The sequence below is a fragment of the Crinia signifera genome, chromosome 6 (assembly GCF_055691185.1).
Source record: "Crinia signifera chromosome 6, ASM5569118v1, whole genome shotgun sequence".
Taxonomy (NCBI): Eukaryota; Metazoa; Chordata; class Amphibia; order Anura; family Myobatrachidae; genus Crinia; species Crinia signifera.
The window spans coordinates 272,677,736-272,801,937 of record NC_139222.1 but is presented as its reverse complement, the minus strand read 5'-3'; the positions used below and the strand labels follow the sequence as shown (position 1 = coordinate 272,801,937).

Genomic DNA, 124,202 nt, shown 5'->3' with positions numbered 1-124,202 from the left:
TCACAGTGCTCTGCAAATTTGACCAGCAGGGATCAAGCCTGAATTAGACCATAAGTATTAACTCTTCGTTGAGCAGGTGCCTCCACCTCCTCCGTTGCTCCAGTGATATTTGGGATAATGACGCATAAGTACAAGAGTTCCCTATAGATTGTAAGCTTGCGGGCAGGGCCCTCGTACCTTTTACTGTCTGTAAATACCCAGTTTGCTGTATCATTGCCCCTTATTGTAAAGCATTGCGCTTTACAATAAGGGGCAATGATACAGCAAACTGACTATGCTGCGCTATATAAGAAACTGTTAATAAATAAAAGTGTAAAGGCTCTAGCGCAGTGCCTGGGACTGTAATGGCTTCCTGAAGATGTCACCGCGAAGAAGAAGGGACCCATTTCCCAGTAGAAGGAAAGTATGGTCTGAGTGCAGGTGTGTGTCATCGTGAAGCATGCGAAGAAGCCATTCAGCGCCATTCACATCATTGGTGAGCAGGCAAGAGGTTAATTCAGAGAAACAGCAGCAAGATTAGTAATCAAAGACTGGCGAGTGTAGGGGTAACTTGGTATGGTGACACCCGGTCGACACGATGGAGACCCCACACTCTCCGAGGGTACATGCAACAAAAAGGGGTGTGACCAAATGGGAAGGGGGTGTGGCTGTGGATTTACCCAGCAATCCCAGAGATGCTGCGTTGCCCCTGCAGACTCTGCACTGCCAGCTCATCCTCAGTCATAAGAGCCGGGAGCTGAACAATACTGTCGCAGTTTGAGAGTAGTAGTGGGGAGTTCTCTCCTCTTCCAGTCACATGCCCTCGTGTCCTACAATCAGTGATTCCCTGCTTCCTGTTTATGTTGTGTTTTATTTATTGATGATGATGATCTGTTTAGTAACATTGGCCCTTATTCTAGTTCACTCTTAGAGGCAAATCCCTTCTCGGATGGACAAAACCATGTGCACTGCAGGGGGGCAGATGTAACAGGTGCAGATAGAATTAGATTTGGGTGAGTTATTTTGTTTCTGTGCAGGGAAAATACTGACTGCTTTATTCTGTAACTCCCCACCACCACCACACCCCCACCGGCAATGAGTTCCAGAATGTTACTGCTCTAATGGTAAAGAATCCTCTTCTTAAGTTGCCCATACACGTTACAATTAGGGTGGCCAATCCCGGGATCGGGATCGGCGGGATCCCGGGATTTGGCCCTAAAAAGTCTGGGATTTCAATCCCGGGATTGGAGTATCCAATCCCGGGATTTCGGTATTAGACTGCGCATGCGCAGTCTAATACCGGGCAGCGTCTGAGCACTCGCTCAGACGCTGCCCGGCTGTTCCAGACCCCTGCGTGCAGCCTGCGCAGCGTGATGGTCACGCTGCGCAGGCCACGCACGCCGACCACACTGCTGTCAGTGTCACACCTCCTGGCCACCCGCCCCCCACCTCTTCTCCTGCGCCGGCCAGCCCGCTCCTTCACCGACGCCGGCCGACCGCGTCTTCACCTGCGCCTTCCTCCCGCTGCAGTGCTGATGAGGAGGTGCACGAGCCCGACGGCACCGTGCACCTCAGAACCCACTCCACTCCCGGCCGCACGCCCGCCTGCCAATGTAAGTAAATCTGCGGGTCGGCCGGTGTGGGGGTGGGTATCGGGCACACGCCAGCTAACTAAGGATGCCAATCCCGGGAATCCCGGGATTGAGCATTTTTCAATCCTGGATCCCGGGATTGAAAAAATGCCCCGGGATTGGCATCCCTAGTTACAATTATTGTATACAATATCGCATCTCATCGCATCTCGGTTTTGCGATGAGATGAGATCTAGTACAAAAAGTATGTGCTGCACATACTTTTTGTACTAGATCTCATCTTATCTCATCGCAAAACCGAGATGCGATGAGATGCGATATTGCATACAATATTGTATACAGTAATTGTAACGTGTATGGGCCCCTTTAATTCAGTACAGAATATCTTTTCCTCGAGCCTCAGTACATGCCCGCGTGTCCTAAGTATAGGCCTGTTAGTGACCAATCATCTCCCAGTTCCATATGATTCCCAGTCCTGTATCTGAACATACTAATCATATCACCTCTCAACCTCCGTTTCTCCAGTGAAAACATATTCAGCCTGGTTAACTACCTGGACTTAATATTCTGGGTGTCTCCACTAGAACGGGTGGAGGCCTTAAGTTTCTAGCTGAAAGACAAATACATTTGGCTGGTTTTATGGGAAAGACACGAAAGTCATTTGTAATTCTCCATGAGGAGGAAAGTTGCAATCGTTCCGTGACTGGAATAATGATCTCAAGGACATTTGAGGGTGCAGAGCACTTGGGGCTGCCGTCCACAGATGTAACACTTAAGATATTGTTCAGAGATGGTCAGCTTGCCCATATTTTGGGTGAGACACTGGCAAAAAGGAGCAGATTGCACCTACTCTATGTTATAACTGGATGCTTTCCAAAAAGAGCAAATCCTGGCTGATATAAATGCACAGAGTGGAGTCGAGATCCGCAGCGCTCTATTATTCTCGCCCCACGGTAACACAGCTGGAATAATTATCATCACAAGAGGGGTGCGCCTAATGACGCCAAAACTTTAATGTCGTAATGTGGTGACAATTTTGCAGGACAGACGTGTGAACGGATTAGACAAATAACGCAAATGAACAGTAGCAACACAGTAGTCTCTGTATATAGATCTAAACTGGACAGTACAGTATATCAGCGCAAAACATAAAAATAAGACTCAAGGAGCATTAAACATATATAAATACCGGGTATTGTTCACAAAACCAAAAAGATGTGGCTCTCATGGGTGAAGCAGCACAGCTTACTGGGCGAGATGTACTAAGCCATTTTTCCTTCTTATTATAATGCCCCTTACACGTTATGGCACACAAACCATAATGCCCATTACACATTATGCCAGGCAAACTGTAATTACATATTATACCACACATTTTATGGCCCACACACAAAAATGCCCCTTACAAATGATGCCCCACTGTAAGGCTTCTACTATTACAGATTACAGAATTTTTTTACCTACCATGCTCGTTGCCACGGGTTTCACAAAACCTTCTCCCAAAGCCATTTAATACATTTAACAGATAATAATGCAAAATGGGTGTAAAAACACCCTCTCTCGCATTATTAGAGTAAAAAATTTTTTTATAAATCAGCCCCATGGTCACTACTTTTTATCAGAATCCAATTAACCTAGCAGTATATTTTGGAAGCAAATGTGGGAGAACATAGAAACTCCACACAGAGCCTTGGAGGGCGTTGAAGACCTCAGTACTGTGATAGCATTAGTACTAAAGCTGCATTGCCCAATGTTGCCACAATGTATAAAGCTCCTGATGTCTGTTGGATGAACGGGTCACATAACTGATCTGCTGAGCTGTGATAATGGGGGATATGTATCAGTCCTTGTTGGGTTGATTAAGAATTCTCTGCGGTAGAACGAAGGGAGATCCTAGCGGGCACCTCTAAATGCAGCATGTGATAGTGCCCTTCCCAACGTGGCCCCATGTGCCAGCACTGCCCCACCACCAGACCGTGCGGTGACAACCTAGTTACTTACACCTGCAGTGGAATGTGAAGGAGGGGTCCTACTGACACAGAAGTTCTATCTCCGTGCAGATGCAGGGGGTGATTCTGATTGTCTGGCATTCTTGCGAGTTTGGCCCGTCCCGATGTTTTGGGGACTACGTATGGACAAGATCTTTTATGCGCATGTGCAGACCCCCTTTCGGATGGGCTTCGGTGATTTGCATAGCCGCCGAGCTGTTCGCAGGGATCGGGGCCGGCCGAGGACAGCGGTTTAAGGGCGTCCCCATGGCTATGCGGGTGGGCCGATGCCTGCTGGGGACGGGTGGCTGATGTCACATGGTGGCCGCACTGACTTATTTGCAAAGGCAGGAGACATGCGATGTGTTTTCATTCCGCATCCCCTCGCATGTTACAGAGGTGAGCATTGATTGGTAAGCGGTGATCCTTGCAGCTTACTGAGCCAATCAGAATGACCCCCTCAGTCCCAGGATCCCGGCACTGTCCCTGCTGTAACATGGACTGCGGTACTACTGAACAGCCATCTTTCCCGTGTCAGAGTGTTACACCGCAGTGCTTGGTATCCGGATGGCTGGTCCTCATGGTTGACACATGAAAAGGTCGGCAGGTTTTTTTTATTAACTTTTTGCCAATTTACCATCCACGTGGACTATAAATGGGAACGGTAACGTGTGCAGCGAGGCATCTGGCCTGAAGCAAGTTGAGTGACGTGAGGTTCACTAATTGGGGACCCACGTGCTCATGGGTATAAGGTCACTAGGTCGACAAGAGTAAGGTCGACATGCATTGGGTCGACCACTGAAGTCGACCTAATGACCCTGTTGACCTAACCCCACTTTGACCTTTCAGACATGTCGACCTTGATGCATGTCGACCCTATGACCCACACCCGTGCTCAGGTATCAACATTGACAGCAAAAAAATGTGAAAAACTCATGTCAACCGTTGTTTGTGTTGACCTTGTCACATGTAGATACCTTGAGATTGGTGACCTAATGTACCACGACCACAGTACTTAGCCCTGGAGGTGAGACACCTGGATACCTGCAATACCCTGTGTTTGATAGGGATACATACAGGTAACCATTGGTCAGGATGCCGGCGTTCAGAATACCATCATCGCTATCCCAAACCCTAACCCCCCAGCCCTCCCTTCGGATTCAGTATTGAATCCCGGCGGTCGGGATCCCGGCGTTCAGAATCCCGACGCCGGAATCCCAACAGCCGAAATGCCGACAAGGGGGGGGACGTGGATCGCCCCCCCTTGCGGGCTCGCTGCGCTCGCCACGCAGTGGGCCCGGTGCCTCGCTACGCTCGGCACGCTATTTTATTCTCCCTCCAGGGGTGTCGTGGACACCCCAGGAGGGAGAAAGTGTCGGCATTTCGGCGGTCGGGATTCCGGCGTCGGGATTCTGAACGCCGGGATCCCGACCGCCGGGATCTTAACTGCATCCCCTCCCTTCTAGAAGCCTACACCCCCCCCCCCGCCCCCACATACACACACCAACCCTAACCTTCCCCTCTGCTGCCTAAACCTAACCCCCCCCCCCCCCCTGCACTCTTCCCCTAATCTAACCCTGAGCCCCCCTTACTAGTACCTAAACCTAACCCCCTCCCCCTGCCTGACCGTAACCCGCCCCACATGCTCAATGTTTTGGAAGTCAGCATCTATATACTGGACTATTGGTACCACTGCTGTTAACCCCTGCACTACCACTGTGTCCCTGCATTGTACCTGTACCGGTTATGGACCTAACAGTCACTTCCACATCCGTTGTGCACCTATTGTCTCCACCACGCCAATAACATACATATGTCAACAATGTTATCCGCCGGTCCCAGAGGAGGATTAGGAGACTGTAGCTCTGTTTGTGTCGTGAACCAGCATGTCAACAACTGGGAAGTCCTTTATAAATGCAGTTTCTCTACCAGTCATGTTATATCCTTGTGGTTTGCAGAACTTGGCAATGTCCACCAGGGGCTGACCAGGGGGAACCTCAGTACAACGCTGCACATGACTTGTGACACTACCCACTCACACCCAAGGTGTAACAGTGCTCTGTCTGTATGTAAATCCCCAGCCTTGTTTAATTAAGTATCATGCTGGCGCCATATACTGTAAATAATAGTTAATATATCGATTGTGGAAAAAGATTCACTTTGGTTAATGACACTTAAAAGATCATTAAATGACAATAACATCTGATAGAAACACTCAATAAAATAACAGTATTAGCAGTTGTGAATTAGAAGGCTCGCAATAGCAATAATTATGGGCCTAATTCAGGTGCGGTTGTATTTGTGATTGCTGTTGCTTGTTTTAGGCGATCGCAATTGCGATTATATGCTAATATGGGCAGCAGCGAACCTGAGCATAGGGTCACCCACTGCTAATGTATTATTTCCGATCAATAGTGTATAACTCATATATTTGGCTACATCTGTCACTCAAAGTGTGTGAGTGTGTCTCTAAGGCTGGGTGGAGCCTCTGACTCACATGACTGACTCACATGACAGAGAACCAGCCCAGTGAGCCCACAGTGCCAGACACCCTCTGCCTCCCCATGTTGCCCAGGAACCTACTCCACAGCCACCAGGTGAGCGCCCCGCAACGCCCCCCCCCGCGACCCCTCCTCCCGCGATTCGCGGCACCCCCCGCGACCCCCCCTCCCACGATTCACGGCAAACCCCCCACCCGCGATTCGCGGCACCCCCCCTTCCCGCGATTCGCGGCACCACCCCACCACCACACCCGGGACCCCCCCTCCCGCGATTCGCGGCACCCCCCGAGACTCCCCCCTCCCGCGATTAGCGGCAAAACCCCCCGCCTCCCCCCTCCCGTGATTCGCGGCACCCCCCCCGCGATTTGCCCCCCCTCCCGCAATTGGCGACACCCCCCCCCGCGCGATTTGCGGCACACTCCTCCCCCGCGACCCCCCCTCACTCGATTCGTGGCAGCCCCTGCAACCCCCCTCCCGCGGTTCGCAGCACACCCCTGCGCCCCCCCTCCGGGACCCCCCTCCCGCGATTCGCAGCAACCCCGCCCTTCGCGACACCCCCCTCCCGCGATTCCAGGACACACCCCACCCCCCCACCCCCCTGCGATTCACGGCAACCCCAGGATTCAATGGCACATGCAAAACACTGACATGGCTATGGTCGACAATGAAAAAGGTTGACATGAGTTTTTGAAGATTTATTATTGAAGTTTTCATTCTCATGTATCGACATGGACACCAATGAAGTGCCACATTTATGTCAACATTTACATGTGTTGACCTTTCTGTGTTGATTTTTTCTTGTGCCACATCGCGGCACCCCCCCACACGCGACCCCCCCTCCAGCGATTCGCGGCACACACCCCCCCCCCCCCCGCGACCCCCCATCCCGAGATTCGCCCCGCGACCCTCCCTCCCGCGATTCACGGCACCCCCCATAACCGCCCCCTTCCACCAACTCCTCCCCCCCCGCGATTCACGGCAACCCCAGGACTAAATGGCACAAGCAAAACACTGACATGGCTATGGTCGACAATGAAAAAGGTTGACATGAGGAGTTTTTGAAGATTTATTTTTCATATTTTGAATGTTTTCAGATTCATTCTTATTTGTCGACATGGACACCAATGAAGTGCCACACTTATGTCAACATTTACATGTGTTGACCTTTATGTGTTTATTTTTTCTTGTGGCGATTCGCGGCACACACCCCCCCTCCCACGATTCGCGGCACCCCCCCTCCCCGTGACACCCCCCCTCACCCAATTCGTGGAAAACACCCCCGCGCGACCTTCCGCGATTCGCGGCAACCCCCGGGCCCCCACCTCCCGCAATTCGCGGCACCCCCCCCCCTGCGACCCCCTCCCGCGATTTGGGGACAACCCCCACCCCGCGATTCACGGCAACCCCAGGATTAAATGGAACAAGAAAAACACTGACATTGCTATGGTCGACAATGAAAAAGGTTGACATGAGTTTTTGAAGATTTATTTTTCATTTTTTTAATGTTTTCATATTCATTCTCATGTGTCGACATGGACACCAATGAAGTGCCACACTTATGTCAACATTTACATGTGTTGACCTTTATGTGTCTATTTTTTTGGGGGCGATTCGCGTCACCCCCGCGCAATTCGCGGCACCCCCCACCCTGTGACCCCCCCTCTCCCGCAATTTGCGTCACCCCCCCCACGACCTCCCACGATTCGCGGCAACACCCGCCCCCGCGACCCCTCCCGCGATTCGCGGCAACCCACCACGCCCCCCCCTTCCCGCGATTCGCCCCCCCCCGTATGCCCACACACTCCTATCTCTACCCAGCTTCCTGCTCTCCTGAACCGTAACTTCCACCACTGGGGAGTCGCTGACGCTGTGTTGCCCACATACCCCTATCATGCCTCATAGCCCAGCCTCCTGTTCTCATGCACCCTAACTCCCACCCAGTAGGAGGAGACACTGACTCTGGGCCACCGTCCTGTACTCCTGTACTGCTACGCTGGATCCCCACCCACTGGCAGAAGCTGCACAGTGTCCCCCACCCTCCTCTTTAGTCCCCGTTATGCCCACACACCCCTATCACTACCCAGCCTCCTGTTTTCCTGTGTCGTGACCTCCGCCAGTGGGGAGCCGCTGACCCAAAAACACCCTACTATACTATTGCACACACACACAGCCCCCCCACACTCACAAATGTCACTGTACCATGCACACTATCAATGTACATCTTACTCTGTAACCGTTTTTTAATTAAACAAAACAATACACACCCCCTTCCACATCATATGCTCTCTATTTAACAAATTTCACCTATAACTCAAGTTGCAATACAGGGCATCTTTCATACAATTCTAACCATATTTCTCACAATACAAACGTTCACAAATTAAGGGGGTGCAGCCCCTTACGACGTGTGAAGAGCGCCCATAGGGCACGATGATTCACCTAGTAGTGTATAATCGCTCATATATCGGTTCCAAAGTCACTAATCGGGTCATATCACAGATTCCTAGAGGCTCTGTTGGCGTGGAGGCGGAGCTACTGTCCTGAGGCGCAGAGAGCTCTCCAGTAGCCAGTAAGACTGCAGCTGCTAATTTATGCATGCATATAAAATGACCAGGACACTGCATTTTCTGGACCACTCCCACGTTACCACCCTCAAATGCTGTCTTCCTGTCACTCACTTTGTGACTGATCCCTCAGTCCGACTTCAATCTCAATTCACACTCTGTGCATGCGCCATCGTTGCCATTGCCATCGATGGTTGCCATCGATGGCAATAATGCACCTGGCCATGCTAAACTATGCAATGGATGACCATTAATACTTTTGCCTATCGATGGTCATCCATTGTGTTTGACTGATTGGCCTGTGGGACAATCAAAACATGGGGGCAGGGCTTCACGGGTGTCAGAGGGTGGGGCTATGCTCAGTGCCCCGGCACTTTTAAAAAAAACAAGAAAAAAAACAAAACATTGTTTTGCTGGGTTATCGATGGAGGGAAACCATCTACAGTGTATATTAAAATGGCAATAATGTGGAGATAAAAACGCGTATTGCCCTGTGGCCAGGTCCCCAGTAACGAGCCAGCATTCTACTGGTTAACCCCCCTGTGCTGCAGCACCATTTTTTAGAAGGACACCTGTGCCATCTTTAAATGTACTAATGGCGCTAGGCGCAGAATGGTTGAAAATGCAAGTTTTACTGCATGTGGGTGCCATGGTCTGGGCGATGGTGGGAGAACGGACCCAAGCCTCTGGCGCCACACGGCAGTGGGCAATGTTGAGCCACTGCTGCCTGTGGTGCTAGGAAGCCAATTCATGGATAGCGCCCCCAAGCTGGTGTATGGGTGCCCCGCAGCCCGGATCATCTCTGGAGGCTGCGACGAGGCAAAAGGGCTGACTGCTCGCCTGCTGGTAGAACGGTATATCCGGCTCAGAGTGCAGTCATTACAGTGCTAAGAGAGCCCAGTGCTGAGAACTGGGCACAGTACAGAAATAACCGTGTGTTCCAAATGTATTCATATATGATGTGTAGAGCATATACAAATATATTTGAAAGGAAAATGCACTTGCTTGATTTGGCTTGTCAAACCAAGCCTACACCAGGCTTTTGTGTAGGCTGCTTGTTTCCCCCCAGTCCTCTCCCACAAAACCACAATGCCTTCCCATGTAACCTCTAACTACTAAATATGGCGGCGACTGAAACGCCCCATCTGACTAAAGCATAACCTGATGCTGGAGGAATGCCCAATTTGTCCCCCCGCAAAGGCAGGACACACCCACTGTGCCTTCCAACGCCCACTTATGCCACAAGTGACCACTGGGCTGTGACGGAGTAAAATGGTAAATATACCAAAACCAATTTGGATGCCTGAAAGGCAAGAGAGAGTGGGTGGGGCTGAATGAAGTAATGCTGCCCATACATATGTCAGATCTGGCCGATAAATTGAATGATTGCATGCATTTTTAAGCTGACATTCGACGCAATGCGCTGGCACGCCGTCGAATGTCGCATTGATAAATTTTATGAGCTACACATAATATTTATTGAATTGCATGAGCAATCGTATGTGGTTTTTAACCACATGCGATTGCTCGAATGCAATCAGCTGCGGGAGCGGGGCAGGGATGGGGACCGGAGCTGGTGGCGGCGGACAAGGAGCGGGAGCCGGTACTTTAGCGGGAGCGGGGCAGGGATGGGGACCGGAGGCGGCGGATGAGGAGAGGGAGCCGGTACCTTAGCGGGAGCTGGGGACCGGAGCGGTGGAGCTTTCAGGTGGCGGGACTCGGCAGCAGATGACTTGAAAAACTGGACGGCCCTCTGATTGGCTGAGGCCGCTGAGAGAGAGCTCTCTCAGCCAATCAGTGGCCGCCTGAATGTGATGCCGCTGATTGGCTGAGAGAGCTTTCAGTCTCAGCAGCCTCGGCCAATCAGAGGGCCGTCCAGTATTTCAGTCATTTGCTGCCGCTGCTGAGTCCCGCCGCCTGACAGCTCCGGTCCCAGGCCAGATAGTACCCTGCAGCACCCGATGTCCATCGCAGATGGCATGCGACATTGGGTGCTGCACTGGGCACCACTTGATGCGATCAGATGACATCGCATTGTGATGTCCCATCGCATCTGATCGCATAAGTATATGGGCAGCATTACTCTTGCAGGATCCTGCCTATATACCCCTTCTCCTAAGTTCACGCCTCATTTCCCCTTCATAGGCTACCAGAAAAAACTTCAACCAAACTTTATACAACTAGCAGTCATCAACTTCTACTGCAAACACAAAAATGTCATCCTCTTAACTACACTCTTAGGTACAGTAGCCTTCGCTTAATTGTTTGTATGCTGTGTCCCCTATAGATAGGGGAGGGTTCTTTTCAGGACTTATATTTGAGCAAATAAACATCATTGCCTCAAGATGACATTTGCTTCATCTTGCGACCAACAGGAATACTACACAAGTCGTCCCATTCTCTGCCTGTCCTAGTACGACCCCAGTGAACTCTTGCAGTTACCATTGCAGAGGCCTGGTCTGTAATCAGTGACAAGTGGGGAACCAACAGACGCCAGTCAGTTGTGTCAGCAACATGTCGGTGCATAAGCAGAATTAAGCATTATTGAGGTGTCGTAAAGCCTGTTTGATCGAGTAACCGTGGTTCCAGACGCAAAGAGGTAGGAGTCTGGTGGTGTCAGCATTATACCCGCCCACTGTGCAGTGTCTGAAGTCAGTAACAGGCGGTTACTGGCAGTAAGAGGGAATCCCCTATTGGTCAGGTCTAGGGAGGCCAATCCCGGGATCCCGGGAATCCCGGGATTGAGCATTTTTCAATCCCGGGATTGAAAAAATGCCCCGAGATTGGCATCCCTAGTCAGGTCCCATGAGACCAGAACCCTGTCTGTCATAGTGAGGGGCGTAGCCCGTACTAACCTACTTTTAATTTTTCCCCTCCCGGAAGCCCGGAGAGGAAACAAGATAGCAGCATGTCAGGAGGAGGGACGAGGCGGACGTCACCAAGCCCAGCCCCCATGGCAGGCAAAAGAGGCAATTTGCAGGTCTGCGGATTGGGGGAGGAGAAAAAATGACACAAAATGACTCGATTCACACCATTTTAGCCCCACCCCTTGCCGCAGACCCGCAAAAATCTGCATTTAGCGCAGAGGGGAAGAGGGGTTTGGGGGGTAGCGTGGCTGATTCGGGAGACTTGTCCACCCTTCCGGGGGGGCCAGGTGGGGGACCCTATTTTTGGAAGCCTCCCGGCCATTCTGGGAGGGTAGGCAAGCCTGGCATAGCCAGTGAGAGCAGGCATCCACTCACAGTAAGCGTAAAAAAAACATTTTCTTGGTATTTTTTGGTTACGTCAAAATATATCTAACAGAGGGCTGACTACACACACTTTTGATTTTTGTGAATGAAACAAATTAGTGGGCTAGTCTACAGAGAAGGCCAAAATAGGACCCTCTAACCAAAATGACTCCTAAAGCAAGTACAGGAACGCACTGACTACACGCCTCTAATCTGCAACCTGTTTCTATGCCTACATAAGCATAAATAGAAATGACATATCAGGTATATTGCTCTATTGAAATAAAAAAAATAAAAAATGAAAGTATTAACCCTTTTGTTATCAGACGAGACTCTACGTTCATACTGTTTTAGCAAGGATTAAATTGGGTGTAGGAGACAGAATCACGTCAGGTCCTCCAGGACAGAAAGTGTTAACAATTACAGAAAGCTCCTTGTGGGTATCAGATCCCAGTAACCATGGAGACTGGGATGCTGAGGAAGAAGGGACTGCAGGTAAAACACATAGTGGGGGGTAATTCATCAGGAGCGAGCGAGAGGTACGAGTACTGAACAGCAACAATTCACATTAATGCTGGAGTAAATTAAGTGCGCGTTGTTTCCTGGCGTCGCGTTGCAGCGCGCCATCATTTTATATGGGTGACTGTGAACGAGGCTTCAGGCGGTGCCGCTGAAATTAGTTTGTATCTACAAACAAAGGGCCTTATTCAGACCGGTTCGCTAGGCTGTATGTTTGCAACCTAGCGAACAGATAAACGATGCCCCGGCGAATTTGGCCCGATACGATCTGGTCTAAATCACCCCAAAAATTTGTTCTGCGCAGGAAATCGGAAAAACCTGTAAATATACTATGGAGGCTGCGGCGGCGAGCAGGACAGGAGGGATCGCAGCAGGTATCGGAGATATCTGCTGTGGTCTCTTCTACATACAGGGCCTGATTCGCTGCCCCGCTCGTTCGCACGGCCTTTTTTTGTGCTATTCCAACAGCGCTGTTGCTTTCAAGGGACTCAGGAGGGGTATTACAAAAATGGGGGCAGTGAGTGTGGCGTGGGCCCACCTGCGTCTCAGGGGCCTGTGTGCATTGCGCATGATTCGGACCTGCTCGCTAAGCAGCATATTTTTGCTGCCTAGAGAGCAGGTAAATGCCTCCGCCCGAGCGAACGCCCGCCTCTCCCGTCGCACAAATCCCCACATTTGCATGCAAGGGGATGTGTACGCCACGTGGGACCCACCTTGTTTAATATCTTCAGTAATGATATAGGAAGTGACATAATGAGTATTAAAAGGGGAATGGATTCAAGGGATGCCAATGTGATTGTGCCTCTTTACAAGGCATTGGTGAGACCACACTTGGAACATTGTGTTCAGTTCTGGGCTCCGCACCTTAGGAAGGACATAAATGAATTGGAACAGGTACAGATTAAGCTAGTAAAAGGTGTTGAATCACTAGAATACAAAGATAGGTTAACCAGGCTGAATATGTTTTCACTGGAGAAACGGAGGTTGAGATGTGATATTTTATTTATTTATTTACAGGTTCTTATATAGCGCAGCAGATTCCGTTGCGCTTTACAATGGTAGACAGTGATAGAACAAACTGGGTAACAACAGACAGACTTGGAGGTAGGAGGGCCCTGCTGCAAGCTTACAATCTATAGGGATATAGGAGGGATTAGTATGTTCAAGTACAGGATTGGTAATCATATGGAACTGGGAGATGATTGGTCACTAACAGGCCTATACTTATTCCGTACTGAATTAAGAAGAGGATTCTTATAAATTCCGTACTGAATTAAGAAGAGGATTCTTCACCATTAGAGCAGTAACATTCTGGAACTCATTGCCGGTGGGGTGGTTACAGCAACTACTGTTAATGAATTTAAATCAAAACGGGATACATTTTTGGCCACTAAGAGAATCCTATAGATATGACTTACTCACGTCAGTAGTTACAAGTCAGATAGGTTGAACTCGATGGACTAACATCTTTTTTCAGCCTTAATTACTATGTTACTATGTACCTCACATGCGTCCACATGGGCAAAAAATAATTAGATGGTCACGGACCATCAAATTATTTTTGACCCGCTCGCAGATAAAAGTAAGTCTGAACTGCCTGGGACGGAGATGGTTGAAAAGGGGGCGGGTACTGACATCATGTGACTTAAACCGCCCGCTCCACATGGCCAATGGTAGCTTCTCCTACCATCAATACTTCTAGCTACACTTGCTCTCAGATTCTGAAGGAATTCGGCAGGGAGTTTGTTCTAAACATCTTGGAGAATTAACCCCAATAAAATAAAAATGAAAATCTGAGTGTTTTTTTAGGGGGAGGGGGACTACATTAGCCAGTTAAGTGGTTTAGGGGTCTAGTCATGAAACAGTGCAAAGAGTGGAGATGTGTGTCAGTGGAGAAGTTGCCCATGGCACCCAATCACACTGTAGGGGCTTGGGAAGAGAAGGGAGGTGGAGCAGCCGAAAACGGTATTATCTCCCTCCTGACACCGCCCACATTAACTGAAGATGGAAGCTGAGTGGCGCGCCCTGACCCAGAACTTTGACTGGTGCCTCTACTTTTTAGCTTTTATTTCAGGGGAAGGGAGGGGAGCCACCTCCTTGCCCCAACCCCTTCCCCACCCCAGTTCCAGTGGTTATGTCTGAAAAGTACCACGGCGGTGGAGCTTCAAATGAGCTGTTTACCAGTCACAATCAGGCTTGAACTGAGGGACTCAGCGGTACGCCCCGGTTATTTATGACTCCGCCTACTTTTTTTTAGGAGGGCAGGGCCTGACTCAAACCTTTAATGCGGCCAGGCAGCCAGTAATGGATGACTGACCTGGTGGCTGCAAGATGATTTTGTAATTGCTGCAGTCATCAGCCATTTGTTACGCTGCCTGAGGAGGCACCACGTGGTAATCTGGGCCAGGAGGCGTACTGGTCAGGCGTGAGCCTGTGGCTGAGACCGCTGTTTAGGACGGCCGCAGCGAACCCTGCACTCACTCTGTTGAGTCCCCCGGGTAGATGGAATGCCCCTGCAGAGAGCTAGGCTTCGCCTGTAGCCGCCGCGTCCGAAGGAGCTGGTTAAGCCGGCTCCGACCCCGATGCAGCCAGGTGTTAAGAGGAGACAAAGGGCAAGCGATCACCAGGGGGTAGCACAAGAGGACAACTAGCTACCGGACCTAGCTGAGAAGGGACCCCTGACTGACCGGCACCAGGCCAAGGACGGGTTGTGCGACCTAGTCACAGACACAATGAGGACGGGGAACACTGAATGAAAAAACAAGGAAAACAGGGTTCCCCAAAGCAGGGAATAGATGGAAAACGGGGACACCCCTGCCTAAGGAAACAAAGGGCGCAAAAAGAAAATGCCCAGGAGGAAAATGAATAGAACGGACACAAGGGAGGTCCCACGGAAGGGCTGGGGTCACGGCGGACCCAATAACAGAAATAAAGAATAACCAGGCTCCAAAGGAGCACTTACGTGGCCCACCAAGGAATGGAAGACGTGAAACCAACGCAGCCTCCTGCCAGGGATGAGATGGAGCAACCACTGGAAAGCAGGGTAAACCAAACAACAGGAATATCCAGGAATCAGAAGCTGGAACAAGCAGACGGATACCAGGACTGGAGCAGACCGACAAGCAGCAACTCCAGGGACCGGATACATAAGCTGAAAGCTATAACCGGCGCCATCTTGGAGGTGTGAATCCCTTAAGAGGGATAGACCTGCCAATCAGCAGGTGCCGCTGCTCAATCCTGCCCCCAGTTCCAGCGTGGGATCAGGTGGCCGAGCGTGACGTCCGCGGCGTCCCCTGTTGCCTGGCAACCTCCCTGCGGCTGCAGGGGAACGCCGGGACCTAAAGCCTGCGTCCCCCTGCCGGGCGGAAGTGGTCAGAGGGGGCTCGGCAATGCAGGGCGGAAGTGCCGTGTGCATCCTCTGTGCACCGGCCTTCCGTCGCCGCGACCCCCGCTCTTGGGGGAGAACTGAACCTGCGTCCCCCTGCCGGGTGGACGCCATCCGTGGAGGACCGGCGGTGCAGGGCGGAGGCGCCGCGTGCGCCCTCCGTGCACCGTACACCCGCCGCCGCAACCCCCGCCTCCGGGAGCTGACAGTACCCCCCCCTTGAGGAGGGGTTAAAAAAACCCTACCAACGGGTTTATGAGGAAACTCCTGAAAGAATTTTCTTTTGAGATCAGGGGCATGCAAATCCCTATCGGGAATCCAGGACCTCTCCTCAGGACCGTAACCCCTCCAATGAATCAAAAATCGGAGAGAGCCTCTAACAATCTTAGAATCCAGAATCTTCTCTACGAGAAATTCTTGTTGACCCTGTACCACCACTGGAGAAGGAGCAGCGTTGATCTTGCGAGGAAATCTCTGGGAGAAAAATACCGGCTTAAGAAGGGATGCATGAAATGTGTTGGATATCCTGAGGGATTTAGGTAGCAAGAGACGAAATGCCACCGGATTAACCCTCTTGATAATCCGAAATGGACCAATAAACCTGGGCCCCAGCCTAGCCGAAGGTTGATGAAGTTTGATATTTCGGGAGGATAACCACACCCAATCACCGACCTTAAATGGACAAGGCCTTCTGGATTTATCGGCAAAAACCTTCTCTTTACAAGCCGTCTCCTTGAGAACAACATGAATTTTCCTCCATAAGACCCTGAGGCGAGACGCAGCAGAGGAGGGAGACTTTACAGCTTCTGGTCCTAGAGAGTTGGCTCGAGGGTGAAACCCAAACACTGCAAAGAAGGGTGACGTTCTAGATGCAGAATGGTATGCGTTATTATACGCAAATTCCGCCAATGGAAGAACGTTGACCCAGTCATCTTGTAATTTTGACACAAAACACCGCAGGTATTGCTTGAGTGACTGATTTAAACGCTCAGTCTGCCCATTAGACTGGGGATGAAATGCAGAGGTCAAACTGGTCTTAATCTTAAGAGAAGAACAGAAGAGTCTCCAAAACTGCGCCACGAACTGAGGACCTCGGTCAGAGACAATATCCGTAGGCAGTCCGTGAAGCCTAAAGATGTGTTGTACAAACAAATCGACCAGTTGTTTTGCAGATGGCAACTGCTTAAGAGGTACAAAATGTGCCATTTTCGAAAATCTGTCAATGACCACCCATATAACCTGACAGTTGGAAGAAACAGGAAGACTTACTACGAAGTCCATGGCTATATGAGACCAGGGCCTAGAGGGAATGGCTAAAGGAAGAAGTTCCCCAAAAGGCCGAGAGCGAGGTACCTTATGCCGGGCACAAGTTGGGCAAGACAGCACGAATTCTTTGGTGTCGCGAGACATACTGGGCCACCAAACCACACGAGACAACAGGTCTAATGTTTTGAACACTCCTGGATGTCCAGAAATCCTAGAGTCATGGACCTCCGTCAAAACCCTCCGTCGCAAGGACTCAGGAACAAACAGACGAGCAGGTGGAGTTTGGGCAGGAGCCTGACACTGCGCTTGACGGACCAAACCCTCCAAGGTCTGATTGAGTCCTACCCAAATACAAGATGAAGGAAGAATGGGAGCTTTGCTAGTAGTACTTTCGTGTTGAGGAAGAAAGCACCGAGAAAGAGCATCTGCTCGTGCGTTTTTCGACCCTGGCCTATAAGTGATGACAAAGTTAAAGCGCATGAAAAACAAGGCCCAACGCGCCTGCCGAGCATTGAGTCTCTTAGCTGTCTCAATATACTGTAAGTTCTTATGATCAGTAAGAACTAGGACTTGATGAACCGCTCCTTCCAACCAATGGCGCCATTCTTCAAAGGCCCACTTGATGGCTAGTAGCTCTCTGTTCCCGACGTCGTAGTTGGCTTCAGCTGAAGAATTTTTTTTCGACATGTACGCACAAGGATACAGGTCAACGGCATCAAGCTCTCCTTGAGACAGAACAGCTCCAGCCCCCACCTCGGAGGCATCCACCTCCACAATGAAGGGGAGGTTGGGATCAGGATGTTTGAGGATGGGAGCCGTGATAAACGCTTGTTTGAGTGTCTCAAACGCTTGCTCCGCTTGGGGCGACCACCTGGACGGATCAGCTCCTTTCCTGGTCAATGCAACCAAAGGCGCTACAATGGTAGAAAAAGAATGAATAAAACGCCTGTAGTAGTTTGCAAAACCTAAGAAGCGTTAGACCGCCTTTAAATTAGTGGGTCGGGCCCAATCCAGTATGGCTTGGACTTTCTTAGGATCCATTTGAAATCCTTTGGAAGAAATGATATACCCCAAGAAGGCCACCTGAGCAACTTCGAACTCACACTTCTCAGTCTTGGCAAACAGCTGGTTCTCTCGTAATCTTTGAAGCACCTGCTTGACTTGAGTTCTATGAGAAACGATATCTGGTGAAAAAATCAAGATGTCGTCTAAATAAACGACCACAAATGTGCCTAAAAAATCCCACAGAACGTCATTGATAAAATCTTGTAACACAGCGGGCGCATTAGAAAGACCAAAAGGCATCACCAAGTACTCATAATGCCCCGTCTGAGTACTGAAGGCTGTCTTCCACTCGTCGCCTTCCTTGATTCTGATGAGATTGTAAGCTCCTCTGAGATCAATCTTGGTGAAGATGGTGGCTGACCGTAATTGATCGAAGAGTACAGAGATCAAGGGAAGGGGATGGGTATTTTTTATGGTGATTTTATTGAGCGCTCGGAAATCAATGCATGGCCTAAGGGAGCCGTCTTTTTTAGCCACAAAAAAGAAACCGGCACTAAGTGGTGACTTGGAAGGCCGGATGAACCCTTTCTTAAGACTTTCTTGTACATATTCATCCATGGCCTTGGTCTCGGGAATGGACAAGGCGTACAGTCTCCCTTTGGAAAGAGAAGCATTGGGTAACAGCTTTATGGCACAATCGTAGGGACGATGTGGAGGAAGACCATCCGCTTTCCCTTTAGAGAAAACATCGGCAAATTCCCGATAGGGAACCGGAATTTCGGAGAAAGATACCGATGCCTGAAGCAATGAAGGCTTGAGACAATGTTTAGAGCACTGAGGACTCCAACGAGCTATCTCTCCAGTATTCCAATCAATAGAAGGGTTATGTTTCTCCAGCCAGGGGTGACCCAATACTAAGGGAACAGCCGGGCATGAGGTTAACAAAAACGAAATCTCTTCAGAGTGAAATAGACCCACCGTTAATGATAACGAAGGGGTTTGGAACGAAATTACCCCATTGGATAGAACATTTCCATCCAAACCCCGTAAAGAGATACACTGTTCGAGCTTAAAGAAGGGAATCCCAAGCTTCTGCGCTAAGGAACTGTCTAAAAAATTCCCTGCTGCCCCACTATCAACGAATGCGGAACAAGAAAAATTAATATTGTTAAAAGAAAAACTACAGGGAACTAGTAACGAATTACGAGAGGAAAAAAGCTGCAGGCCTAAGTGAACCCTCTCCTCGATCACTTGGCCTGGGCTTTTACTGGCCTGTTAGGACAGTTACGGAGAAGGTGTCCTTTCCCTCCACAGTATAAACAGAGACCGGAACTTAACCGACGGGCTCTTTCCTCTGGGGAAATCCTAACTGCTCCCAACTGCATGGGCTCTTCAGAATCCTCAGGGGCCATAGAGACAAAGGGAATGGGACGTGCCTGCGCACCTCGTTCAGATCTCCGTTCACGGAGTCGTCGGTCGATTTTAATGGTTAACTCCATGAGTTTATCTAGGGAGGTGGGAACCGGGTATTGAATGAGGCTGTCTTTGATGGCATCAGATAGACCACATCGAAACTGACTCCGTAAGGCTGGGTCATTCCAACCACAATCGTTGGACCAGCGACGGAATTCGGTACAGTAGACCTCTGCTGGGTCCTTACCTTGCTTGAGGGCCCGTAAGTGGGTCTCAGCCGAAGCCTCCCTGTCAGGGTCATCATAAAGAAGGCCCAACGAACCAAAAAAGTTATCTACAGAAGATAAAGCCGGGCTGTCGGAAGGCAAACCAAAGGCCCAGGTTTGAGGATCCCCCTGTAAGAGAGATATCACCAACCCTACCCGCTGGGTCTCGGAGCCCGAGGACCGAGGCCTGAGGCGAAAATATAGTTTACAACTTTCTCGGAAGTTATAAAAATCCCTCCTGTTTCCCGAGAAGCGGTCTGGTAGATTCGCCTTAGGCTCGGGAACCCCTGGTTTAGGAGGACGGACCCTTTGTTCCTGAGAGGCCACTTTCAAGGATAACTCTCTAACCATTTGGGTTAACCCCTGGAGTTGATCAGAGAACGTTTGCGGAGTTGGATTCATGATACCAGAAGAGAAACAAACGGACTAAACCAAAAGAAGCAACGCGCCACAACCATGCGACAAAAAATCACAGAAAAAGAGTTAATAAGAGGAACTCTAAACAACTAGTTAATGCCGGTTATAATGTTACGCTGCCTGAGGAGGCACCACGTGGTAATCTGGGCCAGGAGGCGTACTGGTCAGGCGTGAGCCTGTGGCTGAGACCGCTGTTTAGGACGGCCGCAGCGAACCCTGCACTCACTCTGTTGAGTCCCCCGGGTAGATGGAATGCCCCTGCAGAGAGCTAGGCTTCGCCTGTAGCCGCCGCGTCCGAAGGAGCTGGTTAAGCCGGCTCCGACCCCGATGCAGCCAGGTGTTAAGAGGAGACAAAGGGCAAGCGATCACCAGGAGGTAGCACAAGAGGACAACTAGCTACCGGACCTAGCTGAGAAGGGACCCCTGACTGACCGGCACCAGGCCAAGGACGGGTTGTGCGACCTAGTCACAGACACAATGAGGACGGGGAACACTGAATGAAAAAACAAGGAAAACAGGGTTCCCCAAAGCAGGGAATAGATGGAAAACGGGGACACCCCTGCCTAAGGAAACAAAGGGCGCAAGAAGAAAATGCCCAGGAGGAAAATGAATAGAACGGACACAAGGGAGGTCCCACGGAAGGGCTGGGGTCACGGCGGACCCAATAACAGAAATAAAGAATAACCAGGCTCCAAAGGAGCACTTACGTGGCCCACCAAGGAATGGAAGACGTGAAACCAACGCAGCCTCCTGCCAGGGATGAGATGGAGCAACCACTGGAAAGCAGGGTAAACCAAACAACAGGAATATCCAGGAATCAGAAGCTGGAACAAGCAGACGGATACCAGGACTGGAGCAGACCGACAAGCAGCAACTCCAGGGACCGGATACATAAGCTGAAAGCTATAACCGGCGCCATCTTGGAGGTGTGAATCCCTTAAGAGGGATAGACCTGCCAATCAGCAGGTGCCATTGCTCAATCCTGCCCCTAGTTCCAGCGTGGGATCAGGTGGCCGAGCGTGACGTCCGCGGCGTCCCCTGTTGCCTGGCAACCTCCCTGCGGCTGCAGGGGAACGCCGGGACCTAAAGCCTGCGTCCCCCTGCCGGGAGGAAGTGGTCAGAGGGGGCTCGGCAATGCAGGGCGGAAGTGCCGTGTGCATCCTCTGTGCACCGGCCTTCCGTCGCCGCGACCCCCGCTCTTGGGGGAGAACTGAACCTGCGTCCCCCTGCCGGGTGGACGCCATCCGTGGAGGACCGGCGGTGCAGGGCGGAGGCGCCGCGTGCGCCCTCCGTGCACCGTACACCCGCCGCCGCAACCCCCGCCTCCGGGAGCTGACACCATTGACTGACCCAGCTGCGGGGGGCTACAGGCGAGAAGAGGAGCCGTGATTGGGCGGGATGAAGGCGGCTGCATCATGACTTTACGTGCCGACCCCCTAGTGTGCCCTTACCCACCCAGTCTGACACTGGTCACAACTGGACAGAAAGCATTTGCATACAACACTTATTATATAAATAATATAGCATGCCTTTATAAAAGGGGTTAACGCCATCTCCGTGTGCGCGCCACAGTTCTGCGCCGGCAGCCTGGATCTAAGATATTTGATTTATCTTACAGTAGTCAGATGTATAATTACACCACAGAACTGCTCCCAGCTGCCTTGTTGATAACCTGCCCACAAGCTAATCGGTGGAGGTCGGTGTGATCCCCTGTACTAACAGTACACGAGCATCCATTTGCCTGATAGCAAACCCTTTCACTAACAATCAATAGTCTCACACAGGGGAAATAGAACACATGTATGCTTAGGCAAAATAAAATGTCTAAGAAAAAGTTGCAATCGTCACATTTAGATTGTTATTTATTTATGTCTGTCTGTTATTGACCATGGGGCTAATTCAGTAGCAGTCGTAGTTTTGCTATATCATCGCACAGGCCGAGCATGTAAAGACCGACCCTGTGCTACAATCGCAGCAATTAAGGTGGACACCTACCTTCAAAGCCTGGCTGTGTAAGCAGACGCACCGCCGCCATTTCTCATTCCTCAGCGACTGCTTGTGATGTCACACAGCCATCACAAATACTATCTGGGCACGCCTGCGTTGTCTAGACTTCACCCGCCTCTGTCGCTCAAACTGCCATATTATACTTTCTGGATGCAATTGCACTTTCACACTTCGCGCACACTGAGGGTGCTGCACAGTCACAGACGTGCAAAAAAAGTCTATTTGCAATTTTTGCATTTCTGCGCTGTCTACTGAATCGGTCCCTATGTTTCTGGCCAATTTCTTGAAAATACTGGTATGGCCGTGAGACCTTAAACTTAAAAGCCAACACATATAATGAAGAAATAAGAATAATGAAGCGCCCCACTGGTGGGATAGGCAAATGTAAGAAATCAAGGTTTGCCCATACCATATAGAGCAGGGGTAGCCAAACCTGTCCTCAAGATCTACCAACAGTCCATGTATGTCAGGCAACCTGTGGATCTATAGTAAGAATGAATGCAGCAGGTTTGAAAATGTGACAGTTAGTAATGACTACAGCTGTGCAGCCGCTAGGGAGTCTGGTAAATGTAAGAAATACAGAGATGGACTTCCCAAGCTTCTGAGGCGCAACAACCATCAAGATGTTTTTCTGGCCGTCAGTACTTCATTTGATATGTCTGGTAATCTTTCCGAGTCTGGTAAATGTGACAGTTAGTAATAATTACAGCTGTGCAGCAGCTAGGTGATCTGGGAAGTGTGACAGTTGGTAATGACTACAGCTGTGCACCAGCTAGGTGATCTGAGAAATGTGACAGTTAGTAATGACTACAGCTGTGCACCAGCTAGGTGATCTGGGGAATGTGACAGTTAGTAATAATTACAGCTGTGCAGCAGCTAGGTGATCTGGGAAGTGTGACAGTTGGTAATGACTACAGCTGTGCACCAGCTAGGTGATCTGGGAAATGTGACAGTTAGTAATGACTACAGCTGTGCACCAGCTAGGTGATCTGGGGAATGTGACAGTTAGTAATGACTACAGCTGTGCACCAGCTAGGTGGTCTGGAAAATGTGGACCGTTGGTAGATCTCGAGGACCGGTTCGGCCACCCCTGATAGAGAGCCTTTTGTGGATTGAATGTTCATGTGTCTCTTTTAGCCATTCCTTCCTCTAATACTCCATGGACATAAAATACAGAAAGAATACCAAACAATGTACAATCTAAATTGACAAAATAAAATCCAACACAAGGTGATTGGTGTTGGTGTTTTATTCTTCCACTTTAAACCAGGTGTTCTTCTATGTTGTTTAAGGTTCACTACGTGTACGAAGATGGAATTTTAGCTTACATGTACTAAGTAGAGTAGACGGACCTTGAAAAAGACCAATGGGTCGAAACGCGTTGATGGGGTGTCTTTTCCAGTGAACGCGTACCTTCCGCTACCCTTGCGTCTGACTGGTGAGCTATCCTGGGCTATTTTTCCATCATCTTACTCCCAGTGCAGAGAGAGTTAGATTTGGGTGGGGTTTTAATTCAAAGTGAGATCTATATTGCAGTGTACAAATAAAGCAGTCAGTATTTTCCCTGCACAGAAACAAAATAACTCACCCAAATCTAATTCTCTCTGCACAAGATACATCTGCCCACCTGCAGTCGACATGGTTTTGTCCATATGAGAAGTAATTTGGCTTTGCGAGTGAACCAGAATAAGGGCCATGCTGTATAAGGGCTGATTTATCAACGGGTTTTATCATACGGAATGAGTTCTAATTCATTGGGGAGAATTCAATTGTTTTAGGCATCTACAGTACTGTATAGATGTCCAAACAACAGTCACAATTCAATTGCTGTTTGGGCGTACCTGTGAGTTGCACCCAAACAGAAAGGGGGAAATTTATTGAGATGGGAGTTCACTTGGGATATTGCTATGGGAAACCAATCAGAATCTACTTCTTATTTATTTATTTATCACCTTCTAGAAGATAATAGACAATACCTGATTGGACACTCCTGGAAAACACTGCGATACCGCCCCCAAACGCCCTTCGCATGAACGGCTCTCGTAGGTGCACATTGTACCGTGCGCATGAGTGGTCATTCGATAATGATGCGTTCCAATCTGAATCGGGCCCTTAGAAACAGGGTTTGGGGCGTCCTACCCGTAGAATCAGACGTTTCCAAATAACACTTGTGAATAATGCAGCGCTGAGTGACAGCGCGATCTGCAGAGACAGGAGACAGATAAACAGGAATGAAGCTGATAGAAAACTAAATAATGGATCAGAAGCATAATAGGTCTCAGCAGGAGGTACAAATACTGAATGCTCTGCAGCACATTATACTCCGCACATACTGCCAGTAACCTGTTCTGTGTTCTGTACAAGACAGCTTACCAGTGCATGTGTCCTGGATTCATGTAGATGAAAAATGCTCAATCCCGAGATTCCCGGGATTGGCTTCCCTAATAAAAAAAAAGCCCCGGCTGCCCGCACATTACTTACATGGGCGGGTGCGGCCGGGAGCCGGTTGGGCGGGTGGTGAGACTAGGAGCCGGGCAGACGGTGCAGCCGGAAGGCGGGCGATGCGGAAGTGAGAGAAGCAGGAGGTGCGGCTGTAAGACCTCTGACCACGTCACTCTGAGCAGAGCCACACAACCGGGGATGGGAGAAGCCGTCCGGGTGGGTGGTGCGGTGCAGCCGGGAGCCGGTTGGACGGGTGGTGATACTTGGAGACAGGCAGACGGTGGGGAGCGTGGAAGGGAGAGAGGCGGGAGGTGCGGCTGTGAGACCCCTGACCCCGTCAGTCTGAGCAGAGCCAAACAACCAGGGATGGGAGAATCCGTCTGGGTGGGTGGTGCGGTGCAGCCGGGAGCCGGTTGGGCAGGCGGTGATACTGGGAGCCGGGCAGACGGTGGGCGGTGCAGAAGGGAGAGAGGTGGGAGGTGCAGCTGTGCGACCTCTGACCACGTCACTCTGAGCAGAGCCACACAACCGGGGATGGGAGAAGCCGTCCGGGTGGGTGGTGCGGTGCAGTCCGGAGCCGGTTGGGCGGGTAGTGATACTTGGTGCCAGGCAGACGGTAGGCGGTGTGGAAGGGAGAGAGGCGGGAGGTGCGCCTGTGCGACCTCTGACCACGTCACTCTGTGCAGAGCCACACAACCGGTGATGGGAGAAGACAGGCAGCATCAGAGCAGGAGCTCAGACACTGCCCGGCATTAGACTGCGCATGCGCAGTCTAATCCAGAAATCCCAGGATTGGAAACTCCAATCCCGGGATTGATTTCCTGCTGAGCCCGATCCCGGAATTGGTCACCCTAGTTGGTGTATACAGAATGGAACATCTATTAATATAAAAAGCTAACTAATTCCTTATCTCTATAAGGTGAAGTGCCGCTAATGACCACTAGAGGCCACTCAACTGACCAAATTGTGCGCTAAAAGATGTCATAACAGAAAGTAAAAGCAATTTTGGCAGGGTCTGTTTCAAACTCCACATAACTCTGTAAGCCCTCTCTGAAGCCCAAAGCATCCCTTTTGGAACTCAAGCTAGCATGGACGATACCCTCTTCCCAGAGCATCATGGCAGGTAAATCATACAATCCAAGCACAGATCACAGAACACGCCCTAGGCAGCAACACACAGTTAATCACCAGGGCTCAAGTACATTCGAGGGGCTTCATTGGTCCACTGACCTACAGTCACACCCTCTAGGTCCATCAATGTAACCCATGATATAATCTAACACATACTTGTGTGGCACGCCCAGCCTACCGAAAAGAATTGCAAGACTCCCGCATGCCCACGGACAGCCCCCTCATCCCCCTACTCTGCCAGTCAAATACCGTCTAAAATGGAGGTTGGGGCTAACATTATGCAAATCGTAGGAGAGATAAACGTCCAGCCAATCATCTACTTACTGCCATGTTACAGGCTGTGTTTGAAAAAAGTCAGTAAGGAGCTGATTGGTTGGACGTTTATCTAACACAGGCTGTAACATGGCAGTTAGCAGGTGATTGGCTGGATGTTTATCTCTCTTTATCACCCTTGCATTTATCTCTTGTTAAGGCTTAATACATCTGCCCCAATAAGTAACTAACTACAGTAGTAGCAATAGTAATAGTATTTTCAATAGATAGAGGCGATCTAAAGCCCAGATATCCCCTTGGGTCAAAAGAATAAGGGGAACCCTCATTAGGACTACATTCAGCATATACATTATAGCAGCTGAGCTACCCCCTGCATACTACCCCCCCTGCCTGCATACTACCCCCCTCCTGTCTGCATACCATGTTCTGCCAGCATACTACCCCCTCTGCGTACCCCCTCCTGCCTGCATACTACCCTCTACCTGCATACCACCTCCTGACTGCAAACAAACTCCTGCCTTCAGACCACCTCTGCCTGCATACTGCCCCCTGCCTGCGTACCACCTCCTGACTGCATACCACCTGCTACCTGCATACCACCTCCTGCCTACATACCACCCCCTGCCTACATACCACCCCCTGCCTGCATCCCATCCCCTACACCTCCTGTACCACCCCCTGCCTGCATACTACCTCCTGCCTGCACACCACCTCCTGCCTGCATACCCACCTCCTGCCTGCATACCACCCCCTGCCTGCATACCACCCCTTGTCTGCATACCACCTCCTGCCTGCATACCACCCCCTGCCTGCATACCACCTCCTGCCTGCATACCACCCCCTGCCTGCATACCACCACCTGCCTGCATACCACCACCTGCCTGCATACTACCTCCTGCCTGCATACCATTCCCTGCCTGCATACTACCTCCTGCCTGCATACCACCCCCTGCCTGCACACCACCACCTGCCTGCATACCACCCCCGTCTGCATACTACCCCCTGCCTGCCTACCACCCCCCTGCCTGCATACCACCTCCTGCCTACATACCACCCCCTGCCTACATACCACCTCCTGCCTGCATACCACCCCCTGTCTGTATACCACCTGCTGCCTGCATACCACCTCCTGCCTGCACACCACCCCCTGCCTGCACACCACCCCCTGCCTGCATACCACCCCCTGCCTGCATACCACCCCCTGCCTGAATACTACCCCATGCCTGCATACTACCCCCTGCCTGCATGCCACCCCATGCCTGTATACCACCTCCTGCCTGCATACTACCCCCTGCCTGCATACCACCCCCTGCCTGCATACTACCCCATGCCTGTATACTACCCCCAGCCTGCATACTACCCCCTGCCTGCATACCACCCCCTGCCTGCATACTACCCCCTGCCTGCATACTACCCCCTGCCTGCATATCACCCCATGCCTGCATACCACCCCCTGCCTGCATACTACCCCCTGCCTGCATACCACCCCCTGCCTGCATACTACCCCCTGCCTGTATACCACCCCTGCCTGCATACTACCACATGCCTGCATACTACCCCATGCCTGTATACCACCTCCTGCCATGAGATGCAATTGCACAACTGATCCATACTGAATGAAACCCTTAGTGCAGTAGATTGTCTTAGTAGGTCTGATTGGGTTACATAGAATTCCTACACATACTGTAGTAAGAATTTAAATTGAGACCGGAAAAATCCCCCCAAAATGATCGTTTTCAAATACAGATTTTGTGGTGTAAAACCATAAACCCACACGTAGAAGCCTGCTGTTTGCTATTTGGGAAAGGTGGATTCATGTTGACACAGAAAAAAAACCACAAAGTATTTTTTTTCTGTCCTGTTTATATATATTTTTTTTAAACTGTTTGCTTTTGGTTCCCTTTTATTGAAATGTAAGTTAAAACAACACTTTTTTTGGCCACTTTGGTTTCATTTTATTTGGTGACTAAAATAATTTATTGGGGGTTAGGGTAGATGTAGCCTATCTAGACTGTAGTGAGATATTATATTTATATATTTTATCTCACTCACAGTGCCGATTGGCACAGATGACCAGCTGGACAAGGTAAGTACGTGTGATTGAATTTTAAGTGTAAAAAGGGGTGTCTATTAAAATTAGACTTTTCTGGTGTGTGTGTGTGTCGTTATTTACACATTCTTTTTACAGGTGAACTACGAGACCCAGCGGCCCCGCATGCTGGGTCTTGTAGTTCTCCTGTATAAAGCAAAAGTTTTTTTTTCTATTTTGTACACACAGCAGCCTGGCACCCACTGCCCTGGGATGGCTGGGACAGCACCAGACTTCAGCCCCGGATGGGATACCCCTTTAACGGACCCTATCCAGGCTGACCAGCCATGGTGCTCATGGTACGGCCCAGGGGACCTTGTATAAAATGTGTCCCCCGGCTGTGGCATGACATGGCTGGCTGTTGGAGCCCAGTGCTGTTTCCAAAATACGTTTTTTTTGTCCCCGTATTTTTGGAACCAGGCCTAGTCCAAGAGCCCGGGGCTGGTTTTAGAACGTGGGACACCCATAGCTTTTTGTCCCCCTTATTTTTCCTGAGCCAATTTTTTCACTTTTACACATTTTTTTGCTGAGAACCATGCACAGATCTCACTGACCTGTGCATGGTTCTGTCAGATTCAACAGTCTGAAACTGGTCTTTTGTGTTTGCAGATTTTGGTAACGTTTACCAAAACGTTTACCAAAAATCGCACCCTACTAATTATATACTTTACTAGGTGATTCATTGCGCCCTACGGGCGCTCTTCACACCGGCGTAAGGGGCTGCGGCCCCTTAATTTGTAAACTTTTGTATTGTGAGAAATATGGTTAGAATTGTATGAAACTTGAGTTATAGGTGAAATGTGTTAAATAGAGAGCATATGATTTGGAAGGGGGTGTGTATTGTTTTGTTTAATTAAAAAGCGGTTACAGAGTAAGATGTACATTGATGGTGTGGAGGGTACAGTGACATTTGTGGGTGTGGGGGTGTGTGCATGTTGTTTAGGTGTGTGTGTGTGCAATAGTATAGTAGGGTGTTTTTGAGTCAGCGGCTCCCCACTGGCGGAGGTCACGACACAGGAAAACAGGAGGCTGGGTAGTGATAGAGGTGTGTGGGCATAAGGGGGAGTAAAGAGGAGGGTGGGGGACACTGTGCAGTTTCTGCCAGTGGGTAAGGGTCCAGTGTGGCAGTGAGTCAGTGTCTCCTCTTACTGGGTGGGAGTTAGGGTGCATGAGAGCAGGAGGCCGGGCGGTAAAGCATGATAGGGAATGTGGGCAACACAGGGTGAGTGGCTCCCAACTGGCGGAAGTTACGGGGCAGGAGAACAGGAGGCAGGGCAGTGATAGGGTTGTGTGGGCATGAGGGGTAGTAAAGGTTTTTGGCTGTTGCAGAGTAGGGATGGCCATTGGTGCGGACGCCATCGATGGTTGGCATTGATGGCGATTTTGCACCCTGCCATTGATAGTAGTAAAATATTACTTGGATAACCATCGATTGTTGTAGCTATCGATGGACATCCATTATATCTGACTGATTAGGCCGAGGGTCAATCAGAACTCGGTGGCGGGGCTTCCGGATGTGGGGTGCGGAGCTATGCTCTGTGTCCCGGCACTTAAAAAAAAAAGTGAAACTTGATCGGTTCTCCTTTGCCATCGATGTAGGCAAACCATCTGGTCTTCCCACATCGATGGCAAAAGTATTCAACATCGGACATAAACCATAGATGATTTGAAATCATTGATGGTCGATGGGCATCCCTAGAAAATGCAGGAGCGGGGTCGCGAGGGTCCGCTGGGGGAGAGGAAATTGCGGGAAGGGGGCCGGGTGGGTCCGCAAATTGCGGGAGGGGGGGTTGTGGGGGTCCGTGAATTGCGGGGGGTGGGACGCGGGGGTCCGTGATTCGTGGGAGGGCAGGGCGCGAATCGCCGGAGGGGGAGGGTGCGGGGGTGACGTGAATCATGATGGAGGGGGGGGGGCGTGAATCATGGTCGCGGGGGGGTCACGGGGGTCCGCGAATTGCGGGAGGGGGGTTGTGGGGGTCCGTGAAACGAGGGAGGGGGGCGTGAATCGCTGGAGCGGGGGGTCGCGGGGGTGCCGTGAATCGTGGGAAGGGGGGGGGGGTCAGCAAATTGCGGGAGGGTGAGCGCGGGGGTCCGCGAATCGTGGGAGGGGGGTGCCGTGAATCGCGCGGGGGGGCGCGAATTGTGGGAGGGGGGTGTGCAGGGGGCCCGTAAATCGCGCGGGGGTTGTGTGTCGTCGGGGTCCGTGAATCGCGGGGTGCCGTGAATTGCGGGAGGGTTGTGGTCGCAGGGGGGGGTGTCACCTGGTGGCTGTGGAGTAATGCTGGATGGTGGGCGTGTACTGTATCCCTGGCTGGGCGAGCGGAGGTGATGTCAAGGGGGGTGGTGGTGTGTACCACACTGGTCTTTTCCCTAGGGGGGGCAGGTTTGTGTAGAACGCGGGGCGGGAACGTCACACACACAGGGGATGAGTGACAGATCTGGCTAAATATATAAGAGATAATGGGAAAACATCTGGATGCGATTTGATGTATGCGACTTATCCGACAGGCCAAAATGTGTGAATTCCCCAGCAAAAAGTGCAAATTAGATCACAGTTCACATGCGCGAATTACACAAAACAGGCAAATTCGGCCATCTTTTGACTAAAACTCTCAAAAGTCAGAAAATCTTATCCAATTACATGTATTTTCTCTGGTCACATGTAAGGAGTGCCTACTTTGGGATTCTACTTTCTTCTTATACATAAATTTGCCATAAAATTCCAACACATTGATGCTGGTAGATCACTGGTACGTTAGTAGATCCCAGGTAACAAAAGTCTGGCCACCATAGCTGTAGATAAACTGATAAAACATTTCTCCAACAGGGCTGCCACCTGGAGGAAAAGACTGGTATTGCTACAAGTCATGTCTAATTTAAAAGTGCATCCCTGATCTCCATGCCGACCATAAACTCATTCTGCTAATGATAACGATGATAATGATAATTAACAAAGAGTTAATTACGATTTTTTTCATCTCCAACATGATACTTCTACCCCTTTCACACCTAAATCCCGAGTACAGTCAGGGATGTTCAACGAGGTTTCAAGCTGAGTTTATACCTGTTTCAGACTTAGGCAAGGATCTGGGATTTAGGTCTGGGGTGTAAATAGGGTCAACCCATTAATAGAGTCATCCAATGTTAACGTAGGCAGTCGTTAATGAGTCCCGGGTAGATTAAATCCCCATACACACTAAATGATAATTTTCCCAATTTGTTCACTTCAGTGTACACGCCATATCGTTAACGATGCCCGCTCCTGCACAATGTTAACGGCCCCCTCCCTTGCTCGAACATATTTGGATGAGGGAGTCCTCATTAACAAAGGCTGAAGCATGACAGTTGCACCCCCCGCCACCGGTCCCCTTGCGCCCGGCATCAGCAAGTGTGTATGCACTTGCCAATGCGGCACCCTGCCGGGTCCCTGCTGCCGCCAATATCCGCATGGGTGGGGATTGCTAAGTGTGTATGAGGCTTTACTCAGTTCCCACCTATCACACTGCAGATTGATAAGTGGCCACCACTTGTGCCACCAGGGTTGAGAATACAGGACAGACACCCATTGTACACCACACCTTGGACCCAGGATACTTGATTTATCTCCAGGAACGTTGCTTGTGAAAAAATGCCTAGGCACATATTTCTAGAGATCTATGTTGTATCCAGAATTACTCTGGGGCAGTTGTATCAAGTTTAAAAAGTGATAAAATGGAGAGTGATAAACAACCAGCAAATCAGCTCCTATCTGTCATGTTACAGGCTGAGATTGAAAAAAGACAGGTAGGAGCTGATTGGCCGGTTCTTTATCACTCTCCACTTATCACTTTTTGAAGCTTGGCCCCCATACATTAGGCTGACTTGTCCTAAGGATAAGTCGGCCCGACTTCCCCTGAGCTCCCCCGGCAGCTCCCCGGGAGAGCTTGATAAGATTTGAAACTTGGGGGGAAATTTACTAAAGGAAATTTGTAAAAAATAGGTGTATTTGCATCCAGAAATACACTTATTTTTGACATTTACTATCCTGAAAATACGGTAATTCGTATTTGTGTTAATAGCACATCAATACGAAAACGAATTGCCGTATTTTCGGGATAGTAAATGTAAACAATAAGTGTATTTCTGGATAAAAATACACCTATTTTTTTTACAAATTTCCTTTTCCCCCATTGATGTGCCATCTTTTACATGTGATAAATCGGATGCGATTAAGACGGCTGCACATAAGATCAGAGGCGTAGGGAGGGCGGAGCCAGTGGATTACAAGCTCCAGGCGCCCCGAAAAATCACAGGGCTCCGGAGCCACTCTGCCGCCCACCAGGCTCGCCTGCTCGCCCGCTCCCCTGTGTCCTGACTACTGCGTGTCCCGGCTGTGACTCACAATATCAGCTGTGTGAACCACGGCCGGGTGGTGGAGAAGTCAGGACGCAAATTCATCTAGAGCAGCTGACAATCAGGAGCAGCATTTGTGGCCGATGGACTGCGTGCACCTCTTGGCTAGCAGTCCAGCGGGAGCCTTGCAATAAGTCCAGGGTGGGCCGCGGCTGTAACTCCCCCCCCCCCTCCCTTCCGTGACCCGGCACGCTCTTCTGGCAGCAGGGTTCCCCGGCAACATTTGTATGCCCCCTCCCAACCCTGCAGCAAAGACACTGTCACCCATCAGCAGGACCATGAACCGGAGGTTCCAAGGGTCACATGGAGCTACCAAGGGTGCGTGGTGTCTCAAGTATAGGTAAGAGGGGAGCCATGGCTGGGCTGTTTTCCTATGTGTGTGTGCTGGCAATGGATCAGGCAGGCAAGCAGGGTGTCTGATGTATGATGCAGGCACTGCTTCTGCTGCAGGGGGTGGGTACTGAACGTGTGGCTGTGCAAAAGAGAAATATGGAGCGGTGGTATACATGGAAATAATCTTAAATTAGTATTCATAAAAGCTTCTTAAGTAACCATAGTGATAGATGTAAATAAGTTCATTTTAAAACCTTATATAAAATTTTGCAGAAACTAAATAATACTGATTTAAAAAAAAAATAATTCTAAAATACAAATGGATTTATTTAGAGCAGGGAGAAATCAGATACCTGGTATACGCAACAAAAAAATAAATAATTGATGCTTCCAAAAAGCTTATTGGTTTCTCCAAGGAAGAAATGTCCAAGACCAATTATAGTTCCACAGTAACTTAGACAATACAACCAGATGATTCTGGAAGGAAGAGGTTATATTCCAGTGGGGGAACTTACATTTTCTGGTTCTTCTGGTACAGGTGAGTCTAATCTTCAATGTGGATGGAACACATGGAGACCACTGATGGTTTTATTAATAACGTATTTGTATTTATTCATACCTCCCAACAGTCCCGATTTTAGCGGGACAGTCCCGATTATCAGGGCCTGTCCCGCTGTCCCACCCACGGGCGGCAGTGTCCCGCGGTGTGGGGGGCTGTTGGGAGTCCCCCCTGTCAGCTGCTAAGCAGCGGGGAATAAACGCTGTGCGCATGCGCACAGCGTCTATTCCCGCAGACAGGGGGCTGGGGGCATGGCTAGAGGCTCACAGAGCCTCTGGGTCATGCCCCCATAGCGACAAAATGGGGGCGTGGCCTCGCGGGAGAGCCGCGAGTATAGGCCACGCCCCCGAAAAGTTCAACGCGCCTGCGGCGCGCAGGAGCAGCGTCCCGCCTGCTGGATTCGCTAAATTGGGAGGTATTTTTTTTTCTATGCTGGCTTAAGGTTTAATGAATGGTTGAAGAACATTACCAGGGAGAAAGTAACTGTACCCCCAAGTTCCCTAGCAAATAATAGTATCCAGTTTTGAACCAACGTGACCCCTCCACTGAGTATAAAAAACACTCCAGATGCCACCTCCCAAGTCAAAAGCCAGAGGACATAATCCTAACATCGCATAAACATAAGTTTCTTTCGGATTGCTCCATGAGATAGCTAATCCACTGGTGGTTTGTCACATTCCACCACCTCCACTAATTGCTCTGACCCCCTCTCCACAGTCTAATTGACCAAACCTGAATCCAGGCTAGGTCTACTGGGGAGCTGCACTACACTCTAAACTGTCTTGTTTGTGCTATACCTTAATGTAGCAGTATGTGGAACTGGAATGAGAGTTCTAGGCAAGCAATGCTGAGGAGCATCTACCATAGGTAGATTCATGTGAATGTTTCATTGCTCGAAGAGGATAAGGGAATTGCAAACTAAGTGAAAATTGCAACCAGCAAAATCCAGAATGCGCTAAGCAGGTCCTCTATCTGAGCAGAAGAGGATCCAAAAGCTGTTCTTCCTGATCTCCAGGTTTCTCATTTTCTTTGATCTCTTATGTCTTTCTGTTGGAGTCCCCATTGGTACATGAGGAAACTACAAGGTCAGAGTCTTGAAGGTGGTGGCCCTCTGCCTGGGTCACCTGATATCAAATAAGGTACAGATCTGGAATACTTGGCAGAACTTGGCTAACGGGAATGAACAAGTCCAGACCAGACTTGACAGAACTGAACCGGCCTTGACCAGACTGAACTGTAATGGACTGAACTGAACCAGACAGAAATTAACTGTGTCTCACCTGAGGGTTGAACTTGAGTTGTTTGTGAATCAAGCCAAGGAGCTGGATTGTAAAGGAAATTGGGATTCCTAATACTGTATGTCTATCCCACTCAATGGAAGGACCTCAGGTAATGAGGTAGAGTGCAGAACCCATAGGCGTGGCTAGAAGAACTGGAGTATTAGTGAGGTGAGTAGTGCTTGGGTGCAACAGTAAGAGTTTATGGCAATGGGAAAGAAAGTCACGGGACTGGACTGGAACCGGGTGCAGGCAGGTGGAACCAACAGACAAATTGGATCTGGCTGGAACCAGAGTAATGCTATTAGCAAAGAGTACAGGGATGCAGATGATAAGCAGCAATGGTATGTCGGATATGATGAAGAGTTCATTGAAGATGACAGATTATCGATGTTTTGTGCACCAATGGTGACTGATATCGATGGAGTTCTCTGAATGGTGACTAGTAGAAGCGGGTAGAACTTGGGTAGGAGCAAGCAGGTGGTGAGCAGTGAAGGCAGAGGTGACCTGATGGTGAACCAGTGTTGTACCAATGGTGATCGAAGATGCTTGGGAGACAAAGACAGCTGGAGAAGCTGGGAAGCTTACAAGAAACACAAGGAGTTGGTTGGATCAGATGGAGAATCAATGGTGACTCGATGTTGGGTCGATGCTGATGTTTGGGAACCACTTGGAATTGCATGGAAGCTAGAGATTTTGGAGGTCGGATGGAACCGATGAACTATCAATGGTAAGTAGATGGTGATGGTTGGAAACCCACAGGAGTTTAGCTAAGAAGCCATTAGAAGACACAGGAGATCGGCTGGGACCAATGAAGTAGATGCTTCTGGGAGTCAGGCTTTGCTGAAGATGATAAAGTGCTGGGCTGGAAGCTAGTTATCACAGGAGCAGATCCTAAGATGCTAGTAGGCTGTAGAAACCATTGCAATGATGATTTCTAGAGCATCCTTATAAGGATAAGGTGTTGTTGATTGGCTGGAGAGAAATTATGTGAGAGTAGAGCCTCCCAGGTTGGCTGCTGAAAGTCATGTGACTGCGGGCAAGATGGCGGCATCCATGTTTGGGAATTGGAGGGAAACTCGACATGCTAGAAGCATGGCTGCGGCCTATGACTTTAGCAAGGTTCTGCAGAGGTCGGGGAATGCAGCAAAGTGGTATGCGCCAGTGTGACATGATCATCACTGTTACAGTAGGTGAACGGAGGATATGCTGGGGCCTTGATATTCTGTTTACCACACCATGACCTTCTATAGCACATCAGAGCAAGCCTAGAGAAACAATTAGAAGGTTAGAATGTGTTTTTCAGACACCGGATCATGACAAACCGGACTGGACTTAACCAGACTGGACTAGACTTAATCAGATGGGACCAGTCAGGACTTAAATGGAAGCAAATACTCCAGGAAGCAGAAGCACTAGCACACAGCTTAGACTAAGGATGAAATTGCACTGGTGACTCCAGTTCCAGGAATCCCCTTTTATACCCCCAGGGCTGGTTGCGATTGGTTCCAACAGTCAGCTGGTTTCAGGACTGACCTGGATTGGTCAGAACTGGATCACATGACAAAAGCAAAGTGGCAACACCCAGCTGTGGAATTGGCAGAGAGTCAAAAACACTTCTTCCCCGGAACTGAGCCCACTCTCTGAGCATCACTAATGGGTGAACCCAGCACCTCCCACCCAGTAACCAAGATCAGCCAGACCATAAAGTGGTCTAATAGAGGCTCTTAGAAGAACAGGGTGTTGTTGTTGATGCCTTGGAAGGGGGAAAGGATGAGGAACTCCCGCTTGACTTTCTGGGACAAACTTCATCGCCATGGCAATTAAGCAGTGCAGGTTTTAAATATATCTGTGGTTGAGTGCAGGTGGTTGAATCACAATGACTGAAATACTAATTAACCCCTTCATGACAGAGCCAGTTTGTGCCTTCATGACAGAGCCCTTTTTTTCAAATCTGACATGTCTCACTTAAGTGGGGATAACTTTTTTTTGCTTTTACTTATCCCAGTGATTTTGAGATTGTTTTCTCGTGACACATTGTACTTCAAGTTAGTGGTAAATTTTGGTCGATACAGTCTGTGTTTTTTTTGAAAAATACCAAAATATCGTAAAAAAATGGAAAATTTAGCAATTTTCAAAATGTTAAATTTTCTGCTTGTGAGACAAATAATCTTACCACTCAAAATAGTTAATAACTAACATAGACCATATGTATACTTTATGTTGCCATCATTATTTCAACCTCCTTTTCATTTTTTTGGACACTAGGAGGCTTAAAATATGAATAGCAAATTCTCAAATTTTCAAGAAAATTTCAAACTCTGATTTTTTTAGGGACCAGGTCAGTTTTGATGTGACTTTGAGGGACTTGTATGTGAGACACCCCCATAAATGATGCCATTTCAAAAACTGCACCCCTCACAGTATTCAAAACAGCATTTTGGAAGTTTGTTAACCCTTTAGGTGTTTCACAGGAATTAAAACAAAGTGTAGGTGAAATTTCAAAATTTCTTTTTTTTTGCAGATTTGCAATTTTAATACATTTTTCTAAGGAACACAGTACATTTTACTAGAGAAATGTGACTAAAAATTGATTCCCCCAATTCTTTGGTTTTCATAAATATCCTATATGTGGCCCTAGTGTGCACGGTGACCAAACCACAGGCTTCATAATAGAAGGAGCACCTACTTGATTTTGGAGCCTCCTTTTTATGAGATTATTTTTTAGGCACCATGTAGGTTTCTAGGCACCATAAGATGCTAAAAGTTAGGAACCCCCCCACAAGTGACCCCATTTTGCAAACTACACCCCTCAGGGAATTCATCTAGGGGTATAGAGTACATTTCAAACCCCCAGGGGTTTCACCAATTGTGGTACAACTGGGCAGTGAAAATGAAAAAAAATAATTTTTCATTTTCACAGCTCAGTTGTATCAAAATTGGTGAAACCTCGGGGGGTTTGAAATGTACTCTATACCCCTAGATGAATTCCCTGAGGGGTGTAGTTTGCAAAATGGGGTCACTTGTGGGGCGGTTCCACTGTATGGGTGTTTCGGGGGTCATTCAACCAGAATCTGTGCTGCAAAATCCAAAAATCACTCCTTCCCTTCTGAGTCCTGCCATGCACCCAACTGGTATTTTTTGGTCACATGTGAGGCATTGCCGTACCCGGGAGAAATTGGGGCACAGATTTTGGGGTGCTTTGTCTCCTTCATTCCTTGTGAAAATGAAAAATTTTGAGCCAGATCTGCATTTTTGTGTAAAAAAATTTAATTTTTTACACAAAAATGCAGTTCTGGCTCAAAATTTTTAATTTTCACAAGGAATGAAGGAGACAAAGCACCCCAAAATCTGTGCCCCAATTTCTCCCGAGTACGGCAATGCCTCACATGTGACCAAAAATTACCAGTTGGGTGCATGGCAGGACTCAGAAGGGAAGGAGTGATTTTTGGTGGTGGAATGAATGGTGGGTGCTATGTCGCATTAGCAAGACCCCCGAAGCACCAATACAGTGGAACCCCCCCACAAGTGACCCCATTTTGGTCACCAGCTTTGGGAGGGGGGCTGGCGCTGCGGCTGGCGGGGGGGTGGGAGGGGTGCTGGCGCTGCGGCAGCCGGGTGGGTGGGAGGGAGGGGGGCTGCCGGGTGGGAGGGGGGGGGGGCTGGCGATCGTTGGTGATCGGTGCGGTATACACACACACACACACACACACATATATATATATATATATATATGTGTGTGTATATATATATATATATACAGATAGCGCAGGCCTTATGCTTGCTGGCGAATCGCCAGCAGCATGCTGCTGGCGATCCGCCAGCAACACGGCGCGCCATCTGACTGAGACGCGCGTGCGTCCCCCACGCACGCGCGTCTCAGTATCCGGGCGGCCGGGCGGACACAATACTGTCCGCCTCCCGCTCGAGGGGGGCTGGGGGGACCCGAGGAGGCTGTGGGGGGGTGCGGGCGCCCGGTGTGGGCACCGGGCGACCGAGGGCAGCACCGTCGGAAGGGGACGCGCGCGCACCTCGTGCGCGCGCGTCCCCTTCCGACACACAGATGGCGCGGGAGCAGGGAATGGCGATGGCGACGCCATCGCCATCCCCTGCAAAGATGAGCCCGGCCCCATCTGTATATATACATATATATACACACACATATATATATATATATATATATGTGTGTGTATATATATATATATATATATATATATATATATATATATACATTTGCAATACTTATTTTTTATTTTAACTTTTCTAGCAGCATGATGCTGCTGCTGCTGCTGCGGGAGGGAGGGGGGAGGAGGGCAGCGCTGCGTGCGCACCGGGGGAGCCGCGGGAGCTGCTGCTGCTGCTGCCGCCGGGTGAGTGCCCGGCGGGTGGGAGGGGGGGGGGCTGCACATCGGTGGTGATCGGTGCTGCACCGATCACCACCGTTTTCTGTGTTACCGAGCGGCTTAGCCGCCGGTAACACAGGAAACGCTGTGATTGACTGTTCAGATTTGAACAGCCAATCACAGCGATCGCCGACCGGGGGGGGCACCCCTGCCCCCCCTGGGCGACGAGGGGGGATGTCTGCTGTCAGGGACAGCAGACATCACCTAACTGTCACTGCGTCTCTAGACGCAGTGACAGTTAGAAGTCATGACGTATATATACGTCAACGGTCGGGAAGTACTTCCCGACCATGACGTATATATACGTCAAATGTCGTGAAGGGGTTAAATCATATCTGCTTAAGCAATGGAATCCTAAAACCCTGGTTGGTTAAAGAGATTTGTATAACACTGTTTTAGGGCAAGCTGTGGCACTTTCATGATGGCCCGGGGGCCTATGCCTGGCTTAGATTATAATCTCTATTATCTCGGAGCTGTTCCACCATCTCACATAATTTTGCGTCATTTAGGCCCCACCCCCTCTCAGTGTGCGCTTGGATCACAGTGTTTTGGGAGGATGGGGCGAGGCCTACTGCATACTTGCAGACTTTTATTTTCTCCTCTCCGGGAGAAGCCTGCAATACCTGATTCTCGCTCAGCTGTAATATAATAGATAAAGTGCAATGACAACAGATGTTTTACTGATCACAGCATTTTTACACAGTCTACTGCAGCATAGGCAATGCAGCGGCTGCTGGTGGTTACAGCACAGTCTTCCTATTAGCACCGCGCTATCAGTGGGAGATTTAGAATGCATTAATGTTTAATACTTTTAAATATAGGTCATGGCCTGTTCTGCTGACAGCTGTAACAGATACCAGTGACAGAGAAAGGATTTTGCCTGATTTGGCTCCGCGTGTGTGTATTCTTAGTACAAGGAACAGGGTCACAGTGCGTTAACACTAGGGGTGTGCACTGGGCACTTTTCTTGTTTTGGTTCTGTATCTCCAGCCGTGTTTTGGGTCTGGATCTGTTCCAAAACACCACCTTCCGAGTTGTGTGTTTTGTGTTTTGAATCTGTATATATATATATATATATATATATATATATATATATATATTTATTTGTATACCATAAAAACTGCTAAAACGCAGAAACAATGTTGTTTTAGGCCAAAAGTTTGCACCAAGGTAGATGGACAACTATGCTAAGCAACACAAGTGGGTGGCACAAACACTAGGCTGATACTGCACACTTAGCATCACCCGTGGACTGATACTGCACACTTAGCATCACCCCCGGACTGATACTGCACACTTAGCATCACCCGTGGACTGATACTGCACACTTAGCATCACCAGTGGACTGATACTGCACACTTAGCATCACCCCTGGACTGATACTGCACACTTAGCATCACCCCCGGACTGATACTGCACACTTAGCATCACCCCTGGACTGATACTGCACACTTAGCATCACCCCTGGACTGATACTGCACACTTAGCATCACCTGTGGACTGATGCTGCACACTTTGCATCACCCCTCGACTGATACTGCACACTTAGCATTACCCCTGGACTGATACTGCACACTTAGCATCACCCGTGGACTGATACTGCACACTTATCATCACCCCCGGACTGATACTGCACACTTAGCATCACCCCTGGACTGATACAGCACACTAAGCATCACCCCTGGACCGATACTGCACACTTAGCATCACCCCTGGACTGATACGACACACTTAGCATCACCCCTGGACCGATACTGCACACTTAGCATCACCCCTGGACTGATACGGCACACTTAGGGGGTATTCAATGTCAGGGGCACGGATGTCGAGCGACAGCCGTGCCCCTGTCCCGTTCTCGTTTTGCTCACCTGTAGCTCGGCAGTCGGGATTCAATGTCCCGGCCGCCGAGCCCCGCGACCTTTTCATACCCCCACTATCCACGTCGGCGTGGAGTTGAGAATAGAAAGTGTGGCGAGCGCAGCGAGCCACCGAGCCCGAAGTGTGGCGAGCACAGCGAGCCCCGCGAGGGGACGCGGACACCTGTGAAGCCCGCGAGGGGACGCGGATACCTGTGAAGGTATCCGCGTGCGCTCACCACGCTTCGGGCTCGGTGGCTCGCTGCGCTCGCCACACTTTCTATTCTCAACTCCACGCCGACGTGGATAGTGGGGGTATGAAAAGGTTGTAGGACGCTCGCCACGCTTCGGGTTGACGTGGATAGTGGAATTAACAAGGTCGACAGCTGTTATGTCGACTAGTGTCATTGTGAACAGGTTTAGAAATGTTTTGAACAGTGCACCCCTATGTACCCCTACACCCTACCAAATTCAGACGCATTAGCGTCTGAATCCAGATAACCCCCTTCTTAGCGGCTTGCAAGGACTCGGGATTCAGACGCTAAAGCGTCTCAACTTTAGCGTGTACATTACGCTACGCTAATAGCGTAGCGCTGCAATGAGAACAGCTAGAGTGGCACGCGCACACGCTACACTGGTAACGTAGCGCTGAGAAAAGCTAGATAACAGCTAGAGCGGCACGTGCACAGTTAAACAGAGACTCTGGCAGGCTGCCAAGTTTCTGAAACAGACTGTGCGCGCGGTGGCGCCGTGAAACTACACAAGTACCCACATGGAATTATATGGCACAGATAGGGGCACCCCTGGACTGATATGGCAGCACACATGGAATTATATGGCACAGATAGCGGCACCCCTGGATTGATATGGCAGCACTCATGGAATTACAGCACACAGGCGACACTCCTGCAGTAAAAATAAAAACAACCTTTTTTATTCTTTTAATAAAAAAAGAGCAGCCCCCCTGGACTGATACGGCAGACTTAGCTGCACCCCATGAATTATACAGTACACTTGGCTAAACCCTGGAATTATACATGACACATGGCAGCACCCCTGGAATTATACAGCACACATGGGGCACCCCTGGAATTATACATAACATATGGCAGCACACCTGGTATTATATACAACACATGGCAGCACCCCTGGAATTATACAGCACACATGGGGCAACCCTGGAATTATACACAACATATGGTAGAAACCCTGGAATTATATACAACACATGGCAGCACCCCTGGAATTATACGGCACACATGGGGCAACCCTGGAATTATACACAACATATGGTAGAACCTCCTGGAATTCTATACAACACATGGCAGCACCACTGGAATTATACAGCAGTATCACTAGACTGGACTTTAACAGCAGAACCAATGGATTTAACAGCAGTACTACTGGACTGAATGTATGCAGCAGTATCACTGGACTGGAATTAGACAGCAGTCTCACTGGACTGGACTTTTAATGGCAGTACCAGTGGATTTTATTGGCAGTACCAGTGGACTGAATTTATGCAGCAGTATCACTGGACTGGAATTATACAGCAGTATCACTGGACTTTATTGGCAGTACCAATGGACTTTAACGACAGTACCACAGGACTTGACTTATGCAGCAGTATCACTGAACTTTAATGGCAGTATCACTGGACTTATGTAGCAGTACCAATGAACTTTAATGTCAGTGCGACTGGACTTATGCAGCAGTATCACTAGACTGGACTCATGCAGCAGTATCACTAGACTGGACTCATGCAGCAGTACCAATTGACTTGATTTATGCAGCAGTATCACTGGACTTATGCAGCAGTACCTATGGACTTTAATATCAGTGCCACTGGACTGGATTTATGCAGCAGCATCACTGGACTTATGCAGCAGTACCTATGGACTTTAATATCAGTGCCACTGGACTGGATTTATGCAGCAGTATCACTGAACTTATGCAGCAGTACCTATGGACTTTAATATCAGTGCCACTGGACTGGATTTATGCAGCAGTATCACTGGACTTATGCAGCAGTACCAATGGACTTTAACGTCAGTTCCACTAGACTGGACTTATGTAGCAGTGTCACTGTACTGGACTTATGCAGCAGTATCACTGGACTTATGCAGCAGTACCAATGGACTTTAACGTCAGTTCCACTAGACTGGACTTATGTAGCAGTGTCACTGTACTGGACTTATGCAGCAGTAACACTGGACTTTATCAGCAGTACCAACAGACTTTAACGGCAGTACCACTGGACTTTGATGGCAGTACCACTAGACTGGATTTATGCCACAGTACCACTTGTCTGGATTTATGCCGCAGCCCTATCATTGGACTGGATTGGACTATACTGCACTATCACTGGACTGGACTATACAGCACTTTCATTGGGCTGGACTATATACAGCCCTATCACTGGACTGGCCGCACAGGGAGGATCAAGGCCGCTCGGGGGGGGGGGGGGACCCACCACTCAATGGGGTTAAGGGTCCACTTAAGGGAGAATGTTTATTTTGCTGTATTGAGTGCCTTCGAGAGGGGTAGCCTATATTACCCCGGCCTATTGGAGGGGCGCTGCTCAGTGCCAAGCGGGGGGAGAGGCAGCAGCATTAGCCTCCTGAGTGCCAGCACACAGCCTGCACCCCCTGTAAATTGTTTTTACAAGGGCATGGCCATGCCCCTCCCATTCTCCATGCCTCTCTTTTTACCGGGTCCCGGCAGCGCTTTCAGCGGTCCTGGTGTATTCAGAAAGGTATAATCTTTCCAAAGACATTTCACAATGCATAAAAACAACAGAAATAGCATGGGCCCTTATGCATACCTCCCAACTGTCACGATTACAGCGGGACAGTCCCGATTTTCGGGTCCTGTCCCACCCGCGGCAGGCATTGTCCCGCTGCGGGGGATGGCAGTTGGGAGACCCCCCAATCTAATAGAATAGACGCTGTGCGCATGCGCACATCGTCTATTCTCATATGAAAATGAGGTTGTGGCTAATTAGCATAAGCCGCACCCTCATTTGCATACGCCCCGCCCTATTTCATCAGCACAGAAGTTGGGAGGTATGCCTTATGACAGCACCCTTAAGGGGTCGTCCGATTAAAACCATCTTTGAACTTAGATCGTCCCTTAAGATGATGAGGTAGTGTGCAAAGTTTGAAGACAATTAGTAAAAGCGTTCGAGAGTTATCGTGGAACATCCACACACACACAAACACACACACACACAAACATCATGATAAGGAAGAGAAACTCGACTATGATGTTTATGCTGTGTATGCTGCCACCTAGTGGGGACATGCAGAACCCCAGGTTTTATCAGTTTTAAGGAGTTGGGCGATTTTTTGAAAAATTTGGAACAACTAATGTCAAAGACCATTATAACTCGTTACCTATTTACCTGAGTAGAATTCCTATTGCATGGACACTTCTTCCAATATCACAATATTCAGTGAGCAACAACAGCATAAGTCTCTTTATCCTGTTTCCCGATGGTCTGAAAACATCAAACAATTAAACATTTATCATCAATGGTGTGTAGCATCAATGGTGGCCTAGCAGAGGCAAATAACTTTGTGATTTGGGCATATGGTGGTAGTGAAAATGATGTGGTGCTTAAGACCCTCTATTATATGCAAACCATAGCTATGCATATCCCAGCTGTGGCATTATCTGGTGCAGAAGGAGATAGGTCATTGTATCTGGTTGGATAAATCTCCCAGACTAAAAATGTCCATTCTGTCTAGAAGCCCTCTGAGATGCGGCAAGGGCCTTTCTGATTTAAAGAAATATTACTATGCAATGCACTCGGGCCAGGTGCTCATATGGTTTTACTCCTTCACTGGCTCTGTGCCTGGCCTCACCTTCCATCCCTCCACCCTTACTCAACTCTGAGATAATCCAGAGTTCCCACCAGGTTCCTTGGCTTCTCAATCACATTCCTGGCACCAGATTCGTTATGGATCACATTGTGAGTATGTCTTGCTATCTAGAACCCTCTATAATGCATAAAATCTATCCATCCTTGTGACCAGAAGGATGACTTAATCCATTTTTCGTGGAAGTGAACTAGCATTCGCCTATATTGAGCTAGTATTAAATCCCTTTTGACAGATTTGCTAGGCTTGGATTACCTTTAGTCCATAAATGAACTTGTTTGGGTTGTGTCAGAATCGTGGTACTTTGTGTTTCTGGTTACGACCTTGGAGGACCAGTGGAGGGTGCTGGGAACAAGGCGCTTGGGTATTTGGAATATCTGGAACGCATACAGTGGGTTGAGAGGTAGTGGTACACAAGGGCATGGCTGGGACAGTGAGTTGGTAAATACCAGGTACAGGAGCTTGGGGTCTAACCTGCTGTTAGTCTTCCAGAGGAAGCTATGCAAGGAGCTTTGGACTTTGCCACACCCGATGGGCAGGTCGTGGCCCCTGTGCTGGTCTCCTGAACCTAACTGTGAGTGTTTGATGACTTTCGCACACTGGGATACAAATACAGTAAGACTTTGTCAGTATGGGAAATGATGGTGATAAATTCTGTCTGGATACCGATGGTCAGGCTTGGGTCCGATGAAGATGATGCCGGTCTGAGAACCGATGGTTGGTTTAGGACCCAATGGTGATGGTATTGACTTGGGACCTGAGCAGTTGTTCTAGGAACTGATGGTCAGTCTGGAAACCAATGGCATATTTTGGTATCAGCGTGAGAACCGATGGTTGGTTTGGGACTGATGGTGTCTGGGTTTTCGGCCAGGGAACCGAGTATCGGTCTGAGAACCGATGGTGCGGCCTGAGAGGTGATGGTGTTATCGATCTGGGAACCGAGGGGGTGACCTGGGAGCCAACATAGTCAACGATCTGGGAGCCGATGGAATTATCGATCTGGGAACTGATGGAGCCGCCTGGGAGCCGATAGTGTCCCCAGCTGGTATTTCTTGGGTTCAATGCAAATATCAGGTACTGGAGATGGTATTCAACAGGAGGGACAATTTACAGCAGAATATACACAGGACACATAGCAGAGGATCACTGGGAGTGCAGGTAGCAAGACGCTAACTGCGGAGCCAAGATGCAGTCTCTGGAGATACACTACAGCAAACAGACATTTGTTCATGGCAGTGGAGGATTCTGGGAGCCTGGGTTATATCTCCCAAAGCATACTAGCCTACTTTCAATTTTCCCGGAGAGGCAACAGGTCAGGGGGCTGGAGCTGCGCTGCTGCCGTGAAACTAAACAAGTACCCACATCCCTTTGCATGGTTGTGAGAGGAGTCGGCAGCGAGGGGGGGGTAATTGGTGGGGCGGGCTCTTTGGCGCTTGGTAAGCAGCTTACTGAGCCAACCAGAATCAGGCACAATATGTATGGTGCTTAAGGAGTCCTTTATTTGCAATAATCACAGTTCTGTTTGGCATGCACTGAAAAGGTGATTGACATCTGAAAGCAGAGCCGGACTGGGACCAGAAATCAGCCGTGGCATTTTGAGCACACTGGCCCACCTGTAGCAGGCTGGACCCTCGCACGGAGAAGTCACACAGCAAAAGGGGGCATGGCCTAATGGAAAGGAGGCGTGGCATCACAAAAAGGAGGCATTACACATTATGGAACACACCGTAATGCCCATTACACATTATGGAACACACCATAATGTCACCCAACATAATGCCCATTACACATAGGGCCTTATTCTAGTTCACTCTTTCTGACAAATTCCTTCTTAGATGGACAAAACCATGTGCACTGCAGGTGGGGCAGATGTTACTTGTGCAGAGAGGATTAGATTTGGGTGGGGTTTTACTTCAAAGTGAGATCTATATTGCAGTGTAAAAATAAATCAGCCAGTATTTACCCTGCACAGAAACAAAATAACTCACCCAAATCTAATTCTCTCTGCACATTTTACATCTGCCCCACCTGCACTGCACATGGTTTTGTCCTTCTAAGAAGGATTTTGTCAGAAAGAGTGAACTAGAATAAGGCCCATAATGCCACACACCATAATGCCTATCACACATGCCACACACAGTAATGCCCATTCCACATAATGCCACACACCATATGGCATTACGGACATTACACATTATGCAAAGGCTTGACAATTTTTTGTAAAATAGGGTCAGCAGGGACAGTGCGTGCCCAAAAATAGTATACCATATGCCATAATGTCCATTACAGGTTATGCCACACACTGTAATGCCCATTACACATTACGCCTCACCCCTTAATGCCCATTGCATGTTGTGCCTCACACAGTGATGCCCCTTACACATTACAACTCAGAACGTGGTGCCCATTACACATTACGCCTCACACTGTGATGCTCATTACACATCGTTACACAGTATTTAAGGCTGAATAAAGACTTGTGTCCATCAAGTTCAACCTCAGTTTTAGTGAGTATAATCGGTTATTTTATCCCATAGTTATACTTAGTGCTTTCTGATGTCCTTAAAGACAGATTATGATTTTTGTTAGTAACCCTGGATGTTTTTAGCCAATAGATGTTTATCCAATCTCATTTAGTTTTGCTGCCCTGACCGTAAAAAATGTTTCCTTCTAATCTAAGGGAACAAAATCTTCTTTTCCTAAAACATGTCCTAGAGTCCTTTCTTACAGTAAAAAGGGCTCCTGACAGTTACTTATATTGGCCCCTGATATATTTGTACATGTTAAGCATGTCCCCCCTTAAGCAGCTCTTCTCTAGTGTAAAAAATCCCAATTTGTTCAATCTGTCCTCATAGCTTAAATTCTCCATTCCCTTTATTAGCTTTGCTGCTCTTCTTTGGGTTTTTTCCAGTTCTATGATGTCCGTTTTATAGTGCGGGGCCCAGAATTGTACTCCATATTCCAGATGTGGTCTAACCAATGCTTTGTACAGTGACATAATTACTTTCGAGTCCCTAGTCTCCATACCCCTTTATATACATGCTAGTATCCGGTTGGCCTTATTAGTTGCTATGTGATATTGAGCACCAGTTTGCTATCAATTATGACCCCTAGGTCTTTTTCAGTTTCTGAGTTACCCAATACCTCCCCGCTTAGGTTGTAACTAGCACATTGGTTATGTCTCCCAAGATGCATAACCTTGCATTTATCTACATTGAACCTCATTTTCCACTTTTTTGCCCACTCATCTAATTTATTGAGATCGTTTTGAAGCGTGGAGACATCCTCAGTTGATCTAATTATTCTGCTCAGTTTTGTGTCATCTGCAAAGATGGAAATATTGCTGAGTATTCCCACTCCAGTATCGGTAATAAATATGTTAAATAAAATGGGCCCTAGTACCGACCCCTGTGGAACTCCGCTTAGTACTGGCAGGGCAGTCGAGAGGAATGCCGGGCCCCGGTAAAATTTTGGGGGCGTGGCCTAAGTGTGGGGGTGTGGGCACCTCTCGCACTTAGGCCACGCCCCCAAAATGTTTAGAGGAGGGTGAAAGAAAACTCTAAAAACTGTAATCTCAGCAGCAGCACACACCTACAGCATGTGCTGTGCTGACAGCAGGCTCAGCATGACCTCTCACACTGTCAGTGAGACACTCATGCTGAGCCTGCTGTCAGCACATGCTGTAGAAGTGTGTGCTGCTGTTGCTACCCGGGAGTGACGGAGGGGGAAGGGAGGGGTCGGACCAGGGCCCCTGCAGGGCTCCTCCAGCAAGCCTGGGTAATTAGTACCCGCTCCTCCCGCCCCCCTCTCGGCTGCACTGAGTACTGGTATCAAATTTGATACTGCGCCATTCACAACCACTCTCTGTTCTCTATTGCACAGCCAGTTCCCTACCCATCTACAAATTCTTACCCCTAGCCCAAGTTCCTCCATTTTATTTATCAACTTCTTGTGTGGTACTGTATCAAAAGCTTTTGCAAAATCCAAGAAGACCACATCTACCGCGTTTCCATTATCAAGGTTTTTGCTGACATCCTCATAGAATCCTAGCAAATTTGTTTGGCATGAGCTTTTTTTCACAAACGCATGTTGGTTAATACTAATTAAGTTATGAAGATCTAAATATTTTTGGATAACATCCCTTAAAAACCCCTCAAATATTTTACCCACTATGGATGTTAAACTCACAGGTCTGTAGTTAGCTGGGTCGTCCCTTTTTCCTTTTTTGAATATTGGTACTACCTCTGCTATTCTCCAGTCCTTTGGTACCCTACACGATGAAAGTGAGTTTTCAAAAACATAATACTATGATGCCCATTACACATTACGCCACACACTGTAATGCCCATTACACATTATGCCACATATTGTAATGCCTATTTCATGTTGTGCCTCACACTGTGATGCTCATTACACATTGCGCTTCACACTGTGATGCCCATTACGCCTCAGACTGTGATGCCCTTTACACAATATGCCTCAGACTGTGATGCCCATTAAACATTATACCTCAGACTGTGACGCCCAATACACATTACGTCACACACCGTAATGCCCATTACACATTATGCCACACACTGTGATACCCATTGCGCATTATTTGACATGCGTGATGCCCATTACACATTATGCACATGCCCATTACATATAATACCACACACCATAATAGCTGTTATGATGACACATAAATGTCACTTACCTACATGTTAATTGCTAGGGGTTTCATGCTCGATGCCATGGGGGCATACATGTTCAGAGGGCTCAGGAGAACTCTGGGACAGCACAAACAGGGCTGGAGCCTGGAGCTCAGCAGCACTGCACTTACCATTGACTTATTGGGGGCAGTGAACTAGGCACAACATGGACAAGCAGCAGCCAGCGCAGCCAGATGTCGGCCAGCCTTGTAAATTTAAATGGCGCTGGTTGCAGCCCCAGTGTCCTTCAGTAGCTTCTGCGCATGAGCCGGACACACAGTGGATGGGGACAGAGTGCCATGGAGACGGGGGGCAGAGTGCCATGGAGAGGGGGCAAAGCATCAGGCAGAGGGGGGACAGAAAGTCAGAGAGGCGGGCAGAGAGGGGGATCCGTGTCAGGGAGAGGGGGGGCAGTGTCAGAGAGAGGGGGCCAGTGTCAGAGAGAGGGGGGCAGTGTCAGAGAGGGGGCAGAGTGTCATAGGGAGGGAGGCAGAGTGTCAGGGAGAGGGGGGCAGTGCCAGGGATAGGATGTCAGTGTGATACCCCTTTTACACCAAGCCCCGGCCCAGACTGGAGTGGCAATGTAAAAGGGGTATGACACTGCCCTTCTATCCCTGACACTGCCCCCCTCTCTCTGACACTGCCCCCCTCTCCCTGACACTCTCCAAATGCCAGGACCGTTGATCACCGCGCAAGCCCAGAATCAAGGTAAGCTGCTGGGCTGCCCCCAGCCTCTGTGCACCCCCTAGCCCTTGTCCACGAGGTGAATGGATGCTGCACCCAGGCATCCATTCACCTCCTCCCCAGCTCTGCTGCTGTCTGAACAGCCCCGGCCCAACCTCCATATTGAGGCTCCCCTATTGCTGTAAACCAGGGGTCTTCAACCTTTAAGACAGTGTGGGCCACTTTAAAAAATTCAACGAAGCCGGAGGGCCACTAAGCTCTACTGTGGTATTTAGCACAGCTCTTAATAGATAGACAGCACAGCCCCCGCATAGATAGTTGGCACAGCTGCCCATACACATAAACCCTGCCCCCAATATATAGTCTGCACCAGGGCTATTTCTAAACAATTAGGGTCCCAGTACGAACAAAATTAAAATAGCAGCCCCCCCCATACATAATTTGGTATTGAAGAAATTGCGCACTCCCAAATTGGGGTGTGGTCTAATTATAAGAGTGTGAACTAGCAGGAAAAAAATTACCTGACATCTCACTTTTGCAACCTGCATGACCAGACATTGGTTACCGCAGGAATGGTGGTTGTCCTTCCACGCTTAAGTTGGCTGTCCAAAGGCCGCACAGTGACATATAAACATGAAGGCACATTACACCATGATGCCCATTACACATTATGCCACTCACCATGATGCCCATTACACATTATGCCACTCACCATGATGCCCATTGCACATTATGCCACACACCGGGATGCCCATTGCACATTATGCCACACACCGTGACACCCATTGCACATTATGCCTCACATCATGATGCCCATTGCACCTTGCACTATAAGGCCCCCAATACTCCTGCTTATGCATATGATGCCCCCAGCAGTGCCTCTCACAAAATGCCACCAGTAGTGTCCCTCATAAAATGCCACCAGTAGTGTCCCTCACAAAATGCCCTAGTATTGCCCTCCATAGTCAGCACTGAATTGCGCAGCATGCCAGCCCTCCCTTAGTCAGCACCACATTGCAATGCCAGCCCCCCTCCCCCATAGTCAGCACCATCCCCATACACAGGGCCACATTGCACTGCCAGCCCCCCTCCCCCATAGTCAGCACCCTCCCCATACACAGGCGACATTGCACTGCCAGCCCCCCTCCCCATACACAGGGCCACATTGCACTGCCAGCCCCCCTCCCCGATAGTCAGCGCCCTCTCCATACACAGGGCCACATTGCACTGCCAGTCCCCCCTCCCCCCTAGTCAGCACCGCGGTCGCTAGCCAGCATCACCCTCTCATGAGACACTTGCCTTAGTGTCCCTTGCAGAGGTCTCCTTCAGAGGGCTGCTGCTGGCGGCGTCGGCTGTCATAACAGCCAAGGAGCAGGCAGGGACAGGTGTGCGGCTGCCTGCGGTTGTCACACTCACTCAGTCTCCTGGCTGTCTGAAAGGGCACGGGCGGGACGGGTGCGCGGCGTCAGGAAGTACACAATGCGCATGTTCGCGCACAGTCCCGCCCACCCCAGCCAGCAGATCCACCTCCCCCGCATCCCACTGCTAAGGGGACAGCTCGCGGAAGGATTTTAAGGGGACAGCGCGTGGAAGGATTTTTTTTTTTAATCAGCACAGCATTTAATAAAAAAAACGCAATTCACTGGCGGGCCACCTAAAACAACTCGGCGGGCCACTCGTGGCCCGCGGGCCATGGGTTGAAGACCCCTGCTGTAAACGGTAGCCGGGTCAGGACCTGGGTAGGATTCTCTGGGAAATGGACCCGGTTTTTTTTTTCAGCTACCCCTTTATCACCGACGCTAACCCGGAGGCAAAAAACGGTGTAAAAGGGGTATTACAGAGCCTGTTGAGATTCTCTTTATCAAGATGCCATGGTCAGTGATTTCACCGCCAGCATTCCCACCACCGGGATATCATATTTATCCCAAAGGGTGAACACGGGAATGAGTGTACCAGGAAAAAGAGAATTTAGAACGAGGGATAGAAGATGTGTATTTTTAGTGACCAATAGAAGCTGTGGAGATTAAGAGAAAGTCTGACATGACAAGGCAGGGAGTTCCAGGGGAGGGAAGCGAAGACCAAGCTGGAGGAGTCTTGGGGACATGAGAGGAGGTAACCAAAGTAGTGATGTTTCGTATTATAATGTATGTACTCACATACCTCCCAACATGACCCTCTCCAGGAGGGACAGAATGCTCTGTTTGTGGACTTCCATCTTAATTTATGATTGTCATCACCTGTTTTAAACAGGGTAATTGATAAGAAAGGTGTTTAAGCACAGATGATGGTAATCCATAAATTAAGAAGAAAGCCCAGAAACAGAGCAATGTGTCCCTCCTGGAGAGGGTCATGTTGGGAGGTATGTACTCACACCCTGCTCCTCATTACGCTGAGAGTGCATGCTCAGCGGGTGAGTGGCTCTCAACACACTCCCATAATGCCCAGCAAATTAGGATATATTTTTTTTTACAGTTTTAATACAACTACTGAACAAATAGCAAGTCATAAAGAGAAGAGGAAATGCTTGGTGGCAATAACACCTACCTGAAGCTACTACCCACATGGTCAATATTGACATTACTTGGCACATACCTTGAAAAATAAACTGGGATCCTGATAATGAAGCGCTGCAAGCTACGCAATAATCACTTCATTGTGTTTGCTGATCCTGTGTTATACAAATACACTACTACTACTGCCTGACAAAATACACCAACTACTTGTTGAAGTTCCTCAGAACTATTTTGGAAGTTTTGCCACCATCAAGATGGCCGCCAGGCCCGGCCTCGCTCTATTCCTGGCCCTGGTAGCCCCGCCCCCTGCCATGCGGCGAGCACCACGTGTGCCGGCAAAAAAAGTATCAGAGCCGGGAGCCGAGAACCAAGATGGCGGCGCGGTGGGGAACGGGAGAGGAGACGCTCACCATCGGGGGAATGGAGTTCTTCGCCGCCGGAGGCCGCCACCAGGTATCGCAGCAGTTGCCCCTAGCCTGGCGGTGGCGGGCGAGGCCCGGGGTGGGCACTGGGGTCCCCCAGACGCGCTGTCTGCACCAGCTGCCGGTGACACGTGGATGGCAGAGACACGCGTGTGTGCAGGAGCCGCCCGTGGGAATGTCTGGTCAGCGGCCCCTGGGCTCTCCGACTACCGTGCCAGGGATCTGGGGACCCCTGTGTGCTGCTCCAGTCACAGGGGGCCCCCAATACATGGAACAGCCCCAACATATGTGTAACATGTGGTCCCTAAGTACCTGCCGGCTGCTGTCACACTACACCAACCCCTGCCTCTGTGATACATATAATATATTAATATTATACGTACCAGCCCCAGATTCTGCATTCCATATGTTGTCTCAGCGCCTGATTCTGTATTACATGTTATCTCAGCCCCTGACTGCATTACATATGTTCTCAGCCCCTGACTCTGCATTACATATGTTCTCAGCCCCTGACTCTGCATTACATATGTTATCTCAGCCACTGACTCTGTATTACATATGTTATCTCAGCCCCTGACTCTATTACATCTATCTATGTGTGTATGTATGTGTGTATATGTATATATATATATTTATTTATATTGTGTGTATTTACTAGTAAGCCCATTCAAAGCTAATGCTTTGAAATCTAGTAGATGTATTTGCACTTGCCGCCAACAGATGGCAGTGTTTTGAAGACACATGGACACTAGACATATGTCATAGAATATTACTAAATACTCACCTGAGGTACCACCACTTGCCACTAGATGCCTGTTTAGGACCAAATTACTCTAACAGAAAGTGAAAGCGAAATGATCTGTTTCAAACTTGCTGGTAAGACAGATTGGAGGTAGCAGTAGATAGAGAAAACCATAATTTTTACAGGCTTTTAACTAGTCTATAATATTACGCCCACCATAAGCCCTGACTCTTTATTACATCTATTATCTACTCTGTAATCAGTGCTCACTTCTATTCTATAATCCCAGCCTCTGACTCTTATCTGTATTGTTCCTCAGGCTAATTACTTCTTGTGTCTTAAATGACCTCGCCCACCTGTTATCTACCAAACATCAAAACTGAAACTTTTTTACACACGTAGCGATAAAGGGCTATGTTTTCTGGTGCTGCCCTGACATCTTTTAGTATTTCCCCTCGCATTGCAGCATACTTATCTACTGGGATGCTTTCATAGAGTTTGCCAGTAGGTGGCTCCACCCGCCCCATCTCCCTTTTTTCTTTTCTGGGTGTGGATCGTATCATCGACCACAATTAGGTCGACATGGATGAAGGTCGACGGGTGTCTAGGTCGATAAATGCGTTAGGTCGACATGGTCGTGAGGTTGACATGTTTTGTTTTTTTAACTGGTTTTATTTTTACCAGAATGTCGACACCGTCAACATGGACACAGTTGGAAGTCAACCGCAGCGCTTCGCTCGCTATGCTCAGCACACTATTTTATTCTCCCACCACGCCCTAGTGGATGGTAGGGCATGAAATACTGCCTGTCGGCTAAAAAAAAAAAAAAACAGTGAAAAAACCCATGTCGACTTCGCGACCTGTCAACCTAACCCATGTTGACCTGGTATACTCTGGGAGGCTGTACTGTTATATAGCAGAAGCTGTCAGGCGGCGATGATATCAGGGGATCATTGCTGTTAGTGTTGTTGGTCCCAGGAAATTAATGTTGCAGGTATTATACGTGTGTAGGCGTAGTCAGTCCTTGTTAGTATGGCGTATCGGACACTTGTGCTGGATGAGCCGAGTGGACTTTATCTGTGTTCCTGTAAATTTCCCTATCTGGTACATTGAAAAGCTCTTTGGCAGTGCAAGGAAGATCACCACCTGCCAGGAATCTCGCTGAATAGGTGATATTTGCAGCACACATCTGCTTACTATCTATGTATTGGTGTTCGTTCTAGCACCCGCCACCTTTGAAAACCCATGCAGTTCCTCTTCTCTGCCTGGGGTATCGCTGTCCGCTGTAGTGCTTCTAGCACAGTTTGGTCTGTATATCAGCACTGATATGCAAACCAGACCTGTTCTAGAAACACCACAGCAGACAGCGACACCCCAGAAAGGGAGCAGGAACTGCATGGGTTTTTAAAGATGGCGGGTGCTAGAATGAACACTATGTATGTAATATTTTATTCGCTGTAGGATGACATCTTTATTCATGATGCATGTAAGCCAGTTTGGTCTTCAGTAACTTCACATATCCACTATTCTATTCCAGCATCATGGCCTGGAGGAAGACGAGGCCAGTGATGACCTCTCTGAACTCTCTCTGTCCTCCCTGGATAATGGAGGGCTACTTGGGACTTTCCAAGGATACATTGACAACTCCATCATTTCCATCCTTGATGATACTGGTTCCCAGGCTGAGGTATTGACCACCCTGTACCATCTGACTGGTCCATTTCATACCTCATACACTTTGAGGACTAGTAATCTAGTCATTGTCAGAAGGGTTCTGCATCTGCTCAAATAGTGTTTTTGTTCCCCAGAATAATGATCTTCTCGATGAGGAGGATGAATTAACTCTCCTGACTGCTCTGACAGAGATATTGGACAATACAGGCGATGAGAACATGTCCCCTTTTGATGCGCTTCCTGATACAGAACTTCTGGTGTCCTCAAAGGGTCGAGATACTAGCTCTGTAAGTATGTCACACTTTCATGCCTGTATGATCAGGAAGTAGTGTTACATGGCAAACCTCGACTTTAAATTAAGTTTGAATTGAATCCCAAGTGCAACTCGAATCATAGGCAAACGAGGGGGGGGGGGGGGGGGGGTGTTCTGGTTCCCCGGAAACCCTTCCCCTTTTGGCAAGTGGGAATGTGAGCTTAGAAAGTGCAGTACTAGTTCCATTATGTTTTTTTTTTTTATTATAATGATATATTTAACCTTTTCTTGACCACTTATTTAAATGTTTGATACAGCCAATACTATAGACCAATAGTGTTAGAAATTAATACTGTATTCCATACAGTATCCACTGTATAAAAATACCAATGTGTACATTGATGTCTGGGTATTATTACTCCCCCCAGACTACCACATTGCTCCAATGTTGCACAGAGTGTGAGATTGTGGACTGAATTTGGAAACACCCCTCTAGAAATCCTACGTTTGACACTGGAACTTCATTGTCCATTTGGGAGCTTTCTTGTGGTATGCTGGACGCAGACCCTGTTGTCCTTACAATCCTCCGACACAATAAGTGATGCATTTGTTCAGGAGATTGCATAATGTGTACGCTCTAGATGTAGTGTTCTGGTATTAGTGAAATTGGACCTACAGTCACATCGTATGCAACTTAAGTCTAAATTGAAAGTGATGGGTCACATTTTGTGAGCGACTGTTTGGCCAAGTGGCACCAGTAGAGTTGGTTATTGATGGTAACGTGAAATCTCAACTTCTAAACATGTAACAGTGGTGATAAAAGAAGCCCTTAGGGGGAGGTCATGGACAGGGCAGTGAAGCAAATTAGGGTTCTTGAAAACACCATATCTGCCCTCTTATTTCAGCATGTCTTTAGGGTTAAATAACCCATTCCTCAATATGTCCAGATGTTAAGCTTACGGACCAGTGTTCTAAAGTGAGGGACAATTGGAAAACGGAGAGGTCAAAAGGCTAAAACCAGAGAGAGCAGTATTTAAGACGATGGGAAGTCCAATTCGTGTTCTCAATTAAACTAAGATTCTGATACACCAGGATATAGGGTACCATTTACAGTATTCTTTCTGTTTAATCTGCCCTACCTCCTTTATTGTAATATTTGGTGTTAGACTTCCTAAACCCGTTTATTAAAACATCGCCTTTATAGCTCCTAAGTGAGCCAAATATGATAGAGGTCCTCAAACTCCTAGAACTGTACGGTGCTCCTGGAGACAAAGTACGTTGCCTGGGCTCAGACTGGATATCCTTTAAACCTAGACTTCTTGGAAGGAGAGTTTGATCGTTGTATATTAGAGTAGAACATTTTCTCCTTGTTGGCCATCTGGTCAGTTGTTTAGTGTGATTTGTTTGCTTTATGTATAATTGGGTCATTTCCATATGGCACCTGTAAGGTTGTAGAGCAGTGCTGATGCTCATCTCCTGGTTTTCCTTCACAGATGGACGCCCGCTGCTCTGGCCCAAACTGGGATCTTTTTCCAGACCATATCGGTTCGACTGCAAAAAGACGGAAGCGAAATAAAAGCATTAGAGGATGTTTACTTCGCAGAGAACAAAGAACGGACCCGTCCCGACAACGCAGTGATGGAGAAGACGAAGAGGTGCCGAGTCCAGAGAAAAGCCCCAGCTTACTTCCCTTTGACAAAGACTTTTCCATTGACCCTGGAGTGGAGATCCGAGAACTGGAACGTTACTCAAAGCAGCGCACTCCTTGTATCATTAATACAGAGAACGTTACCCTCCATGACCTGGTGAAATACATGCACCCTTACTGCCTGCCTGCCATAGCTGTGTGCCTAGACCCAGAAGACGACGAAAGCCTCCTGGACGATTCTCTATTTCTTGAGATCGTGTCTGAGCAGGGGGAATGTATAAAAGTTCCTGTAGTTGTGGAACACCCAGAGGAAGAGCTGAGCCCGGTATCTTCAGGAGATAACCCTTCTACACTGGACTCCTCCGGAGAATTGCATAGGAAAACCCCATTGTCACCCAACTCTTCGGAGCAGTGTTGTCCTGAACATGAAGAAAATACTGGACTTCACCTGTCTAGTACAGAGATTGCAGTGAAGGCAAATGAGTGTTTGGACAAGGAATTGACCATTTTGCCTGGACTAGAGGAAATAACCACTGAACCTGTGACCACTGATGAAACGGTTGCTATAAATCTGGACAATAAAGGCAGCACTGATGGCTGTAACCCAGACTTAGAGGGAACGGTTCAGGATTCTCAGAAGATTGATGACCCAGAACCAATTTCTGGCAAGGAAAGGCTGCGATTGAAGGAAAAGAAATCCAGCAAAGACGATAAATTACTCAATACCACAAAATCAAAAGTTAAAAGTAAAAATAAAAAAGACAGCAAAGACAATTTACAAGATGTGCCCAATCCAGTAACAGCGCAAAGTGCCGTCCAATCTTTCCCCAGCCGCATAAGTAACCCTGCGTTGCAGGAGTCTGACGTTTTAATGAAAACATTGGAACAGATGAAGGATTCCCAGATGGAACTTCGATCATCGAGGATGGGTCGCACCAAAGTGAGAACACGAGGAAGCTTGGAGAGTACGAACACTGTGCGGAAAGTGACAGCTGGCGCCTGCAAAGACGTGTCTGCTTGTACGGAAAAGGAGCAGGCAAATTGTATAAAAGGAGTTTATGGTGTGGACCATGCATTAGGGAAAGATAACATAAAACGTGATGGAGATCAAAGCTCAGAACCTGACGTGGCTCCTGTGTCTGCTGTAAGTGGTGATGTGCAGTCTGATGGGGCGAGTGGCCAGGATGCGTTGGTTTCTTCAGCTCTTGATGTTCCTTTAAAGAAGACTTCAAGTATGGAGGAGCGGAGTCTCTCAAAAAGTGAAGATGGGCGAGAATGTGATTCTACACAGTGTTCCAAAGACCCCAAGCCCAAGGCCCTCAGCCTAAGCGATTATAGGAAGCGGCTTCAACACCGCAAACCAAACTCCGAGCAAGAGACTGAAAATGTGTCTTGCAGTAAATGGCCGTCCATTCCCGAGCCACCCAAAGAGTTGGCAGAACTCCCCTGTTTGGTTCTACCAGCAACGTTAAATAAAAGCTCACTGGTGGAAAAACAACCTGTCCCAAAGAAGGCTCCGGAGTCTTCCTCTGAGCCTAATGTTCTTGCAAGTATAGGGTCTGTCCTGTCAAATGTGGCTTTAACGTCTGTATGTAGTCAGGTGGCTCCACAGGTGAAACCAGCAGAAGCAGCATTTAGAAATATTGTAGACCTTATTCCACCTCCTGCGGTAGCCTCCCAGCCAAATGTACCACCACCTTTCTATCCACCCAGTTGGTCAACTGCCCCTTCATATCCTGCGTTTTATACTGGTATGCCGCCTTTGCCAGTAGTTCCTCATTTTCCAAATTGCATGCCCCCTATCTTACCCATGCAACCACCTCCACCAGTGATGGGTTGGCCTTCATTTCCCCCACCTCCTATTCCAGTGAGGCCAGTTCGTCCTACTGGTTGGGCTTTTGGGCTGCCACCACCTTACTGGTCAAGCTCTCAAGTTCCCCCATTGGTTCCCAATAGCAGTTGCCTGCAAAGCTCTTCTCCCTTTAGTGCAGCAAGTGTAAATGTACTGCCTGCTGAGAAGATGCCCGAAGTTATGCCTTTTCCACTTGTAGAACACCGTAACCAGGATTCTGAACTTGCCAAGGATAAAACAAGCCAAATACCATTGCAGAGGCCGGAACATAGGATAACTACAAGAGAAACCAGAATCGTTGAAACACTAGAAAGTGTTGAGCATGCTAAACCTACATATAAGGCATCGCCCAACGTTTGTCCACAACCCAAAAAGTCTGATTCCCAGTCATCAACTGTCGAGAAAGTCCAGTCTAAACCTCCACAAGAGTCCATGAAGGTAAATGTTACTGCTCCTGACCAACCACCTACAAACCAGACCGTCTTCAAAATAATGGAAATCTTAAAAAAGGCTCAAAAGCTTGGCTATCGGCTCAAACCACCGCTTGTGTCTTCTTTATCAGTGCCCGGTACACCGCCGGGAGGTGAAATACCTGCAGTAAAACCTGCTGATCCTGATCAGACCGTAGTTGCCTCTCTCTGCACACAAGTTCCTTCACCTGTAGTCCCTAAAACTTCCGTTGCACCTGTCAATCCAAAAGCTGATGTCCTCATTCCAACCGCTCAATGTGACACCCCAAAAGTCTCGGTGGAAGGTGACCCTGTAACAGCATGTATCCTCCCTATCCAGAGTACCCAAGGCTCTGGTCCTCCACCTGCAGATGAGGTGTGTGCATCAGGGGAAAGCATCCCGACCAATCACAGGGACCCAGAGGGAACGAGCACCGGTAAGTCAGGTAACCGATGTATAGTGTTGTGTGTAGGTTGTGCCTCTACATTGTCTCATTTTCTTTCTCCTTTAATTTAAGGTATTGTGGCATCAAATCTCAGCAGCTTGCTGGAACAATTTGAAGAATTTGTTGGTAAGTTTATGCCATGACTGTTCTGATATGGACTATTAGGAACTGATTGATTGAGAGCCTTCAGAAGGAGTTATTGAGCTCTATAATAACTGCAATGCACCGAAAGTAGTACATGTGGCACTATGGGGTGTCCTGCTGTCGGGGAGTAGGGAGGTCAATGTTGCCATAGATCAGGGCTGGTCAAACTGATCCCCAAGATCTACCAACAGGTCATGTTTTCCAGGCCAACTGTGGAATGTGTTAGTTAGCAATGAATGCAGCACATGTTTGAAAAGGTATCAGTAATGACTGCACCGGTGCACCAGCTAGGGGAGTCTGGGGAATGTGACAGTAATGACTTCACCTGTGCGCCAGCTAGGGAGTCTGGGGAATGTGACAGTAATGACTGCACCTGTGCACCATCTGGGGAATGTGACAGTTAGTAATGACTGCACCTGTGCACCAGCTAGGGAGTCTGGGGAATGTGACAGTTAGTAATGACTGCACCTGTGCACCAGCTAGGGAGTCTGGGAAATGTGGACTGTTGGTAGGTCTCTAGCATTGGTTTGGCCTGGGTAACTCCTGCCATAGCTAATTGATGTCTAGAGCAGTGGTAGCCAACCCTAGCCCTCGAGAGCTACCAACAGTTCACATTTTCCAGACAACCTAGCTGCTGCACTCATTAATCACTGGCACATTTTAAAAGATCCACAGGTGGAGCTAATTAGCTCACTTGTAATTCTGTGTGGAGACCTGCAAAACATGCACTGTTGGTAGCTCTCGAGGACTTGGGATGGCTACCCCAGGTCTAGAGGCTGCTGTTGGGGGTGCTAGAATGAACTCTACAAACACTGGGGGGGGGGGGGGGGCTTCGTCTTTGTCTGGCTCCTACACTGGCTCCTACACTTTCACCCTGGCTCCTAGATAATAAAAAAAAATTGAGGACATTAGCGAGGGCCATGCTGCAGAATGTAGTATTTTCCAATGCCGGGTCACGTTGCTCCAGACGTCACTGGGGGTACACATTGTGTAATGTTTACCCAGCTTCAGGCTGACAATCATCCGCTTCTGACTTTAAACTGCTCAAGGTGGTGGTGTTAGCTTATCACTCTTGCCGCCACCTGGTGGAGGGACTTGAATCTGCAGGGGACCTGCCTTTCGTACCTTTTGGGAATAATTTGACCCCATCACTTGTAATTCAGTATTATGTTTAATGCTTTAACACAATTTGACTGGAGGTTCTAGGCAAGCTGGATGATCTCTTTACATTTCCTATCTGATTCTTAACCACTGAAGACATTGTGTCAATCTCTAAAGAGATTATTAACTGTTTGAGTGTCAGTGCTAGTGACAGGTTGTTGATGAGCGGTGGTGAGGTATTTGTGTTCTGTGCATATTACAGTCCTTGATTTACAGAATTTCACCAAATTTGGTTCTTTGCAGCTAAAGATGAGAAATGCCATTCTCCCAGTCATGATACATTGGCTGTAGGAATCTCAAGGTAAGTGAGTGGGGAAGTTGTTCTTGGTGTGATCTATAAAAGTAAAGTCCGCCTGCGTGATATTACGTTCTGCTGGGAGTCGCGTCTAATTACAATATCTGTTCCGCTTGCATAAAATTGTATCTAGTGCACAGAGTTATATCGGTCATCTATAATGTTGGGTACATACTATATAATCCACTCTAGAAGAGATATCGGTATATAACTCTCAGGCAAATTATGTAGTGCATACACACTTAACATTATCGTTCAGTGGAGTCCTCCTGGACCCGCCCACGTGTTTGTTGGCGATTGTAGGGAAGTCCAGGTGCATGTATAGACGACGGAGAATGTGTTAACGATCCTTGTGAGCACGCAGTCAACAACAACATTAAGTGTACACACTAAAGGTGCATACACACTGTACAATTTTTTTTTGACAAACTATTTTGACCAATTTCGGCCATTCTGAATGAAATTGGTCAAAATATCTTTCAGTGTGTTTGCGACGAATGATGATGCGCATACCCGCCAGTTGTTCATCAAGGTCGTCAACTGTGCATTTGCTCAATTTGGATATCTTTCAAAAAGCCTATAAACTGTAGCTAGATCTTTCGTCTGTCGTCAATATCTTTCATCCTTTCAAGGGAAATGTCTGTCAACAAAATTGGTCAAAAAATTGTACAGTGTGTATGCATCTTAAGTGATATTTTAAACGAAAAGGGCCAAAATGAGCGATGTTGTCAAAAATATTTATTTTGTGTGGGGCTTATAGGTGACTACATAGACTGTACTCCGACGATCTTTCTTAAATAAAGGTGCCCATACACTGGTCCGACTTGTCTGACAATAGATTTCCCTTGATTTTGCGGGGGTGCGGAAATGCAATTTGGCACTTGATTGACTTATCGCATGTAAAAGGACTCGGGTAGTTCAAGGGAAAAAGCACCTGCCATGTGCCGCCGATGGCTGCGTATACGTTTGAACGTGCCCAATTTTACCTGATTTTCTCGGCCAAAACCGCACCCCTAAATCTGTTTGTTTTGGAATGTCAACAGTTGTTTCTGGACCGCTGTTTCACCAACCAGCATTTAATTCTTGTTTCTGTGCACTGTGAGAAACTGTTTGCAGTTTCTTTTCACTTTTACGTTCTTTATTTCACGCTAAGATTGGAATCGACTGGAACTTCAAATTGCGTGTCCAGTAATATTGTTCCAGGATGTGCTTTGTGACTGTGTATGAATTAAATGGTGTTCGCCATTGTGACTGAGAATTAAGGCACTGGACTATATAAAAGCACTGGGAATATATTTACCTTCAAACCTCTGTTATTCTGACATCTGTTTGTTTAAAAAAAAAAAAAAAAATGCACCAATTCTTGCAGTTGTTGAATAATGTATTTTGTTCCAATGGAGGGATAAAAAAAATAAAGCCTTGAAACGCGGGAACTAGAACATGCGTCTCTGTACGGGGATTAGGGTAATGTCTGATCCCGCTCACCTTGTACTGGGAGGTTTATTTGTTCTGTATTTTATCCTGAAACGCTTTGTGGCGGCACCCGGCGGTTCTTGTTCTGTGAGTAGGATTTGATCTATGAATTTTCCTTATCTTTGCAGGTCTGTAAAACCTGTATCGGTGGAGGAGATACGCGATAAACATCCGGCACCTGAGCTGGCGAATGCAGCCGGTATGTACACTCTGGGACTATAATACATTGTAGATCTGTAATATAGAGCAGTACACTGGTCAAACCCATCACGCAGGTGTCCTATGGCGAGCTCGCCTGTCAGACCGTAACGCAGGTGTCCTATGGCGAGCTCGCCTGTCAGACCGTAACGCAGGTGTCCTGTGGCGAGCTCGCCTGTCAGACCGTAACGCAGGTGTCCTATGGCGAGCTCGCCTGTCAGACCGTAACGCAGGTGTCCTGTGGCGAGCTCGCCTGTCAGACCGTAACGCAGGTGTCCTGTGGCGAGCTCGCCTGTCAGACCGTAACGCAGGTGTCCTATGGCGAGCTCGCCTGTCAGACCGTAAATTTGTACAGCTTGCTTAGAAGTATATTATAAGCCGTTCCCTGGCCAATAGCAGACTGACGCAAATGTTGTTTTTATCTTACAGGTGTCGCCCCTCCCGCAGCTCCATCGCGTCCTGCCTGCAAGCCTGTTCCTGTGTCCTTGCTTGGGATATCCAGGACTCAGCTTGGACCGGCGAGAAGCTGCTCTTCACCCTTGAAGACCACACAGCTCATTGAGGCATTACCGTTACCCCGGGGCAGACTGAGAAACCGCGATGGGTCTGCCATACATGTGGCATCGCCTCCTGTCCATGTGGCATCGCCTCCTGTCCACGTGGCATCGGGCGAGCATGATTACTGCTTCCTTTCTGCCACCCGCCATGGGCAGAGCCCAGTCGCTGATGGTAACGGTGCACCCCCTGGAGCACTGGGCCCACCAGCTCCGTGCGAGGAAGGGTCCCGCTGGAACGTCAAGCACCACCCGCATATTACAATAAAGCCCATTGTGCAGTTCAGCACAACACAAAAGAAAGCCCCACCAAAGCTGCCGCCTTCAGTCGCCCCCATCCAAAGTACGGACTGTGGCTCGGGGAAGCCGGAAGCACCTTATAAAACTATTCAAAAACATAGTAATGCTCCTCTGGACCATAGGATACCTACTACATCAGAGTCTGCCGGTACCACCCCTCCGGGCTCAGCTTTAGGGTCCTCCGAGCCTTCGCCTTATCACAGGGACTGTGGAGAGAGCAGAACTGATGTAACAAGAGAGAACTCCTCCGTGTCCCGAAGGTCTCTGCGCTGCTACAGGAAATGCACCAGGTCCCCCAGTCCCCAGAAGTCTACAGGGAGCGAGAGGTCAAGTCGTAGCCGTTCTTGTTCATCCTCCTCTTCAAGCTCTCGTTCCAGATCCCCTCCACCAAAGAGGAGAAGAACGTAAGTTGCTGGTTATCACTTGTTAAATGCCCATTTTAAAATGTAGACTCGTGCTTGGCTCTACTCCCTCCTGTTGTGGAGAAGACGCTTGCCTTGTCCTTCATATTTTGCGTTGATTTTGTATTTGAATCAATATAAATCTAAGGGGCTTAAAAAAAAAAAAAATAACGGGCCCTTTGCAGATTTAAAAATCTGCAAAGGGCCCGTTATTTTTTTTTTTTTTTTTTTAATCCTGTAATTAGTGTTGGCGGGTGGTAAATGTTTGCACAGTTGTTCCTGGCCCGAGGAACTCAGAAAACGTGAACAGAGACGTCATTCCTATGAGACTGAATGTTAGGAGCCTAAAGTGCATTGAGTCCTATTTGATAGAGCACTTTATATAAATACTTGTATTATTATTATTATTCGTATTATTGTTCTTGATTATTATTATTCTATAAATGCATGTTATTAAAGGGACATATTCCCATGGATAATTGTAGCACATTTGATATGTAGGCTTTGCAGCTTTGGTGGTTAGTCCGATGGTCAGTAGTAGAAGTGAAGATCTGGTTCACGGACCTTTCCGAAAAGTGGTAAACACGTATTTTAGGAGATAATTATATTTCCTTTCACCCCACAGGCCTTAAGTTTTGAAAGCACGCTTACCATGTCCATGCAGCCTTATTCTCAAACCGCACATTCTAACCTCATACGACATATATTTCTATGCAAGGATCCAAGATGTGGCCCATCGGAACTGCGGTGGAATGTAGTCAGAATGATCTGTAGTAATAGTGTTCATTCTAGCACCCGCCATCTTTGAAAACCCATGCAGTTCCTGTTCCCTGCCTGGGGTGTCTGCTGTGGTGTTGCTAAGATAAGGGTCTAGTGAAATTGTCAGTTAATAGTCAGAAATTCCTTTACATCATTCATTGCGCTAACGTACAGTTAATAAGGTATAAATTCTTCAAAAAAGGCCCTTGTGAGCTAGATAATTATAATGGATGGGATTGTTGCCCTCTTTGTATGATGGAGGTGTAATAGAGGTGGATTCTTGTGTACCATAGTATTGTAGGATGTGTATAAGTGACAAAACTGCAAAGAAGCATCCGTTTTGGTAAAGAATAGATAGAACTCCCATTCCATCTTTTCACTTTTTTTTTTTCACCAAATTGGCTGCTAATGTGCAAATGTCGAGGCTGTTTCTGCAAAAGCAGGTTTGGCTTCTCAATGAACCAGATCTGCAGACTCGCATAGTGGGCACAGAAGTGAGAGACTAAGTTAATTATGACACTGCACAAGGCTCTGGTTAGACCACCTCTAGAATTCTAAGTCTCGCACTACAAGGAGGACAAGTTACAACTGGTAAATGTACAGAGCCGGGCAACTAGGCTAATAAAAGGGATTAAGGCCTTGAGCTGTGATGACAGATTAGACCTATTCAGTATGTTTACAATTGAGGAAATGCGCTTAAGAGGCGAAATGCTAACCCATGTATCAATATATCTGGGGGGGGGGGGGGGGGGGGGGGGGGGGGCGAGCGACCAGGAACACTTTACCTTGAGCTCAGTGACCAGGACACGTGATCATCCATTTGGACTGGATGAGAGGAGATTCAAAAATTAAGATTTGAGGGGTTCTTTACGGTTAGGGCAGTAAAGGTTTGAGCTCTGCCCGAGAAGATGGTGTTTGCGTAATAAATACACTTGGGTTAAACAAGTACTGTGTTTAGTGGATAACATTCAGGGTTATAGCAATTACTCTGCAGGTTAACTAAGGGAATAGGGGGCTTGAGATACATACACACTGAATGTTTTTGGCCAGCATGTATGCACAGCAATGATTGCTGAAATCGCTTGGCTTAAAACCGCTCAGTGTATACACACTGAGCAATTAAAAAATAAAAATAAAAAAAATTTCTCTGCTGTGAACGGCTTTCCACGGCAGGACGCTATGGAAATCCGTTCAGTCTGCTGGTAAAACCAGTAGATGAATGGCGGCCGCTGCTGATGTGCTGCAGCACGCATCAGCTCTCGCTGCTCATCCCCTGCCCATTCACACTGGGCAGCTTTTGAGCTGAAAGTTCAAACGGTGAAAAAAAAAACTGACAGGGTGAACTTGATGGACATCTTTATTCAGCCTTACTTACATACTATGTTACTGAAATACGAAAATTGGAATTTAACGGGAAACGTTGAATAACTATCTTTCCTTTTTTAATCCTCATTCTAGATACAGGTCTAGAAATAGTCATCGGACACGGTCGTCCTCCAGTTTCAGTTCTGGTACGGGTAGCTCGTCTAGATCTTCCTCTCCTTCGTCACGATCATCATCCTCCTCATCCAGCCGATCCAGATCACCTTATCGTAATAGATACCGTTGCAGAAGTCCGAGGTAAGTGTGTGGTGTGTTTTTTTTTTTTTGAGCACTACATATGTCGCTGCCCTGCCCCCGGCAACCGGCTGTGTGCAGTGTGGCATAAGCAAGGTACGCCGCACACAGCTGGGAGGGAAGGAGTTGGGACCAGGCAGTCTGAGCTGGGCACCGGCTGAAGCTGAGCTCTATACTCATCTCCGCGGCACTGGCTGGCACTAAGCGGCGCAGACAGTGGCAATACTGACAATTTTGCGGGTTTGCCCGTCTGGGCACTGGATCATAGCCCAGTAAATTCTCAGGAGTACCACTGAAGGGGTTAAATCTTAGTATTGTTGTCTTTGCTTTCCCTTTGTATGTTCGATCAGAGCCGTCCCATTTCGAAGTGCCTGAACTGGTTTATCGGGAGATACTGTATGAATATGATAGAGAAGTCCTAAATGCGGCAATTCCTGCTCCGTTTCTCTTGTCTGTTCGATCATGCTAGTTTCATCAGTTTGTAGCCCGTTATGAGTTATTTGGGGGTTGATCCTATTAGGTGCAGATGATTCACACTCGCGAATCATGGCACCGGGCTCACTTTATGGCAAACTGAATTCGCTTAAATGTGCTCGCACCTCTATAGGGGTGAGAACAATTTTAAGCGAAGGGTGCGAGATCCGCTTAATTCTGGTGCCGTTTTCGGTGTTTAAACGGCACCAGAACGGCACCTTGCACCCTTAGGCAATAATAGGATCGACCCCTAAGAATGAGACCTGAGAAACTTCAGCAATTTCTATTGTGTTCCACAATTGGATTAGAAAACTAATGGATACCTTTATTGCGGCACATTAATGTGCAGTGTATGGGGTGGATTTACTATTGGGAGACCATCGGCCGATCTTAGCTGCGCCAATACTTGTTGTGTTGTTTTTTTATATTCAACTACCACAATTGTATTTCCCATTTTTGCAACACTAGTTGCTTTAAAGCTGCCAGCTAGTCTTGGGTTATAAAGAAATCAATGACGTCTTCATATTATGTAAACGGTTATTAAACAAGTGGCGTTTTGTATGCCGCCTGCACAGTACAGTGATGGCTATTCTTCTGCTTATGAGGATGGGTATGTAACTGCTGCTTTGGCTTGGCAGATTCCAATCCCGGGACCGGTATGACAAGCAGAAGAATGATCGGAAAGAACAAGCCATAGTAAGTGCATCAGCGATCTCCTCAGTGATGTTTCCCTGTATTGTGTGTTCGGGTGACCACTCTTCAGTTGGGGAGCATGGATCTGTGTTCGGTTACATATGGGCAGATGTGCTTATCGATCCACTATAACACTTCCTGCATCGCCTCCGTTGCTAGGTCACCACAGGCACTGTTGGGTTGTTAAAGTGACCGTTATATCATGGTCCTGGACAGGTGCTGCTGTTACAGATAACTCTACAATAAATGGAGGTGTTTCCGGTGCTGAATTCTCCAGTAAAGCTGGCCGTAGACTACCCGATAGTGTTGTGGACACAACGCAGAGAAGAAAAGGAGCGATGAGATTATAATCTGAGCAATGTATGGCGAGATCTCCTTTCACAGCATGAGACGGATTTGAAAAATAAAAGATTCAGATAGTTTTTGTTTAGATCAGGGGTGGCGAATCCAGTCCTCATTTTCCACATCACCTAGCTGGTGCACAGCTGTAGTCATTACTAACTGTCACATTTCCCAGACTCCCTAGCTGGTGCACAGCTGTAGTCAATACTAACTGTCACATTTCCAAGACCACCTAGCTGGTGCACAGCTGTAGTCACTACTAACTGTCTCATTTCCCAGACTCCCTAGCAGGTGCACAGCCGTAGTCATTACTAACTGTCACATTCCCCAGACCACCTAGCTGGTGCACAGCCGTAGTCATTACTAACTGTCACATTCCCCAGACTCCCTAGCTGGTGCACAGCTGTAGTCAATACTAACTGTCACATTTCCAAGACCACCTAGCTGGTGCACAGCTGTAGTCACTACTAACTGTCTCATTTCCCAGACTCCCTAGCAGGTGCACAGCCGTAGTCATTACTAACTGTCACATTCCCCAGACCACCTAGCTGGTGCACAGCCGTAGTCATTACTAACTGTCACATTCCCCAGACCACCTAGCTGGTGCACAGCTGTAGTCATTACTAACTGTCACATTCCCCAGACTCCCTAGCTGCTGCACAGCTGTAGTCACTACTAACTGTTACATTTTCAAACCTGCTGCATTCATTCCTACTATAGATCCACAGGTTGCCTGAGACGCATGAACTGTTGGTAGATCTTTGAGGACCGGGTTGGCCACCCCTGGTTTAGCTGAATGATTTGCACCACTATCCAGCTTACCTGGGCTCACCCTTACTTATAGTTTTCCAGCTTGGGGTTGCCGGTTGTAACTTCAGTTGGTGTATAGGTGATTGCAATGTGTTACTAGAACTATCTGTGTATAGATGGTTATAGTATCAGCATTGTAACATTACATTCCACGTCTTATCTCACTAAATTGCTACATTCTCGGCAGCCCTTTAGCCTCCAGGTTGTAATGATTGTATCTGGCATTTTGCAGAAGGAGAGGAGAGTTGTGTACATTGGGAAGATCAGTGGCCGGATGACCAGAGCGGAGCTGAGCGAGCGCTTTTCTGTCTACGGGAATATAGAGGACTGCACCATTCACTTCAGAGAGAAGGGGTGAGTATAACTTCTGGAAGGAAGCGGGGTTACTGCAGAACTCATGGGTTACCCATCTCAGCAGCTCCTGCCTTGTGCAATAGTTTACTAATTCACTTAACTGGTTAGAATGGGTTTTGTTGTGTAACACTGGGGAAGATGTAATAAGCCTGGGGAAGTGATAAAGTGGAAGGTGATCACGCACCAGACAATCCCCTCCTATCTTCTTACAGGCTAGGATAGAAAAAAGACAGGGAGCTGATTGGCTGCTGCAGTTTCACCTTCCACTTTATCACTTCACCAGGCCTAATACACCTGCCACCTCCCTGAAATTTTTTTAGTGGCTGCCGATGAAAAATGCATCATTTAGATTGCAGATAGTCAAACAATTAAAATAGCGAGGCAATAATTATCTCATGGGTGGGCGTCTTGGAATAGAGTATTCTGCTCTTACGGTTTTTAGCACTCCCGTAATATCGCACGTGCTCTGTTCTGTGAACTTGGCTGCCATCTTGAATTGGATGCAGAGCAAATATAGTGATTTGGACACATGTACCAGGATGTTTGGTGTCGGATCAGATTGGTGCTAGATGACCATGTGACACGTTGTGTCACTTGCCTGTACACTGAGGAGCTGGTCTGTGCTAAGGGAATGTAAGTCCGCTGTGAGTGATATTGTGCGTATGCTTGCAGGGATAACTACGGCTTTGTGACGTACAGCTGCACCGAGGAAGCCTACGCTGCGATAGAGAATGGCCACAAGCTGCGCCTTCCGGATGAGCTGGCCTTTGACCTCTGCTTTGGGGGCAGGAGACAGTTCTGTAGGAGTAATTATGCAGATCTGGGTAAGTGTCCTAGAGCGTTATATATTAAGCCGGGGGGTTCTTGGTTAGAGGTGGGAGAACCCTCAGTTTGCAGAACAGTCAGTGGTGATCTAATATGGGTGGCACAAAGCAGGCCCATTTAGGATACCAGGATGCAGTTAAAATCCCGGCGGTCGGGATCCCGGCGTTCAGAATCCCAACGCCGGAATCACGACCGCCGAAATCCCGACACTTTCTCCCTCCGTGGGTGTCCACGACACCCCTGGAGGGAGAATAAATGAGCGTAGCGAGGCACCGGGCCCGCTGTGTGCTGAGCGCAGCGAGCCCGCAAGGGGGGGCGATCCACGTAGTCTCCCTCCCCCCCCCCCCTTTGTCGGGATTTCGGCGGTTGGGATTTTGAACGCCGGGATCCCGACCACGGGGATTTCATACTGCTTCCAGGATACCACAGCACACACCACTCCCCTATTTACTTACAAACAATGTTGTGATATGTACATATGCTCACAGATCACAGACATATTTTAAGCATTATTTTCCTAATTGTCCTGAATATACAAAAAAATAAAAGTATTTGGTCTTTATTTTGAATTTGACTTTGCTCTAGTACTTGGGCTTAATGTCTTGAGTTTTTAAATATAAATGAATTTCAGATTCGAACCGCGATGACTTTGACCCAGTGCGCTCTAGGAGAAAGCTTGAAACGCTAGACTTTGAAACATTACTGAGAGAGGCACAGAAAAGTCACCGAAGGTAACACTACACCCAAGCTTCGGATCAAAATTAGATTGAAATTATGAATTTACCTCAAAACACTGGAGAAGGTCATTCAGTGAATACAATCAGGAGTCTCCTGATTTAATGCGGATTTATTATTTTTTTTATTTTATTTAACAAACTAAATAAGCAAAAAAAAAAATCCATAGAGGTGTTTAAAGACATTTAAAATTTTATTTTTTTAAATGATATTTGTTTTCTAACCTATTTAACAGCTCATAATGTACATTATGACATTCTCTGCACAGATCTGATGAGGAAATCACTGCAAACCTAAATAAAGTATATTGAGAAAAACTGGATACTAGTTTTTTGTTAGAAATTACATTTTTTGCATTTTAAAGTTTGATTTGTATTTTAGTGGACTGTGGTGGTTTCATGTATTCAGTGTTTTAAGAGTTCTACATGCCCTCGGCAAATATTAGTCTGTTAGATCGAACTACTGCTGTATTGCTTTATAGTTGTTTTTGAGGGTCTTAATTCTGATTTTGTAATTATTATTTTTTTTGTGTCAGGCACGCCAATCATTACACTCTAAGTTATCATACTCTAGAACAGGGGTAAACAAACTCGGTCCTCAGGACCCCACACAGTTTCCAGGTCACCCCGCAGGTGTACAGGTGCATTCATTACTCATTGACACATTTCTAAAGATCCACTGCTGGAGTTAATTATTTCACTTGTCATTCTGTGAGGAGACCTGCAAAACATGCACTGTGTGGGGTCCTGAGGACAGAGTTTGAAAACTTGTGTTCTAGAACAGTGGTCCTCAAGTACCCCCAACAGTTCACGGTTTCCAGGGAACCCGGCAGGTGCACAGATTTTAATCATTATTCCCGAACACATTTTAAATGGTCTACAGGTGGAGCTAATTATTTCACTTGGGATTCTGTGTGGAGATCTGGAAAGCGTGAACTATTTGGGGGTACTTGAGGACCAAGGTTGAGAACCAGTGCTCTAGAACACAGGTTCTCAAACTCTGGGTCAGATGCATTATGCCTGGAGAAGTGATAAAGTGAAAGGTAATAACTTACCAGCCAATCAAAACTGGGGAATTCAATGCCGTCAAAGGAAGTATGGAGTGGGAAAAGCACATTAGGGAAGAGGGCCCCGCTCCTGAGAGCTGACATGATAAAGGGGAGGAATTGATGGGATTCCACTTTTTTTTTTTTTTTAAATGATTTACTGGATGAAGACCATTTCTACCCTTGCAAATGACCCTTCATCCATGAAGGAGGGATTCCCATTCCATAAATCCATTACAATCCCCAGAGTTTAACCTGCGAATAGTAAGGAAAGGAGTAGGTGCAGCGCAGAGGTGAGATTACTGAATAGTATGCAGCCATTAACCCTTTCAAGTCCAACGTCTAGGCTCAACAGCCCTAGCGCTAGTAGCAGATCCGGTGGTAAGCCACTTTAAAATAAGAACATTAAAATCGTTCAACATTCAATGTAGACCATTTTTGAAAAAGAGACAATTTAAACCAGACTGTTTGATTTACAAAAAAAATAAATTTGGACTGCAAAACCCTCCAGCTGTGGTCTGCCACACTGAATTGGGGAGGTAAGCAAGAGAAGCGGTTCTTCTTCTACTCATCAAGTAATCTATTGTGATGGTAGTAAGGCTCCACAAGGTGGCTGCTGACTCTAGTGATGGGCTTTGCAGAGACTCTTAGTACTTCGTCTTGCTGGTGACTCCACCATATTTGGTGGCTGTGCGTTCTCTGGTGACTCATGTAAATCAGTCCATAACAAAGCAAATGCCCTTAAGGGGTGTTTTTAATCTGTGACCATATTTCCCGACCGGAGAAATGTCAGCACTCGCCTATTTAATGCTGTCATTAACAATGTGAAGGCAGTCAGATAAGACTGTGTTTTGTTGGAAACTGCAGAGTATTGTCCAAAATTTAGACAACCCGTGGCAGTGTTCGCCAATCCATTGACTTTCCGACAATCGGAACATTGAATTCAGACTGTCTGTTAGTGTCTGATCAGACAAACCTACCCGGGATTCCAACTATCTGGATGTTCCGACAATCGGAATCCTGGATTTAATACCCACCCCTTAATCTTGACACACATTTGTCATCTATTGTTTATTTGGTATGCATTAGGACACTGTTGGACCTGTGGGGGGGAAGCAGGAAATATCAAAGTTGCATAACATAGAGGGGGTAGAGGACATGGGGTTTAAGAAAAAAAAAATGGTTAGATCCGGGAGCTGACCAGCGAGGGGTAAGTCGGGCATGGGGAGCATGTTCAGGGCCTTCTGCTGGTTGGATTTGGTTAAGAACTTCAGATGACACCAGGCAGCTACCTGCCTGTTGGAAGAGCTGTCAAAGGGGCAGACTAGATGGGCCAAGTGGTTCTTATCTGCTGTAAAATTCTATGTTTCTTAAACTTAAAACAAGAGAAGGATAAAGTTCAAGCAATGCTAATTGCACAACCCGAGCAAGGCCGGATGCCTCAGCTAGTTGTAAATCTACCCACACAATACTCTTACAGTTAGGATTATATCTCACTAAGTATGGCTTCCCTCCACCAATACAGATTGTTTCCCTCCACCAATGGCAAGTATAATCAAATAGTTTTGTTTTTCTCCAAGAATAATTATAAAAACATGCTTCTTTTTAATTCCAATCACCAGAAATTGATACGGGAGATTGTTCTTAATGATTTCAGCACCTTCTCAGGTTTTAAAATCAATAACAACAAATCTCCACTAGGGAGATCCCGGTCCCTCTACCCTTCCTGCCCCATTATGTCACAATTTTCTTTTTGCAAATCTCAAACAACTCTGAATTCTGATCCTGCTGAAATTAGAGGCGGGAGAGGTGCTAATGACAGATCGGTTCTTCGTTACAGTTTCCTCATTCCAGACAAACATTGTTTTCGCTTTCCAATTAAAACAAGCAATTGTTTTTCCAGTGTTTCCTTCAACTTCCAGAAACCGGTATCTTGTGGTTCTGTGTTGTGTGGATTTACTTAGACAAGACTTCTTTCTGCACACAGAGCCTCTGCTTGTTCTGTACAATGCATACATGTGGTTGGCCAACTTCTAAGAAGACCATTGCAAGCTGAATCCACTAAGTCTGGGGTGGCCAAACCGGTCCTCGAGATCTACCAACTGTTCACGTTTTCCAGGTTACCTAGCTGGTGCACAGCTGTAGTCATTACTAACTCACATTTATGTTTACTGGTTGAAGAGAAAAAAAGGGATTTTTGTAAGAACTTACCGTTCGAATCCCTTTCTCTGATATGGTCCTGGTGACACAGCTCAACACTGGGATGTAGGAGGGTCCGAAGGAGCCAGGCACCTATCCTAAAGTTTTAGAGGGTAGGCTCCTCCCCTACTGCATCCCTGGACTCTTCAGTTCATCTTTCAAAGCCACTGGAATACATTAACTCAGTACAAACGCCTGCACATATTATATGCACATTTTATAACAGAAAACTGTTAACTTTTAACCATTTTAACATGAACATCATGAAACTTCTGGCATACTTACTGAGCGTAAGGGAGGGATCGCTGTGTCACCAGGACCATATCAGAGAAAGGGATTCGAACGGTAAGTTCTTACAAAAATCCCTTTTTCTCTTTCAATGGTCCTGGTGACACAGCTCAACACTGGGACGTTCCAGAGCCGGTCCTTTGGGAGGGTACGCTCAGGTCTGCAGCTCTCAGCACTGCTCGCCCGAATGATGCGTCCTCCGACGCGAACTCATGGAATCTATAGAATTTGGCAAATGTGTGAACAGATGACCAAGTGGCAGCTCTGCAAACCTGCTCAGCTGTGGCCCCATGTCGAACCGCCCAAGAGGTGGCAACTGACCTGGTGGTATGCGCATTTATTTTGGCCGGTACTGGTCTACCCACTTTGGTGTATGCAAAGGCTATCATAGACCGCAACCACCTAGCAATAGTCTGCTTAGATGCAGGCCAACCAATCTTGTGTACGTCATACAATACCAACAATGTGTCAGTCTTCCTGACACTCTTCACCCTGTCCACATATATGCGTAAGGCACGCACAACATCCAAAGTTCTCAACTTGTCCCTTTTCTTAGAACCCTCTGGGGGTTGAAACACAGGTAGAACTATCTCCTGATTTAAATGGAAGGTAGATACCACCTTCGGTAAAAACTGAGGCACTGTTCTTAAAACAGCCCTGTCATCATGAAAAATTAAGAAGGGAGATTTACATGACAAAGCTCCCAATTCTGAAACTCTTTTAGCAGATGCTACTGCTAACAAAAACACTAGCTTCCACGTGAGAAACTTAAAGTCAGCCGACCTTAAAGGTTCAAAAGGTGCCTTTTGAAGGCATTCCAAAACCAGTGATAGATCCCAAGGTGCTACTGGTTGCTTGTATGGAGGTTTCAACCTGTATACTCCTTGTAAAAAAGTTTGAATTTCCGGCAAAATGGCTATCTTTTTCTGGAAATAGATGGACAAGGCCGAAATCTGCACCTTCAGTGACTGAAGGCTTAGGCCCGATGAAAAACCATCTTGTAAGAATTCCATCATTCTTGATAGCTTAAAATGAGATGTATGAGCCTTTCTTCTCTCACACCATCGAATGTAAGTCTTCCAGACTCTATAATAATTTGCCGAAGATACAGCTTTTCTGGCTTTTATCATAGTCTGTACTACTGCCTCAGAAAACCCTTTTCTTTTCAAAATGGTGGTTTCAATAGCCAGGCCGTCAAAATCAATCGATCTGAATCCAGGTGATTGAATGGGCCTTGTCTTAGAAGGTCTGGTCTCAGAGGTAGACGCCATGAGTCCACAGACAACCTCTGAAGCCTCGAGTACCAGGATCTCCTTGGCCAATCCGGGGCCACTAAGATCACTGGAACCTTCTGCCCCTGTATTTTCTTCAGAAGTCTCGGTAACATTGGTACTGGTGGGAATGCATAAAGGAGATCTCCCTGCCAGTGAATAGTCATGGCATCCACTGCCTCCGCTAGTGGATCCCTTGTTCTGGCATAGAACCTGGGCACTTGACGGTTGATCCTGGATGCCATCAGGTCCACATCCGGAGTTCCCCACATCGAAGTGATTTGGTGAAACACCTGAGGGTGTAAGCTCCATTCCCCTTCCTTGAGCTCCTCCCTGCTCAGGAAGTCGGCTTCTATATTCTCTATTCCTGGGATGAATATAGCCGATACAGCTGGAACATTCTGTTCCGCCCATAGGAAGATTCTGGATACCTCCCACATGGCCAATCTGCTGCGTGTACCTCCCTGGTGATTCAGATACGCCACAGCTGTGGCATTGTCGGTCTGAATCCTCAAAGGGAGGTTCTGTAACCTGTCTCCCGCCAAGGAAATGACTTTCCAGACAGCTCTCAGCTCCAAGATGTTGATTGGTAACGCTGATTCCTCTGCCGTCCACAGGCCCTGAAGCCTGAGATCCAGGACTATTGCCCCCCAGCCCCTGAGACTGGTGTCGGTAGTTACTATCAACCAGTCCCAGGTCTGTAATGACCGACCCCACTGAAGGGAATCTACTTCTGTCCACCATTTCAAGGATTCTCGGGTGTCCGAAGACAGCACTATCATCTCGGATTTCATGGTCAAAGTGTTTCCTGACCAAGCTGACAAAATGTTCCATTGGAACCTCCGAGAGTGGAACCTGGCAAATTGAAGCGTCTCGAATGACGCCACCATCTTCCCCAGGAGCTTGAGGCACCTCCATACTGAAATGCTCTGAGCCCTGAGAATCTCCTGGACTAGGGTGACCAGATCCCTGGCCTTTACCTCCGGGAGGAATACCCGATGAAGATGGGTGTCCAGTATGACTCCCAAGAATTGGAGCCTTTGTGACGGTACCAACTGAGATTTTTGCAAATTTAAAATCCAGCCGTGAGCCTGCAAAAAACTGATGGCCTCTGCCAAGTGACTCTGCAGCATGGCTGCTGACTCTGCTTTGAACAGGAGATCGTCCAAATAGGGTATTACTGTGATTCCCCTGAGCCTCAGCACCGCCGCCATTACTGACATTATCTTTTTGAATACCCTTGGCGCGGTTGCTAGCCCAAAGGGTAACGCCCGGAATTGTAAATGCAGGTCTCCTATGGCAAACCTCAACAAGGTCTGATGCTCCGGGTGTATAGGAACGTGCAAATATGCGTCCTGGACATCCATGGACGCCAAAAATTCTCCCTGGTCCAGACTCAGGAGTACTGACCGTAGAGACTCCATTTTGAAATGGTCTACCCATAAATGAACATTTAGAGACTTCAAATTTAGTATTGGTCTGAAAGACCCGTCTGGTTTGGGCACCAGGAACAGCGTGGAGTAAAAGCCTTTCTTCCACTCTGTCTTGGGGACTAGTGTCACCACCCCTTTTTCCAAAAGGGAGTGCGCTGCTCTCACAAGAGCTGTACGCAGCCGTGCCTCCTTTGGTAAGGATGTGGGAATGAACCTCTTCGGAGGTGGCCCTCTGAAAGGGATTTTGTAACCCCGTGTTATGATGTCTAGCACCCAGGCATCCTGGTCTAGAGAAGCCCAAGCGTCCCTGAAGAGTGTGAGACGCCCGCCCACTTTTGTCACTGTCGGGCAAAGCCCCTGACAGTCATGCAGAGGGTTTATCCTCTCCTTTATTGGCAGGCTTCTTGTGAAAAGAGCCAAATTTTGACTTTTGTGTCTTGCCTCTAGAGGGCTGAAACCTTCCCCTGAAAGACTGTCCTCGAAAGGACGCACCACCTCTAGGGGAGGGCCGAAAGGACGGCTTAAAAGCAGAAAATCTGGATGTCTGCTTTGCTGAGGAGGCCGGCAGGAATGTACTTTTGCCGCCTGTGGCCTGTTTTATAATCTCCTCTAATTCGGTACCAAAGAGTACCTTTCCTTTGAAGGCTAATGTTTCCAGAGCCTTCTTGGACTCATTGTCTGCTTCCCAGGCTTTAAGCCAAAGCACTCTCCTGGCATTAATGGAGACTGTGGACACTCTGGTTGCCATTTTAATAGCTTCCTCCTCTGCTTCAACTGCATATTCTGCTGCTGCCTTAATCTTTTCTGCAAGCAGTAATGCACCCGGGTCAACCTGCAGCATGGTGCATAATTCACCAGCCCACTCTATCATGGCCTTAGAAACCCAGGCTGAAGCAATAAGGGGTCGTAAGGTAAACCCCACCCCTTCAAAGATAGCCTTGAGGTTTCCCTCCAGCTTTTTATCCACAGAATCTTTAAAAGCTGCACCGCCTTGTACTGGTAATACAGTAGCCTTGGACAAACGTGCCACTGAAGCGTCCACAACTGGGACCCTTTCCCAGAGCTCCGCATGAGACTCTGGCATGGGGTACAGATTAAGGAATCGTTTTGGCATCTGAAGCCTCTTATCAGGAGTTTTCCAAGCCCCTTCTAACAATTCCTGTAACCCCTCATCTGAAGGAAAAGTAACAGCCTCCTTCCGCTGTCGCTTAAAAACACCTTTAACAGGAGTCTTATCCTCCACAGTCAGCTTTAAAGCCTGCTTCACAGCTACAATGAGATCCTCTATACCAGCAGCAGAGTTCTCTTCCAAATCATCACCCTGATCCCAGGGGATGTCAGTATACTCTCCTTCCTCTTCATCTACCACAGTAGTTAAAGCATAAGACCTTCTAGGGGTCCCTGCCACATCATCCATTTTGTCCAGCATTTCACTGAACCTGTTAATCCCTTTTGCAGTATCCTGCATCACCTGGATAAGTGCAGGATCTGCCTGGGTAAGAGGCAAGGAGCCAGACGACTGCTGAGATGATGGCATAGGTCTCTGTGATTCTACCAGCCCATCACTCTGCCTGTCCAAAAGCTGCACCAAAGCGTTTACTGACCTGCCTAGGGCCCTGGACCACGCAGGTTCCATATGCTCTGCCCTATGGGGATCACTGCCCATGGGTCTCACATCAGCGCAAGTAATACATAAGCCCCCTTGGCCATCTGCTCAGGGACAAACTTTTGTGTGCAAACATTGCACGCGCTCAGTGCATTAAGGGCTCCCTCCCCCAAAACCACAGCCTGATGCTCAGACATGATGCAAGTGATAATGTATATCTATAGTATACACAGTGCAAACAATGTACAAGCGTTTATACAGAGCAATGCACCCAGTCACTTATCTGTCTGTTGGTTTCAACTGCGGGGAAGCGATGCCCAGGAAATCCAAGTCACTCTGCCAGGATCAATAAGCCAGCTCAGCTCCGCTGCAAGCGTTCTGAAAGGCGCCAAAGTCAGAGTGAAGGAAGAGACCACAGGTCCCTGCTGCTGCTGCGGGGTCCGTGACCTTTTGGCGCCAACCACCCCCAGCAAGCCGCTCCTTAGGTAGGATTTCCTAGTTCCAGTGTCTCCCCCTCAAATGGGGATCACTTGGAACATGCCTGTCACAACGCTGCTGTCCTCTCATCTAGGAGCTCAGCGTGTAAGCTCCGCATAAAATGGCCGCCGCCATCACGGAGCGCCTGTCCCCCATGATCCCCACCTAAACGTGGAGCCGGTTTCAGGGTACTCCGGAGCCCAGGCAGCCTTTTAGAAAAGGCTATAAGCGCTGCACAGGGAGACCAGACAGTGTCTCCCCTGTGCACAGTGAGCTGACAGGACGCGCTTCTGTCAGCTCCTGCTGCGCAAGCAGTGTGAGGATTCACTATGAGAATCCTCACACTGTGCCTACCTAGCTAGGGTAAAAGTTAATAAAATAATAAAAATCCCCTAACTACTCTAATTCTTCGGCTGCTCCTGCAGCCCTTTAGAATAGCACCCACTCCAGTGGGCACCTAACACGAACTGAAGAGTCCAGGGATGCAGTAGGGGAGGAGCCTACCCTCTAAAACTTTAGGATAGGTGCCTGGCTCCTTCGGACCCTCCTACATCCCAGTGTTGAGCTGTGTCACCAGGACCATTGAAAGAGAAAAACAATTGATTCAATTTTATCTGATGTCCGGAAAATCAATGCAGTCACTGTCCTTGGTCTAATTCACCCTTACAAAATAGTTCCTGGAAAATTATCATGTTAGAATGAAATATCTTTGCACCATGAAATAGATGTCTATCAAATCCTATGGTAAATAAAGGAGGTATTTTGTTATCAGACTTTGAGAATTGCATAAATCACTGTAGCAAAGACTTCCTTGTATTTTAGCAATGACTGCTCAATCTCCATGCCTTCAAAGACAAGAATTTTGGATTGGGCTGGAGCACAGGTTCTCAAAAGTTGGTCCTCAGGACCCCACACAGCGCATGTTTTGCAGGTCTCCTCACAGAATAACAAGTGAAAGAATTAGTTCCACCTGTGGATCTTTTAAAATGTGTCAGTAAGTAATGAGTGCACATGTTAGGTGCTCTGGAAAATGCGAACTGTGTGGGGTCCGGAGTTCGAGAACCACTGGGTTGGACAATTGGTTGTTGATCTAAACCGGGCCTTGTGATCTAAGAAACAGTCCACATTTTCCAAATCACCTAGCTGGTGCACCAGCTGTAGTCATTACTAACTCACATTTTCAAACCTGAAAGTTTGTGTCCCTACTGTCACTCTCCCTGTCCGCAGGATTTCACTTGTGGGGCCCCCACCAGCCCCGTCCACCATCATCCGTCTTCTTACGTTGCCTTTGCTGCATAGTAGAGCAACCCCTGTCCGTTTTCAGAGAAGATACTGAGATGTTCGGGCATTCACACAGGTTGAAAGTGCTGAATCACGTGCCATTCCGCCCTCATTTTTAGAACTCCTCTGTGCACACATGCTTATATAAAGCCTTCTTGTACCACTTGTTTAAGTAGATGGGAATCCTTATTTTTTTAAGGTCTATTGAGGGCACAATCCATTACGGCTCTAATAGGGACACTGCTTGATCTTGTAGTCTTGGATTTTGTCAGCATTCAAGTGATTTCCTTGCAATATCTGTTACTCTGATTACCCGATGTACAGATTCTGGACTTCAATCCCACCGATGTGTGGGTCCAGAAGAAGGGCTAGATTCTCTAAGCTATAAAAGTGATAAAATGGAAAATGATAAACAGTCAGCCAATCAGCTCCTACCTGCCATGTCACAGACTGTGTTTGAAAAATGTCAGACCGGAGCTGATTGGCTGGCTGTTTATCACTCCATTTTATCCCTTTTGAAGCTTAGAGAATCTGGCCCAATGATCTTGTTTGTTCCTCTCTGCACACAAAATAATGCTTCTAGGAAATGGAGACAAATCTGTATTGCCGCTATATCACGAGATGTTCTCCTGCGATAGATGTTGCTCATCTGATCTTCTGGAGAACATAGCTTGTTTTACCATCATTTTACAAGCACCAGAGGGTAAAAGGTTACAGGATTACACGTGCTTCCATTTACAATGGAGGCCTGAACTTAAAAGCCACTTAACGCATAGGTGACAATAGAGCGGATAAGGGGCCAGATTCTCTAAGCTTCAAAAGTGATAAAATGGAGAGTGATAAACAGCCAGCCAATCAGCTCCTGTCTGACATTTTTCAAACAGAGTCTGTGACATGGCATGCAGGAGCTGATTGGCTGGCTGTTTATCACTCTCCATTTTATCACTTTTCAAGCTTAGAGAATCTAGCCCAAGGTCACTTGTACGTGTGACTTAAAGTCAGATGCAGCATGGAAGAAGAACAGTTTGAAAGTTGTAAAAAGTGGTCAGAAGGATCCGTCGGGTGTGGTATAACACTTCGACAATAGGGATTCCAATGGTTTTTTTTTTCTTCCAACATCAGAATTCCAACTGTCAGGAGCCCGACAGGGAGGCGAGCACATTCCAGCCCGCGCTGCAGGCTCGGTGTCTTGCCATCTATTCTATGCCCCCTTTATGGTCGTTGTGAGCAATGAGCATTTAACTGCCCCATGCCATTGAGCACGTAGGTAAGTAGCAATAATGTGGCATAATATGGAATAGCCATTTGGTGTGTGGCATAATGTGTAAGTGACATTACAGTCTGTAAAATCAAGAATATAACTTAAGTAAAGGTTAAAAAAAAAAAAAAAAAAAAACAGAAGGGGCGAGCTGTGGGTGAATCAAGGGGCAGGTCACTGTCCGGGAATGTCTCACTACATAGGTGGTAACCCAATTTGTGCATGCGTGTCTGCGGGTAGGGAATATATAGATTGCAAGCTCCCCTGTGCCAGTGTGACTGAACTACCCCCTGTAAAATGCTGCAGAATGTGATAGTGACTAAATAAATAAGATGGTGACTAAGTTAAGTGCTGGAGAGAGCAGCCACTGCCAGAAGATCCCCCACACCCGGTGTATGTGTGCTGTAGGAGTGTAGGCAGCCTCCTCCACGTCCCCGGCTGAGCTGACCTCCTCTCCCTGCCCGGCGGCCCCGACCTGATGCTGTGCTGACACACTCCCTTCCTAGGGAACATAACGCGCTCCCTCCCTCCTCCCTGGGACTCGCGGGAAAAGCGGCGTCTGGGCGTGGCCGCAGTTGGAGGCAGCCAATCAGTGCTCGCAGTAGCTCATTCCGGGAAATCCTGTGAGTCAGGTTTCGCGCCATCTAAGCCGGGCTGGGCTGCAGCCGTGTGTGAGTCAGTGTGCAGTATAGCAGGGGTGCACTCTGACTGCAGCAGTACTGTAACACCACGCCTACATGCTGTGTAGCTGCACAATGACCACACACACATGCTGACATGTCACTACCAAATAATTGCTGTAATTTACTATAAAAAAGTTATGCATGGCTGGGAATGTGGCTGAGCACCATTGTGTCAGTAGCCATGACTCACATATACAAACAAACTCCCCAGCGCTTGGTTCCTGTAGGGCTACTTACTTACTGCCACCACCAAGATGGCCGCCGGGCGCGGCCTCGCTCTATTCCTGGCCCTGGTAGCCCCGCCCCCTGCCATGCGGCGAGCACCACGTGTGCCGGCAAAAAAAGTATCAGAGCCGAGGGCCAAGATGGCGGCGCGGTGGGGAACGGGAGAGGAGACGCTCACCATCGGGGGAATGGAGTTCTTCGCCGCCGGAGGCCGCCACCAGGTACCGCAGCAGTTGCCCCCAGCCTGGCGGTGGCGGGCGAGGCCCGGGGTGGGCACTGGGGTCCCCCAGACGCGCTGTCTGCACCAGCTGCCGGTGACACGTGGATGGCAGAGACACGCGTGTGTGCAGGAGCCGCCCGTGGGAATGTCTGGTCACCGGCCCCTGGGCTCTCCGACTACAGTGCCAGGGATCTGGGGACCCCTGTGTGCTGCTCCAGTCACAGCCGCCCCCCCCCCCCAATACATGAAGCCCCCCCAACATACGTGTAACATGTGGCTGCTGTCACACTGCCTCCAACACGTCTGTATTACACATCTGCATTACACACCTGACTCTGAATGGCATATATTATATATGAATTATATTACATCCAGCCCCTGACTCTGTATTGCATATATTAAATTACATCCACCCCATCACCTGTTAACGCCACCCCACTATCAACGCCAACCCGAAGCGTGGCGAGCGCAGCAGTACGCGTCCTCCGACCTTTTCATACCCCCACTATCCACGACGGCGTGGAGTTGATTTTATATAGTGTGGCGAGCGGATGCGGATGACTTCACATGCGTACCACCGCCCCTCGCGGGCTCGCTGCGCTCGCCACGCTTTGGGTTGGCGTTGATAGTGGGGTGGCGTTAACAATGGGGGACATTTAACATAGTCATTACCCATCAGGGTGGGTATACATTCAAAAATCGGGCCTGGGGGGTAATTTAACATGGGAATAAGTTTAAATCGGGCATGATCGTGTCGCTTCGCATGCCATTATAATGGCATGCGATGCAATAATAAAATTGGATACTCACGCCCGGGGAAAGGCTCAAATCGGATCCCATCGCATACCTTAATTAGTGGCATGCGATGCGATGTGCGCCGTGATAATACACAAGTACCAATAATTTATATTCATATATTGCCCTCGTATCAGCCCCCGATTCTATATTGCATATATTATTACACTCGTATCAACCCTTGACTCTATATTGCAGTGGTAGCCAACTCCAGTCCTCGAGAGCTACCAACAGTTCACATTTTCCAGACAACCTAGCTAAACAAAGGTGCACTCATTACTTACTGACACATTTTAAAATATCCACAGGTGGAGCTAATTACTTCACTTGTCATTCTGTAAGGAGACCTGTAAAACATTAACTGTTGGTAGCTCTCGAGGACTGGCGTTGGCTACCCAGCTATATTGCATATTTTATTACACCCGTATCAGCCCCTGACTCTGTATTGCATATATGATTACACCTGTATCAGCCCCTGACTCTGTATTGCATATATTATACCGCTTTCAGACCGCACTCAGAACACGGCTTATTGCCGTGTTCGCGGGGCCTAAACACGGATCACGGTGCGGTCTGAAAAGGCCACCACGGGTCGAGCAACACGGGTGTTCAACCCTGGTAATGACCAGGGTTGAACACGGCTATGACCCGTGTCAAGTGCAGTGTGAACGGGTGCCTGGGTCGAGCGACCCGTGTCCCGTTCACAGTATGGAGGAGGCAGCACTGTCAGCTCCAAGTACTGCCTCCTCCCGAGCCCACGATGACGCACCGCCGCCCAGCACCGCCCCATGTGACGTCACCGACTCGGCAATATGCCGTGTCGGTGTCGGAACTTTCAGACCGCATTGCCGTGTTGCTCTGGGGATGGGACCCGTGTCCTAATCCCGTGTGCGACACGGCATTTGCGGTCTGAAAGTAGTATTAGTCGTTTCAGCCCCTGACTCTGTATTTCATAATTTATATTACATCTGTCCCATACCCTGACTCTAATCTGGCTATACCTTTTATATTACATACATCCCAGTCAGACTCATCTGGATTACGTATATTTTACACCCATCCCAACCTCTGACTCTAATCTGCGATCCCTTTTATATTACACACATCCTGGCCTCTATATTACATTATCCCAGCCTCTGACACTCTTAATATCTGCCATCCCGGTCTTTGGCTCTTTATTACATTAATCTATTCCAAACTCTTATTCTGTATTATATATTTTATCATCCCATCTCTTTCTAATACGTATCACATCTATTATATAGTCCCAGCCTCCGACTCTCTGTATTACTTCTATTCTATCAGGATGGTCCCAGCCTCTGACTGTAATCTGTATTACTTCTGTTCTATCCTCCCAGCCTCTGACTGTAATCTGTATTACTTCTATCCTCCCAGCCTCTGAGTGTAATCTGTATTACAGTGCTTCTGTTCTATCCTCCCGTCCCAGCCTCTGATCTGCATTACAGTACTTATATCATCCCAGCGCCTGCTCCTTAATGTACATTATTCTACCATTGTGCTGTATAATGTCTTCCTGCTGTACCCGGTGTAACCTCTAGCATTGCATATCTGGTAGCAGTCAGGAGGTAGTGATGTCATGGTGCAGGGCGAGATCCCTATTCCAGTAGTGCAGTGTTTGCATTCTTGTTTCCGGGAAATGCCGGCTATAGATCCTGTCTGGGTCTATATGTTCTGCAGGATTGTTGTTCTGGAATAACTGACTGACAGGATTGTACTGAAGGGGAGATCAGTGTATCTGGTCCGATGACTCTCCCTGTGTGGTACATAGGAGGCTCGGCCTATTGACACTCGGGGGGGAGATCCACGTGTTTAATTCGAGCTTCCCTGAAAGCGCCAGACTGCTGATGAGCCTGTCTTCTCTGTCCTAGCGTGCAGTGTGAGTGCACAGTATCCCAGGCCCTGTGAATGCACTGCTGGGCAGCTCTGTAAATGGTGATATACAGGAGGGGGTCTCCCCCCGGCTTCCTGTTTGCATTAGTTATACAGAACTTTACATATTGTATCAGAACGCATGCTGCTTTGTTATGGAATTTGGTGTCATTCATACAGGCCACACAATCCCTTTCATCTTTTTTTAAATGGGTCATTCAATTTGTATGACTATAGGGACAATGTAATAAGGTGCGAGTGTATTATAAGCAGCATGCATTGCGCAAATGGGAATGCCCGATAAATGCACAATTCAAATAGAAATGGCAGTTTGTGGTAGTTCTGGTGAGGTTGCGGCACTTTTCTACAGACTGGGAGAAGCACGAGTGGGATACCACATCCTGGATACCACACACGTGGCAGCTCAGCGGGACCATATAGAAACCTATGGGGTGTACGCTTGTCAGGGATGTATGTTTCTGGTATTATATTCATATTTCTTTATTAATGCATGATATATACACATTCACCTGTTCTGCTCTGTACCGTTCTTACAAATATAAAAAGTCTGTGTTATTAGAATCTATACTCCCAGAACTTCTACTGTCTGCCGTCTTGACCATCAGTATAGGATGGGGAATGAGAGAGTTCTGTTCATACCAGATTTGAAAACGGAGACAGGTAGTCTCAATCCAGTATGTGCGTTTTCTGTGCAATGGTTGATGCTATGGTTGCAGTGCCAGAGGGATGTGCAATGAAACACCGCACAATTGTCCCCAGAAATATGATCGGAAACCATATTCTGCTTATTCAGTTATATACAACTAGTAAGGCCTCTCTAAGCTAATGCTTCGAAAGCTAGTCTGCTACCTTGTACAAACATGCGTGTACACACACTTGCCTCAGTGTTTGTGCATGTGTGAGCGAGAAATAGATGTGGTTTTACTCGCTGCCAACAGATTGGTAGTGTTTCGGAGACACAGACACTATGGCACCTTCAGGACCCCACATAGTGCATGTTTTATGGGTGTCAGGCCAGATTCATTAAGCTTCAAAAGTGATAAAATGGAGAGTGATAAACAACACTCTCCATTTGATCACTTTTTGAAGCTTAGTGCATCTGGCCCAGATTCACAAGTGAAATATTTAGCTCTACCTGTGGATCTTTTAAAATGTGTCAATGAGTAACGAATGCACCTGTGCACCTGCCGGGAGACCTGGAAAACGTGAGCTGTGTGGGGTCCTGAGGACAGAGTTTGAGAACCCCTTATGTAGATGATTATAATATGCACAAGACATATACAGTGTTGTATGTCATTATCCTGCACAAAGCTAATTACACCAGGCGTTTTCGGGAATATTGTGCCTACAGTGGCTGAGTACTTGGTATACCACTTTACTTGCCCTGTTTTCATGCTGTTTACAGTATACACAAAGTAACACAGTACTCGGTGTTGTTACAATTATAGGCAATTATGCTATTCACAAAGGTTTACAACAAACTAATTCTAAATATTGTACATAGTGCCAGATTGCCTGGTGTCCCACTTGTTATAATGTGCTCAAAGCATCAACATTGTCGGTATTGTTTCAAAATGAATGTAATTATGTTGTTTATACAAGGATTAATAGAGTACTCAGCACATCATTAACTCAATTTGTGTTGGGTTTTTGTGTGTATTTGTTTATATTATATCCTGAGTAGTTCTTAGTAGAGTAGTGAGACATTAATACAGGGGTGGCCAACCCGTGCCTCTCGCGCCGCATGTGGCTCTCCCCCTTGCTAAGTGCGGCTCCTGCTGCCCTCTGTCCCCGTCCCCCCGCTGCCGGTTCCCCGGCCCGAATCCATCTCCTTGAAAGGAGGAGAGCGCGCATTGCGCATCTCTCCTACCCCTTAGTGTGCATCATTGTGACTGGGCCGTCCGCCAATCAGGAGCCGGCCCGCGAGCTTTGATTCGTGGATGGACCAGTCACATGGAAGTGAGGGGGGGAAGGAGACGTGCGCTGTGCTGTGCTCTCCTCCCCTCCATGACATGCAGGAGTCGGACTGCAGGGGGACGCCAGACTGTCCTCTCCCCGCCCGGCAGCAGCAGCAACAACGGTGAGTGCTGCTGCTGGGAAATTATCACGGGGGGCATAACTAGCACTGTGGGGGGGCATATGTGGCATTGTGGGGACATATCTGGCACTGGGCACATAACTAGCACTGTGGGGGCATATGTGTGGCATTGTGGGGACATACCTGGCACTGGGCACATAACTAGCACTGTGGGGGCATATGTGTGGCATTGTGGGGGTATATATGGCACTGGTCGCATAACTACCACTGTGGGGGCATATGTGTGGCACCTTGGGGCATATATGTGTGGCTCTGGGGGCATATATGTGTAGCATTGGGAGCATACCTAGCACTGTGGGGGGCATATCTGGCACTGGGGGCATAAAGTTTTGTCATGTAGCCACTCTCCCTTGTGTCATATGACTCCCCTGACCATGCCCCTTTTTGCCGCACGCATGATGTTGGCTCTTTGGCTTGATTGCCGATATTTTTCAGCTCTTTACCTCGGACCGGTTGGCCACCCCTGCATTAATATATGGTATTTTATTTCATTCTGGTAGTTTACAGTATATCAATAGAACACTAATTTTGTCCCGAATGTCAACATGGACACCGTCAAAGTGTACGAAGTCTTCTCACATGGCTTGCTGCGCTCGCTATGCTTCGGGCACGGTGCCTCGCTACGCTTGGCACACTATTCTATTCTCCCTCCGCGCCCTAGTGGATGGTAGGACATGAAATGCTGCTTGTCGGCTCAAAAAAAAAAGGTGAAAAACCCATGTCGACCTAATGATTGTGTCAACCTTCCAACCATGTCGATCTTAGGCATATTGACTTATTTTCCTAAGCCATGTTGACCCCAATGCATGTCGACCTTATTGTGTCGGGCTAACGACCGTATACCAGTACTAGCTGCCAGGGTGTGTTTTTATAAACACCTTATCGCACAACACAATTGGCGGTAAATCCTACCAGTATATACCAGGGGGTCTGCTGACTTACTGTACCCCAACCGGGAATGGTTGACATAGAAAAGGTCCACATGAGTTTTTCATGGCTTTTGTGATTATATTATAGTCTCCCTCTATAACCTCGTGGATAGTCAAGTATAAAAAAAAGGCCTTTTTAAAAAAAGAAAAACATGTTAAACTTTTCCGCGTGTCGACATTTTGACCGCATCCCGTCGTTAGCTATGTGCTCTCCTGTGCACAGCTAACGATATTGAGCATACACACTAAGTTTGAGAAATTCTCGCTGACTGCTGTGGTCCTTCCTCCCGTGGCACATAAATGGGGCCGTGGTTGGACGTGGCCTTGCTGGGTGTCGGACCTTTATGAAACTGTATAAATCATGTTCTGCACCAAATCCTTGGCTTTTTATTGATGGAAATGGAAGACCGCTATTGGATGCACGTCACCTGTACACTCATTATTTTAGCCCTGTGGTTCTCAAACAGCAGCTCCTCATCCCAAAGTGGGTCACGACCAACTGGGTCAAGACTTGTTGAAAACTTTATAAGCAGTGTTTGCCCCTTTTAGTTGGTACCCGCCCTATCAGTTCACTTTCTATGTCATTGAGGATGTTTCTGCAGCTGTAGTTACTAGTGTGAGACTGACACTTTGCCCCAAGAAGCGTCCATCTACGTATAACCATCACCGTTCACTGTATTTGTCTGCCCTGTGTAAGATGTTCCCCTGATGAAGTTAATTTGTAATTTATTAGTGCAGGATTACCGGTGTTTCCTGAGTGACCTGCATTACCTGTTTCAGCTGTTGGATGTACACACCTGGACTTGTGTAAAATGATTTATAAGGCTAAGTAAGGATAACTGGTACATGCGGAAGCACTTGGTGCGTGTTTGATTTTTGTAGACGCTGTGTTGGTGTCCTTAGCTGGAGGCTGCAAGTGTGGACTGTAATGGAGCCTGTTATCCATCATTGTTGGATTATTTTGAGCTTGTAATTCTTGTTTAAACTATCCTAATACTTTATTACCGGTCGCCTGTTTCATTGATTACAGAGTTGGAGAAAATCCAGACACCTTTGCTATTTAGAAGGGTCAATGTTTACCGTTATTAACGATTTTCAGAAATAATGGGATTTGAATATTCACGGATTTCGGATGGTTTCTGAAAATTGGATAAAACTCAAAAACATTGAATAGTTGGAATGCGCATTTCATCTATTATCTGTAAAAAAAACATTTTGCCGTGGATCGACAGCATTGAATACCCCCTTTAGAGATGGGGCCCAGTGCGTGTCTCAAAGTGTCAGATGTGTTTTAATGAGGTTTTCTTAATAACAAAGATACATTTTAAGGTAACACTAAACAATGTTTTCTCCTTTTAATACTCTGAGTACAATTCGCTATGGTTTACTGGTAGTTAAACTGCGTCCCCTCGTAACACAGTAAATCAAGTGAGTTACACCTAGAGTCATTGGGTGGTATTAAATTATAATATTGGCCTGATCTCCCGTCTAAAGAGATGTAGTGTTCATTCTAGGCCAGGCCTGGCCAACCTGTGGCTCTCCAGTCGTTGTACAACTACAAATCCCATCATGCCTTACCACAGTTTTGCTATAAGGGAGTGTTAAAACTGTGGCAAGGCATGCTGGGATTTGTAGTTTCACAACATCTGGGGAGCCACAGGTTGGCCTGTCCTGCTAGGCTGTCTTAGCAGGGCACGGCATCCTGCCGGATTCGCTGTCCCCTGCTTAAACAGCAGGACCCTTGGGTCCCGCTGCAGCGTGAATGGATCCATGCGCACGGTATCTGTTAACATTGACCAGGAAGCTTGGGGGCAGCCTAGCATCTCCATAGGTCCCTAGCATGCCCCCAACAGTGACGTCGGTGGCCCGGGGCCACCCACATTAGTGACATCGGTGGGCACAGGCCTCCAAGTGGAAGCTTCTCCCTCTCTCCCTCCACCCAGCTGTGATCCTGGAGGGATCACTATAACTGCAGATTGTGGGGCGATATTAAATTGATAATTTTTTGTGCATATCACGCTCATTATTAAGTTTAGTCGCACATTTCTGCTCACCACCCACCTGGATAGCCAGCTGAAATACTGGTGAAAAACAATTGAATACTACCCATTGAATTTTTAAGTCAAGGCGTACTCTATCCATGTTGCGCCAGAATGAACAAAACATTAAGCGTAAAAGTAACTCAGGTAGGAGTTTTCTTAGCATTAGGTAAAAGCCACTGCATCGCATTCTGCTTATCCTCTGCCTGCAGTCATGTCAATTAATGCAGATTAAATCCTGCGGCCTCCTGGTTACAAGATCTGGTTTATTGCAGTGTCACGACCTGGAGGATGACGAGGCCTCTGGCCTTTCGGACCTCGCCCTGGACGCAGGGGGAATACTGGGAACCTTCCATGGCTACGTTGACAACTCGCTGATTTCCATCATTGACGATACTGGTGCCCTGGCCGAGGTATGACTACACAGTCCACGTTCGGTGGTACCATCTGGTTTGATAGTTTTATTTATACCTCAAAACACGTATCTATCAATATCTGTCTATATACCTTTTTCCTAGCACAATGTACTTCATAGCATATTCTTAAATAAAGATGAAGTATTGGGGCCTATTCAATTGTTGTTCACCCCGGCTGCCACTAGAGAGTGCCCAACAGAGCAGTTTAATTGTTGGCCCGCAAATGCAGCCAGGGGTGCACATTTCAGCTCACAGCCTCTTCTGAAGACAATTGAATAGCTCCGATGAAAGCCATACAAAACAATTGAATTGGCCCCCATAGTGTCCATGAAGACCAGCTAACTTGGTAGTCTTTAACCAAACACGGAAGGGTCCTGTATCTGCTCACAAGTGATTTTTCTGTTTTGAAGAACATTGACGAGGAGAATGAATTGACTCTCCTAACTGCTCTGACAGAGATTTTGGACAATACGGACAATGAGAACATGTCTCCGTTCGACACAATTCCAGAGACAGAACTGCTGGGGTCATCCAAGGGTCGCGATGTCAGCTCCGTAAGTCTGGCCTTTCTGTCCATATTTTTGCTCATAGCAACGTTAACGTGTACATTTAAAATTTGCTACCGTTATTTTTGTCCAAATATAATTTAACATTAGGTTCTAGCATGAATGAAAAATGTCACCTTCAGAAGCAATTTTTGCGGGGCAAGTAAAAGCTGATGTTTTCTGCTTGGCCAAGAGTCAATCCAAAGGATAGACCACATAGCTTCACTGTGGTTGGTAGATGTTTATGATAACAGCAGATAATAGTCCCCTTCTGGTACGTGTTGCTGCAGTGGAAGATGGCGATCCAGTTTATTTTGGTTCATAAGTTACTAGGCATTATCACAGTGGTTTGGGTTGCCCCATACTGACATATTACAGTACATATGTCTCTAGCTTTAAAGGCGCCAATATTATAATCTAGAACTCCTGCAACCATGCAGTATTTATTGCCCAATCATTGATGTTTTTCCCAATGCTTCGGTTGTTCAGAATAAATTATTTGCATGATATTTTTTTTCCCCAGGAAGTGGTGCTGATTATTGTGACATGACACTTGTATATCTGTGTGTGTCTGAGTCTCAGAATCTGTATACAAAGTGCTACAATGTAGTAGTAGTAGCAGCAGCTTTTTTCCCAATACACGTTCTGTTCTGCTCCGTATGCACGTAGAAGATCCTGGCCTCTCAGACTGACACTTTTGTCTGCGTATGCTTAGTCTTACTCAAACTGGCCCATCTGCATGTACTGTTGGATCCCAGCTTGTGACTATGGTCGCAGGGCAAGGATAGAAGCTTCATGCAGGAGGCATCTGATCTACTGAGATGTCTCCAGCATGTCCTCAAAACCGGTCAAATTCAAAGTTTCTAAGTGGCGTCAGTGGATTTCTGTCCATCTTGGAATCCGTCCCTCAGTCACACGCAATATACGTGTCCTATCAGATAAATCATCAGTCTTCATGTACGTGCTTGTCATTCGCTACCGAAATGCTAAATGTTACTCTAGATGTATGATGACTCCTCTGTATTATTGGGTCATTTCCATATGGCACCTGTAAGGTTGTAGAGCAGCGCTGATGCCCATCTCCTGGCTTTCCTTCACAGATGGACACCCGCTGCTCTGGCCCAAACTGGGACCTTTTTCCAGATAGTATCAGCTCTACACCAAAAAGAAACAACAGACATAAAAATTTAAGAGGATGTTTAACTCGCAGTCAACGCAGTGATGGAGAAGATGAAGAGGTGCCGAGTCCAGAGAAAAGCCCCAGCTTACTGGCCTTTGACAAGGACTTTTCCATTCACCCTGGAGCTGAGATCCGAGAACTGGAACGTGAGCGTTACTCAAAGCAGCGCACCCCTTGTATCATTAATACAGAGAACGTTACCCTCCATGACCTGGTGAAATACATGCACCCTTACTGCCTGCCTGCTATAACCGTGTGCCTAGACCCAGAAGACGAAGATGACGAAAGCCTCCTGGATGATTCTCTGTTTCTTGAGATCGTGTCTGAACAAGGGGAATGTATTAAAGTACCTGTAATTGTGGAACACCCAGAGGAAGAGCCGAGCCTGGTATCTTCAGGAGACAACCCTCCTAGGTTCGACACCATTGAGGAATTGCATATTAAAACCCAGTTGTCACCAAAATCTCCTTCGGAGCAGTGTGGTCATGACTATAAACCTGATCATGGACTACAACAGTCTAGTACAGAGGATGCAATGAAGGCAAATGAGTGTTTGGACAAAGCTGTTGCGTTTGGACTAGAGGAAATAACCACTAATTCTTTGACCACTGATGAAACTGTTGCTATAAATTTGGGTAATAAAAGCAGCACTGATGGCTGTAACCCAGACTTAGAGGGAACAGTTCAGGATTCTCTGAAGAACGATGACCCAGAACCAATTTCTGGCAAGGAAAGGCTGCGATTGAAGGAAAAGAAATCCAGCAAAGACGATAAATTACTCAATGCCACTAAATCAAAAGTTAAAAGTAAAAATAAAACAGACATTGAAGACAAATTGCAAAATGTGCCGGATACTGTAACAACACAAAGTGCCGTCCAACCTGTCCCCAGCCGCATAAGTAACCCCGCATTGCAGGAGTCTGACGTTTTAATGAAGACCATGGAACAGATGAAGGATTCCCAGATGGAACTTCGATCATCGAGGGTGGGTCGCACTAAAGTGAGAACACGGGGAAGCTTGGACGGCACCAACCCTGTGCGGAAAGTGACAGCTGGCGTCTGTAAAGACGTGTCCTCTTTAAAGGAAAATGAGCAGCCAAATTCCCCCCGTCCAAATAACCTAAAACGTGATGGAGATCAAAGCTCAGAACCTGACGTGGCTCCTGTGTCTGCTGTAAGTGATGTGCAGTCTGATGGAGCGAGTGGCCAGGATGCGTTGGTTTCTTCAGCTCTTGATGTTCCTTTAAAGGAGACTTCAAGTATGGAGGAGCGGAGTCTCTCAAAAAGTGAAGATGGGCGAGAATGTGATTCTACACAGTTTTCCAAAGACCCCAAGCCCAAGGCCCTCAGCCTAAGTGATTATAGGAAGCGGCTTCAACACCGCAAACCAAACTCTGAGCAAGAGACTGAAAATGTGTCTTGCAGTAAATGGCCGTCCATTCCCGAGCCACCCAAAGAGTTGGCAGAACTCCCCTGTTTGATTCTACCAGCAACGTTACATAAAAGCTCACTGGTGGAAAAACAAACTGTCCCAAAGAAGGCTCCGGAGTCTTCCTCTGAGCCTAATGTTACTGCAAGTTTAGGAACTGTCCCATCAAATGTGGCTCTAACGTCTGTATGTAGTCAGGTGGCTCCACAGGTGAAACCAGCAGAAGCAGCATTTAGAAATATTGTAGACCTTATTCCACCTCCTGCGGTAGCCTCCCAGCCGAATGTGCCACCACCTTTCTATCCACCCAATTGGCCAACTGCCCCTTCATATCCTGCATTTTATCCTGGTATGCCGCCTTTGCCAGTAGTTCCACATTTTCCAAATTGCATGCCACCTATCCTACCCATGCAACCACCTCCACCAGTGCTGGGTTGGCCTTCATATCCCCCACCTCCTATTCCAGTGGGGCCAGTTCATCCTACTGGTTGGGGATCTGGGCTGCCACCACCTTACTGGTCAAGCTCTCAAGTTCCCCCAATGGTTCCTGATAACAGATGCCGGCAAAGCTCTGCTCCCTTTAGTGCAGCAAGTGTAAATGTAATGCCTGCTGAGATACCTTTTCCACCTGTAGAGCGCCATAACCAGGATTCTCAGCTTGCTAGGGTTAAAGCAAACCAAATTACATTGCAGAAGCTGGTACATAACCTGATAAATACAAGGGAATCCAGAATCCTAGAAACACTACAGAGTGTTGAGAACGTGAAATCGTCCAACGTTTCTACACAACCATGTCCCAACCTCAATAAGTCTGATTCACATTCATCACCTAGCAAAGCTTTTGAGAAAGTCCAGTCTAAACCTCCACAAGAGTCCATGAAGGCAAATGTTACTGCTTCTGACCAACGGTGTACAAACCAGACCATCTCCAAAATAATGGGAATCTTAGAAAAGGCTCAAAAGCTTGGCTATCGGATCAAGCCACCGCTTGTGTCTTCTGTAACGCCACCCGGTACACCTTCGGGAGGTGAGAAATCTGCCGTAGCTGCAGTCAAACCTGCTGAGCCTGATCAGACCGTACTTGCCGATGTCTGCACACAAGAAGTTTCATCACGTATAATCCCTAAACCGTCCGTTGTTAATCCAAAGGCTGATGTCATAATTCCAAACGCTCAATGTGACACTATAAAAGTGTTGGTGGAAAGTGACCCTGTAAAAGCATGTATTCTCCCTAACCAAAGCACCCAAGAGTCCAGCCTGCCTTCACCTGCAAATAAGGTGTTTGCATCAGGCGAAAGCGTCCCGCCCAATCATCGGAAACCAGAAGGAACTTTCACCCGTGAGTCAGGTAACCTATTAGGATGTATAATGGTATGGGACAGTGTAACTAAAGGTGCGTACACACGTACAGATTTATCTGTCTGATCTATCTGGTGGGTACAAAAACCTGGAAATGTATAGAGCATATGACAATCAAAAAATTGTTCCCAAACACTTGAAAACAAACAGTGATCAGTCAGACAAATTGTTTAATCGTTCTGATACAATAAATTTATCAAAGCATATATTTTTTTCCTGCATTTGGGTGGAAATTGTTATTGTCAGTTGCTCCCATACATTTAAAGGTTTTTGTTCCCACCAGATAGATCAGACAGAAAATCTGTACGTGTGTACGCACCTTTAGTGTTTGGGTGTAGATCAGGGGTTCTCAAACTCGGCCACACGGTTCACATTTTCCGAGGCACTCGGCAGATGCATTCGTTACTCATTGACACATTTTTTAAAGATCCACAGGTGGAGCTAATTATTTCACTTGTGATTCTGGGAAGAGACCTGCAAAACATGCAATGCCGAGGACCGAGTTTGAGAACCTGTGGTTTAGATTATGCCGCTACATTAGCTAATTTATTTTTTTCTACTTTTTTTTTTAGGCATTGTGGTGTCGGACCTAAGCAGCTTGCTGGAACAATTCGAAAAAAATGAAGGTGAGCTTATGCCACGACTCAAGTGTGTTCTGTTCTTGGTGTGCGCGTGGAGTTCACGTTAATTGTACAAAATAGTCATGTCTAGTGGCAGCTGCTCTGTCATGTCCACCATATGTTCTCATTACGCCCAGTGCAACCATCGCCTTGAGATATACCGGGGAAGATGTATTAAGCCTGGCGAAGTGATAAAGTGGAACATGATAATGTAGCAGTCAATCACCTCTTAACTGTCAATTTTACAGACGTGGATAATGGGTTGCATTAGCTCCTGACTGTAATTTTTAATACCGGTCTTTAAATTGACAACAAGGAGCTAATTGGTTGCTGCATTATATAGTAGGTAAGGCTGAAAAAAGACTTGCGTCCATCTAGTTCAACCTGGTATAGATATCCATTGCTGATTTGGTAGGTTCTGGTATTTTACAGACAAATTATATTTCTTATTTGTACCCATGGATGTTTTTCTCCAGTAAATGTTTGTCCAACTTTGCCTTGAACGCATTTAATGAGCCAGCCGTTACCACCTCTCTGGGAAGAGAGTTCCAGAGTTTGACTGTTCTGACCGTAAAGAAATTCTTTCTACTAGCTGAATGAAATCTTTTTTCTTCTAATCTATACTCATGCCCTCGCGTCCTAGATTCCTTTCTAGTAGAAAATAGGGTGTGTGACAGTTCCTTATATTGGCCCTTGATATACTTGTACATGTTGAGCATGTCCCCCCTTAAACGTCTCTTTTCTAATGTAAATAGTCCCAAATTGCTTAATCTCTCCCCGTAGCTTAAATTCTCCATTCCCCTAATAAGCTTTGTTGCTCGCCTTTGGACTTTTTCTAATTCTATGATGTCCTTTTTATAGTGTGGGGCCCAGAACTGTACTCCGTACTCTAGGTGAGGTCTCACCAATGCTTTATATAGTGGCATAATTACCCTTGAGTCCCTAGTTTCCATTCCCCTCTTAATACATGCCAGAATTTTGTTGGCCTTTTTTGTAGCTACATTACAATGGGCACTACATCCTAGATTGCTGTCTATTTGGACTCCTAGATCCTTTTCAAGTATGGAATTACCCAGTTCCTCTCCGCTAAGGTTGTAACTTGCACACTGGTTGTGTCTCCCAAGGTGCATAACCTTACATTTATCTACATTGAACCTCATCTTCCATTTTTTTGCCCACTCATCTAGAATTGCAAGATCATTTTGAAGCATGGTGACATCTTCTGGTGATTTGATGACTTTGCTAAGTTTTGTATCGTCCGCAAAGATGGATACATTGCTGAGTAACCCTATCCCAATATCGTTAATAAAAATGTTAAACAAAATGGGCCCCAAAACCGAACCCTGGGGCACTCCACTTAGTACCGGTATCATATCTGATACGGCACCATTCACAACCACTCTTTGTTCTCTATTACATAGCCAATTCCCTACCCATCTGCAGATATTTTCACCCAATCCTAGGTTCTCCATTTTATTAATCAATCTCTTGTGTGGGACAGTATCAAATGCTTTAGCGAAATCTAGGAAAATCACATCTATGATAATCACATTATCACCTTCAACTTTATCACTTCACCAGGCTGAATACATCTTCCCCAATATCGGTTTAATTCTTGAAACTTTCATACTTTTAATGTGTGTGAGTGTGGAAAAAGAAGGTTGAGCAGAGCATCTACAGCAGGGGTGGCCAAACCTGTCCTCAAGATCTACCAATGGTGCATGTTTGTCAAGCAGCCAGTGGATCTATAGTAGGAATGAATGCAGCATGTTTTCCAGGCAACCTGTGGATCTATAGTAGGAATGAATGCAGCAGGTTTTCCAGGCAACCTGTGGATCTATAGCAGGAGTGAATGCAGCATGTTTTAAAATGTGACAGTTAGTAATGACTACAGCTGTGCACCAGCTAGGTAACCTGGAAAACGTGGACCGGTGGTGGATCTCGAGGACCAGTTTGGCCACCCCTGATCTAGAGTTATAAAAAGCACGAGTGGGTTTTTAGCTTTAACGCCAAAGATAGGGGCGTAACTAGATGTTTGTAGGCCCCAGAGCAAAAGTATGTATGGGCCCCATATTTAGCAACTGATGGTGATAAATGTATGTAAAACATATTACTAAGACCGTAAAGATGGGCCCCCTTCAGCTCAGGGCCCCATAGCACACCTACTTTAGTTACGCCTTTGGCCAAAGGGTGCCCATCTCTGATCCACCTCCCTTTCTTATTAAATATCCTTATTGAATATATGGTACTTATATAGTTTCACGGCGCCACTTCCCGCGGATCGCATCGTACGCAAATCGCATCCGATGTGATTTAGCACACCCCCACTATCGCATGCAAATCGAATGCGATTAAGTACACCCCCACTATCCACGTCAGACTGAAGCATGGTGAGCACACGCGGTACGCGTCATCCCGACCTGTTCATACCCCCACTATCCACGTGAAGTTAATTTTATCAAGTGTGCCAAGCGTGGTGAGCAGACGTGGAATACACATCAAATAATCCACGTCCGCTCGGCACACTTCGGGCTAGTTTTATGCGTCCCTTCGCGGGGCTCGCTGCACATCTTCAAGCTTCGTGCTTGGTGGCTTGCTGCACTTGCCACACTTTATAAAATTAACTCCACGCCGACGTGGATAGGGGGGGTATAAATAGGTCGGGAGGACGCATGCAATGCGATCCGCGGGCAGTGGCTACGTGAAACTACAGAAGTACCAAATATTTCAATGTGACAGCCTTCAGCACATCTGCAACCAAGACTGGACTAATGTATTATAGTATCAATGCTATACAGATACATTAATAAACAGCATCTTCACTTTCATGTGTCTGAATGTAGTAATAAATAATAATAATTGTAAAGCAAATGCCCCATAAGAATCGGAGAACCCTGATTTGATTGCGCCATTTCCGGTAGGAAGATGACCCCACGGGCAGGGAGATTAGGGGTTCCTTAGTCGTTTCATATAAACCAGTTTTAATTTCCTGCTTTATTGGTCTTTGGCAGACATAGGCAAAATTGTTTTCTGTGACTTTGTTTTTCTTTTTTAATTTCTTTTCCGAATGTCCGATCATCTGATTCATGCTGTGCGTAGTTTTGCGATGTGAATTGGCCTACAGTGATGGTCACAGGGTTTTGATTTGCAGTGGAAAGTGATCACTTAATATGTGGCATAGTTCAGTCTATTAATGACGGTATTTTCACAATTGTGGTTCTTTGCAGCTAAAGACGAGGAACGCTGCCCTCCCAGTCCTGATAAACTGGTTGTACTGGTCTCTGGGTAAGTGAGTTACTGTACAGCTGCAGCCCACTGTGAACAAGCAGGTTCCTCCGTGTGGCACTGAGAGTTTTCCACACCAACACCATGAATTACAGTCCAGGTTTTAAGGATCAGTGCCTTAATTAGTGCCTCAGTCAATTTGTATTTAGCCTTCTGGACTCAAGCAAGGATATACTTAAAACCTGGACTGTTAAATACATTCTTTAAATAGAAAATTTCACCGTAAGGGAGTGTCATATTCCTGGCGGCTGTCTTGTAAGATTAGAACAGCGGTCGTGCTGGTATATCTTTTTATTATTCCGATCGTATCCAAGACTTGGAACAGAGTTCAGGGATTTTTCCATTTATGCAGGAATGGCTTGTTACAATATACATATTTATTTTATTAATAGTTTCTTATATACTTATTCCGCAGCACTTTACAGAGTATAGTTGAACATTCACATCAGTCCCTGCCCCAGTGGAGCTTACAATCTAACGCATGTATACGCACACACAGACAACAGGAGTACTCGGAGGAAACCCACGCAAACAAGTGGAAAATATACAAACTCTGCACAGTTAGGGCCATGGTGGGGATAGAACCTATGACCTCAGCGCTGTGAGGCAGTAATGCTAACCATTACACTGTCCGTGCTGCCCAAAACATATGTGTAGGTTAGAAGGCAGGCCATGGATCTCCTGGTGACATCGCTAAAGTTTCAGCACCACGTGCCTTGTTCCAAGTGAATTGATTGGCTGGTTATTAGGCCTGCACAAAGTGGTTGCAAGGCTGACGGGCACTTCAGAAAATGTTTATCCACTGGTATTTCTGGGGAAGGTTTGCATCCTCGTGACTGTCCACAGGACACCAATTGCCCTGATATGGTGAGCCGAGAGTCCCATGAAAGGATTTAGGCCTTGCACTTAGATTTACTGTAGAACTCTTTACAATTGTTACTATTCTAAGAAGTTGGCACGTGTAACAGATTTTTTCTTTTTTTCCTTTTCTTTCAAAATCAAAACCAACTGTATTTAGCAAGCGATTTTTATAGCGCTCAGCCTACAAATCATTTTCTCCTTTCAGTACTTCTCTGGAAGGCCGAGCAATATGGCTGCCAATAAAATTACATGAAGTTGGGCCAGTTTTACAGTATTAGTGCATCTATATCACGTGACTGGATGTCATGGTAACCCATGCACAAATGACAATAATTGGGCACCTACCTCACTCTTTTTTGTGGGTTCTTTTATAATTTACCTCTTCATGCCCCTTAAATGTTGCTCAGACCCTCCATTTTTTCCCCTTTTGGATCCCTCTGCTTATGTGGCGCTAGATGTGCCCATACCACCCTTAAACCCTCAACATGTGCCACTGTAATGCCATTAGTGTGTTTTTGAAGTTGCTCCAGTTCTTGATTTGTTGAACAATGTTTTTGCTCCGATGAAGGAGAGAATCCTGAAAGGTGTAATAGCGTGTAACCTGCATCGCTGGGGATTGGGGTAACAGTGAAGGCCCATCACTTTGTGTACTGCATATTATTTCATTTTTTATTCCCAGACTAGTCTTTTACCCTGAAACGCTTTGTGAGGGCATCAGTCGCTTCTTGTTCTGTAATTAGGAAGTTATCTATGAACACTTGTCTTTGCAGGTCTGAGAAACCCGTATCTGAGGAGGAGAAACGTCCTAAACATCCGGCACCTGAGCTGGGGAATGCCGCTGGTATGTGCACTTTGTGATGTTACATGTGGCTTACAATGGTACACAAAAACATTTGTCAACCTTTAATGTTGGCCTTATCCACCTTGACATTTTGTACATCTTGACCTTTTCACCTGCCTACCTTTTTCCATGTTGACTTAATGACCCTGTCCTATCTGATTGTAATACAGATATTTTTTAATCTTGAAGGTGTCGCTCCACCCGCAGCTACATCGCGTCCTGACTGCAAGCCTGTTTCTGGGACCTTGCTGGGGAAATCCAAGTGTTTGCGTAGACCGGCGAGAAGCTGCTCTTCACCCTTGAAGACCACACAGCTCATTGAGGCATTACCGTTACCACGGGGCAGACTGAGAAACCGGGATGGGTCTTCCATGCATGTGGCATCGCCTCCTGTCCACGTGGCATCGCCTCCTGTCCACGTGGCATCGGGCGAGCATGATTACTGCTTCCTTTCTGCCAACCGCCATGGGCAGAGCCCAGTCGCTGATGGTAATGGTGCACCCCCTGGAGCACTGGGCCCACCAGCTCCATGCGAGGAAGGGTCCCGCTGGAACGTCAAGCACCACCCGCATATTACAATAAAGCCCATTGTGCAGTTCAGTACAACACAAAAGAAAGCCCCACCAAAGCTGCCGGTCACAAGTGCACCTTCAGTCGCCCCCATCCAAAGTACAGACTGTGGCTCAGGGAAGCCGGAAGCACCTTATAAAAGTATCCAAAAACATAGTAATGCTCCTCTGGACCATAGGATACCTACTACATCAGAGTCTGCCGGTACCACCCCTCCGGGCTCAGCGTTACGGTCCTCTGAGCCTTCGCCTTATCACAGGGACTGTGGAGAGAGCAGAACTGATGTAACAAGAGAGAACTCCTCCATGTCCCGAAGGTCTCTGCGCTGCTACAGGAAATGCACCAGGTCCCCCAGTCCCCAGAAGTCTACAGGGAGCGAGAGGTCAAGTCGTAGTCGTTCTGGTTCATCCTCCTCTTCAAGCTCTCGTTCCAGATCCCCTCCACCAAAGAGGAGAAGAACGTAAGTCATTGGCACATCTGTGACCATATATACCTAGCAGAGCGCCCCCGTTACCTTGCACACACCGCCACAGCAATACATTGGGGGGAAGCGTTATCCGTGCGCATAAAACCTTGGTACAGAGGCAAAGCAGGAAGGGCGCTAGTGACGCGATCCGTGACTCTTTAGTACATTTAACCCTGTTGCAGTCATTTTTGCTAAAGCCAAAACAATAAATGCAAAAAAGCACTTTCTCTTTAGATTGGAAAGAACAATCTAGTCCTCTTACCTTCTGGACCACCACCTTATGATAACTCCGCCACCATCCCAGAAGGTAAAGAGAAGAACAAATACGTCTATTAAGACCATCACAATTTCCCTTGTTCTTCAGGAATTATCACTCTGGACTCCCCTCATAGACGTGAGATGCGTACACATAAAGGGTTTTAGAGCGGATCACCGATGCAACTGTTTGATCCCAATTTATACGACACCGTGCCACCACGGAGATGCCCCTTATTCATGCACACTCAACTAAGGCAAAGTCTAGATGTTCCTCAAAAGGTTTCCTCAGTCCTGTGTGTCTAATGGTTTTACCAGGGTATGGTTCATAGGGTTGACACTGTAAAGGTCGACAGATAAAATAAGTCGACATGGCTAATGTCAACGGGGTTTCAAGGTTGACACAAGTATTAGGTCGACAATGGGAAGGTGGACAGTCAGAAAGGTCAGCATGAGTTTGTGGTTCCTCACTGTGCTCGGCACACTGTTCTATTCTCCCTCCACACCCCAGTGGATGGTAGGATATGAAATTCCGCCTGTTTTTGAAATAAAAAAAGTGAAACGCTCATGTTGAGCTTTTGACTGTGGACCTAATGCTTGTTTCAACCCTGTCGGCCTATTTCATGTTTCATATTTTAGCCCCATTGGTTTTGAAAGGTGCGGGGTGCTAGACTATGTAATACATTACCTGCCATATAAAACCAGGTGCGTGCAATACACACGCTGTACAGAAACACGCTCTATGCCTGCCTAATGTTGCTTTCACATAGCAAATGCTGGATTGCTGACATCCTCCGCGGGGGGGGGGGGGGCAGCACTAAGGTGACACTGCGGCCTCTACCCATAGAAGTGAACGGGACCTGGGTTACCTGTTCACACTGTCCAGCAACCCTGGTCCGACCAGGGTACAACCCTTCTTTTTACCCGGATTGTATTGTCTGTTGCTGGAACCGATATTTTTCAAAAGGCCTTTTCAACACCGTACAGTGACACGGGTCGACCCGGCAATGATATGGGTCGGTTCCGGGTTATTTGTTGCTATGTGAAAGGGGAATGAGTGATCACACCAGAGAAGTCCCTGCATTTTCTGGTGTGCGGAGGAGGCGGGATGGAGCTGGGCTGGCGGCGGAGAATACTAACCCCGGGTTGCTGGTCTTCAATGCAGGCCGTGGATCCACACGGGCTGCAGTGAGGGGGTGCCAGAGAGCTGTGTCATCTTCATCTGCTGCCTGTCTGGTCATCTACGCCCACCGCCTGTGGGGATCCCCGGCCTGACCACCTGCACAGAGGACCGGGCGAGTACCCCTTTCACACCGGCCAGGACCCCGGGTTGAACCCGGTAACAACCCTGCTCAATAGTAGGGTTGAAATCCCGGCATTTAGGCTGGTGTGTAAGGGTGTAATCAGGCACCACGTAAGGGACTTTTGTAAGTTTGTAGATTTTTTTCGTAATCTCAAATTGTATTTTCCAGATATCGTTCAAGAAGTCGTCACAGACGGTCGTCCTCCAGGTCCAGTTGCGGTACACGCAGCTCATCGCGATCTTCTCGGTCATGTTCTTCATCGTCCGGCTCTAGATCGCGGTCCAGATCACCCTACCGGCAGAGCAGCAGTCGTAGCAGAAGCAGTAGGTAAGTAAGCTGTGTAGGGTACTTGGGTTTGGTATGTCTGTCTCTGATCTGCAGGCCCACAGCCCTTGTACAGATAGAAACTGGCTCATCGAGCCTGCTCTTGACGCACAATTCGTCAGGTCTCCGCTGTAAAACAGACTGCTCACTCCGACACGGTCAGTGCCGAGTGAGCAGAGGCAGAGAGGACGGTGCTGGACATTTGTTGGTGTAAAAGGGGTTGTTATTTCCACATTCTTTTTACAGGTGAAATACAAGAACCAGCCGGCATATTAATGACCTGCATGCCTGGGTCTTGTAGTTCACCTGTATATAGCAATGTGTTTTATTCCATTTTTACACAGACAGCCCAGCATGGGACGCCGGGCTTCAGCCCTGGATGTCGGACCCCCCCTTAATGTGGGGGGTGGTTCTGATTCCCCCACTGACCCCGACCAGGGCTGACCTTGTATAAAAAATGTCCCCCGGCTGTGGCATGACACCGCTGGCTTTGGATCCCTGTGCTGGTTCCAAAATACTAGTGACTCAGTTTTATTTTGTCCCCCGTATTTTTGGAACCAGGACGGTCCACAAGCCTGGTGCTGGTTTCAGAAATACGGGGGATCCCTACACTCCTCCCCCCCCCCCCCCCCCCCCCCTTTATTTTTAGAACCAGGATGGCTGGTTTGGCTCAGGAGTGGGGAACCCCACGCAGGTTTTTTTTTTTTTTTTTTTATTATGCCCAGAAACCACACATTACCTTGTGTAAAAAATGTAAAAACAAAGTCTAAACAGAATTGCAGATTTCCGTGACTAAAATTCGCACAATACCATGACCATAAATTGCAAGTGAAACCCATTTGTTCCCGAAAATGTATTCGATTTACATTTGCGATTTGGCAAAAATAAAAAATCCTGATTTTCAAACATGCGATTTTGGAACCTAACCAAAAATCTCATCCTTAAAGTGTTGCGTATAATATCTAATAAACCCTACGGGCTTTCTTTTATTTTGGGGATGTTGCGTTGATGTGGCTCTGTGGTTGTACTGCCCTGTGCCTGTATACTTGTGCTGAAGAGGGCGTGTGCTAATTGCTGCTTCGGTTTGACAGGTGTCACTCCCAGGACAGTTATCGGTGGCAGAATAATTACCGTAAAGACCTTGCTATAGTAAGTATCTCCAATACTGTATTGCATCATGTTCTCCTGTATTGTGTGTAGGGAGAGATCTTTTGACCCCACACAGTGCAATGTTTTGCAGGTCTCACAAGTGAAATAATTAGCTCCACCTGTGGATCTTTTAAAATGTGTCAATGAGTAACGAGTGCACCTGCCGGGTGACCTGCAAAATGTGAACTGTTTGGGTTCCTGAGGACTGTTAGAGAACCCATGATCTAGACCAGTGATTCTCAACCTTGGTCCTAAAGGACCCCCTAACAGTGCACAGAATCACAGGTGAAATAATTAGCTCCACCTGTGATCTTTTCAAATGTGTCGGTGAATAATGAGTGCACCTGCCGGGTGACCTGGAAAATGTGCACTGTTTGGGTTCCTTGAGAACCACTGATCTGCATTGTGGTCCTTTTAATCAAAACAGGCCAGGCCTCCTGCTCCTTGCGTGCCCTATGAAACACAGGACACAGCGCTTGTCAACTAGAGAATTGATCTCCGTTGCTATCAGTTTGGCGTGAAGGAAGAAGTTTCTGCTTCGTATGTGTTGTGCGATTGTCTTCAGCGCTTAGTCGCTTCTGTATTGGGGAGGAGCTCAGTTAGTTTAGGAGGCGGCAGCTTTTTACGTTGCTCCACAGATACTGCAGACCGCAAACATTTTATAGATCCACAGCTGATTGTTTCACTAGTGATTTTATAATGACAGCTGATATCTATGTTCTGTGTTGGGGTCCTGATGACCCAGTATCGGGACCTGTGGGATAGGCGGATACATGGTTCCCGTCACTATTGCTACATGCTGCGCTACTCTCCAGACCTGTGGTTAATACTGAATGTCTCTGACCTTTTGCAGAAGGAGAGGAGAGTTGTGTACGTCGGGAAGATCAGCGGCCGGATGACCAGAGCCGACCTGAGTGATCGCTTTTCTGTCTTCGGCAATATAGAGGACTGCACCATTCACTTTAGAGAGAAGGGGTGAGTGTGTTGATGTCAGTACAGGCAGTAATGCTTATTGCTACGAAACTCTGGAGTGCCCCTCTGGAGTGCATGTGCTAATGGGCTTTTCATTGTTTTAATATATTAGCAAAAATAAAGTTTCTTCTCTATGGGTCATAAAAGGTTCTCTTTCATCTTGTGATGTAGCCTAGGTGTAGATGCTCAGCGCTGGAGGGTGGGCATTTTGGCTGTAATTTCCTTTCCCCTCTATACCAGTGTAACTGGTTGGATTTAAAGTACCCATGAGAAGCGTGACAAGGAATCACATACACTGGATAAGATGTTATATTGGTCTTTATTTTGTAGTAGGTAAACCGCTTACCAGGTAATCAACGTAGGCAAGTATGGTTACAGCATTGCAGCATACAGGTGTCACAGCATAGTACAAACTCTTCAGAATGCTCGAATGGTCCCCGGCCTATCACTTGGGAAGCTTTTCCAACATCAGGAGCATTGACCTCCTGCACTAGAAACACTTTCGTTAGGTAGTCACAGGTGCTGCTAATCAGCCCAACCTTGATCACATCAGTTTTCTTGGTGCTGCTCTAAAACCTGGACTGGATCTTACACATGACTTTCATGTTAAAAGATTCTGTCCCTGCCACAGAAGTTGGAAGCAGGGTTGAACAAGGGGTCTGACCCAGGTTAAGGTGCATTGTGAACGGTTCACAGTATGGAGGAGACAGCGCCAGGACAGACCCGTGTTCCTAGCCCTGGGTACGACCTGGCATTTGCGGTCTGAAAGGGGTACAAAGTGAAGATCAACCGGAGAAAGTTAAGAGCGGAGCACCAGTAATCAGAGCGCTGGTGCTGCCTAGTGTGCTAAGAAAGGGATTGGTTCGAAGTTCACGAAACCCGTTTAATGGACTTGCCCTCCTGTCACCTCTGTTTGGGGCTGTCTAGGTGCAGGCAATTGGCTGGCATAGTGTAAGCATTGTGCAGCTTCTTACATGCTGCTAAACCAGTTCTCTCAGTTTATAGAAAGTTGCTTGAGGGATTTATTACTGTTTAAATATTATGCAAATGAAGTGATTTGAAGTCTCGCTGTGCCCAGGAACGTGCAGGAACAGATGGGAGCTTATTGTGCGTTTATTAGGCTGCACCTCACTGGAACAATCTAACTTCCGGATTAGATATTTGGGCTTTGTTTGGGCAGGATGTTTTCAGTTTCAACGTCCAAACTGGTTTCAGTATTCCGGATTTTCTTGCAGTTGTACAGTGGTAGAACCCAGCGTTGTTCTTGTGGTGTTTTGTCAGTTTTTTGGGGGGAGGATTTTGTTAATAGTGGTCCGTTCAGAGGCTTTAACCCTTTGAGGGCCAACATCTGTGAGATGGGCAAAATAGCCGTTATTAATGCCAGCTTCATTTTTTAATATAAATCAAAATAAAAAATGTTGCATAAAGATGATTATTCTGTCAGCCGATGGTGTAACACTGGAGACGTTGGTGTATCCTCTGGTCTCAGACCGTCACCAAGGAGATAACTTCAGGGCAGAGGCCCCTCCTTCATGGGATCCCTGTCGGGGAGCCTCTGCAGAGCGGCTGTGTTGCGCAGCTTCGTGGTCCTCTGCACATACTTTCATTAAATTATACAATTGAAACCTTCACCTCGGCCAATGCGACTTATGGGAAGCGTGTTCTCAATACAGCTCAGGAGCGGTTCCGTCCATACCGGGACTGCTTTGGGAGGTCCCAATGTCCCCAGTGTTCCACCATTGGCTCACAGAATAAAACGGGATTTTTGTCTTGGCTGTAAAATCCGTTTTTCTGAAGCCATGGTGGAACACTGGGCGCCCGTCCTACGCTCCTCTCGGCTGAGAGTTGAGATGGTTTTTCTGACATGGGCGTTGGTCAGATTCTGTGTGTGGGTTCTTGGTTCTCCTTTACCCTTTACTATCTTGGCTTTTTAAGAAAATCACTGAGGCTGGGTATGGGGAGGAGGGGCCTTTCCCCTGCACACAAGAAGTTAACTCCTTGGTGACCGGTCTAAGACCAGAGGATGCCCCACTGTCCCCAATGTTTCACCACAGCTTCAAAATACTGATTTTACAGGCAAGACAAAATTCCCGTTATTTCCTATATAAGGTCAACATCACCGGTCATTATGATGAATATAAATGTTTGTTGGCAATTTTCACACCTTTTTTGACAAATTCACTTGGATTAAGGTAATGCAGATGGCTCGAAGACCAATGTAAAGGTGGTCAGACAATCCTTCAACATCACATGGTGGGCACATTAAAAAAATAAAATACTATTTCTCTGACATGCAGCAGGGACCACTGGAATCACATCGGGTATTAGAGCTGGGAATGCTGGGAGCTAGGCACTTCTTAATAATAATTAGGGGATACTGGCTCCTCCCCTCTAAGACCCACAATCCCCCAGTGAGAAAATTGTGCCAGGGAGTTAGGTCACAGTTTTTTCTGCTCCTGCACATTTTTCTAGCTTTGGCTTTTCAATAGAATTTTTTCATCTTTACTTGATAGAATCCCTTCCCCACCTACTGAAAGGTGTGGGTCCGGGCATTCAGCGCCCCTGGAGTTCCAGGTCGTCAGTCAGGACCTCACTAAAGGTGCCTGCCTGCACGGGTTCCGTGCTCCTGCCGCCCCTCCAGCAAAGGGGACGCCAGTCACGAAGGAAGCCTCCGGTGGTGAGTAGAGCGCTGAGCGCACTTGCCACACGCCGTCCCCCGCTTCCCCGTCAGCCGCGCTGTGCGCGGGTCTCTGCAGCGAGTGAGGCGCCGCCATCTTGCAAGGCGCGTATCGCTGTACTATACCACGCGGCTGTAATAAGTGCCGGAGGTATTGCAGGGGTGAGCGCTAGCAAGCGGGTGTCTCTGGACGTTGTCAGACGCCACAGGTTGGCTAAGCAGAGGGAGAGGGGACACGCTGTAAAACGGAGGCCGGCATGGCGCGGCCATTACACAGATACACAGTAAGCTGACTCTTTCCTGTTCACAGGTTACTGCAGCTTGGAAGGCTCTAAAAGTTTTATTGCTGACACAGTGTTTTGCGCTGTATTGTCACTAATAGGGCTCATTCTCCTCCAGGTCTCACAGAACCCTGAGGTTTTTGGCTTGTGAGAGGTGTATCTGTACTCAGTGTGTGTGTGTGTTTGCACCTGTATCGCGCGCTGGTGTTGGACCGGGCGAGCGGGGATCATGACGGGCAAATCCAAAGCCTCTCAGAAGGTTTTTGCTTGTACTGTCTGTTCAGCTAAGTTTTCTCAATACACAGCTGAGGGTAATGCCACTGTTTGTCAGTCATGTTCAGGTGCTGAATCTGCATCACTGGCGGGGTCTCAGGCGCCCCAGTGGGCCTCTACCTTAGTGGGTACTATGTCAAAGCTCACTTCTGAATTGGCGCTGGCTCGCAGAGCGGAGCCATCTTGGGCTACAGCCCTAGCAAGGTCGGTGGAGGGGTTAGCTAACTCCATGTCCAGACCAGAGAGGCCTTCTACATCTAGCAATAAGCGACCTTATCAGGCTATTATTGTGGAAGATGATTTGGAGGAGGAACAAGATCCATTTCACGAAATGGAGGATGGTGAATGGGAAGAGGTTCAGGATGTCATTCCTGAGGGAGAGCCGACTCCTTTAGGGATAGAGGCTCTCATTATGGCGGTAAAGGAGGTTCTTCGTTTACCGGAGGATCCCAGACCAGAGCCACAGGAGTTTGATCTGTTTGGAGGGGTTCAGAAGACATCAGTGGTCTTTCCTTGTCCAAATCAGGATCAGCTTCTGGCTGCATGGAAGAATCCGGACAAACGTTTTCAGATTCCCAGACGCTTCCCTTCTCTGTATCCTTTTGAGCCTGCGGCCCTAAGCAAGTGGGAGACGCCACCTCCGGTGGACACCTCAGTTTCCCGTCTATCCAAGAAAACAACTCTGCCAGTCCCAGGGGCTTCAGCCTTGAAAGATCCCTCAGATAGAAAATTGGAGGCTACTCTCAAGGCCATTTATGTAGCGGCAGGGACTCAACTCAGACCGGCAATAGTCTCGGCCTGGGTAAATAGGGCAAATGTTAAATGGGCAGAGCTAATCATTGAAGGATTGGAATCAGGTATGCCTATAGACGAGATTCGTTGCTTGGCTGAACATGTCAAGGAGTCTGCTATGTTCTTAGGAGAGGCGGCTAAGGATGTATCCTTAATCTCTTCCAGAATATCCGCTAGCGCCATTTCTGCTCGGCGGGCCCTCTGGCTTCGCTCTTGGCAGGCGGACGCGGAGTCTAAAAGGGCTGTGGAGGGTCTTCCCTTTTCCGGGGACATCCTTTTCGGGCCTGAATTAGACAAATGGATCTCACAGGCGACGGGAGGGAAGTCGGCATTTTTACCGTCGGCTGCTCCTCCTCCTCCCAGAAGACAGTTCGCAGGTCCGTCTTTTCAGTCCTTTCGGACTCAGCGCACCTTTCGGGGTAGAGGAAGAGGTTTCCAGTCCTCTAGAGGGTCCAGAGCCAGAGCCCGCCCTCAGGCTGCTCCAAGAGCCCAGGAACCTAAGCCCCAGCAGAAGCCGGTGGCATGACGGTTTACCAGCTTCAGTCAACAGTTTACCAGTAGGTGCCCGTCTGTTGGCCTTCGGAACCCAATGGTTCTCCCTTTCGGAGGATCCTTGGGTTCGCAGAGTGGTATCAGAAGGGTACCGGATTCAGTTCGACTCCACTCCTCCGGTTCGATTCTTCACAACGGCTCTGCCAACATCTCAGGAAAAGAGAACGAGCCTGCTAGAAGCCATTCGGATCTTGCTGGAGGCTCAGGTCATCATGCCGGTCCCAGCATCTCAAAGGAACACAGGGTTCTACTCAACCCTCTTTGTAGTCCCCAAGCCGGATGGGTCAGTCAGGCCCATTCTCAACCTGAAGCCTTTGAATCTGTTAGTCTCGTATCAACCATTCAAGATGGAATCAATCCACTCAGTGATTGCTTCTTTGGAGCCAGGAGAGTACATGATATCACTGGATATCAAGGATGCTTACCTACACATCCCGATTTGCATCCCTCACCAGGCCTTTCTTCGTTTTGCCATCGGTCGGGATCATTTTCAGTTCAGGGCTCTGCCCTTCGGATTATCTTCAGCGCCCAGAGTATTCACCAAGACTCTATCAGTAGCAGTCGCATACCTCAGATGTCAAGGGGTGACAATAATTCCCTATCTCGACGATCTCCTAATCAAGGCCCCATCGAGGGAGTTACTGGAGAGTCATGCGAGGTTAACCACTCAGACGCTCACCAGCCTGGGGTGGATAATGAATTTCAAGAAATCCTCTTTAGTTCCATCCAGGAGGATCTTGTTCCTAGGCCTTTGGCTAGACACGGAGTCTCTGCGAATCTTCCTGCCGGAAGACAAGATCCAGGCTATCTTGCACCTAGTGCAGAGGATCCTACTTCCACAGAGGATCAGCCTCCATCTGTGCACTCAGCTGCTAGGAAAGATGGTGTCAGCCTTCCCAGCTCTGACGTGGGGACGTTTCCACTCAAGACCGTTTCAGTTGGATATTCTCAGAAAGGGTGCGGGCTCGCACCTGAATCTGCACAAAAGAATCCTCTTGTCGGCCGAGGCAAGACATTCACTACTGTGGTGGAGACACAGAAGGAATCTAATAGAGGGTCGTCGGTTTGCAGTCCAGGACTGGATTGTATTGACAACGGACGCAAGTCTACGCGGCTGGGGTGCCGTGGTACTTCATCTCTGCCTCCAGGGCAGGTGGGACCTGCAGGAGAGGCGCTTGTCCATCAATGTGTTGGAGATCAGAGCCATCTACAATGCTCTGTTGGAGGCTCAGGAGTTCCTTCAGGGTCAACACATAAAGATAAGGTCGGACAATGCCACGGCAGTCGCCTATGTGAACAGGCAGGGCGGCACGAGGAGCAGCATGGCCATGAAGGAGGTAAAGAAGGTTCTTCAGTGGGCAGAACGATCAGGAGTAGTTCTGCTAGCAGTGTTCCTTCCAGGTCGGGAAAATCTAGAGGCCGACTTCCTCAGCAGGGAGGACCTTCACCCAGGCGAGTGGTCTCTCAACCCCGAGGTGTTTCGGGAACTCACCGACAGGTGGGGAGTTCCCGAGGTGGACCTGATGGCGTCTCGAAAGAACCACCAGCTACCAACGTACGTGGCTCGTACAAGAGACCCTCAGGCCATAGCGGCGGACGCTCTGTCGACCCCGTGGGAGTTCAGCTTTGTCTACCTGTTCCCGCCGCTTCCACTTCTGGGCCAAGTGCTGAAGAGACTCAAGAGGGAGCCAGTGCAGGCTATTCTCATAGCACCCTGGTGGCCTCGCAGGACATGGTTCTCAGACATCCAGATGTTACTGGCAGACGAGCCAGTTCGGTTGCCCCTCAGACCGGACCTGCTCCTTCAAGGACCCTTCTTTCATCAGAATCTGCCACAGCTACATTTGACGGCGTGGCTGTTGAGACCGAGGTCTTGCGGGAGAAGGGAATTCCAAGAGCTGTAATCCCTACGATGTTAAGGGCCCGGAAGCCCGCCTCAGCAGCGCATTATCACAGAATATGGCGCTCATATGCGGGTTGGTGCGAGGGTAAGGGCTGGCCATTCCGGATATTCAAATTGTCCCGCCTTCTGTTGTTCTTACAGAAGGGGTTGGATGGGGGTCTGAGACTGGGTTCTCTCAAGGTCCAGGTCTCGGCCTTGTCTATTCTCTTTCAGAGGAGATTGGCCCTCATTCCTGAGGTACAAACATTTTTTCAAGGGGTTCTCCGAGTTCAGCCTCCCTTCGTGCCTCCCACAGCTCCTTGGGATCTGGACTTGGTACTAGCCTTCTTGAGGTCTGAGACATTTGAGCCACTGAACAGGGTGGAACTGAAGTTCTTGTGCTGGAAAACAGTTCTTTTACTGGCCCTGGCCTCAGCTCGCAGAGTTTCAGAGTTGGGTGCTCTGTCATGCAAGCCCCCTTATCTAATTTTCCACGAGGACAGAGCAGAGCTGCGTACCCAGGCAGGGTTCCTTCCGAAGGTGGTATCTTCATACCACATAAACCAGCCTATCGTGGTTCCAGCTTTTCAAGGAGAATCACCGGAGCAGTCCTCCTTGGACGTGGTCAGGGCCCTTCGGATTTACGTCAAGAGAACCAGGTCTATACGCAAATCGGATTCTTTATTTGTTCTCTATGACGCATTACGCAGGGGGTGGCCTGCGTCAAAACAGACAATTGCACGATGGATCAAGTGGACGATCCATAGTGCTTATCTTCATGCGGGACAGGTGCCTCCTGTCTCCGTAACAGCTCACTCTACCAGATCGGTGAGTACGTCGTGGGCTGCTGAGAGAGGGGCTACCATCTCTCAGTTGTGCAGAGCGGCCACTTGGTCGTCTCAGAACACGTTTGTTAAGTTTTACCAGTTCGATACTTTTGCAACTTCAGCTTCAGCTTTTGGTCGTCTGGTCTTACAGAATCCCCAGCACTCTCCCTCCCGGGGCTTGGTCTTTGGAACCTCCCCGATGTGATTCCAGTGGTCCCTGCTGCATGTCAGAGAAAAGAGGATTTTGGTACTTACCGGTAAATCCATTTCTCTGAGATCAGCAGGGACCACTGGACACCCGCCCGGCTGTTGGATTCTGCCTGTTGTGGTTGCTGTTGCAGCCCGGTCCGATATCTGCGTGTTGTATGTATGGTTGTGTTATGCTTTTGTTCTGTAACCCTTTCCTCTGGTGGGCCAATTTCCTCACTGGGGGATTGTGGGTCTTAGAGGGGAGGAGCCAGTATCCCCTAATTATTATTAAGAAGTGCCTAGCTCCCAGCATTCCCAGCTCTAATACCCGATGTGATTCCAGTGGTCCCTGCTGATCTCAGAGAAATGGATTTACCGGTAAGTACCAAAATCCTCTTTTTGCAGTATTTGTTAATGCCCACGTGAACTCCAATAGAGAACGGATCACGACGAGTGAAGCGGTACACTTAATGAGGATCCCGTGCCCAGGTGTTGACCATGACACTAAAAAAATCATGAAAACCGCTTGAGCCCAGAAGGCCGACACACCTACTCATGAGCCCAGAAGGCCGACACGCCTACATTTTGCATGTCGGCCTTCTGGGCTCAATGTAGACATTGTCTGCCTCGTATACCACAGCCTGTAGCAGAAGCCAATTAACCTGACAGTATGATTTGGGGCTTTGAGAGGAAACCAGAGGGCCTAGAAGAACCCTCCACAAACATGGGAAGCACATGCAAGCTCCACACAAATGAATCCTTAGTGGGAGTTGATCATGCCACATTAGGCCGTAATGGAAATCAAACCTAGGACCTCAGTGCAGTGAGGCAGCAAAAGCTAACCACTATGCCAACCATGCAGGTCTGATGTTTGTCATAAGTGGTCATGTCAAATGAAGTGTTGTGATTGGATCTTTTCCAGGTCAGCTGACCTGACACGGCGGTAATCGCTCCGCCTGATTTCCCGTCCTGCTGGATAATGTCATAGTATTGATATTTTAGAATGGGGCCACACACTAGTTGACCATGTTAGTCTATAATGAGCACCAAGGCTAAGCAAATGTGGATTTAAATCTCCTCCATAAGATTTATTTCAAGGAAACAAGTTGCCACATTATGTACAAACATCCACCTTTTCCTATATACACGGCTATTGTGGTTCTAGAAGGGGCCCGAACGATATATCTTTTTATTACGTTTCTTATATAGCGCAGCATATTCCATTGCGTTGTACAAAAAGAGACAGTGATACAACAAACACGGTATTTACAGACAGTCAAAAGGTAGGTGGGCCCTGCTCACAAGCGTACAATTTATAAGGGTTTCCTCTGCTCTCCAAGTTCCCTGTTCTAAACCTTAATGTCCGTGCGGCGCTCAGTTTTGCAAAGCATCAATGTGGGCACATTAGGATGACAATGTTCAGATGACCCAATTGGTGCTAGATCACCATGTGACTTACATTGTATAACTTACCTGTACACTGAGGAGCTGGTCTGTGCTAAGGGGATATAAGTCCGCTGTGAGTGATATTGTGCGTATGCTTGCAGGGATAACTACGGCTTTGTGACGTACAGCTGCACCGAGGAAGCCTACGCTGCGATAGAGAACGGCCACAAGCTGCGTCTTCCGGATGAGCTGGCCTTTGACCTCTGCTTTGGGGGCAGGAGACAGTTCTGTAGGAGTAATTATGCAGATCTGGGTAAGTGTCCTAGTGCGTGTTATATTAAGCCGGGGGGTTCTTGGTTATCCGTGGGAGAACACTCAGTTTGTAGAACACGGGATACATTGAGTACTGGCTATATATGTGCTTCATCACTAGCTCCTGCATGGTCCGCCTCCAATCTTGGTGATGATACATAGAATTTGATAGCAAATAAGAACCGCTTGGCCATGTACATACATTTGGCACTTAATGGTTACATTTTTTTTCTGAGAGACCATGAACCTAGCAGTATATTGTCGGAGTACCAGGAGGAAAACCACGCATGCATGGGGAGGATATTTAAACTCTGCACAGTTGGTGGGAATTGAACCAATGACCTCAGGGCTGTGAGCCGGTTATGCTAGCCATTACACCATCCATGCTTCCCCAGATCCAAAGGTGTGGTCCAGTCAAAATTTCAAATAGAGATGCCACACTAACTGCCAGGGAGTTTTGGGATGGCAGTTGGAGCGGCTCCTCTATTTAAATTTTGAACTTTGCTGCAGCCTCACCCCTGGAACCGCCACTGCGGAATAACTGTTGCGTGTAATTGGTATGTGTGTTTTATTTTGTACTTTTCATTGACGTGTCTGTTTCTTTACTCCAGATTCGAACCGCAACGACTTTGACCCAGTGCCTGCTAGGAGTAAGCTTGAAACGCTAGACTTTGAAACATTACTGAGAGAGGCACAAAAGAGTCAACGGAGGTAACGCTACGCCAACCATCAGATCAAAATTAGAATCTAATTATGTATATCCAAATTAATTTACCTCAGAACACTGGAGAAGGCCTTTCGGGGAACACAAGCAGGAATTTCCCCACAATGGGGGGGAAAAGAATGATGGAATTTGTATTGAATTTTTTTTATTATTGAAACAAAAGGAAAAAAAAAATCGTAAAAGGTTAAAGACACTTAGGATTTTTTTTAAATGGCATTTGTTTTACTAACCTATTTAACAGCTCTCATAACGTGCATTATGAAATCATCTTCACAGATCTGATGAGAGGAATCACTGCAGGCCCAAATAAAGTATATTGAAAAAAAAAAAAGCCTTTTTTTTTTTTTTTTCTTGACTATATTTGAATTTGTGTTTGGTGCCATCGTTACCATCAACAATGGGTAAGTTGGGCTGGTGAATGCTACCCTGACCTTTTATGTAGTCCTCCGTGTGCTCGGTTTGCCTTGAAAAATGTTACTTGATGCAAACAGACTGAAACAAGTCCCTCTGGCCTGGGGAATGGAAGAGTGAAGAAAGAGAATACAGATGTGTATATAAGAGTGTGGTTGCTGGATCAGGATCCTGACATGCAGCATTTGCATCGCAGCTGGGTACCATTGCAGTGAATGGGAGGTAGGTGCGTGCGATCGCCAGCTGCCTTTTAAAGTCTGTGAAACAACGGGAGTGCTCGTACGCAGATGCCCCACTATGCCACGATGTCCTTGCTGCTCAACTTGTGCATATAAGCATGGATGTCAGAGGACACATCTGTATTGCCCCTTTCACATCGCAAAAATAACCCGGGTCTGTGCGATGTGAAAGGGACTTTTTTCTATGTACCGCGTTCAGCATCCTGGGTTAAAAGGTTATTCCCAGGTTTCTTGGCTGTGTAAATGGGTTAGGACCCATTAACGCTAATGGAGAGGGCAGTGCTTGAAGACTGTGTTGGCTCCAAGCACTGCGACCTGCTCCACCCCCGATGACTCTCCGCCCCACCCCCATATGTTGTCAGCGACTCGGCAATAGGGCTTATAAAAATTGCAAATGCTGGGTCACTCACGGGACGGACCCGTGTCCAAATCTCTGTTGCAACCCGGCATTTTCAATGTGAAAGGGGTATATGTGAGGTTGTATAGAGGCTTGTAATTGGGTAGGGTGGGTTATGTAGCAGCATTTCATCTTTGGGCCATCATGCTCGGCGCATACACACTGAGCGATGATTGTTCCAAAATGAACCATAGTAGTCAGGCATGCTGTTTTTTCCTAGGGATGATGCGGGATCGCTCATCATTGCTAGTCTGGGATCTCTGGCCCATACACACTAGGCGATTTTCAGCAGGAAATAGTCAAGTGTGTATGGGCCTTAAGGTTGACACTTATCTGCGACCGAGACAGGCTGAACTAGCACTGATGTCACAGACCCTTCCTTAAAAAGCCTCCATTTTTCTGACACACCCAGAAAATGACAGGTTACCAGCATCATATGTTGGGTCCTGTCAGTCAAATTATGCCCAGATTGCAATTACGATCATAAGCATCTTCTGTTTATTCCTGTGCACAGTGCACATGTGCAGTCATTCGATTTGACAATTCTCAAATTAGCAATCCATGCTGAATTGGACCCATGGTCCTCAATACTTGTCCATTTGTTTGTGCTTCTTTAAAAGAGCTTGTACAGCACATCATAAAACCCCATTAGTCTTTGAAAGCTCTGCCTGGGAGAGACCTTGTTGATGCAGTATTTCCATGGTGTATGTCCTGTGACATGAAACGGTCTTCCACAACCTCACCTGTATAGCAGAGTTTGGCTGTTCCTCACACCGTTTTAAGCCTCCTACACAGCTGGTTCAGTTAATGACTGTGTTTGAACTACGCATGAGCGCCGGGGCTGAAGATTTGGATTAGTTGCCGAGATTTGGATTTGGCTGTCGAACGGTGGTGAAAAGCTTTGGATTCCTTTTGAAACATGGTCAAATGCACAAATCATGTAATTTTTGCGTTTTTTTTGTCCCTAGAGTAGTAATAACCTCAATAACCTTAATTTCCTTTTCAGGGTCCATGGGTCCCACAGGGGACATCGGGTTGTAGGTGGATCCAGGGGGTCCGAGGCACCAATCAGCGCAGCTTTTAAAGATTTCCCAGGATGCCCGGGCCCTCTCCCCTACAGCCCCGCCTCCAGGCTCATCTAGCCAGTTTTTGTTTGGTGCCTGCAGGAAGCAGGAGCACCTTATTTCAGCGGGGGTTACCTCACTGAGGTAACCCCACTAAGCTTTTATTTTTATTTCTTAAATTTTTTTTTTTTTTTTTACTTTTTGAATCTGCCGCTTCAGTCACTGACGACGGAGCGAACAGCCGCATCACCCTTCCGGCGCCGGCTCCTTCTCCTGACGCGGCATGGAGGACCTCGGCGGGGGTGAGAACGCGGCGCCTAGCACCGCCAGCGTTCTCCCCCGGACGGCGTGGCCGGATCAAAGGGACAGGTAAGGCTCCACCTGGAGCGCAAACCGCTGTCATGCCGCGCTGGCGGGGGAGACGCTCGCGGCAGCTGGCGTGGGTGCCGGCTACGGCCCGTGACCCCACTAGACCACCGGGGACGAGTGCAGACTGGGGGGGGGGGCCCCCATTACATCTCACATCCCGGTGGGGGAAGTCCAGCAAGGGGGGGAGGCGTTGGTCTGCAACCTCCTCCCCCAGCCTTGGCGCCATTTCTCCTCGAGATCTGCCGTTCCATTGGCTGTATAAATGGTGCCCGCCCCCTCTCTCTCGGCCGGCAGCCATTTCTCATCAGCACCTCCAGAGAGCGGGCACCTTTCTCCCCTGTGAAATCGCCTACAGGTTCAGTAGCCTTTTTCACAGCCACCCTTATTCCCACTTTTCTCCATAGAGTCAAGCGGTTGACACAGGGTGAGGTAGTCTTTTTCTGGCTATAGAGTGTGTGTGACTTGTGCTAGATTTCATTACTTCTGTCCAGTTATCTGTCCTTTCACTTCTGTGTTTGAGGCAATACCTCATTGGTCACAGCACTCCTTGATATCGCTCTAGGATTTCCTATAGGGATCTATCCTATTGCGCACTGTCAGCTCTCCTTGTCAGTGTGGTTGTCACCATGTCTAAGAGAGGGCGTCAGCAGACAGAATCTCCTCAGCTCTTGTCCTGCAAGGGCTGTGCTGCAGGCCTGTCTGATATGGATGTTGTTCGGGATGGCCTGTGTGTCAACTGCATGTCCCCTGAGCAGTCCTCTGCCACAGTTCAACAACCCCCATGGGCGGCGTTCCAACAGTTACTAGGTACCCTGGTGGATCGCCTGCCCGCCGCTGTGGCTCCCCCCATAGTCCAGCCCCCTCCACCCTGGGTGGATGCCCTGTCGACCACGGTGCAGACCCTGCAGCAGACTACGGCTGCTATGCAAAAGCTGCTGCCCCAGGCTGTACAGCCCAGTAGTTCCTTTTTACCGCCATTACTGGCAGATACTCGGGATGACACTGATACTGATGATGGGGGTGATGGGGGAGATGATGATGCTGATAATGCACCTGATGATATCAATCTAAATGATGATCAGGATGACCCCATGCCACTGGATATTCCTGCGGCTCAGACTGATGTGGCTGCCTTGATACACGCTATTAAAGAGGTCCTATTATATGACCCTGAACCTGAACCTGTCGCTAAGACAAAGGATGTGTTTAAAAAACAAAAGGTCCTTAAGGCCCAGTTCCCTCATTCCGATTACCTCACGGAAATTAGAAAAAATCAGTGGCAGGAGCTGGGCAAGAAAACCAGCATCCCACGGAGGGTTCTAAACAAATACCCCCTCCCACCGGAGGATTGCAAGCCGTGGGAGATACCACCTTCAGTGGACCCACATGTTGCAAGACTGGTAAAGCCCTCGGTATTACCCGTTGCATCTGGGTCAATCCTAGGGGACCAGACTGACAGGCGCCTAGAACAGGCTCTTAAGGCCACCTTTTCTTACTCAGGCGCTGTTCAAAGGCCTACAATAGCAGCCACTTGGGCAGCCAAAGCCATTCTCCCGTGGGTTCAAACCTTGGAGGAGGAGCTTGCACAGGATGCATCAGAGGATGCTAGACTGTGCATTCTCCATATTAAACAGGCAGCTGCCTTTATAATGGACGCCATGTCGGATGCTGGCACTCTAGCAGCCAAGGCATCGGCCAGTGCAGTGCTAGCACGCCGCATCATCTGGCTCCGACCTTGGAAGGTCGACTTAGAGTCCAAAAAGACCCTGGAGTTACTACCATTCAAGGGTGAGACTCTCTTCGGGGAGGAACTAGATAAAATAGTAGCCTCCTTGGCAGCAGCTAAGACTGCGTGCCTTCCAACGGCCCTCCCTCAGAAGTCTAGGCCTACCTTTCGGTCCTTTCGTCCCCAGGGCAAGGCCAGAGGCCAACCTTTCACCAAACCTTCCCCCTCCCGTAAACCCGCCAAGGCCAAACCTAAGCAGGCATGGGCCGCAAGACAGGCCCCAAACAAGCCTGACAAGCCTTCCGCATGACGGGCCGGCACCCCCGCCGGGGGAGCCTCAGGTGGGGGGCAGGCTTCTCCTCTTCTCAAGCCAGTGGCTGTCCTCCACAAAGGATGCCTGGGTGAGGGAAGTAGTCTCTCGGGGCTACTCCATTGCGTTCAAAAGAACACCTCCCAAAAAATTCTTCTGCACCGGCCTCCCACACGATCCGGTAAAAGCAGACCATCTGCAGAGGATCTTGCAGTCCCTGTTAAAGTCTCTGGTCATTGTCCCCGTACCCCAACACCAGAGAGGACAAGGGTTTTATTCAACTCTCTTTCTTGTCCCAAAACCAAACGGGACATTCAGACCCATTCTGAACTTAAAGGCGCTAAACAAGTCAGTCAAGGTGTCCAAGTTCAGAATGGAGACGTTAAGATCCATAATCCTGGCGCTGGAGGAGGGGGATTACATGGTGTCCCTGGACATCCGAGATGCGTACCTGCATGTCCCCATCCTCCCAGCGCACCAAAAGTACCTGAGGTTTGCCATCCTACACAGGCACTTTCAATTCAGGGCTCTGCCTTTTGGACTGGCCACTGCCCCAAGAATCTTCACGAAGATTATGGCAGTAATGGCCTCGCTCTTACACCAGCAGGGCATTCGAGTGTTCCCTTACCTGGACGACCTCTTGCTAGTCGCAAAGTCGCCAGACATCCTCCTGGCACACCTGCAAACGACAGTCACAACCTTGCAGGACCACGGTTGGCTCCTAAATTGGGAGAAGTCCACCCTGCTTCCCTCGCAGCGCATGCTGCACCTGGGAGCTCTGCTGGATACCAAGGCCCTCCGGCTCCTTCTCCCAGCAGACAAGAGTGCTGCCTTACACCAGCACATTCTCAAATTCCTCTCCAGCCCTCGGGTCTCGGTTCATTGGGCGATGAAAATCCTCGGTCGGATGGTGTCCACTTTCGACATGGTCGAGTGGGCCCAGTTCCACTCTCGCCCCCTTCAGAGTCTCATTTTGAAAAAGTGGGACGGTCAGACCCAACATATCAGGACCACCTTCTTCCAACTGTCTCAGGAAGTTCGGGAGTCCCTCCAGTGGTGGCTACTTCCGCAGCACCTGTTGACGGGTCGACCGTTCTGGTTCACAGAATGGTTAGTCCTTACAACCGACGCCAGCTTGCGGGGCTGGGGAGCGGTAGTAGAATCCCAGTCCTTGCAAGGCGTTTGGTCAACCCAGGAGTCCAGGTTGTCCATAAACGTCCTGGAATTGAGGGCAGCGTACAATGCACTGCTCGGAGCAAAGGACCTGGTCCAGGGCAGGCCAGTACAGATCAGGTCAGACAACGCCACGACGGTGGCGTACATAAACCGCCAAGGGGGCACCCGCAGCATGGCGGCCCTACGGGAAGTTTCAAGGATTCTTCAGTGGGCGGAGCAAAATCTCCTGGCACTCTCAGCAGTCTTTATCCCGGGTGTCCTGAACTGGGAAGCGGACTTCCTGAGCCGTCAGGACATCCATCCGGGGGAGTGGTCTCTCCACCCGGAGGTCTTTGCCTCTCTGACAGAGGAATGGGGCGTGCCGGACGTGGATCTCATGGCGTCCAGGCACAACCGCAAAGTGCAGAGGTTCGGCTCCAGGACAAAGGATCCTCTAGCCGACTTCACAGACGTCCTCACGGTCCCTTGGAAATTCCATCTCCCGTACGCGTTCCCTCCCATCAATATGATCCCACGGATCATCCGGAAATTCAAGGTGGAACGCGGGAACCTCATTCTGATAGCCCCATTCTGGCCACGCAGACCTTGGTTTGTGGACCTGCTACAAATGTCGTACCAGCCTCACATTCCGTTGCCACCTCGGAAGGATCTGTTGGCACAGGGCCCCTGTCTGCATCCAGATCCCCACCGCCTGTCTTTAACGGCGTGGCGCTTGAAACTGCCTTACTAAGGAAAAAGGGTTTCTCTTCCAGCGTGGCTAGGACAATGATTCAGGCACGTAAACCATCATCGTCTAGAATTTATTACCGGATTTGGCACACGTTCTTCTCTTGGTGTACTTCCAACAAGTATAACCCCAAAGTGTTCAAAATAGCCAGGATCCTGGCTTTCCTGCAGAGAGGGCTAGATAAGGGACTAAGGCTGGCGTCGCTAAAGGTCCAGGTGTCAGCCCTGTCTGTTTGGTTCCAGAGGAAGATCGCACTTCTACCAGATGTACACACTTTCTTTCAGGGGTTACTCCATGTGCAACCACCGTATACCCCTCCTACTATGCCTTGGGACCTTACCCTTGTGTTACAGGCATTGGCTAAGCCTCCCTTTGAGCCGTTAAGTTCAGTTGACCTTAAGTGGCTGACACTTAAGACAGTGTTTCTTCTGGCAATATCATCAGCCAGGAGGGTTTCCGATCTTTCCGCTCTGTGCTGGAAACCTCCCTTCCTTATCCTGCATGCAGATAGGGCAGTCCTGAGAACGAAACCTTCACACCTGCCTAAAGTCGTCTCTAGGTTTCATATGAACCAGGAAATTGTGGTTCCGGCCTTCGCATCAGAAAACTTATCACGACAGGAACGCCTTTTGGATGTAGTCAGGGCTCTGACTATATATGTGGAACGCACTAGGGCAGTCAGGAAGTCTGACGCTCTGTTCGTATTGTACGGTTTCCACAAAAAGGGCTGGCCGGCTTCTAAGCAGACCGTTGCCCGTTGGATTCGGATGGTTATCCATCAGGTCTATCAGCAGGCAAAGTTACCTATTCCTGTGTCTCTAAAAGCACATTCTACCAGGGCGGTAGGTCCGTCTTGGGCAGCAAGCAGAGGCGCTTCTGCCGAACAACTGTGCAGGGCTGCAATGTGGTCATCTGTCCATACTTTCACCCGATATTATGCTTTTGACACGTTCGCCTCCCAGGATGCTTCCTTTGGGCGTCGCGTTCTTCTGACCCCTCAGGCAAATTCCCACCCGTGAGTATACTGCTTGTGACATCCCCGATGTCCCCTGTGGGACCCATGGACCCTGAAAAGGAAAAGGAGAGTTATGGTAGACCTACCTTTGTTAACTCCCTTTCCTTGAAGTCCATGGGGACCACAGGGCGCCCTCCCTTTTAATTTGTTTCTGAGGGATTCCTTGAAGTGGTATTATGTGACCTGTACTGACCATGTTTGCTCATGTATGTCTGTGTCTATGGGTATGTGTCCTATCCTTCTCTCCTCTCCGCTTCCT

General features: G+C 48.0%; 2 protein-coding genes and 1 long non-coding RNA gene across 4 annotated transcripts; 2 read left to right on the top strand and 1 right to left on the bottom strand.

Annotated features, from left to right (window-relative positions):
- Positions 1-24,115: 24,115 nt before the first annotated feature.
- Positions 24,116-52,952, bottom strand: LOC146009349 (uncharacterized). The gene is made up of 3 exons (XR_014444643.1): positions 52,739-52,952; positions 44,291-44,386; positions 24,116-24,334 (listed from the first exon to the last, which is right to left on the bottom strand). It is a non-coding gene; the product is annotated as an uncharacterized LOC146009349 (long non-coding RNA).
- Positions 52,953-52,957: 5 nt separating this feature from the next.
- LOC146009348 (peroxisome proliferator-activated receptor gamma coactivator-related protein 1-like) lies at positions 52,958-71,603 on the top strand. Of its 2 annotated transcripts, none has more exons than XM_083149629.1 (13): positions 52,958-53,112; positions 55,361-55,510; positions 55,632-55,784; positions 57,244-60,136; positions 60,218-60,271; positions 61,694-61,751; positions 63,347-63,417; positions 63,846-64,674; positions 66,889-67,050; positions 68,160-68,217; positions 69,599-69,720; positions 70,393-70,544; positions 71,177-71,603. In XM_083149629.1, the coding sequence occupies exons 1-13, from the start codon at positions 53,032-53,034 to the stop codon at positions 71,278-71,280; spliced, it is 4,887 nt and encodes a 1,628-aa protein (XP_083005755.1). In that variant the 5' UTR covers positions 52,958-53,031; the 3' UTR covers positions 71,281-71,603. The 2 variants fall into 2 exon arrangements, with proteins under 2 accessions (XP_083005755.1, XP_083005754.1); XM_083149628.1 differs by having other exon boundaries at positions 57,244-60,145.
- Positions 71,604-83,103: 11,500 nt separating this feature from the next.
- LOC146009347 (uncharacterized) lies at positions 83,104-116,825 on the top strand. The gene is made up of 13 exons (XM_083149626.1): positions 83,104-83,267; positions 91,314-91,451; positions 91,865-92,008; positions 93,100-95,956; positions 96,540-96,593; positions 99,815-99,872; positions 101,504-101,574; positions 101,764-102,604; positions 104,338-104,496; positions 105,585-105,642; positions 106,496-106,617; positions 115,635-115,786; positions 116,397-116,825. Exons 1-13 carry the CDS (start codon positions 83,133-83,135, stop codon positions 116,498-116,500), a joined length of 4,893 nt encoding a protein of 1,630 aa, XP_083005752.1. The 5' UTR covers positions 83,104-83,132; the 3' UTR covers positions 116,501-116,825.
- The last annotated feature ends 7,377 nt before the right edge of the window (positions 116,826-124,202 follow it).

Excerpts from the sequence above, each read along its gene's own strand:
- LOC146009348 (XM_083149628.1), top strand. The coding sequence starts at position 53,032 with ATGGCGGCGCGGTGGGGAACGGGAGAGGAGACGCTCACCATCGGGGGA. Across the intron at positions 55,785-57,243 it reads AGGGTCGAGATACTAGCTCT|ATGGACGCCCGCTGCTCTGG; the intron begins GTAAGTATGTCA and ends TTTCCTTCACAG. Across the intron at positions 69,721-70,392 it reads ATTCACTTCAGAGAGAAGGG|GGATAACTACGGCTTTGTGA; the intron begins GTGAGTATAACT and ends GTATGCTTGCAG.
- LOC146009347 (XM_083149626.1), top strand. The coding sequence starts at position 83,133 with ATGCGGCGAGCACCACGTGTGCCGGCAAAAAAAGTATCAGAGCCGAGG. Across the intron at positions 96,594-99,814 it reads ACAATTCGAAAAAAATGAAG|CTAAAGACGAGGAACGCTGC; the intron begins GTGAGCTTATGC and ends GGTTCTTTGCAG. Across the intron at positions 106,618-115,634 it reads ATTCACTTTAGAGAGAAGGG|GGATAACTACGGCTTTGTGA; the intron begins GTGAGTGTGTTG and ends GTATGCTTGCAG.